General features: G+C 41.4%; 12 protein-coding genes across 28 annotated transcripts in view; 8 read left to right on the top strand and 4 right to left on the bottom strand.

The window, feature by feature from the left end:
• Positions 1-7872: 7872 nt before the first annotated feature.
• Positions 7873-20427, top strand: LOC129185476 (endoribonuclease ZC3H12A). Its single transcript, XM_054782600.1, has 6 exons — positions 7873-8001; positions 9538-9842; positions 10012-10151; positions 14181-14415; positions 14538-14644; positions 15469-20427. Exons 1-6 carry the CDS (start codon positions 7879-7881, stop codon positions 16311-16313), a joined length of 1755 nt encoding a protein of 584 aa, XP_054638575.1. The 5' UTR covers positions 7873-7878; the 3' UTR covers positions 16314-20427.
• Positions 16971-25210, bottom strand: LOC129185482 (CAP-Gly domain-containing linker protein 2). Of its 3 annotated transcripts, XM_054782612.1 has the most exons (8): positions 24797-24965; positions 24602-24708; positions 24449-24533; positions 22526-22710; positions 22378-22459; positions 22182-22299; positions 18831-19067; positions 16977-18683 (listed from the first exon to the last, which is right to left on the bottom strand). In XM_054782612.1, the coding sequence occupies exons 2-8, from the start codon at positions 24671-24673 to the stop codon at positions 18626-18628; spliced, it is 837 nt and encodes a 278-aa protein (XP_054638587.1). In that variant the 5' UTR covers positions 24674-24708; positions 24797-24965; the 3' UTR covers positions 16977-18625. The 3 variants fall into 3 exon arrangements, with proteins under 3 accessions (XP_054638589.1, XP_054638588.1, XP_054638587.1); XM_054782613.1 differs by lacking the exon at positions 24449-24533 and having other exon boundaries at positions 16974-18683; positions 24797-25210; XM_054782614.1 differs by lacking the exons at positions 24449-24533; positions 24602-24708 and having other exon boundaries at positions 16971-18683; positions 24797-24956.
• A 2212-nt stretch (positions 25211-27422) lies between these two features.
• Positions 27423-37794, top strand: LOC129185477 (uncharacterized). Of its 6 annotated transcripts, XM_054782603.1 has the most exons (10): positions 27423-27618; positions 27735-27900; positions 29490-29567; positions 30581-31405; positions 32639-32676; positions 32766-32861; positions 34612-34768; positions 34872-34939; positions 35307-35405; positions 37051-37794. In XM_054782603.1, the coding sequence occupies exons 3-10, from the start codon at positions 29528-29530 to the stop codon at positions 37303-37305; spliced, it is 1578 nt and encodes a 525-aa protein (XP_054638578.1). In that variant the 5' UTR covers positions 27423-27618; positions 27735-27900; positions 29490-29527; the 3' UTR covers positions 37306-37794. The 6 variants fall into 6 exon arrangements, with proteins under 6 accessions (XP_054638578.1, XP_054638579.1, XP_054638580.1 ...); XM_054782604.1 differs by lacking the exons at positions 27423-27618; positions 27735-27900 and having other exon boundaries at positions 28898-29567; positions 30581-31111; positions 31292-31405; XM_054782605.1 differs by lacking the exons at positions 27423-27618; positions 27735-27900 and having other exon boundaries at positions 28898-29567; positions 30581-30742; positions 30947-31405.
• A 1351-nt stretch (positions 37795-39145) lies between these two features.
• On the top strand, positions 39146-60948 carry inpp5b (inositol polyphosphate-5-phosphatase B). Of its 6 annotated transcripts, XM_054782591.1 has the most exons (23): positions 39150-39447; positions 40286-40365; positions 40520-40617; positions 40728-40757; positions 41143-41253; positions 43589-43732; positions 49828-49921; positions 51906-52076; positions 52644-52745; positions 52934-53048; positions 54290-54406; positions 54517-54704; positions 54960-55071; positions 55156-55265; positions 55337-55472; positions 56643-56753; positions 56835-57000; positions 57151-57386; positions 57470-57574; positions 58296-58380; positions 58524-58651; positions 58736-58847; positions 60549-60948. In XM_054782591.1, exons 1-23 carry the CDS (start codon positions 39391-39393, stop codon positions 60680-60682), a joined length of 2742 nt encoding a protein of 913 aa, XP_054638566.1. In that variant the 5' UTR covers positions 39150-39390; the 3' UTR covers positions 60683-60948. The 6 variants fall into 6 exon arrangements, with proteins under 6 accessions (XP_054638568.1, XP_054638566.1, XP_054638567.1 ...); XM_054782592.1 differs by lacking the exon at positions 43589-43732; XM_054782593.1 differs by lacking the exons at positions 58296-58380; positions 58524-58651; positions 58736-58847; positions 60549-60948 and adding an exon at positions 57896-58288 and having other exon boundaries at positions 39146-39447.
• A 127-nt stretch (positions 60949-61075) lies between these two features.
• Positions 61076-72128, top strand: mtf1 (metal-regulatory transcription factor 1). Of its 2 annotated transcripts, none has more exons than XM_054782597.1 (11): positions 61076-61170; positions 61958-62447; positions 66339-66577; positions 68163-68294; positions 68404-68477; positions 69024-69157; positions 69349-69429; positions 70052-70154; positions 70225-70826; positions 70913-70982; positions 71299-72128. In XM_054782597.1, the coding sequence occupies exons 2-11, from the start codon at positions 61998-62000 to the stop codon at positions 71766-71768; spliced, it is 2355 nt and encodes a 784-aa protein (XP_054638572.1). In that variant the 5' UTR covers positions 61076-61170; positions 61958-61997; the 3' UTR covers positions 71769-72128. The 2 variants fall into 2 exon arrangements, with proteins under 2 accessions (XP_054638572.1, XP_054638574.1); XM_054782599.1 differs by lacking the exon at positions 61076-61170 and adding an exon at positions 61182-61246.
• Positions 72129-74586: 2458 nt separating this feature from the next.
• Positions 74587-91885, top strand: yrdc (yrdC N(6)-threonylcarbamoyltransferase domain containing). Its single transcript, XM_054782617.1, has 6 exons — positions 74587-74839; positions 75835-76030; positions 76097-76211; positions 76280-76399; positions 77901-78031; positions 91754-91885. Coding segments are annotated over exons 1-6 (744 nt in total). The 5' UTR covers positions 74587-74658; the 3' UTR covers positions 91755-91885.
• maneal (mannosidase endo-alpha like) lies at positions 79384-93465 on the bottom strand. Its single transcript, XM_054782609.1, has 4 exons — positions 92718-93465; positions 90811-90920; positions 85211-85287; positions 79384-84204 (listed from the first exon to the last, which is right to left on the bottom strand). The coding sequence occupies exons 1-4, from the start codon at positions 93202-93204 to the stop codon at positions 83568-83570; spliced, it is 1311 nt and encodes a 436-aa protein (XP_054638584.1). The 5' UTR covers positions 93205-93465; the 3' UTR covers positions 79384-83567.
• A 3173-nt stretch (positions 93466-96638) lies between these two features.
• lin28aa (lin-28 homolog Aa) lies at positions 96639-109949 on the top strand. Its single transcript, XM_054782618.1, has 4 exons — positions 96639-96780; positions 96877-97058; positions 103786-103970; positions 107046-109949. The coding sequence occupies exons 1-4, from the start codon at positions 96672-96674 to the stop codon at positions 107278-107280; spliced, it is 711 nt and encodes a 236-aa protein (XP_054638593.1). The 5' UTR covers positions 96639-96671; the 3' UTR covers positions 107281-109949.
• Positions 109950-110400: 451 nt separating this feature from the next.
• On the top strand, positions 110401-115267 carry mecr (mitochondrial trans-2-enoyl-CoA reductase). The gene is made up of 10 exons (XM_054782610.1): positions 110401-110714; positions 111738-111835; positions 111906-112037; positions 112117-112260; positions 112574-112676; positions 112832-112934; positions 113370-113443; positions 113515-113575; positions 113649-113721; positions 115063-115267. Exons 1-10 carry the CDS (start codon positions 110476-110478, stop codon positions 115224-115226), a joined length of 1191 nt encoding a protein of 396 aa, XP_054638585.1. The 5' UTR covers positions 110401-110475; the 3' UTR covers positions 115227-115267.
• Positions 115067-132043, top strand: rpa2 (replication protein A2). Of its 2 annotated transcripts, none has more exons than XM_054782616.1 (9): positions 115067-115211; positions 126315-126409; positions 126597-126698; positions 126806-126919; positions 127021-127095; positions 128669-128785; positions 128857-128982; positions 129058-129152; positions 131826-132043. In XM_054782616.1, exons 2-9 carry the CDS (start codon positions 126335-126337, stop codon positions 131911-131913), a joined length of 792 nt encoding a protein of 263 aa, XP_054638591.1. In that variant the 5' UTR covers positions 115067-115211; positions 126315-126334; the 3' UTR covers positions 131914-132043. The 2 variants fall into 2 exon arrangements, with proteins under 2 accessions (XP_054638591.1, XP_054638590.1); XM_054782615.1 differs by lacking the exon at positions 115067-115211 and adding an exon at positions 126010-126173.
• smpdl3b (sphingomyelin phosphodiesterase acid like 3B) lies at positions 115284-126009 on the bottom strand. Of its 2 annotated transcripts, XM_054782608.1 has the most exons (9): positions 125991-126009; positions 124897-125018; positions 124609-124822; positions 119696-119793; positions 119473-119616; positions 119213-119382; positions 117046-117226; positions 116304-116437; positions 115284-116238 (listed from the first exon to the last, which is right to left on the bottom strand). In XM_054782608.1, exons 2-9 carry the CDS (start codon positions 124955-124957, stop codon positions 115867-115869), a joined length of 1374 nt encoding a protein of 457 aa, XP_054638583.1. In that variant the 5' UTR covers positions 124958-125018; positions 125991-126009; the 3' UTR covers positions 115284-115866. The 2 variants fall into 2 exon arrangements, with proteins under 2 accessions (XP_054638583.1, XP_054638582.1); XM_054782607.1 differs by lacking the exon at positions 125991-126009 and having other exon boundaries at positions 124897-125282.
• Positions 132044-132664: 621 nt separating the features above from the next.
• themis2 (thymocyte selection associated family member 2) overlaps positions 132665-138668 on the bottom strand; it is a 7005-nt gene continuing 1001 nt past the window's right edge. Inside the window, exons 4-6 of one of the 2 annotated variants that reach the window (XM_054781758.1) lie at positions 135744-136867; positions 135496-135619; positions 132665-135424 (exon numbers count right to left, since the gene is read on the bottom strand). In XM_054781758.1, coding sequence (XP_054637733.1) covers positions 135318-135424; positions 135496-135619; positions 135744-136867 — 1355 coding nt within the window. In that variant the 3' untranslated portion in view covers positions 132665-135317. Of the gene's footprint in view, positions 135620-135743; positions 136868-138668 lie in introns of both variants that reach the window. The other variant, XM_054781756.1, reaches the window with a different exon arrangement.

The raw sequence follows: 138668 nt of genomic DNA on the forward strand, positions 1-138668 counted from the left end.
AGGCTGATACTCCAGCCAAGTTTTCATTTATGGTGTTGATTCATTTACACGGTGTCATTGTATTAATTGACATTTGCTGTAGTTACAACCTGGGCGGCACAGTGGTTTAGTGCTTTGCTCGCTGTAATGAAAATGTGTCAGTGTTCACAATTTCTTGTGAAAAATGAAGCCTTTGGAGTTTGTTATGGCCAGATTTTACAGTTTTGTTGTTTTTTTTTTTCCATGGTCGCATTGCTGGAACATAGTGGAATCGCCAACGTTTAAAATTCGGGCTGCAGCTAACAAATGTTTTCTTAGTCGATCTTGAATCGAATCTTCCTGTTTGGATTAACTGAGTAATCAGTTAGTCCCTACGCGGACCAGATCGATATGAACCAAACACAAACAGTTAGTGGTTGTTATTTTCATCTCATTTCCATTTTCATTCATTCCCATGGAAAATATCCACCGCTACTGTAGTTTGGTATACCGTTTGTCATCAGTGACACCAATTTCACCCCCTTACGCACAAAGGGTGAGGGTGGGGTGGAGAACGTGTCTTCTCAAACTTAACGGATGTCTCCATGTCAAAACGTTGTGATCCACCGTGAAGTGACAGCGCTAACCTCCGTTTGCCACATCTCGACACCACTGAAGAGTGACGGCGGGGTGCTCAGGTGGGAAAGTGAAACGGGGCCATTGTAACTCACACTCAAGTCTATTTTCTACCCTTTTTTGACACCACAGGCGAATAATTTATGTCAGAAGCATCGGTATAATGATGATAGTAAAAAATAAATAAATTATTGTAAGCATGACTGTTAAGCACTGCAAGAGTCTCTCGCAAAAAGAGCCAGCTGATGAACATGGCAGCCTCTGACTGCAGTTCATTATTTTATATTGTTTTCTGCTACTATCAAAAGTTAATGATACACATTTCTGCTGTGATAAGAAAGCATATAAACAAGAATGGTGCATCGTATGATGTAGAAAGTTTTTCCCATTGCAATTAGTCCGAATGAAAATGATCTGTTCCAGAGTCAAGCCACCGCCATCCTAAAACCCGTATTTACTCTACCAGAAATGTTTTAGCTCACATTTTAACTTGCAATAAGTTAAAATGGCAGTGCTTCTCACATTATCTCTAAGGGAGAGCCCAGTCACCCTATGGAGAAAATTCATTTCGGCTGCTTGTACCCGCAATCTTGTCCTTTTGGTCACTACCCAAAGTTCATGACCATAGGTGAGGGTAGGAACGTAGATCGACCGGTAAATTGAGCTCCCTCACCACAAAGGACTGATGCGGAGTCCGCATCACTGCAGACGCCGCACCAATTCACCTGTCGATCTCGCATTCCATCCTTCCCTCACTCGTGAACAAGACCCCAAGGTCCTTAAACCCCTCCACTTGGGGCAGGATGTTATCCCCTACCCCACCCTTTTCTGGGCGAGAACCATGGACTCCAACTTGGTGGTGCTAATTCTCATCCCGGCCACTTCACACTCAGCTGCAAAGATATTTTTTCCAAAATGTTGTATGACCTGAAGAACAGTTAAAGCTAGATGTTCTCTGCAGTAGTTAATGTGCTTTTTGTGCTGTTTATAAGTCAAACGAGTGCCCATTTCCCTTACTCGAAACATAATCTAATAAATCTGCGTTGTACCCGAGTCAACTCTATAAACATAAACTGAAATATATTACATAAAACGGATAGAGCCTGTTGTAAAAGCAATATTTTGCATGTCTTAGCGGCATCCAAACATCAAAGCATGCAATGCATGTACACACGTAAATAATTGCAAAAATGAATGATGGTGGTGGCAAGAAAGGGAGGGAATACAAATGATTTTATGTGTATGTGTCGCTGTAGTCATTTCACGCCTGAGAGACTCTCACCTTTAACCGGGAGGTGCATGTGTTCCTCCGCAGTCTCCAGCAGGAGTATTCTAATAAAAGAATAATGAAAGCCTTCTCCGCTCTTTAATTGGACATTGTTGCCATGACATATCAATCCCAGCACAGAGATGCCCTTTTCATGTACGCTGTAATTGAAACGCTGCTTGTTTTTCCCCAATGCGATGTTGTTGGCTTGCTGAGTGTGACATCATTGTTTTCATTTAGGGCTTTTGTTTTCTCATGCGATCATCAATTTTTGGGTTCCAGTTGATCAGCATCATGGTTGAGAATGTAATAGGGTGCCCCTTTTTGATCACCGTGCATACAGGTGAACCTCGGTTTTCAGTTCACTGAAGGGGGGACCCGACCCACTATTAGAGAAGCATTGCTGTAGGCAAACTCGGCAACTGCCTAGGGCCCCCAAGCCGACAGAGGGCCCCAAAACTGAATGTTCAGCCTCATCTGAAGATAATGAAATGAAAATATTGTTGTGTCCTGCTGTGATCTGCGTTGTCCTCTCGCCCTGCTTTGTGTCCATACTAACCCGTCCTGAGTGCGTGGTGGAGCCACACAGTGCACTGCAGCATCAGACTCGGGCGGTGTGTTCAGGTGCGCTAGGAACACAGAGTAACAACTTCACATGTGCTTGTGGGATCAGACAAGGACTTTATTCATAGATTGGGTAATCAGTTAGGCCCTAGGCAAGGGGTGTCCAAACTATTTCCACCAAGGGCCAAATAGTCAAAGGATGCAGGGGCCATTTTGTTATTGATACAGTATACTGTATATATATTTTTTAAAAGGCATCCTTCGTTTATCAGGGTTGATTGGCTCCAAAACTACCAGATCGTGACAAGTGAATATTTTCGTAGTTAGAGCATAGGAAGCCTGTTTACGATCTATTAAATACAGTTTGTTTACATTATTAGAGCCCTCTCGACATGAAATAACACCTTTATAGTTACCTTTACAGTCATAGTACCCAATATAGTAAACATAATCAGAGAAAATAAGCAATTTAAGACATAAATATGACTCACGCTCGTGTGTCTTGTATTAAATATTCCAGACATTTGGAGGACAGGAAATTGACGTCGGGGGTTCAGAGTTCAGTGGATTACGGCCACAGCAGTAGCCCATGTTATTATTATTAATAATAATATTATTAATATTATTCTGATTATTATGTGTCAATAGCAAAAGACTGTTGTTTTGCAGATCAAGTCTGCTGATTGTGTGTCTCACCAAACATTACAGTAACATTACTGATACCTAGTGACCAGTGTAGAATACTACATGGCTTCAAGTAATGTACAAATCGATACCGCTATTTGTATTTGAGTTCATTTAGCCATTTGTATTGTTAGTTATTCATTTACTTGTTATTATTATTTTAGGCAAAACATGCTTAAATATGCATATGTTTTGATAATAATAGATCATATTCAACCACAAAAACGCATGATTTATTAATTAATACAGTATATTTTTCTGTCTTGCCCCAGGTGGAGGAGTTCGAGTATCTCAGGGTCTTGTTCACGAGTGAGGGAAGGTTGGAGCCTGAGATCGACAGACGGATCGGCGCAGCATCTGCAGTAATGCGGTCGCTGTACCGGACTGTCAACGTGAAGAGAGAGCTTAGCCGGAAGGCAAAGCTCTCAATTTATTGGTCGATCTATGTTCCCACCTTCACCTGTGGTCATGAGTTAATTTATTATTAGTTATTAGCTATTAGCATTAACATTTCCGCTTTTTTTGATTACATTGCACTTTTTTTTTGCAATTTTTCCATTCTGTTGTTTGTTGTTTTGTTTAATTTGAATGTTTATTTACTTGAATGTACCTCTCGGGCCAATAAAAAAATCTAAGCTGTGTGTGAATATATTGTTGTGCCTAAAACAAAAAGACAATAGGTCTGCTTTCATGGGTGACTAAGGAAATACTAAAGGAAATATAACAATATTCACATTTGAGAGGCTGAAATCAGTGGATATTGACAATTTTAAATCAAAAACGATTAATCGAATACAAAAATATTGTCGATTAATTGGATAATCGATTAATCATCAATTCCTTGATTAATTGTTGCCGCTCTAAAGATACACATCTATTTACTGAGACTGGCAAAAGAACGGAATTTTGAAATGTCAAAGCCGTAGGAACCCTGCTCCCTTCAAATGCTGTTATTTAATGTGCTATAAACAACACTAAGCCAATATCAGTCAATTCAAGTGGAATCCTATGCTTAGTTCCTGCAGGCTAGAATCTGTTGACTGATAAAAAAGATTTTAAAGAGGCTGCAGCACCTTGCAGTCACATCAGCTTATTCCATGTGCAGTGGCACACACACACTATCACACAATGCGAGGCCATTATGATTTTCAATTTTGATGCTGTTATTTTCCAGCGCCGGTTCGGTTGCGGTATATTGCGAGAGCGAATCACTGCGATATGAGCGGAGCACTTCTGCAGAAACTCCAGGTTTCTTTCCCCGGGATCCCAGCAGAGAGTGCATTAATCATTACAGCCGCCTCTCCTAGAAGACATAGTAACAGCTGGAGGAGAGAAGCTTGCCTTTAAACAGTACTGACTGCGGGAGGCTCAGCTATCACTTCTTGTTGTGGATTCTGTCATCAATAGTAATGAATACCTTGGAGCGTCGCCCGACTGCCTGCGAACCTGCCGTCGTGCACAAAGCCGAGCGTTGGACTGGCTTTTGTTTGCACGTCTTTGTGTGTGAGTGTGTGTGTGCAGCCACGTACTGTACACACCCCTGTGTATTTGTTCAACCTCCAGCACAGCTGAGAGGGGAGCGCCTTTGTTGGGTATGAGTAATATGCAGAGGACCATGTACGCCCGCATGACCCGCGCTGACAGGAGCAATTAATCACAACATGGTTGGAGCCGCAGATCCATGCTGAGGTTGCACCTGCGAGGGCCCAAAGCGCCATCCAGAGAGTGTTTCGCTGATCTTTAAACAAGCTACGACCAGCTGCATCACATTGACTTCAAGTCAAGGAGCAGCAACAACAAGCTAAAAACATTTGTAAGCAGGAAACGAAAGGGTAAAAACCTTTTAGCTCATGGTCAACAAGTCAAACAAGAGGTAAAAGGAAATGAAACTAATTAAAAACAGAGAGAGGAGACAGATGGGTGGACACAGCTGAACACAGAAGAACACAGAAAGTATGACCAGGAACTCAGACGCAAGAAATTGAAGGAACAGGAACGGTATTAAGTCTGTACATTCAGAACTATCACAAAGTCGAGAGGCAGGTGACTAAAGCTAAAAGGCAAATATCAAAAAGCAGATGGTCAACAAGTCAGAACAATGAGACAAGAAGATGTAACAGAAAAAGACATTGGAAACAGAGTCATGGAACAGATGACAGACAGTTGGTCGACAGAAGGGTAGAAGGGTATCTCATTTAAAGGCTAATCACAAAGGCGAGAGACAGGTGGGTAGAACAAAATGGCAGGACCAAAGGCAGTCAGTATGTCAGAGCAACGAAAGTCATTAAAAACAGAGTCATGGTACAGATGACAGACAGTAGGGTAGAACGCAAAAGTCGGCAAGAAACTTAGGAAACAGGAACAGGGATTAGGAACCAAGTACACAAGTAAACCTAAGAGTATGACTAGAATCTACAGATCTAAAAAGAAAGATGACACACAAGGAGCATAAGGCCTTAAGGCCAAAAACCTTTCGCTAAGAACCATGGTTAAGAACAAAGACTAAATGATCTGGCATGGAACTTAAGGACTACACGACCAACGACGAAGACATGACACAGTTGGGTAACACACAAAGGCAGGCGGGAAAATATATTTCATTAACAATACACACAACAACCCTTTTCCCACTAATCAAAGCAAATTGAAAAAACTGACTCAAACCCCTTCAATCAATGCCCTCCAAACCTCGGCTCTTTTAATTCCTACCGTCCTCTCCGCTCACTCGGAACGTCGGCAGGTCTTTGCTTGCTCATCTATGTAGGACAAGTAGTCTGAAGCAATAACGGAACAAGATGAATGTGCGGGGATATGTGCCCATGTGAGAGCTCTTGTCGCTGACAGTTTGGCTGCACAAAGGGGGAGGACTGGCGCTGCTTGATTTCCTTTTCGGATCCCGACCGCAGCTAAATTGGAATCACTCTGACAACCTCTGGCGTTAAGATGGATTGCTGCAGTTAAAAAAAGGCTGCCGTTTCTTTACTTTGCTTCTTTTAAAGCAGAATCATACACGAATTAATACAAGTGACGGACAGCTGACCCGCAGTGCATGAAAGAAAGAAAAGGGGAAGCCGCCAAGCACATCCAAAAGCTCTCAGTGAGCCGGGATGAATGTTTGATCACCTGTCTGGGCTTTAACCAGCCTTGCCAAAGTACACCTGCCTGCAGGACAATAGATGTGCCTTTCAGGAGGGCGACACCCAACCAAGGGTATCAAAGAAATCTGCGTACCACGCTCACAATTCCCGAAAAAGCTCAAATCTCATCCAGATTCTCTGCATTTGCATTTTTGGGACAATAGCCGTCTGCATGCCATAAATTACCAAACAATACTCTCGCTAAAAGCTGAAAACAGCTTTTACAGATTGAGCTGCTTCCATGCCAAGTGTGATGCAATTGATTTGGTTCATAATGCACTTTGGAAAGTCACTACAACACCAAGGTGTGCGTAAGTGTGTAGGCCACAAGTCATCCTGGCTGGCTGCAGCTCATTGCCCTGCAGTAATGGCAGGCATGCACACACCTGAGACCAGGGGGTGCAGCGCCAAGTGGAGCTGATTACTTTCTCCAAAGTGTTCCATGTGCTATTAAACAGCTTCAGAAAGTGTGACCCCGGCTCAGCTGATGTATACGACGGCTGCTTTACATACATGCAATATACTTGTTTATTTATAACCCCATGTTCTTCATACTGCAGCCCAGTGCTTGCAGCCGTCGTCCACATGAGATGCATTGGTGCTAGTATGACATCTAGTGGCAATGATGCAGCATAACACTTTTTTCTGTGTGTGCTTTATCTGTACTTTGATAAATAATGCTCAATTTTGTTATATTTTTTCTTCTTTTTTTAAATGTATGTTATTTAGTTGTTGTTTTTTTATTTAGTTTAAATTTTAAAATGTAATTTAAAGTATACAATAGTTTAGATTTTGGTTTTAAATTTAGCTAAAATGCTTTAGCAATGTTTTATTTAAATCTTTGTATTGTCTATCAGTTATTATATATTTTTTATTTTATTATTATTATATTTTCCTTTTTAAAATGGGCTATTTTATGTTTACCAAATGTAGCAAAACAATGTTATTTATTTTTTTATTTATTTTTTCATACAGTATGTTTTATATATTCCCTAACTTGGCTTTAAAAAAATGCTGTTTTATTTTTATTAAATTAATATAATATCAAACTATTTTAGCTGTAAATGCTCAGTTTCATTTCATTTTTAAATGTCTTTTTGTTTAAATTGTAATATTGAATTAAAAATATATAACGTAGAATGTTATTTAGTGTACATATTGAAATTTTGCTTGCCTGAGCTTGAAAAAAAAAATGTTTTTAAAACTTTGTATTTAGATTTTTGCTTACCTTATTTAGCGACACGAGAGGGTAAAAAAAAGGGTTTAAAAAAAAACCTTCAAATGACGCAGTGCAATTTTACACCACAGCAAATTAAAACCACAGTAATAAACATAATGTTATACTAATACCTCTCAATTAAACCTGAGCCTCATTATGTTTGTATTGAATGACATTAGTGTGTGCAGATGTACCTAATGAAGTGTCTGGTGGGTGTAAATATGAAATAAATGAAGATGTCCAAATTATACAGGGTTGGCTCTGATGCGCAGCAGGCAAACAGCAGACTGATGACAGTAAATTGACACCAAAATTGCTTGAAAATGTTCCTGTGAGGCTTTGAGTGCCAGCCAAGAGGAACACCTTGTCTGTTTTTCTCACACCCACATTATGCAAATTTTCCACAGCCCAACATGTCCACATCTGCAGGGAGAGGAGTGGGAGGAGGAGGAAGAAGATTCACTGTACTTTCACGCAGCCCAGGACTCTTCATTCACACCAGGAACAAGAAGAGAAAAGAAGCAAAACTAAGACGGGTAGGTTTGCATTTCTTGTACTTTTTTATTTCCACCACAAGCCATGAAAACGTCCCCGTGGCCACTTTTTTGCCAACTTGAGTGAGACTCTGGATGGTCCTTTTGAAGCGCTTCTCACATGTTTGCACGCGCTTGACAGGCTTCACGTGCACAACGTGGTTCTTCCCGTTATTATTTACCTGGCAACTTTAATGTTCGGGTAAAGTGAATGTTAGCTGCAAAGAGCACCCCGAGGAATCAGTTTACAAGCTGCTGGAGCAACACTTGAGTGCACATTGCTCAAGTTCTCACACGTGTGTGTTGCCACGTGGTTGTCACACATACTGTACCATAGACACACAATAACGTTGGCACTTTCACTTATTATAATTGCGGTTGTTGTTTGCATGTGCATTGATTTCTCCTGCCACCACCCATTCTTCTGTATTGTGTGCTTCCGGTTTGACCCAACTGGTCGAGGCAGATGGCCGCCACAAACAGAGTCTTGGCTCCGATGGAGGTTTTCTTCCTTGTTAGAGAGGTGTTTTCTCTCCTTCTTTCCTTGAGCGTTCACCTTTCCCGTTAATAAAACCCTGCACACAAGGAAACAAATTGTGTGTTTGGCAGTTAAATGGAAAAGACTGAACATAAGATGACCCCGAGTATAAGACGACCACCGCTTTTTCAAGATCCATTTTTGGAAAAATAACTTTTTTTTTCATCAATGTCGGTGGTAACTGGCAAATCAAAAAAGGATAACATATTTGATGACTTTGCTTAACTGGCCAGCATTATCTCCATATTAGCTTCACTCTTCCTGTGTGTGAGTGACAGGAAGAAAAGCTCTGACTCACTTGGGGAAAAGTTATTTGGCGGTCACCTGTTGGCAAAGACTCGTTTTTTTCCAGATTTTTTATTTATGAGGTGTCTTAATTTTTTTCACAAGACTAGGTATTTGTTTGTATAAGATAGCTCTTCTACTCCTGAACCGCTGCACACAAAAGGGTGAAAATGTGTTCAAAACGTGCCCCCCTACTGTGTTGCCTGTGCTATTATTTTTCTTACAAATACACCACATGAAACTCGGAGTAGAACCGCTGCTCCTCCGCATTGAGAGGAGCCAGATGAGGTGGGTTGGGCATCTGATTAGGGTGCCTCCCGGACGCCTCCCTGGGGAGGTGTTCATAGCACGTCCGACGAGTAGAAGGCCTCGGGGAAGACCCAGGACACGTTGGAAAGACTGTGTCTTGAGCAGGATTTGAGCAATCAGCAGGGGCAGGACGTAGCAGCTAATTGTCCATAAATCATTGCCTATTTGTCTAATCATTATGAAACTTTGAGGATATTTGTATTACGTACATGGTAACATGTCTTCCAAAGCATTTGGACCACAATCCATAGGGGCCACCAAAAATGTCATTTTCCCAACATGGTTTCACATGACTATACTCAATAGAGTACTATGACTGCCTATTAACGTATTGTTTTTTTTTCAGTCTGTTGATAAATGTCGATATAATCAGCCCAGATGCTCTTTAATGGATCTGACTTCCACAGACAGCCACAGATAGCGAAGATCTCCAGCTCAGGGTGGACTTCTTCCACAAGTTGGGTTACTCCTCAAGGGATATCAAGCTGGACGTCTACACGGACACCAACTCTGTGCTGGAGGAGCCGGTCCAGATCCGCAGTGTCGCACCCGGTTCAACTAGCAGTGGCGGAGAAGAGAGGAGCTCAGACAAGGAAGAGAACTTTTTGGGTCCCGGTCAGAGGTTTGGACCTCTCAGAATGACGCCTGGCAAGGCAGGTGGAGACCCCGAGTTGAGGCCTGTTGTTATTGATGGTAGCAATGTAGCCATGAGGTAAGAACTGATGCTGTCAGCTTGCACATGGCATCCCATACCTTTGCTGCAAGCTCACTTTTCTGACTTCAATAGCACAGCCTTCCGTGAAGACTGATTTCCAAAACTTCCCCTGCGGGTCACGCTGTTTTTGCTCCCTCACGTACAAATTGCCTCTTCCTTTTTTCAGCCATGGCAACAGGGAAGTGTTCTCATGCCGAGGCATCCAGCTGGCGGTCAACTTCTTCCTGAAGAGAGGACACACAGCCATCAAGGTGTTTGTTCCATCTTGGCGCAAAGAACAGAGCCGGCCGGATGCTCCCATCACCGGTGAGGTCGCGGCTTTGATCATGAAAATGTTTTTACTTGTTTCAGACATGCTTCACAAGTTACAATTAGGAACATCACATGTTTACACTTGCACAATTCAACACGTCCGAAAAGGAGGAGGAAGAAGCAGAGCATATTTCCGTATTATTAAATAAATAGAAATAGATACAAAAAATACATAAATTATATATGTGAGAAAATAAAACAAAGTAAATATACTGTATGATAGCGAAATAGATAAATACAAAATAATACATACATACTGTAATATAGAAGTAAAAAAGAATATCAAACAAAATAAATAGAAATAAATACATAAAGGAGTTAAATAAACAAACAGAAATTGTACAATGTACAAATAAATGCAGGATTACTTATTAAATAATGATATATGAATGAAATTCAGGATAAATGATATCAATACGGTTTTCCATATACCTTAAACACACCATATGCTTGTACTAGTTCCTAAGCGTGATCATATTGGTACATTGTTTAAGTTCCTGACTCAATCCATTCTATAATTTAACACCACATGACACACTTCATACAAATGAAGCGTGTCATTAAGACATCAACTGGTTAAAAAGCTAATAATGTTCTGCTTCAGCCAGAAATACTGATAAAAATGCCAGTTTAAATGGATCTTTGTGCAACTCGGTTTAAGCTCCAGATGTACGGGATGGAGATTTGCAAGAGTGCTAGGTTAAACGTCTACGGTTTGTGTTTTTTTTGCATGTTTGTCACACTTAAATGTTTCAAACAAAATTAAATATCAGTCAATGATAACACAACTGAACACAGAATGCACTTTTTAAATAAAACTTTTTATTATTAAGGGAGGAAAAAAATCCAAACCTACCATACATGGCCTTGTGTGGAAAAGTGAAGCCCCCTAAACTTAATAACTGGTTGGCCCCCCCTTATCAGCAACAACTGCAATCAAGCGTTTGTGATAACTTGCAATGAGTCTCTTACAGCGCTGTGGAGGAATTATGGCCCACTCATCTTTGCAGAATTGTTGTAATTCAGCCACATTGGAGGGTTTTCTAGCATGAACCGCCTTTTTCAGGTCATGCCACTAGGCCACTCCAAAGTCTTCATTTTGTTTTTCTTCAGCCATTCAAAGGTGGACTTGCTAGTATGTTTGGGAATATTGTCCTACTGCAGGACCCGAGTCCGTTTCAGTTTGAGGTCACCAACAGATGGCCGGACATTCTCCTTCAGGATTTTTTGGTAGACAGCAGAATTCATGGTTCCATTTATCACAGGAAGTCTTCTAGGTCCTGAAGCAGCAAAACAACCCCAGCTCATCACACTACCACCACCACATTTTACTGTTGGTATGAAATGTGACGTTACTTTTACACCAGATGTAGTGGGACACACACCTGCCAAAAAGTTCAACTTTTATCTCGTCAGACCACAGAGTATTTTAACAAAGGTCTTGGGGATCATCAAGATGTTTTCTGGCAAAATTGCGCTTTAATGTTCTTTTTGTTCAGCAGTGGTTTTCGTCTTGGAACTCTGCCATGCAGGCTGTTTTTGCCCAGTGTCTTTCTTATGGTGGAGTCATGAACACTGACCTTAACTGAGGCAAGTGAGGCCTGCAGTTCTTTGGACGTTGTTGTGGGGTCTTTTGTGACCTCTTGGATGAGTTGTCGCTGCACTCTTGGGGTCATGTTCACCATTGTTTCATGTTTTCGCCATTTGTGGACAAAGGCTCTCACTGTGCTTCACTGGAGTCCCAAAGCTTTAGAAATGGCGTTATTACCTTTTCCAGACTGATAGATCTCAATTAATCTCAGTTAAGTTATATTTTAACTGGGGGGGTATCACTTTTTCTCACAGGGCTATGTAGACTTGGATTTTTTTTCTCATTAATAATAAAAAAGTTTCATTTCAAAGTGTGTTTTGTGTTCGGTTGTGTTTTCCTTGAATAACATGTAATTTTGTTTGATGATCTGTAACATTTAAGTGTGACAAACATGCAAAAAAATAAGAAATTAGGAAACACTTCTTAAATTGATAAACTACAAATTTTATGCATTTTTAATTCAGCTAAACAAATAAGATATTTAATTTTCAATGCAAAATTTTGCTTCATAATGTTTTAACTAATCAAACATCTCTTTAATCAGCCAATAACAAGTCCGACAAGCCACAGTTGCAAAATCTAAAAACAATGCCGCTTTTGTCTGACCCCTCCTGCATTTGATAAGTTCGAAAGCATGACCGACATAAGCTCTCAATTTCTTCTCATTGACTCACTCTTATTTTCATGTGAACTTTTGTTTTTACAAGCACTTCATGCCTACTTAACTCCATCAGCAAGTGTATTTATCATACAGGATGGAAATGTGCCCTCAAGTCAAGTCAAACAAAGTCAGGGTGCAGTCTTGCTTTGGCATTTTAACTGTGTGTGAACCAGGAAATAATACAACATTTACGTAATCACATGAGAGCTGCAGCAGGAAGTAGACTTCTTCCTTCTAGATAACCAAACCAATCTACCTGGCAGTCGTAACTAGCAGGGTTTGACATGAGAACGCCGTGAGATGCCGTTGGTTTACATTTTCATGCACAAAAAGGTTGACATTTTAGAAATATTGAGCGTTAAAACTGAGAAAAGTCATACCACACTAATCCTGACCGAGCTGCCTGTTTTGATCTTTTATTTGGCTTTGATTCCTTGAATGGTGGCGCTGCTATTCACCGTGATGAAAACAAATGGTGGTTTCATAATAAGCAAACAATCAGGCCTGTCACCATAACAAATCTTGCTCGACGATAATCGTCCTACAAATTATTGCCGGTAAATGATATTATTGTCAATGTTATTTGGAGACAATTGTTTCATGAGTGCAATGATAATATTAAGGCATAAAGCGAGTACACCGTATCGCAGTAATAAACTTTTTTTTTTAAAAAAGAGTACATAAAATTGTAACTGGAATGTCAACAGATTTTAAATAAAATCAATTAAACAACCAAACGACATAATACATTTAAACAATATATGAAAATAAAATGGACTGCCTTGACTGCCTGCTGTTGTGCGGCGTCACATGGGACACCAAATAATGTCAGGACTGCTTCACAGATGCAGGAAGTGGCGGTGATCATGCATACCCATGCGGGAACAATGCACGCTGCGCATACTTTTGTCGTGCACGAGACATAAACACTACTTGAGAAGGTATAAATAAGTTGTGAGGGAGCGTGGTCGGTTCGGGCCAATCATTTTCAGTCACAAATTGCGTGCCATGTGCGTAATTTATGCGTAAACTAGAACGCAAACAGCGCACAAACTAGTCTTCGTGCGTTTCAGGCGTGCCATAAATACCCAAATGAATGGCATGCCTTGCAAATTGCGGGACAATGCGGAGGCAAAATGCGTGTAAAAGTAAACGCTGCTTTACTCCTCACTTGCACCGCTCTGTGTGTGCACTCGTCAGCGGCCCTGCCTCTACCCACTGGCACAAAGAGTCTGAATGGCTGACAGGAGGGTTCACTCGCTCCATTCATTCCGCTATAGAACCAAGGCGCCCAGGTGTTGAGACAGATGCACAGAGTAAACCCTCTTGTCATCCAGCCTGTTTGGTAGAGGAAGAGGAGGAAAACAAACGCATATGCGCATGTCAATATATCGAGGCGGGCAAAATTATCGAGTTTGTTTTTATTTATCGTGCGGTTAATTGATTTATTGATTATCGTGACAGGCCTACAAACCCTGTAAATGGTAGGTAGCAAGGTCATACCTGTCAACCCTTCCCTCACACGTAAACTCACACGTATTGCTCTTCTTTCCCGTCACCCTCCCATGATCTATGACATCTGTTTCGTTGGACAAGTGCAGAGTTACAGTCGATATGTAAAAAGTGGATAAAGTACACAATAGGGCTTCTTGGAGACATAGTCGTGAACAAAACACAGCTCATTAACATTATAACTACAGACGCAGACGACGGGAACCCTTGCTCTCAATCTCAGTCCTGAGTCCTGAGTCCTGATTCTTTGCCCTTCCAGATAAACACATCCTGACAGAGCTGGAAAAGCAGCAAGTAGTCGTCTTCACTCCATCCCGCCGTGTCCGTGGGAAGCGGGTGGTCTGCTCCGACAACCGCTTCATCGTCAGGTTGGCGTGTGAGTCGGGCGGAGTGATCGTATCCAATGACACCTACTGCGACCTGCAAAGAGAGACGCCCGAGTGGAAGAAATGCATCGAGGAGAGGCTTCTCATGTACTCCTTTGTGAATGACAAGTAAGCAATTAGCTGCTTTCTCCAGTTATCTCCTGGCTCCGCAGGGAATGCAGGGGTTTTTAGCAGAGAAACATGATTGTGCAACATCATTGGCATTATTTTTTTATTTTTTTTAAATACAGGTTCATGCCACCAGATGACCCTCTGGGCCGTTACGGTCCCAGTCTTGACAACTTCCTCAGGACAAAGCCTTTACCAACAGAGCAAAAGAAACAAGTCTGTCCATACGGTAAGAGGTGACCCTCCAAGGAACATTTTTAGACATCTGACACGGTGTTTCTACTATCTGTGAATACATCGAGTGAAGACAAACACAATCCTAGAATTTAACTGGATTTTCAAGGGTGCGTTCACAGTTGTCATGTTTGGTTCCTTTTTAAACTATTTCCTGCAAGGGCCTCATACTGAAAAATGCAAGGATGCCACTTTGACATTTGTGAAGATACACTAAGAAGTTACAGTATCTACAGATATACTATAGGTGCAAAAACGCGTTATTAGCTTGAACGTCGCTCTGTGCTTTTTGCTGCTCTTTTTTTATTTTCCAAATATTTCCACTTTCTTCTGAAATAATCTTTGTAAATTCTTTTCTGGTAATATTATGACTTTATTCTCGTGATATTATAACTTTTTCCTCGAGCTAATTTTCCAAAAATTACAACTTTATTTTGCTTTGTTTGTTAGAATGTTTGTTAGAATCATTAGAATACGACTTTTTTCCCTAAATATTTTTTGCTTTATTTAAAACTACAGCTGTTTTTTCCGTGTCTGTTGTTCGTTTTTTTAACTGTCCAACTACTTCAACTTTTTCCTTGTAAATATTCTTTTTGTAATGTTATGGCTTTATTCCCTTCCCCTGACAGTTTTACTTTATTCTCTTAGCATTGTAACTTTTTCCGCAACCTAATTTGTCATAAATTACAACTTTATTTTGTTTTGATTGTTTGTCGTAATATTACAACTAATTTTTGTAAAATTACAGCTGATTTTTTCATTTTTGTTGCTGCCACCATCATACTTATTTATATGGTTTGTTTTTTTCTCCCCCCTCAGATAAAAAGTGCACTTATGGCATGAAATGTAAGTTCTACCACCCAGAGCGGGCCAACCAGTCCAACCAGTCGTTGGCTGATAAACGGAGAAAAAAAGCCCAGATTTCCCCAGTGAATGACGAGATAGCATCACACACGGCGTCTCAGTCAAACGCCGACCATCATCCTCAGGAATTATACATGGAGCCCAAATTCGACCAGCAGAGGTCTTCACATCTCGCTGGGGTTACTGAAAACAAAATCTTGTACCGGGGAGGTCCAGGAAACGGCCCAAACCACATACCCTCCAATAAGGGGTCTTCCGGGCTGCCCTTCATCCCCAATCACTACCCTGCCAGCTACTCTTTTGAGTTCTTGGACTCCGGCCTCGGCTCCTATGAAAGCCAGTACTCAGATGTGAGCAACTCCCACAGGCCCACACAGTCCTGCAGGTGCTACTCACACCCGAGAACCATGGACTCTGCAGGTCAATTCTTGTTCCCAGCTCAGAACCACAGCCTACCGAGCCAACATCCATACAGCGAAGCTCCTCATTGTCAACAAAATTACTCCTCAGAACCCTTTCATGGACAGCCCCCAGTCAGAAGATGCTGCCCTCTTCCGGGATCGGTCCCAGACAGCTTTTGTTGCTCCTGCACAGGCCAGCAGTACTTCCCCTGGGGCCAGCAGCATCACCTTCCTGCTGCGTTTGACCTGCGCATGGTGGCATACGGTGATAGACATGTTCCCACATGTGATGGATGCCTAGAAGCTGGCTGCAGAGCTCCTCAACCAGAAGGCCCAGAGTGGGATGGTATTGTAGATTCCACCAGTCACCCACACAGGTACTGTTACAAGCTTCTATAGCAGGGTCCAAACATTTTCCAGCAAGGGTCACAGAAAAAGGAACAGATGTGAGGGCCACTTTCATAGCCTTCACATTTGAGTTCTGAAAATATATTAAAACCAGTTAGGTCAAGCTACAGTATGACAGTGCCTTTCAAAGAGTGGGTGTCAGGAGGGCGGGGGGACTTTCAGTATTAGCGCACATCTGCCAATATCTACGCCTTTTAATGCTCTGCATGTGTTTTGACCCTTGAATACGCTTGTGTGCCTTGCTGCTCTCCAGGTGTGCCTTATGTTGCATCATTTTGCTGGGTTCAGTTCCGAGTTCACTCCGGCTCGCTCCTCCTTTCCACGCTAAATTTGCCCACGTCCCACCCCTTGGGTTATATGTAACGTTTTCTAAGCTTTTTCCACTCATACACTGGTTTGTACGGAAAAATAAATACATATCAGGTTCTCACAATTTTTCAAATTTAAAAAAAAATTCTGTCCCCGGGGGGGGGGGCTTGACAGAAAATTATTGAGAACCACGCAAAGCAGTTTTTCTCATTAATTAATTATTTTTTTCATGATCCAAATACGATATAAATATTATATATTATAGGCCAATACATTTTTTTTTTATTTTTGTACGAGTTTAATTTAAATTTAAATCAATTTTCTGATTATCCAAATACTTTTTAAAAAATTATACAGGCCATTACATGTTTCTCAATTATTTTTTAATTTTTTCAATTTTAATGAATTAATTGCTGATTCCTGAACACTTTAATAAATATTATGCAGACATAATACAGTCACATTTTTACAGAACATTTCTCATAACTTGTTAATAGTTTTTTTTTTCTCAGCATGTCCCTTAATCATACTTCGTAATTTTCTGATGCAGGCTGTGTTTGATATTATTTTTAAATGAATGTGCCGCAGGCCAGAAAAAACGAACTGCCACAGTTGTGCAATATGTGTGAATTCATTCAGCAGATCGTCCTAATAGTGTTTACAGTGAGTATAAAAGGAGACTGGGCCCTATGTGAAATGCAATCGGAAATTTTAAAAATGGTCTCTATGTACAAAACAACGTACGAAACAAGTTACATGTCTGTAATTTATTTGCATACAAATACTTGTGTTGCAATGTCTTAGCCTGCTGCTCTGATGCAAGCCTCATCAAATCACTGATGACTTCACAGTAATTACCGTAAATGTTGTAATTATAGCCAGGGTGTGTATTTTCCCTAAACCGCAAAGAGGGTGGGGCGTTATTTAAAAGCAAACCTGCAGAGAGCCTGTTGAATGTGAAAACTCATTCTCGATAGCAAGTCATTTTTAAAAACTTTGATAATGATTTGGAGTGCATGAGAAAGATGAAAGGGAAACCCTTGCGTTCTTTGACCACATGGTCATTTATTAACAAGTATATTGCACAACACAGCAGCAACAGAGCCAATGTTGTTGCCAATCGCGGTAAGGAGCAAACTGCTTAGCCGGCGTTAATACAGCTGATGAGTTCGTTGTAAACAACAGTGCGGCGAGTGTAACACGCATGAGTTTTCACACCAACATGTTTAAAGCGCATGCAGAGGTAGACAAAGGTACTGGATGCTAAAAATGCAGCTACTTCCATCTTGTGGGGTCAATTCATTTGCTTTTGTAGACCACGCACCCGACAAATATAGGAGACTCAGTGGTTATTTGGATACAGGCGTTAACTGACGCATTTACAGTAGGGAAATATATATGAGAATATTATATTTAATGAATGAATGTGGGTCCTAAGTACCCAGTCTGATGCTTCCGTTGCTCATAGGACTTTTTGGTTAGTAAAACATAGGTCCAGTCTGGCTGTTAATTACACTTAAATATACATACAGCAGAGGGAAATTTTGGGATAATATATACATAAATAAATATAAAATATAAATAATTCAAACACATTCCCACCTTTACTCAGCATTTGCAGCCATTTTATTGTTGACATGATCATAGTATAGTTTCAGTTTGTTACCTTGCCTGAGATTGTTGGCTTTCAAAAGACTCGGAAACACATCATATCTTCTTCAGACTAAAATCTTTAATATGTCATTCAAGGCAAAACAAAAATGCCTTCCATGCCCAACCGGTTTTGAAGATATAAAGATATTATTGTGGGAGCACAAACGTTTCACTTCCAAAGCCTCACACAATCCCTTTTGCAACTTCTTACTCTATATTGGTTTGTAGTTTTTAATTGCAAAAATGGTGAGGTTGATGATTGATTTCAATTCAAGCTGTATTGCTTTTCAAATAAATCAGTACTGCTCTGTCCGGGGGTGTCTCCACACGCTGTTTCAGTGTCATTCCCAGGCCATCAGTAGCTTGTGGAAAGGTACGAAGGCACCATGGCCGGGTTTGCTGCACAGAATACAGAGAGAAACCTGAACTGCATGTCACAGGTTTATTTAAAATGCCTCCTTGACACATTTTGTAGTCCAAATTGCACTTTTGGTTGGAAAATCTCTTGTAAGAACAGTAACCTTCCGCCAACCATGCACCACCTACCAGTCAAAGTAGCAGTGTCCCTTATGGTGGCCGTCCCGCACGCCGTGATCAGGCGCCTGCAGCTCCACCCCGATGTGGAGCTCTGACTCCCCCTGCAGGTGACCCAGGAAGCGAACGCTACCTGTGCTGATTCGCCCGGAAGGCAGCATGATTCTGACCCGGTGACCCAGCTGCAGATCCATGGGTGAGTGGGGGACGAAAACCCGGTGCGGCCCTGAAGATCTTCCTGATCTCACACTTGGAGGGGAGAGAGGAGCACCGTCATCATGTCATACAACAAACAAATGTTTCATACGCGTACTTCAAAGTACTTCATGTTTTTCTGGCAACCGATCCTACAGTTATATTTTGTTAACAATGCTGACATTTGCATTAACATTAACAACAACATGGGACGTGGTGTGTGTATACAGTGTTCCCTCGTTTACCGCGGGGGATAGGTTCCCAAAATAGCCCGCAATAAGTGAAATCAGCGAAGTAGCCAACTTTATTTGCTTACAAGTATTATATACGTTTTAAAGCTGTAAACCCGTCACCATACACTTTATACACTTTTCTCAGACAGACATTAAGATTTTCTCACATTTTAAACACGCTCAAAGTTCAAATTTTGTTTGAATTTGAATGATCAACCTAGTAGGTTGGACACAAGAAATTATTAAGTGACTCACGTGTATTCATACCTCTGTCCTGGCGCCGTTCGGCTGTCGCGTTTTTGTATCCTTGTTAAAACATATTGCTCCTGCCGTCGTCCTCCTCGTCCTTGTCCTTAGCTTCTTCTTCTTCTATTGGTTATTGGCGGTTAGCAAGCAGCTCACACAGTTAGCTTAGTTTGCTAGCAACTATTGACCACAACAGGAAACTGCACAAAGGAGATTGATGGGCAATGGTCTACAGCCAATCAGGACGCAGGCCGCAGGTTCTCCCTTAGCCAATACGGACTGTTGTGGCTCTATACAGTATTTAGCCAGCTATTGTCTACTGTGGGTTCCTAATATGCGTGTACAAGCACATAAACACATACTGAGACCAGGTGGAGCTGCGCACGTCTTCAACTCTCACATGAGTATACAACACCCTCTACTGGTAGCAGTAGTAAATACAATAACAGACCCATACAACAGAGCACGGATAGATCACTCGAATACACCACAAGGATGCAGAAATCTGCAAAACAGCGAATCCGTGAAAGGTGAATCGCGATGTAGCGAGGGAACACTGTACATATGCAAATAAAAGGTAAGACCACAAATGTTTTTCAGTTCATTTAAAAAGGAGTTACTGCCTCACCAGCCATGAAGCTCACCGCACGTAATTGATAGACACTTTATTGCTCTCCTAAAGAAATTCACATTTTATCAGTGATGTGCGGTCAGCGAAGTCATGAAAGTGATTAAAAATAAAAATAATTTAAAAAAATAAAAAATGAATAATAACATAAAATATTTTGTCCATTGAAGTGTACTACAAATGTATTTCCTGCTAAATCACTGAATTAGCAGATTTCCTGATCAAGTACAGGGAAGAAACCGAAGGTGAGGCCACCGTGAGCATGGCTTCTCAGCTGAGTGCGCACTTAGTCACCTCAGGTGTTGCAGGAACATTTATTAGACACCATGACTTTAATGTAAGTGTGATGTCATTATTCTTGCTAATCAGACGATAAAATACATAGAAATGTCATCCTGATGGGTTGAGGGCGTGCGTGAGCTGGAAGGTGCTTGTTACCCACACTTCCACAGAGGAAAAAGCCAGTGTTTTTGTTTTTTTCTTTTTCTGCTAGCTATAACTAGCAATATGTTTGTATGTTCTGCTGAAAGAATGAATACATTTGACTGCCAAGATGGAGGATTAAATACCCAAACTCACCAGGAGCTGATCAGACCTTTTCCCGGATAGGGTGCATGTACGTCATGTACAAATGGTAAGATACAAAAGGTAAGAACACAAACGTCTTTCAGTTTGTTAAAGAATAACTGGATCCAAGAAGTATCTGAAAACATGTTGAAAACATTTTTTTTTAGAATTATTCTCCTCTTTTTTTGGTTATCTTCTTAATGAGCAACCTGTATTAACATGAAAAAAAAATTCCACAGGAGTCAGGGCCTCACCAACCATGAACCTCACTGCATTTGACATATGTTGCAGTATGTTTAAAATGTTTGTAGAGCATGTTGGTGTTGCAAAACACTCATTTCACTGAAATACCAATTCAACTACGATAACGAAAGGTGACATGCGATGTGGTTTGTGCTGGTGAGGCACAAACTCCTTTGGAGTTTTATTTTAATATTAATATAGGTTGTTCATTCAGACGATTAAAAAGAAAAAGATAATTTTGTTAAAAAAATAGTTTTCAAATACTTCTTAGTCCCCCTTTTACTTGTTTTAGTCATTGAAAAACATTCGTGGCCTTACCTTTTGTATATGCACCCTATGCTTCTCCAGGAAAAAGCTCTGATACTTTGTTGTAAAAGTCCGATCACCTCCTGGTGAGCTTGGATAAATTGTATAATCCTCCATCTTGGCAGAAAAATGTATTCTTTCACTCAGCGGTGCATTAAAAAATATCTGACTTGCTGCTGTTCAGCTGCCAAAAAAAAGCCTTTTCCTCTCTATGGAAGGACGGCAGTAACAAGCACATTCCAACTCATGCAAGCCAATGAGTACTGCAAGCGCCTCCCTTATAATATTTCACTGTATTTTATTGACTGATAGAACAAGAATAATGACATCACACTTACATTAAGGACATTCCACAGGTTGTAGAAAGACATGAGGCGACATTATATTGAGTGCACTCAGACGTTAGGCAGGGCTTGCGCACTAAGCTGAGACGAGATGTTCGCGTCAGCCTCATCTTACTTTTCTGCCCTGTATTTCATCAGAAAATGTGCACATTCACTGATTTTTACTTCAGAAAATGTTAAAAACGATTGTAATCATACAGAAAATGCATTTGTAATACAGTTCAATGGAAAACTATTAATTTTTATTTAATGTTATTATTATTTGTTTTTTATTTTCATCCTATATCCTCTAAAGCAGGTGGTTCGCAAACCCAAAAGCTAGTCAAAAATTACATTCAATATTTAATATTCAGTTGATGTTTCACTTTTTGCCGTTATTTTCGGGGGAAAAAAAATAATAGGCATGTTCCTCCTTCGTATATACTCAGTACACCTATATACGTGAAATACCTCATTTACCTGATTATTTCTATGCACGTTGTACTAGCAGAGTAAAACACACCAGAGTTCCTTTGAACTGGACCAAACGTGAACGCACCCTTGTACTAAACACATCATCAAAGCATACTTTTATGCTACACTCATTGAATGTGTCACTAACCTTGATTCTGAAGAGCAGGATGAGGTGGGGCTTGATGCTGATGACAAAGATAAGTGGCTTCCCCGTGATGCAACATCAGACCCTCTGTCAGGGAGCATCAGCCGAGAGACACTGAAGGCTAATTTGAGAAGACACAACAATGATCAGTGACAAACGGAGCTCTACGACAGTGAAGGATTGCCATGTTTGCACTTGCATTTGCTGGAAGAGTCCTCCAATATGTCTCCATTGTCCACTATTGGCTGCGCTCTCATCAGTGCTCCGGTGTCAAAGATGACCTGAGGGACACAACAAAACACATGGTCGATGGTGATGTCATCAACAAGTCGAAAAACAGCACACACCTGATTGCAAAGCTCTTCCTGTTTCCTTTGCAGCTCCGCAAACCTCCTTTCCCACGATGCTCTCTCGTAAGCGATCCTGGTTTTGAGCGATAGGATGTCTTGCTCGGTCTTGGTCAGTCGCTTCTGAAGGGCTGAAGTGCGGTCAGGGCAGCCCGGTATGGCGGCGACCATCTTGCTTTCAGAACCTAACATGGACATTTATATCCAATCACAAAAATGTATCTCAAGTGTCTTAATAGTGTGGTCACCAAATGTCTCTGTAGTCTGCCTCAAAAGTCCACCAAAACTTGGAGATGAAAGCATCGTCACACGAGATGTGACTTCAGTGACAGACGGGCCATTGAAAATTGAAAAATCAAAGGGTGAGTGCTTTTGCTTTATTTCAGTTTTATTTGTGTTATAACGTGGTTAGCTTTAATTCTTTGCAGTTGTATCACAGTTCAGAATGTTAAAATGTATCTCAAGTGGGTGAGTACCTTTGTTTTATTTTTGTTTTATTTAGTTCCAGATTTGAGCCATCCTTTTGTTTTAGGTGACAAGCCATGCATGTCAGGCTACTGAAACAAATCAAAGCCAGATTGCTTTATTTTAGTTTTATTTTGTTGTGTTATACTATGGTTGACTTTAATTATTTGCATTTGCATCACTGTTAAAATGTGTAGTCTTTGTGTCATTGCAGTTTTACCTAACTTTTAATGAAAAATATATCTCACAAGTCAAACAAAGCTTCAGGCCATCATCATGCAAAACCTCAGCAAATCCTGTGAGACCTCAGCTCTGTGAGCCTTTAAAGCAGAGGTGTTCAAGTCCACCATTTTTTTTTGTATCAACTTCAGAGTACTTTTCCTTTATTTTAGTTTCATTTAGTTGTGTTATGCAGTGATTAACTTTAATTCCTTACACTTGTATGACAATTAAGAATGTTAAAATGTGTAGCCTTTTCTTTGCATCACTGCAGTGGAACCTCCAGCATTAAAATTTGGAGCTCAATGCAGATTTTTGAGAAAAATATATCTCAAAAGTCAAACAAAACTTTAAACCATCATCATGCAAAACCTCAGCTCAGTCAGCCTCTAGAGTAGAGGTGGACTTTTTTTTACATATCGTATTTTCCAGACTATAAGTCGCTCTGGAGTATAAATTGCACCAGCCAAAACATGCACAAGGAAGAAGAAAAAAACATACAAGTCGCAATGCACTATAAGTCACATTTTTTGGGGGAAATGTATTTGATAAAATCAAAGACCAAGAACAGACATTTCATCTTGAAAGGCAAGTTATAGTAATAACAATAAAATGGAGAACAACAGGGTAAATAGGCGTCTGTTAACGTAACGTGAATAAGTGGTATGTTAACGTAACATATTAACAGTTATTCAGATAACTTTAGCCTAAACAACACAACATAACTAATTTACTTGGAACTTGTAATCTGCAGAATATTATTTTCTTTTTGGAGCATTTGTGTTCTGTCTTTCTCAGTTGTCTTTGATGTTTACGATGTACATTTTCAGTGGTACAGGAGTGATAGAAGTAGCAGATGCTGGCACACAAGCCTAGCACGCCCTCTTGTGGCTGTCAGGAAGTTGCTCCGGAGTATAAGTCACAGGACCACCCAAACCATGAAAAAAAAGTGTGACTTATAGTCTGGAAAATACGTTACTTTTTTACTCTGACTTTATTTTGGTTTTATTTTGTTGTTTTATACAGGTAGAGCGGTCACAACCTAGAACAAATGAAGTCAGTATACATTATTTCCTCTGGGGGAAAATGCTTTCAAATTAAAACAATGTGGACATTTTGAAGTTTTATCGGACTTGTTGTCCTGAATTAGTAAAAATACACCACCAACTGAAATCCCCAAATATTTCATGTACTGTAATTTCAAAGATTTTGTGGCTAAACTGTCCTCATTAATCTTACCTATAGATTGTTTATGATGACAGCCTTTTCCCACATTTGTGTGATTTTCCCTTGGTAGAAACCGGACTGCATTGTATGGGCAAATCTAAGATGCGAAAAAGCATTACTTTTGTGTTATTGTGTGAGACTATCATGACTTCAGAGCACTCTCACCCAAAGGAACCTGCAGGTGCACAGTATCCCTTTGAAAGTCCATGTGAACACACTCCACATCATACATGCCATGGTGGTGTAGCATGTTCTCCTCACATGGTGGCCATCTGACTCACATGCAAAGACAGTGATCATAAAATATGGACTTTTAAGACACGATGAGGTGGTTGTACTGAGACAAAGCTGGGCACTGACCTTAGGCTGAGGCTCAGTTGAACGACATGAGGAAACCAGCCGAAAAACATGAGGTCGGAAGGGGATGTCGCAATCCCATTTCTGTCAAATGGGTCGCTTTTTTTCCCAGTCGCCGCTGAACGCTAGTGTGACAGCCAGTGTGGCCGACCTGTTGCTATGCGCCTGCTGCCGCAGACAACTGCTGGCTGCGTAAATCGCATCCCCTTAATCCTCTTAAGCCATGGACTTGCTTAATTTGGTCCACTGAGCCTTATACCTATAAACAATGTCAGTAAGCATGCCCTTGATTTGCACTCCTTCTAGCAGGAAGTGTCTAGCGAGACCAGGGCTGTCTAAACTTTTCCCACCGAGGGTCACATACAGAAAAATTTAAGGACGTGGGGGCGGGAGGGCACTTTTGCAACTTTTGCACCTTTAGCATCTGTAATGTACGACAGAGTATTAGGGTTACATTGGAAAAAAAATCATCTGAGATTTCGAGAATAAAGTCGTAATTTTACGAGAATAAAGTCGTGCATTTCCGAAAAAAGTCAAAAATTTGCGAGCATAAAGTCATACATTTACAAGAAAAAAAGTCTCAAATTTACATGAAAGAAAGTTGTAAATTTACGAGAAAAAAAGTTACCTTACCCTTGCCCGAGGCCAAAGGTCACATAAATCCCCCCGTCTCAGGCATGTTATTATTAAAATAATCTGAGATTTTGAGAAAAAAAACGCGTACTATTACGAGAATAAAGTCATAAATTTACGAGAAAATACTCGTAACTTAAACGCTAATCGGTTTGTGCTCAACTGCTCTGTTTTGCTGCCACGTTATAAATAAATGTTGCCTGAAGCAAAAGGGAAGTTTCCTTCCTCCCTGAAGAGCTACGCTCTATTTTCCCTCTGACATGTACGCCACGTTGACACGTAATACGTTATTCTTGTAAATTTACGACTTTATTGTCGTAATATTACGACTTTTTTTCTCTGAAATTTACGGCTCTATTCTCGTAAATGTAGAACCTTTGTTCTTGTAACGAGGAAAAGGCTTCTTGAGACGTCATCTGTACTTCTGTGTAGAAGGTGTCGGACGTTTCGCTCCTCATCCGAAGAGCTTCGTCCGTTGTTCTTGTAAATTTACAACGTTATTCTCGGAAATTTACGATTTTATTCCTCAAAATTTACGACTTTATTTTTTTTCAATGTGGCCCTAATACTCCGTCTAGTAACGCACATTTTTGTAATGTGCACTACAGGTGCTAAACCAATTGTAGGTCAATGTAGCTAAGATAACATGCTGAACAAAAACATCCACAGCTCATTAGTGTAATATCACAACATATCCCTTTAGTACTGAATGCATTTTATTTTTGCATTAAGCCAAAAATTGCCAAAAAACAAGATATCAGATCTTTCTTGGACATTCCTGAAAATCTCCTAAAAGTGCGAAGATTTTGTTAAAAACCCGTTCCTGAGGAGTTCGTAGTGTCCTGGTACTAGTAGATTCACTTTTGACCCCAACTGCTTCATCAATTTTGTGTCCGATGTCAATACCAGTTGGGTTATTTCTTTAGCGTGGAAAAATACTCCCTGAAAGCACCTGCAAATATCCGGAAACCGCGACTATTGGTTGCAAACTGTTCCTGAGGACTTGGCAGTATCAGTTGGCTTGTACTAGATTCACCTTTGACTACCTCAGCCATTTTGTGTCAAATGTCATTCAAAACCAGTCGGGTTTGTTCTTTGAAATCCATGAAAGTATCCTAAGTGCAAAGATTGCTTCAAATATGTTCCTGAGGACTTTGGAGTGTCAGGTGATGTGTACTAGATTCACCTTTGACTCAAGCTACCTGAGCCATTTTGTGTCCGATGTCATTCAAAACCAGTAGCGTTCTGTCTTTGACACCCCTGAAAATATCCTTAAAATATCCCGAAAGTGCAAAGATTGGCTGAAATCTGTGACTAAGGAGTTTTCAGTGATAGGTGGTATTTCACTAATTTTAGCTTTGACTCCAACTACCTCCGCTATTGTGTGTCAGATGTCATTTAAAACCAGTAGGGTTTGACATGTCTTAAATTATCCTAAACATGTGGTTGGTTCAAATCTGTTCCTGAGGAATTCGGAGTGTCAAGTGATGTGCGATAGCGTCTTTCACCCCAGCTATCAATATCAAATGGGTGCTTTGAAAATCCTCCAACGTTTTAAAAATTGGTAAAGAGTCTTATTTGATGGATGAGATCAGGAAAAGTCAGCTTGGATACAAACTATTTTACCATTTTTCATAAGAACAATGTAAAATCTGGGCTCCTTTAACAGCAACCCATATGGACCCATGCCGTAGTTTCCAATCATCTTGCCGAGGTGATCGGGTAACAGGTATTTGGAGGTGTAGTGCATCGTTGTTCCATGCAGGAGAGAACTAAAACATCCCCAAAGAAGCCAAAGGTTACCAACCAAAACCTGCATTGTCAATAACAACAGTTCCAACCACAAGGAGAATTAGCCGTGAGGGGCCGTCACATCTGATTTGTGATTTGAGCGTCTTTTGTGTCAAAGAATTCAATGTTCTGTCAGCCACAAAGGCGTAATTGTAGTGTGCTGGGAGGTAGGGGGGGTCATGGAGTAGAGTGGGGGGGTCTGATTTCACATTGTCTTCAACCGAAACCAAGGGCCTCCATATGCAGCCTCAACCCCCGCCTCATTCAAATATCAGCTAACAGGAAGAAGGTTTAATATTTTTTGTTTGTGTGACGGAATTAGAGACGTGGTGACAACACGGTGATTTGTAACGGAATATGCTCCATTGTGTTGACATTACCGATGGAGGACGCAGTTCAAAGTACATCCCTGCTACCTTCAGCTTTAGCCTTCTGTGACATTTTGAGTCATAATTCAAACTCTTCCTTGTGGAAACTAAGCTAAATCTCCTTTCTTTTTTTTTCACCCCCCGTCAAGACATCCTCTCCTCCCAGTGCACAGGTGAGGGCGTCCGCCTATTACAGCGTCACGGAGAAGGGGGAAGGACGGGTGTGCTTGACAGACAGCAGCACAGGGGGAAAGCAAGCTCCACATCGCCTCATTCACTTCATCCACAGCTGACGCAACGGTGACCACACGACAGGTGAGTGGACCCAAATGGATACTATTTTTGCTTTATTAATGCATTTTGTAGTTTTAATGCAGCCACATTTTAATGCAGTGACAGGGTGATGGAGGATGCAACACTGAGGTCAGCTAACAGTATAGCGATGGAATTATTGCAAATGTACTTCCTCGAGGAAACCTTGTTGCTTTCATGGAAATTTTGAGGAATAATCCGGCAGTGCCATCAACCATGAGCATATTATTATTACAGTTTTAAATAGTCAATTAACTCAAATTGTTTTCACACGCAATCAGGAAAATATATTAAAATCTATGTTTCTTCATTGAGTAAAAAGCAGTTGATGCGGCTTCTTTTCACAGTGTTACGTCATCGTGAAGACAAGTCCATCATTATTTTTTGACGTTTCAATTTAAAGTTACTGGACCTACTTTATATCTGAGTCAATTAATACAGTAATTTATCACACAAAAAGTAATAGCTTTATAGTCAATAACAAGAAATGTATGTTGGTTCTTCTTTTGCTGTCTTATATCTCGCATTATTTATTTATTTATTTATTTATTTATTTTCACCTGTAAAGTGAGCCTGTGGGGGTAACAGTATCACGTCATTGTGAAAGACATGATATGTGATTTTTTTTTTTAATAATGCATTGTAATTTTTGAAGTTCATTGTTATTATTTGTAGTCGTACTTTAAATATCATTAAATATATTTATTTAAATATACATTTTTTTTTATCAAAAGTAGTAATCACAAATAATTGATTATTTTTAAAAATATATTTTACTTATCTGATATGAATTAATTAAATGAATGATATATTATAATATTTATCAGATGAGACTTAAATTATCATCCAATATAACGTACATATTGTATTTTCATTTGTATCATAAAATACATTTTAAAATGCATTTTTTTCATTTGAATGCAAATATTTTTTGTGCTAATCTACTCCACTGATGCTTGTTCTTTTTGCTATTTTTTATTTACCTCAATATTGTTGGACATTTGCCACTATAGTAACGTCGTCCACGTTCAGCAACAATGATATTTGTGGAATGACATCACATTAAAATAGTGGTCGTATCAAATTAAGAACTGTATGTATATATATATATATATTTGTTCCAAATGAGTGCGCAGTGAGTGAGATGTCAGCTGTTGTCATTGAGTTTCCAGGGTGTCGAGCCCAGAGGAGGCCGTGCGGGGGAAAAACAAGCGGTGCTGCTTAGCAGTTCTCCCACGAGGACACATCCAGGAAGAAAAACATTTTAATTGCGTCCGCGGATAAACTCCTATAATCGCGACATGGCTAAGATATTCTCAGCAGGAATGACAAAGCATGTCGAAGGCGAGAACACAAATTACACGAATGTGGTCCTTGCTTCCCTTAAGCAAACTATGATGATATCAGTTTCATGTCAACAATTAGGAGCAAATGACTCCGAAAATATTTGCTCGGATGGATTTCATTGTGGTTGACAAAGCCATTCGGGTGGTAAAGCTACTGCATTGTGTCCGAAGAACATCTTTGAAAGCACTGTGATGTCATCATGCCATACACTGTCTATGTGCGATACTGTGATGTTATCATTACAGGCCTGGCCAACAACTCTCCTTTCCTGTCCTCTCCTGCCATGACAATAATGATCGCAACTACTTCTACAATACACACAGGTAGACAGAAGAGTGTGTTTACTTCATGTATAGTTTGTATAGGAGAGGCAAGCCTATTGTTGTTTGGATTAGCTTTTCTTCTGATTACATAATCAGCATCAGTTTTCTATAGAAAGAAAAAAACGCTCATTTTGTTTTTTAATCTCTATATCAGGGGTGGGAAACCTTTTTGCTTGCAGTCCTCTTAGGGCCATGCAAAATGTATAAACAATTTATTATTTACATTAGTTCTGCAAAAATACTCATTTATTCTTCTAAATTGTTAATCATACAACTTGAATATCATAATATTCGGACTTTATGACGGCAAACTTGCAACTTTATTCTCATAATATTATGGTTTTTGAATTGAATTGAATTGGATTTGACTAATATGATGATTTTATTCCTGTAAAATTACAACTTAATTCTTGGAAAATTATGGATTTATTCCAGTAAAATTACAATTTGATTGTCAAAATATAATGACTTTATTCCTGTAAAATTACAGCTTAATGTTCATAATATTAGGATTTTATTCCTGCAGAATTACAACTTTATCATCATATTATAGCTTTATTTCTGTAAAATTACAACTTGAGTCTCATAATGTTCCGACTTCATTCCTGTAAAATTAAAAACAAAGTTTATTTTCAGAAAATCATGACTTTAATGCTGTCACCTTATTTTCATAATTTAATGGCTTCACTTTTTTATAATTACAACTTTATTCCTGTAAAAATACAAGTCAATTCTTGTAATATTATGACTTGTCACAATAAAATGACTTTATATTTGTCAAGTTAGGACTTTATTCCTGTACATTTACTACTTTATTCTTGTCAAATATTTCTCTTATTGTCATAATACCATGGCTTTATTTTTGGTGAAATCATTTATTTTCATAAAATTGCAGCTTTACTCTCATAAAATTAGCACTTTATTTCTGCAAAAATTACAGCTTTATTCTTGTAATGCGTTTTTGCCTTGACTGATGTTTTTTTTCATGAATTTGTTTTCTGTAATGTTCCCAGGCTGCAGCGCCATCATGCCATCACACCTCCTCTTATTAGGTCTTCTTATTATGCCAGGATTCACCTCAGGCGCCACCTCCACAGCCCCCACCTCCTCTGTCAGCATGGTTGCCACATCGACACCGGCCACCACCCAGTCCATCTCTTCCACCACATCTAGAGGTACAACAATGTCCTCCACCAGCATGCCTTCCTCCACAGTCACCTCCACTACCGGAGCCCCCATGTCCACCACCCCTCCAAGCACACCCTTAATACCCACAGGCTCTTCTGCTAACACCATGCAGTCTTCCTCAAGCAGTTCTGGAAGTACATTACCCACAGCTACCACCACCCAAACCCCTACAAGCACACCCTTATCCACAGGTTCAGCAACTACCACCATGCAGTGGTCCACCATGAGTACTAACCCTGCAAGTGGGGGAGCCACCACCACTGCGGCCGCCACCCAGACACCCACAAGCACACCCTTATCCACAGGGCCAGCAACCAGCACCATGCAGTGGTCCACCAGTAGCACCAACCCTGCAAGTGAGGGAGCGACCACCACCGCCACCCAGACCCCCACAAGCTCACCCTTATCCACAGGCTCAGCAACCAGCACCATGCAGCCAATGTCCGGAGGAACAACTGCTGCTGGTTCTACACTTACAGCGTCTGTTAGCTCAGTCAGTGCTCCTAACACAGGAACCAACTCTGCCTCCTCCACAGCCATGCCCATGTCCACCACAACTATGATGACCGCCGCTTCACCGTCCTCCGTGAGTTCAAACACTGACTCCTGGACCTCCATGATGTCCACCACTCAGACGACAACCTCCACTGGTATGTTTACTTTCACCGGTGACAGCAGCACAATCCAACTGGTGATGCTGGTTGACTTCCAAGTTGTTCTAACTCCAAACCCAGATTTTTTTTCCCCATTGGGAATTATGTAAAAGTTACATCATTTGTTCCAGACTCGTAAAGCCTTTATTAACCATGTATCTTTTAGCTTTCTTAATTATCATAACAGTGTAAAAAGAAGTTAACCACTGTATGATAAAACTAAATAAAACTAAAATCTAGTAAAGTTATCAATAAATTAACAAACAGCATGTAAATTAAAGAAATACAGATTTCTAAACAAGAATGGAAAATAATTTCAAATCAATAAATGAATGTGCTGGATGCATTTGCATGTAAATGTTTCATTTATAGGTCTGTCAAAGTTAAATTTCCTTTAACTGCACAACTTTTTTTTTTACGCGATTAACGTGCGCACATCATGTTTGACCCTCGGCCCACACCGAAGTTTGAGGAGGGATGTGGAGCCACAAGCGGGAACAACTATTGAGCAGAAAAGGACAAAGAAAGGGGTATTTTGAATGGTAAATTTAGTTTCAAAGCCCTGGCAGGTGGCTGCTGTGACAAGACCAAAGTTATTTGTATCTACTGTCGTACTCCGAGTTGAGTTGTCACGGAGTACGTTGACTGCCAGTACTGGAGCACTGCCGGTATTTTTCATTGTCATTTATACAGGGGTACCTTGGCATCCCAACTAACGAGTGTTTTTTAGATGCGAGCCATCGCTCGGCTGATTTTTTTCTTTTTAAAATTTGGGTTACGAGCTGCTAGTTACTGGCAGGCGGAGCCGAGGACAGCTATTCGGATCTTGTGTCAATGTGACCGTGACCATGAATAGCATTAGCAGCGAGCTAGCATTAGCAGCGAGCTAGCTAACCACCGGGAATGATTTTCAACACATCAGTAAAACATACGTACATTATAGTGATCTAATTTTATCTTATTTATGATGTACTGCGGAAGCTCAGACAGGAACACTAGAAAGCACTAAATGAATACAGACCCAACGTCCACCAGTATGAGCCTGGAGTTTGTCTTTCAGAGAGGCTGTGCACTGCACAAATATGCACATTAGCGCTCAATAAGGTCATCAGATCTAACCTTTGTGCATTCCCACATAGTATCAGCATTTGGGACCAAATATGAGGTGACAGAAAATAGACATTGTTCTTCCAATCAATCAAATGATCCTTGTCCATCTTTACACCGCAGGCAGCATGACCAGTATGATGACAACCGCAATGAACATGGCAAGTTACTTCTGAAATACACTGTACTGTATGTACATTACAGTGCTCCTGCCATCATCAACCATATTATTTATTCTTTCCCAATGCAGATATACTGTCCCGAATTCTCGTGTAACTACTCAGACTGCAACACAATGTACGCCAGTCAAAATACAACGCCATGTGCAGCTGGTCAATGGTGTAAGGTAGGGAGGCCAACTACATCTGTGCTGCATGCTAAATGATGTACTGATAAATGTTTGTAAAATAACTATTTGATTCTTGTAATATGAGGACTTTATTCCTGTAAAATTACAACTTTATTCTCATAATATTATTGGTTTATTCCTGTAAAATTACAACTTTATTCTCATAATATTATAGTCAAATTTTATTCCTGTAAAATTATAAATTTATCATCACATTATGGCTTTATTTATGTAAAATTACAACTTGATTCTCATAATATGATGACTTTATTGCTGTAAAATATCAATTTTATTCTCTTAATACTATGACTTCATTTCTGTAAAATTACAGCTTGATTTTCATAATATTATGGCTTTGTTGCTGTAAAATTACAAGCATTACAACTTTATTCTCGTTATGTTATGACTTCATTCCTGTCCATGGCGTCACTTTTATAAAATGACAACTTTATTCCTGCAAAACTACAACTTAATTCCCGTAATATTATGACTTAATTACTGTAAAATTCTCATAATGATACGACTTTACATTTGTCAAGTAAGGACATTATTCCCGTACATTTACTACTTTATTATTGTATTATTGTTTCTAATGGCTTTATTTTATTTTTTTTGTAAAAGCATGATTTTAGTTTAATAAAATTGCAGCTCTGCTCTCATAAATTAAAATTAAACCTGTATGTGTTCAATCCTCCGTCCTCCCGTGATCATGTTGAAGTATCCTTGGGCAAGATACTGAACCCCCAGTCCCTCCTGATGCTGCGTCATCAGTAGGTAAATGTGCTAACAGTGTCAAAGTGCTAAAACAAGTGAAAGACTATTTATTTCTGCAAAAATTCCAATTTTATTCTGGTAATATTATGGCAATATATGGAAATTCTGACTTTATTTTCATAAAAATTACAACTTCATTCTCGTATTGCTATGACTTAATTACGGTACAATTCTTGTAATAATATGAATATAATATTAATAATAATAATAATAAATTTAGGACAAACTTTACTCCTGTACATTTGCTACTTTATTTTTGTCAAATGTTTTTGTTAATGCCATAATATAATGGCTTTATTATTTGTGAAATTATGATTACATCTGTATGCTAAATGATGCACTGATATTTAAAGACATAGTTGCCAAGCCTTTATTGGGCAAGGATGCATATTTGGTAATCTGGCATTTTACAGGGCACTCGTTTAATTATACATGAGAAAGTAGAAAGTGCTTGTGAATACAATGCATGCTTTGAAACAGGAGTTCAGAACATTCTCATTTCTCCCATTCCCTTAAAATTTGTATTTAATAGTATTACATTCATTTTCCCATTTAGTCAAATGCCCAGCCTCGTTTAGAATACCTTCTGAAGTACTGTATTTATTTGTATTCCTTTTTTGTAATATTTTTATTAGATGTCCAACAGACAAAAATAGACACCTGAATAGAACAGGAATGTGAGATCCCCCCCCATCAAAAAAAAAAAATCTGGAAATGTTTTATCAATATCATTATTAATAAATAGAAATATGTTTTAAATATGTCTGTGTATAATTTGGAATAATAATAGTTTTTGTTGTTTCATTTATTTTCATATATTTGTCATCTCACATGCAGATGAAAAACGCTGACAATCCTAGTAATGTAACAAAAGAAAAGGGTTAAAAGACAAGCTTATACCTGCGTAGACACTGAGCTGACAGTACGTGCCTACTAAGACACATTCATGTGTAATTGTGCAATGTTGCATCAGCTGTGCAAGATGGACATGTACTACATGGCTAGCTGCAGTGCCTCCTGCAACGACAGCTGCATGAACGACTCCCAGACCAACTGCAGCGTGGCTTGCTGCAACTACACGGGCTGCCTCAACGCCACTTTTGCATCCATGGTGATAATGCCATCTACAGGTACACAGCTTCACCTTTTGTTTGGGACTCTCGAGCGTCCTCCGCGTGTTGCTCGGGGCAGCAAGTCGAGTCATTGTTGTTTTTTGTTTTCATTTTCGCCCAGCAGCTGCTCCAACCGCCGCACCCGTCACCACGGCCATGGCCAACCCACAGCCAACGACATCAGATGACGTAAGGACTAAAGAGCGTCATTACGCCACTTTTCCACTGCACAAACCAGCCCTTACGCTACTCAATCTGGGGCAATCAGTTCCCCACGTTTTCTTATGTCTCCGGCGAAAGTCACAAGTAAATGTGCAAGCTATGGCTATTTTCGGTGTATCCGTTTATGTTGACCTGTCCTCAAATGTTTACGTTGCCTCTATGGTATCCCCGCTGGCACTAATAATAGCACCTGGTTTTGCCAGTGGAAAAGCACCAATAGCAAGTGGAGCTGAGGTGAACTGCGTTGGTACCGTGCAGTGGAAAAGGGGGCAACATATGGTGCAACAAAAGCGTGCTGTTGTGCATCTACTTTTCTGCTCTCCTGTTCTCTCAGGGAAACAAATGCAATCAAGGGATGTGCACCGGTGCTACTTGCTACACAAGCTTCAGCAGCACACTGCAGACGTGCTCCTCCTCTGATCTGCACTGTCAGGTGAGGCTCGCCATTAGGTGAAGACACGCTAATGATGCTCTCTTGATACCAACTTTGGTTCAGTGCTGTGCGGTCCACGCCGTTAGGAACATTTAAATTGTGTCAAAACCACTGACTAACTTTATGGAATTGCGAGTTCGGAGCCCCATGCCAAGAAGAAAGAACACCAACTGCTGGATGTGCTCCATCCATTGTTGTCCTTTGTTTACTATGTGGCCTTCCTCTTTCTTTTGTTAAATTCATTGGCTACTGTTGCATTGTGTCACGCTGCTATGATGTCATGCTAGATAGCTGGTGCAGCTATCGCCATCCTGCCCATGCACCCTATGGTGGCACACTGGCAACATAATGGGAACCATATTTCAACTCGAGCTCTCAAGCGATTAAAATATTTAATCGCAGTGAATTACAGTTTGTCCATAGTTAACTCATAATTAATCACACTTAATCACAAATAGAAAAAAGTTTTTTATCTCTAATAAGTAGGGATGTAAATCTATGTAAAGGGATATCAATTTTGGAAATATGGGCCATTATTTTATTTAAAAAATAATATATATTTAGAAATCGGTGGCTGAGTGGTTAGCATGTTGGCCACACAGTCAGGAGATCAGGAAGATGTGGGTTCGAATCGCCGTTGGGCATTTCTGTGTGGAGTTTGCATGTTCTCCCGTGTGTGTGTGGATTTTCTCCGGATACTCCGGTTTCCTCCCACATTCCAAAAACATGCATGTTAGGTTAATTGGCGACTGTAAATTACCCAAAGGTATGAATGTGAGTGTGAAAGGTTGTCTATATGTGCCCTGCAATTGACTGGCGACCAGTTCAAGGTGTACCCCGCCTCTAGCCCGAAGTCAGCTGGGATAGGCTCCAGCCAACCCGCGAAACTAGTGAGGATAAGCGGCATAGAAAATGCCTGGATGGATGGAAATCCCCCAGTTTTTGCATGTTTAATATGAGCGGCTTTGTTTGACGGCCCTTGAACCCACCTTCTAACTTTGTCCCACTGTACAGACAGACTACTATACTGTATTTTTACCCTTTTTCTTTCGCCTATTTGCTGACCTTATTGAGTGCTAATGTGCATATTTGTTCGGTGCACCTCTCTCCAAAAACAAGTCCAGTTTACAAGTATTTGTAAGTTATTAACTTGAAAGTACACGCAAGTACAGGCACTAAATCGGACTTTCTGCAATGTAAGTCCAGACAATTGTAGAACGAATGAATCGATGCATAATACAGTATATGTCTGCTAATACCTTATTACAGAATTTAAAAAATGAATCCAGAATAAAGGATATCAGTCATAAATGATATCAGACACTGTGGTTCTCCGCATTCTTCTTCCATGTACCTTGTGACCGCTATATGCTTGTACTGGTTCTTAAACTGGTGCATATTAGCACAATGAGTTGCATAGTTTTAGTCCACAAATTGATATACACGTTTTCAGTGCTGTGCGGGAATACAGTTTTTTTGGGGGGTGGAAAAAAGGAAGACGGTTGTCGACTAGCTATTATCCTTCTAAGTTATTACTGTAAACTTGAAAATACATGTGAGTGCAGGCACTGAATGGGAATGTCTGCACTATATCTGATTGACTGGTGTACAGTAGACTCCAACTCAATTTTTCTGCTTTTTGCAGCTGAAAAAAGAGACGGTGGGCTCCGACCTGAAATGGACGGCAGGCTGCACAGCTAACTGCTCGAGCGAAACAACGTGCACAGCCACCACACAGCCTCCATGCCACCTGGAGTGCTGCAACGTCACCATGACTTCCTGCCTGTGGTTGAACGGCACGATGAACTTCCCATCTTCTGCCATCAGGGGTCCTCGTATTCACGCGGAACTGACGGCGTCTTTACTCTGCCTGCTGGTCGCTTTAGGTTTCCTGCAGTGAGAAAGCACATTGTTGAGAGCTTACAGACGACTGCATCACTTACACCTCCCTCTTTTTCTGTTGCTGATATGTGATTGTGTGTACAGAATGTTAGGAAATTCGGTTTAAAAACAGTCCCCTCTTGTGTTATTTTTCTTTTGTCTAAAGGCCAGTGACAATTTCATTTTAAAAGTATTTATAGAAAATGCAGGGATCGGAGACATCATCACATTACATTACTCAGTAGATACTGCAGGTGTGCCTAATGATATTGTACGCTTCCTTTAATTGTCCTCCTTCAAAGCCATTGTGAAAATAATGCAGCTGTTATGATACTGTATATGATGCACTTTACGCAAACACAAACATCGGGCTGGTATTCATTTGTTTTTCAAAAGACATTTTAAAGATAATTTACAGTCTAATTCAATGAGTCGGTTTTGTGTTTTGTTGTTTTTTTTCCTGTGAATTGCGAATATTTTTGTTTTTAAGGCAAAAATGTCAACTGGAATCGACATCATATAGTTTTGTGTATTGTACAAAATATAATTATTTCTATAATGAAATAAATCTTATCAATTGATGCATGTTTATTTGATTAATGTGTGCAATTGGGGATAATATTCACTAGTAATGTAAAAAAAAAAAAAAGTACAAAAAAAAACACAACGGGAAGCAACTCGCCACCAGAAGGCGCTGTCCAACGTAAACATACAACATGGTGGACGATAGATAGATAGATAGATAGATAGATAGATAGATAGATAGATAGATAGATAGATAGATAGATAGATAGATAGATAGATATAGCAAATTCTGCCTAGCAACAAATAGCCAATCACATTGACGTCAAAGGGAAGATTGTAGATCAGGGATGGGCAAACTATGGCCCGGGGGCCACATCCGGCCCGCCAAGCGTTTGAATCCGGCCTGCCAGTTGTTTCCAAAGTATTTAATTTAAAGTGTTAACATACAAGAGTCAAATTAGCTTTTCACATGCAGCCATCAACAACAACTACCTCACCCATGGTGCCAAACAAACACAAGTCAACAAATACTGTATGTGACACACAAATTAACCTACCCACTGCACTGTCTGGGACGTAAAAGAAGAAGGACATTCACATACTATTTAAGAGTCCTTGTTTTATCCTTCATAGTTCATATTGTACATCAAACAGCCTTTATTCATGTACATTCTGGGTGTCTTACTCACAAAACACTGTAAAATTCAATTAGTTATTTGATGTGGTCTGGTTTTTAAAGTGCTCCTGAAAAAAGGGACACAAGCACATATAGGAGATTGTATGACACTTCTACAAAAAAAAAACAAGGGAAAAAATTTATTCTAGGTGGACGGTTGGAATTATAAGCTTAAACTAGTGTATTCAATATATAGTCTGGCCCCCCGGCCAATTTTGTTAACTCAATGTTAACAAAATGTTAACAATGCTAACTCAAAGTTTGCCCACCCCTGCTGTAGATGGACGACATCATTAGTAAGCTAATAAGCTAACACTTTATTATTTATGAATCACTTTTTTATATTTTTATAATCAGCCATGAATGATTTGTGACTTAAATGGTGTCTTACACTACATTTTGACTCGTTTTTTGAAGCAGAAACGTGGATGAAATCACCAAATTGGAGTCAAAGCTACTGTAATGTGATGTAGTTTTCTAGCTAGTTTGTAGCAGCAATTTTTAATATCATTCTCGTTCTAAGTAAAACATGTCGACGCTTCACACTTGTAAGCTGTTGTGCTGAGAAGAAGCTTTCACACAATCAGCACACGGCACAATAATCCTCTTTAGATCACTTAACTAGACAGAGGACTAACCTGTTTGTACTGCGTTGACATCCCGCCCGGTTGTGACGTCACAGGGGGCGCTGGTTGCAGAATCAGTGCGTGGCAGTCACTCACTTTTTTGTGGACATCCTGCAAACAACATCTGGACTTTGGGTACAAGAAATGTCAAACAACGACAAGCAGAAGCGGCAACAACCGCCAGGCTGCTGTCTTGTCTGCTGTGCTGCAGCCCACTCAGGAGATCCATGACCAACCCGTGGACTTTGTGCAAGTTTTCCTACTACTTACAGCCGCCATGGATCAGTCTGTAGCCATCCAAGACACCCTGGAAGGATCAGAAAACTGCATAATAGTATCCTTTCTTGCTTTGGTGTGTGTGTGTGTGTGTGTGTGTGTGTGTGTGTGTGTGTGTGTGTGTGTTGCGTGTGCGCGCGTGTGTGTTTTTGTCACTTAAAATTCAGGGATTCAGTTGCTTAATCAACAGTGTGAGGCCTTTTGAAGTCACCGCATGGCTGATTGTATCTCTATGATATTAAATATGATTTGACGTGAGCAAAAAGTAATGTTCATATGGTGAAAATGCGTTTTAACGACACGTTTGCGTGTTTTTTTTTAGACCTTTACCAGGACGTGAGCCAAGTTTGGTAATAGCAACTTTCCACCACGAGATGGCAACCTTGCTTCAACAAAAGTTTATTTATAGAACTCACGTTCTGGTTCAGCTGCATTGACGGACACAATCACATCTTTTATGTATAAAGGTTATAATATTTTCAGACAGAGAACCAGAAAATAAAAAATACAATAATTTCATCTCAAGGTGAAAGCTGCAAGTATTTGGGATGATCTGCTGCAACATAAATGGAATTGACCTTAAATAATTGCATTGCTGACAGCTATTTTTGCTACTATTTACTGTCATTTATGTTTCAAAAATTGTCCTATTTAATGAACAAAGCTGAAAGCACATTGTGCTGCTTTTCAGGGCATAATATGGTATCACTCTCAAGTGTACCGCTGTTGCACTCATTACAATTTAGGAGTATACATTGACCAGTACTCTTAACACTGGACAAGGTGCACACCAGTGATCCTATGGGCTATACCAGTGTAAAATGGACCTTGAGGGACCTTGTATGGGCTTCTATTTCCAGAGTATAGTTATTTTTTCTTAACTCATATGAAAACATGCTGTACAATGTGATGTCCTCTTAGATGATATCACTGAAAGCAGACTGCTGGGATTGGTACAGTCTGCAAAAGAACATGCGTGAGTTGTCATGTCTTTATTTTTCCTACTTGAATTGTACTGGGTGTCATTAGAATGTGCAGGTGTGCAAAATGTAGTGTCCAGTGAGAGTTTGTAACCCAAGAGTCCTTTCTTTAAAGCAACTGACTGCTTTTATTTATTTCTTCTTTTGTAGAATCTTTATTTATACCCATCGACGGATGGCCATCACTGCTGATGATGTTTGCCTGGAGGATGTCGTACCGATCTCCCTGGACTTTGCTGTAGTTGAGAGTGAGTATTTATTCACACAATACCCATAAGGGAGGGAGAGGGCAACATCCTGTCAGTCGCACTATTCTGAAGATGTGACATCACTTTTAACGCATGTTTCCATTTCATAGTTTCTTCCTCAGAGAAGCTTGCACTCGTTGGTGAGTTTTTCTTTATGTTGTCATTTTTTTCAGTGCAGTTTAAGTACAGTGTACAGGCTGTAAAACCCTTCACCATACACTTTATACACATCAGACAGGCAAGAACATTTTCTCACATTTCTCTCTTGTTTTAACACTCTCAAAAAAGTTCAAGCCTTCGTTTAAATTTGAACGATCAACCTTAATGATCAACACAAGAAATTATTAAGTCACTCACGCATGTTTCACTCCTGTGACGGTGCCTTTTCGTCCTGGTGCCGTTCCGCTGTACTGTAGCGTTTTTGTATCCTTGTTAAAACATAGTGCTGCGAAAGGTGAACCGCGATAGAGCGAGGGAACGCTGTAAACAGAATATTTGTGTGTGTTTGTGTGTGCGCTCTTGCAGGCGCTGATACCCGAGTGAGAGTGAGTTACCACGAAGACAGTTTGGAGCTCGTACTTCCTTTCGGGTCCCACTCGCGACTCTTCCTCGCCGAGGTCATCAGAGCGTGGAGCGGTCAGTTGAGTTTTCATTTAAAGTGACCGCATGGCACAATAACACAGGAAGCCACTAGAAACAATGGTAGAAAGTAGAAATGTGTCTGTTCCAGGGTCAAAGTGTCTACCTTGTAAAAAAAATATATATAAATAAAGTAATAAGGTAGAGAAAAAAAAGCATTTTTTTAAATGATAAAATAAATCATAAAGACTAAAGTAAAAACTGAACTGAACTTAACCACTTTATAGCTAAACCAGGGGTGACCAAAGTACGGCATGGGGGCCATTTTTGGACAAGGGCTTGTTTTTAATGGCCCCTGTATTTCGTATTTTCCGGAATATAAGTCACTCCAGCCAAAAATGCACAGTGAAGAAGAAGTCGTACTGGACTATAAGTCGCAGTTTTGGGGGGAAATGTATTTTATGACATCAGAGACCAAGTACAGACACTTCATCTTGACAGGCATCTTGAATAGGTGGTATGTTAACGTAACATATTAACAGTTATTCAGATAACTATAGCCTAAACAACCCGCAAAGTCATCTCTATTCATGGCCTTGGCACCTACCTGACAAGCCTCTCCTGGCAGCACGTTGTTCAAGCACCCATGTGTGAACTTGTTCCTCTAACTGTGGCCGTCTGGCTTTTAGCCCGCAATTAGCTTTTTTGGTTTTCTTCATTGCACTTAGAGTCTCCTTCGCTTTTCACCAAACCCTCACAAGTCTGTTGTTCACTCCAAACTTTCTGCTGCTCCATTACCATTTTCAGCTGCATATTTCACTACTTGCAGCTTGTAATGTGCAGAATATGATGTCCTTTTTGGGGGCGTTTGTGTTCCGTCTTTCTCTGGTGTCTTTATAAGTTGATGTTTACGTTGTACATTTTCAGTGGTGCAGGAGTGATAGGAGTAGCAGATACTGGCACACAAGTCGAGAGCGCCCTCTCGCGGCTGTCAGTGTGTGGAAAAAAAAAACATATATAAGTCGCTCCGGAGAACAAGTCGCAGGACGAGCCAAACCATGAAAAAAAGTGTGATTTATAGTTCAGAAAATATGGTAATCTAAAATTAAACTATTAAAAAAAATAATTAATAATTAGATAACTTAATATGACACTGTAACTAATTGTTTTAGCCGCAACACCCAGCTAACAGGTCAGTGTTTCCTCCAAATAACTTGGCATATATATATATATATATATAGACCTACATTGGATTGTTTTTAAGCGTAGTGAAGAATATCAAAATTCTCCCTGCAACCTTTGAATTTAATGTATGCAGCCCTTGGTGTAAAGAAATTTGGACACCTCTGAGTTCAACGTACCAAAAAGAAATGAAATGATGTACTCACGCTGACAACGTGCTGGCAATTATTCAGAGTGGAATTACTGCATGTGTCTGCGGGGCGAAGGTCCTCACAGCCCCGCTCGAACGCTGCTGCATTCTTTTGTTATTTTTGGCCATCCGGCCCGAATGGAGACGCAAGTCCATTCCAGTTACGGTTCTATGAGTTTCCCTCCTTGTCATCTCTACAGTAGTGTTCTTCAATGGGAGCATCACAAAGAAAACACACAAAAAAACTAAAGAAAAAGCAAAATGCACTTGTGGAGTTAACCCTCTAAATGCTCACTGAGTATACGTGAGCATCCAGCTTTTGTGCAACATCTTTGTGTCGTGTTGTGGAAGTTCCACTGTATGTCTTTAATGTGACCGCTACCCAGAAAGTGTTCCATGCCATACACTTTTGTTTTTGTTTTTTGACGGGAAAAAAACCTGTTCGTCCAGTCAACCTTCCTCGTTTTGCTTGTGTGGCTAATTCAAAGCAAAATACCTGCATTGCTTCAAGTGGACGTGACTTTACCTGACTCATTTTGCTGTAAACACGCATTCAGGAATGAAAGCTGACGAAGGCGGAGTTTAAGGGGTGTCATTTTTTTTCCTATCGCGAAGAGGATTTGCTGAAAGGACGGCAGGACATGGCAGGACACTTCTCCCTCCAGACCTCCTTTTACTTTTACTATTTGCTCACCGTGATGGGAGCAGTCAGGCAGTTTTGTTAGGGATATGTCACTTTCATCGCCGGGGTGCTATCTTCCACTAGAATCCTCTCAGGAACACGAATGAAGACGTGTCGGGAGTGTCGTTTTTTTGGGATACGCGCAAAGGTGATTCGTTTTTGTAACTAGCAGCAGTGATGGATGGATTAGATGAGCTTGCGGGGGTTGTTGCTCCAAGTAAAGCTATTGGAAACAATGATGGTGAGCAGGCTGAACGAATCTCAACATAAGAGGACACTCTCTCGCTTATATTCTAGATAGATTTTTATGTCGACGTGTTTCAATTGTTTGCCTGCAGATGTTTGCAAGTTTCCCTCCCAAGAAGCCAAGTTTGAGTGGATCAGCAAATACCGAACAGCTACCAGAGGCCAGGGACTCGTCAAACAAGCCCTTGCACCCCTCGGCACAACACTGAATAAACTCAACCAGCACAGGAAAACAGGTTTGTCTCAAGCAATATCGCTGATAAACCTTTTAACTCTTTGTCTGGGGCTGTTCAGTCACTGCACCGGTGATAGTTGATCTCTTAAAGCTGCTCTATGTCACTGGCTCACGATTACATTTTTAATATAAGCACACCGCCATCAACTAGCATATGTTACCAACAGTGGTTTAAGAGAACAGATTTAACAAATACATGTCTGTATTTCTCACGATTAGAAGTTAAACTTTGTCAAATTTGCCGACCGGGCCAAATAAGAAGATTGACGTTCAGACTGTCAATGTAGGTGTCAATGTCTGGGGCGTAGCATACGTGGTAGGACCTGGAAGAGGGCGGGATATAACGCATGCAGCTTGTTTGAATGCGAGTGCCCTGTAAACGGCTGCATACGGCAGCTTTGAGCAGATGTGTGTTCATTATTTGGATGCATCATGAAACACATTATAAAGGTTGAAATGGCTTCTGTTAGGAAAAAATCTAAAACTACATCTAACACACCTGCACAACCTAATAAGGTCCAATCCAAGAGAAGACAACAATGATAAGTATTTGCAATAATTTAATGGGAAAAGGAAATATGGTGTTCCCTCGTTGATCGCAGGGGATAGTTTCCCAAAATAGCCCGCAATAAGTGAAATCTGCAAAGTAGCCAATTTAATTTTTTTTACAATTGTTTTATATGTTTTAAGGCTGTAAAACCCATCACCATACACGTAATACACTTTTCTCAGACAGGCATTAACATTTTTCCACATTCCTCTCTTTTTTAAACACTCATAAAGTTCAAATTTAGTTGGAATTTTAATGATCAACCTACTAGGGTAGACACCACAAATTATTTAGTGACTCACGCATATTTCACTCCTCCTTCCGTGCCTCTTTGTCCTGGCGCCGTTTCGCTGTAGCATTTGTATCCTTGTTAAAACATATTGCTCCTGTTGGCATATTTTCCTCCTCCTCATCCTCCTTGAACCGAAGATTAATTTATTCCGTAATGACACCCTACAGCCGGTTAGCTTCTCCTTCTTCTTCTATTGTTTATTGGAGGTTAGCAAGCAGCTCACACGGTTAGTTTGCTAGCGACGGCAACCACAACAGGAAACGGCACAAAGGAGATTGACTGACAATGATCAGGACACACAAGACAATGGGGCGTGCAGACAGAAGAGAGGGACGAGAGAGAGACAGCAACCTGCGCTAAAGCACAAAACTACAACACACAACTTCCCACAATGCAATTCTTTTTAAAGAACTAAAATTGCACTAAAAAATCTGCGAAACAGAGGGGTGATCCACAATGGAGCGAGGGAACCCTGTAAAACAGTCTTTAATAGCATGAAATTGACATAATGATACTTTACCTGCTTATCCAAAGACAAAACTGCTGTTTAATAGAAAGAAGATTCACTTAACTCTTTACAGGGCACTCATTAAAATACTTTAGAATGAAATGTAACCCGAGAACATTGGAAGTCTTAAGATTTTTTGGAATGTTTTTCATTCTAATCCGGGAATTTTTGTACAATAACATTTCGGGGAGAACGAAAATTGAGGATTAATAAATTGAGTTATTAATCCATTTAAAAGGGTCCTTCTAAAACTGAACAAAAACAGTTTTTTCCATAGGAAACAATGTTAACACAAAACACATTTTATAGAGAATAATTATAGTTGTCCATGTAGAAAACAATGCAAAATATATATGACAAATGAAATGGATAAATGAACATTTAACATCACTTTTAACTTTACTGAAGGCGCTTGTTGGCAAAGACGGCGATGACGAGCAGCAAGGAGGGGAAACGAGAGACACGCGGACAATACCTTGGGTTTTGCTACTAGTTATTTCTGGAATTCAGTCGAGTTTTTTTATCAAAGTGCTGGCACTTTCAACCTTGTTTGGCCCCATGGTGGGTTATTTTTGCAGGTACTCAATAGAAAAAGCTGAGACTTGTGGCACAACTGTGCAGTTAGCAAAGAACGACAGAGTCAACTGGTCATAAAAGGGCGACGGAGCTGGGAGAGAATGACTAGTGGGAGCTAAGAGCACATTTAAAAAAAAAAAAAAAAAAGAGTACAAACACAGTTGGACTGACGCAGTGTAATGATCAAACGACAATACTGAGTTACCAACGCATGGGATTGTTTGAGCACTTGAGTCCATGGAATGATAACGCGGGCAAACAGACTAGTTTGTGTAACATTCTCATATGAGTTTGCCAAAAGATTGTGTCTTACAGGATACTGTAGTATTGTGTAAACTAAGTATCACAAGAATTGGTGTTGGGTGTGTGATCCAAGATGGCTGAATAAAAAGTCCGTCCACATCTTTATTAATACCATAGGAGTCAATGTGCCAAAGGGTACATTTTTTGTTATGCGCAGTATTATACGATAACCAAGACAGTTTATGAGAGCCAAGGCAAAGTTTAGGCAAACACATTTGTCAAACTGAGTCATACCAAAACTGGGGCAAAAACTGAGGTTCTACTGTATAATATTAAATCAAGTTTTTTCAAAAATGATATATGAATTTGCGTTATTAATCTTTTTTAGCAAATATAATCATTATATCTGCAGTATATATTGTTTTTTAATTAAATATTTGTTTTACTGTTTTTTATATGCATTTAATATTAGTTTCGTAGGTGAAAAATATATACAGTATTAGAGATATTATAGGCGTGTAGGGGCACTGTTCTAATGCTACATCATTAGAATTTAATGAGAAATGTGTTTCTCATTGTTGATTGAAAACCTCATATAGTGAAGTATGACAGTCATTTTTGAACACTCCCTATGTTACCAAATATTGTTCCAAGACATCTTCATCGTATTGAACAAAAGCGAGTGAAGCACGCTCTCTTTAAATGACCAAAGGCTGAAAAAACTTTTTTTTTTCCATATGTATTTAAAATACGCGAATCTGCGAGGAGGAAATGATTGCTATTATTATTGTGACGAGTGATGTAGTGTTTTGTTTTGGATGCTAGCTGGCAGCTAATTGTGTTGTAACAACATTTAAATGTCGTTTTGCGACTTGTGTCTCCTAATGGACACACACACGCACACAAACACCAGCGTTTTAGGTTTGGATGTCTTTCTCAATCAGTGGAGTGAAGACATAACTCCTCCCACCACTGTAACGTTAGCATGAGCTGGTCTCAGTCTGTAGCTCCCTGGTGTGGACTCACGGACAACACCTTTTCCTCCCCAGAATGCGCGGGAACAGAGAAGAGACATGTCAAGGGTAATGAGAGACTCTGGTATGAGAAAATAATCTTTTCATATCCTTGTTTTTTGGGAGGCGTTAGCGCCATCGACAGCTAACTTGGCTAATGAGCTAGCCTTCGAGCTAAAGGAAGTAAGTTCAAGCTTGCCGTCAATTCTAGGCAGGAAGTCTGATATTAAAAATCACAGGCACTCATTTCCTAAAATGTCTAAAAATGCATTAATTAGCTGTCAGCTATTACATTAATACAAAATTGCCACTCCACCACATGTATTTTGTTTTTGCTGATGTTGTGATGCTAGTGGACAAGAACGCTGCAGCTGCCGGGTGTTGTGGTTATAGAGTGTTGTAATAACGTGTCGTTCGTTGAGAAACAATTTGCGTCTTAAGGGTGTATTCTGTATGACTTAACTCCGTCCTTGGTTTGACGTGTTTAATCGCTGCTGCTGTTACGCATTAGGGAATGTTAATGTTTATGACTCGTTGTTGCATTGATAGAGCAGAGTCAGTTGTGTAATATTGAACTTTGTGCATGTGTGCTTGACTGATGTAAAAGATGAGGAGATGCATATCATCTGTGAAATTGCATCTGACTCCCCGCCGCCACCAGCAAACCGCTGAGCTCATTAGTTAAGATGAGCTAAGTATGCACAGGAATGTAAAACTTGCCCTAAATACATGCATGCATGCATGCACAACAACTTTATATGCTCCATTAAATGTCGAGTGATGTCATTATAATAAAGATTAAAAGGTGGTGTTAATGTGAGATGGCTAAAAAGTAGTTTGATGCCTGGCAATATGAGACTGACAGGTGAACAAACAAGTCAACAATCACCACTACAGTGTTAAAGAACAACACAGAAAACTGTCTACAAGAACCCTGCTTGTATCAGCTGAACGTTTTTGCAAATAAGATGCTTTACTTTCTGCTACTATTTATTGTTTACTACTTTTCTGTATTTATTGTTATGTGGGACATATCACATTTTAAAAAGCATTGCGTTTAAAATGTTCATTTTAGTCTTTGTTGACTCGTGGAATTGAACATTACCGTTTCATCCAATGAAAGTGTTCACACAAAGGTGCCTTTAGTATAATGTTTTGATATTAAAGGCAATTAGTTACATTTACAGAGGATTGCATGTCCAGTATTTTTTTTTTAATCACGTTTAACATTCTTAGCCATTCCCTACCAGATGTCGTCACCTTAAATTATTAACGCCGCTCCTGAAATAGATGCCTCCTTTCCTCTTTCCTAAAATTAACAATAATGCAGAGCACCACGTGTCACGGTAGACATGTTTACCACAACCAGCACACACATACATACAGTCGCCTGTAGAGCAGAAATGATACAGTATCTGTAAAGCTGACGTCTGCAGTGGACTATGAAGAGACAGTGCGGCAGTGCCAAAGATGCTAAAAATGTCAACACTGAACTGAAAGGAATTTTTAAAAAGCAATCTCATGTTGATTAGTAAAACATACTTGTATTTATATCGTGTGGGACAAACCGGGTAGTGTCAAGAAAAAAAGGCTGAGTCTATCCTTTCTTTTGTGAAAAAATAGATGTACAGTACAGTGGTGCCTTGGTTAACATCATTAATTCGTTCCAGAAGGTCCGACTCAAACCAAAACGGACTCTAACCAAAGCAAATTTTTCCCATGGAAAATAATGTAAATCCAATGAATCTGTTCCAGACACTCAAAAATGTTAACGCAAAGCACATTTTATAGACAATAATTATAGTTTTACATGCAGAAAATGATGTGAAAATATTGACAAATGAATGGACAACTGAACATTTAACATCACTTTTACTTAGTTTTGTTGGGGGGGAAAAAACAATTAACAAAATAACACAAAGTAAACACATTATTCCGCTGCAACCACAATTTGACAAAATGTGAAAAAAATATTAAACTAAATATCAAAGTTCTAGAACCAATAAACATGTACTGTGCCGTTTAATATAGAAAATGCTTGTGAACCAAAAAACACGCTAAGCCGGGCGGACGTTAACCGTTAAAGTAACGGTTAACGGTTAAGTTAAAGTAACGTTAAAGTACCACGATATATAAAATCATTGTAAATGATGCATTTGCTCAAGTAAATGAGGCCCTAATAAACGCCCGGTACACGCTACAGTTGAGGAAATAAACACCCCTATCAACTATGTGAGGACATACAGTTATGTTATTGCATAGTGGCACAATGTTTGACTCTTACTGACAGTAAACATCCATTGCATTGTTCAGCTTACAGTGATATGCATTTCATCCTTGACCACCCATGTTGATTTCCTCTTCAAGCACACTCCTTTGAAAGCATTTCACAGTTTGCAGACAGTTATCTGGGCTAACAGAGGGCACTCCTCTTTTGCCCTTCCTGTTCAACTTCCAACAACTCCAATGCTTCTTACTGTCGCCATTTACAGCGCAGGCTCTGGGCAGAAAATGTATTGAGTAGGTCTGTTTTTGATTTTAGCAAGGTGCACCTTAAGGCCTGGTATAGAGTTCATTTCCTTGCTTTGCAATAGGAGCCCAGCCAGCTGTGTTGTCCTGCCAAGCTGCAGGAGACAGAGGCCATGCTGTCTACCCCTCTCAACCATTAGATGCAACCTATTTAGGATGCAGAGACTCTACCTAACTTGAAGCACTCTACAGACACTTCATTAGGTACACCTGCACAGACAGATCAATGCAGGAGCTGCAACAGTATTTTTGGTATCGTGTTTAATTAAATGACGTAACTGTCAAACATGGGACCCCATTAGATTATGCAGTTCTACCTAATGTGAATGCATTTTTGTTCATTTTTGATCCTGGTTTTTTCCCCTTTTCTACCCTTTGCAAACAGAGAAATCGTCAGACAAGAAAAAGGGAAGCTTGGAAGGACAAAAAAGTTCCAACAGTGCGACGCACATCACCAGAGCACATTACGCCCCTGAAAGGTAAAGTGTTCCTAAGTAACTTCATTAATCCCTTTACATAACCAGCTCTGTACCAAGTGATGGAAAGGCTTTCTAATGAAAGAATATTGGAGCGTTTTGTTGCTGAAAGCTGCAAAAACTCTAAGTAGCTGCACATTTACTATTCAAATTTACCAGTTGAGCATTAATTACAGGAGGACTTTGTGTGGATATGCAAACGCTATGTCAAAACATTGACATGGTCAACTGATTATACACCCCCACCCCCAAAAAACACCCTTCAGGAATAAAACGCAGCACGGGACTTCTAAAGCCAGCAGCTACAGCAATTAAAAATTCAAGCAAAGACCGCTTTAAGACGTCAACGCAACTCCAAATGCAGCAATTGGCAAGATCAACTTTTTTTTAAAAGGTTTAATCCTCTTGAGACCTACAGTAAGCTCAAGTTTGAGATGTATTTTTACTTACAAGCTGTTCAATATAATAAAATAACATTCTCAAGATCTGTCGGGTTGCATTTTCTATTTAAATTTTAGTAGCCATTTTGGCCAATAGAGTGGATGTCAAAGCTGGAACAGTAGATGAGGCATTTTTTCACCTATGCATGGTGAGTCCAAAGTTATATTTAAAAAAAAAAAAAAAAAAATGAAGAATATATAAACTGTCCTCCACAACCTTCTTTTTTTCCTGTATGGGGCTTGGCAAAATGGTAAATGGTCTTTCACTTGTATAGCACTTGAACCCTGTGGCTTGTACAGTGATGCAACTATCTTACGCCTAAAAACTAGATTTCCCATGATGCCTAGAGTGCAGCTTCAGGATGTAGACGTGGAAAAGTGAAGTGGAAGCTAATATCATGTTTTGAAGTCTTATGCAGCGATCTCTGACACATCTTAAGTAAGTTTGATCAAGTGTAGAATTACTACAGCTTCTGTTTGGACCACTCAAACTGCTAACCATCCACTCTCACCAACGGTTTTCGAAAGGCTGGACTGAATGAAGAGGATAGCTCAGGCTAAATGGCTAATTTGCCTCGAGACAACGAGGAGCATCAATGAAAGAGAGAGAGAGGGACTGACAAAGTGTGTGACGAAGGAATTATGAGGCTGTTCAATTGTGATGCTGAAGAAGACGACTTGAATGGTTTTGGTTCCCAGGAGGAGGAGGAGGATGGCGATGAATGACTTTTCTGGTAGGCTACTGTTTAACTAGTCATCTTACACTCACTGTTAGGCACTGTTTAACTAGCCATGTTACAACGCACTGTTTGGGGAAAAAAGCATTTAATCAAAAGTTTAAAAAATCTTTTTGTGTAACATCTTTCTGTGCACTAAATATCCCATGTTACAATGTGGACACCTGCAGCTTATAGACAGGTCTGTTCTATATACGTACAAATCTTTTTTTCTCTTTAAATTTAGTGGGTGCGGCTTACATACCGGTGCGCTCTGTAGTCCGAAAAATACAGTAAATCATGGCATGTGAGAGTTTTATAATGTAAAATATGTACCTTAGCTCAATAAACGTTGGTAAACATTGGTATATAATACTTAGACACAGTGGTGGAAAATGGATGGAGTGGGGTTCTCAGTGCTTGCTAAGTTAGCATCCTAACATCAGGGAAAGAAGGCCCATGGCTATTTTATAGTACACTTCTATTTGTTCAGGTGAATTGCCAAGCCCTGCATTCCACTGCACTTGAGCTGATCTTCAAAGATGGAATTAAGTTACAGCATATTCCTGGAAGGATAGTGGCCATATTGGATTCCCTCCCTTCCTCTTTGCTCCACACTGACAACACAGAAATAGAGCTTGACTGCATACCAGCTCTGGTTGTCATCTGCATTTGGACATTTAGTCAGTCTCTTATGACGTACTGTATCATTCCTAGATGTAAGGAGACCAGTGTTGTGTTATGTCAGAGTGTATCCGGATGCAAGCCAGCATGACAAAATGATCTAACAAGAGTCTTGCATTTCGCTCTGTCTCTCTTCACTCTCCATAGCCAGGGCATATCCAGCCGAGACGACCGTGATGACCTGGTTCGCTCCTCCAGTCACATGCCATCCAACAAAGCGCACATTTTAGCGATGCCGCAGTTTGGCCTGCGAGACAACCTCATCAGGTGTGAGCTGCTGAAGAATGAGGATCTGTACATTTACCGAGAGCATTTCAGGTAGGTTTGACAGTATGTTTATTAATGTGTATGTTTGCGGTGGTTTTGTTCTAGTATTTTAGTTACCTTTCTACATGAGAGGTGCAAAATATAAAAACCAGCCCTCACTATAGCGCAGTGCAACTATAGCGCAGTGCAATTCTACACCCACAATAATGTTAAATCAGTACCTCTCCGACAGTGTCAGTCAAACCTATCGATAGATTTTGCAGGTGTACCTAATGTCACGGTTGGTGAGTGTAAAATATTACGTAACGTTTACATATATATTCTACAAGCTTAACGGTCAGAATGCTGCAAGTGTTACGTAAAAAAAAAAAAAAAGAGTGAGTCAACGTTTGTGGGTTTGCACTTGTGTGTGTGTGTGTGTGTGTGTGTGTATAGCTCTTTGCTAAATTAAGCAGCAATAGCAGCAGCCTGTAGGTGTTAGTACTGACTCCACTCTGTTTGTAGTTCTTTATGATGTATTATTGAATGATACAAATAGTGTTTGCAAAAGTCAACGCCACGCACTGCCGCCTGTTGGCAGATCTGTGTATGCAATCTAACGCTTGTTCTTTCTTCCAGTTTTTTCCTGGGCACGTACAATGTGAATGGGCAGCCACCGAAGGAAAGCCTCCATCCATGGCTGAGCTGCACCCCCAACCCTCCTGACATGTATTGTGTGGGGTAAGGTACCACCTTCAGCTACACCCACTACATATCCCACAGCCAGGCTCCAACCGCTCAAAGGTGAACACGGAGCGACTTTTAAGATAAAGCACCCACTGATGCTGCCTACGTTTCAGTTGGTTGTGGAGGATTATAAAGGTAAAGAACTCTGAGTAAATGGCAACTTTTTTTTTTGTTTTGGCTAGCTTCCAGGAGCTCGACCTCAGTAAAGAGGCTTTTTTCTTCAACGACACTCCCAAAGAGCTGGAGTGGACGAAGGCCGTGTCTGAAGCCTTGCATCCAGATGCCAAGTATGCCTTAGTAAGAAAGTCTCTTTTTTTTCTTTCTGTCTAATCAAGACTTTATGGAAATGTGACTATGTTACTATTACATTATGTCTGAATAATTTGATTGTTTTGCTCCTTTTCTTGCCCTCAATTTTCTTTCATCTGCTTCCCTTTTTGGTGACTGCTGACTACACAATAGTTTGCCAACTTCCGCTTCCTCTGTCAGCTGCCCGTGTTAACATATTTTCATCAACTTTAAGTGACTTCAAGTGACTCTGTGTCATCAACAACTTCAATACATCAACAATTGGGGGTGTCGCAATCCGATATTGATATTGAGCCGATATCAGCAAACGAGTATCTAAACAACTATCTAAAATCTCCGATATTGGCACTCCGATACAAGCAGTCGATTCCAGACTCTTCCCCAGCGCGTCTATCCGGCAGTGGCCGGATTGAGCCCACGTGATCACAGCAACTGTGTTTGCTAAAGCGTTAAGCATGGAGGAGGAGTGATGTCGGCCGTGTGTATTTTTCGCCATAGTCCGAAAAAGAGTGCACTTGTCATGCACAAGTTTCCCGTGGTGGTACAGAATCAGGGAATTTTAAGACGACCAAACTCATTGTGCATTTGAAGCAGCGTTACACGGGAAACTCCACGGGATGACAGAAAGTCATTAGCTATGACAGAAAAGATGACCAGTCTCTGTCGGTGGTGAGTAAAGTCGTTTTTAAATGCTTAATTGAGCACCATGAACCTAGCTATATTATTTCGCTGCCACTACATTGTGTGTTCTCTGTTTGAGTAATGTCACTTGATCAAGCCTTCTCTAACATTGCACACTACATACAAACAGCTGTGCTGATATCAGATTGATATCGGTATCCGACGATTTTCAAGACTGCAATATCGGTATCGGATCCGAAGTGGAAAAAGACACCCCTACCCATCAGTACACTATCTACACGTAAACCGAATGTGCTTTTCTTAAGCAGCAGGCGGCTGCAGTGCATTTCTTGTGTATTTTGCCAACTTCTGACAAGGCAGAACAATGCAAGTGATCTTCCCAGGTGCTTTCTAGATAGACCTACTGCCAATCCGTGAAATATTATAGAATATGAAGAGAAAGAAAAATCTGGAGCTGCACTAATATCAATCGTTGAATTTTTAGGTTTGATTGTTCAGATTTCACTTGAGGATATAGCTTTCCTACTAATGGTGTCGGGTTTGAATATGGATTGAAAAGAAATGTTTCTGCGTGTGCTTTGCTACAGGTGAAGTTGGTTCGCCTGGTGGGCATCATGCTGCTCTTCTACGTGAAGAAGGAGCATGCCGAGTTCATCTCGGACGTGGAGGCCGAGTCGGTGGGAACCGGGATAATGGGGCGAATGGTAAGGATGGATTCAAATGATTTCTCCATAATGGTACTCTCCATTCCGCTCTCCCTATCTGTCCCTGTCTTCTGTCAAACATGGACAATCACTGTCATGTGGGTTGACAGGGAAACAAAGGCGCGGTGGCAATCCGGTTCCGCTTCCACAACTCAGACATCTGCGTGGTCAACTCTCACCTGGCGGCACACGTCGAAGAGTATGAGAGGCGCAATCAGGACTACAAGGACATTTGTAGCCGGCTTCAATTTCGACCGATTGATCCTTCTCAGCCCTCACTGAATATCATGAAGCATGAGTATGGAATGAGCATTGAATTTACATAATAACTACAACATAAAGCTTAAAATAGTGTGCTTTTTCTCCATATAGTGACCACTGCCATAGAGACATGTTATTACTTGCCGGGAAATGGTGCACACACAGCAAATATACAATATGCAATACAAGCCCCAGGCCACTATATGAGGAAATGGAGGATAATCCTTTCTAAAAGCATTAACATTGTTTTATGTTGTCACTGAATATGCATCATTGAACCGTCCTTTCTCAGTGTGGTTTTATGGATCGGGGACCTCAACTACAGGATCAGCGACCTCGACGTCAACAATGTAAAGGATCTAATCAGCAAGAAGGACTTTGAGATGTTGCACACTTACGATCAGGTAATCTAATTACTGCAATTTTTACCTTTTTTTTTTTATGGTGGTGTAAACCCTAGAAACTCACCGGTTGCGTTCGTCGTTTAGCTCAAGAGGCAGATCGACGAGGAGGCGGTCTTTGTTGGCTTTGTGGAGGGGGAGATCGACTTCCAGCCCACCTACAAATATGACACAGGCTCCGACATGTGGGATACCAGGTAATGTCAAACACAGAGAAAATATTTTCCCCAAATCTTGAGAATGAAGATGTTTTTTCTTGTACATTTAGTGAAAAATGCCGCGTGCCTGCGTGGTGTGATCGCATTCTGTGGCGAGGAAAGGAGATCAAGCAGCAGCATTATCAGAGTCACATGACTCTCAAGACCAGTGACCACAAACCTGTCAGTTCCTTGCTTGTCATCGGGGTAAGGAGTTTCTTTCATACAGAAGAAATCGGGCAAAATAGCTGTGTCATAGCCGTGATTTTTTTTTTTAACCCAGAACCAAGCCAGCAAAATGGGATTTTGCTGCAACTGTGTGCACTTTCATACAGTGACACAACATCCCAGCCCTAACAGGGCTTACATTCCACATTGCACATTAGCACTGAATAACGTCATCAAACCTTACCTGTATGCATTCCCACGTATCAGTATGTGGGACCAACTATGAGGTGAAAGAACAACGGGAAAAATAAAGTATAGTGGCCCAAGTGTGCAGCATGGGGGAACATTGGCACACGCAGCCAACCATGGGGCGTACAAGGAAAGTCAAACAAAGTGGAACGTGTTGCCTCTCACCGAACACCATGAGACAAAACAACATAAACATGCAAAAATTGGGGGATTTCTAAATGTGAATATATATAATTTTGTATTTTAATTTCTTTATGGCACACATTTATGTTTTTAAAGGTTTTTTTTTTTTTTTTTTTTTTTTTTTTTTTAAATCATTGCGACTTAAGTTTCCCGCTGACCGGTGGTTGGGGACCCCTGCTCTAAACCCTATAATATGCCTCTCACTGTTATTAAACACATTTTAAATTGAGTTTTACACATTAAGAACCAATTGGCATAGAATATATAGTACTATACTGACAAATCGTGCACTTACACAACACAATGTCTTGTCAAAGAATCTTTCTGCTGGAAAATGTTGAGTGATTAGCAGTAGATTGATTGCCAGAGCACCCTTTTTTTCAACTGCACATAGTGCCATAAAACATGAATATGTGGGGCGCAAATAGGCGGGAATGTACTATAGATGCATGACAAAAGCAGTGCCAGCATTTGGGGTGACGTGTGCAATACTTGTCGAGCAGCAACAATTGTTTTCAACACAACAGCGCAGAAGAAGTGAGTGTCGGGGGTTTAACTCCACTCCTATGTCCTGTCTTTCTGGCATTCCCTTTCACACCAGCGTCATCCCAACTCTTGTTACAGCTATCGGTGCCAGTTATAGACAATAAGTGGGAAAAAAATGCCAGTGTATATAATCAGTGTGAAAGGTGCAAGTGCTAAATGTATTAATATTTTCTAGATTCATTGCATTAATAATGTAGTAAATGTTAACCGTCCTTTCCTTTGTGTTCACAGATCAAGAGAGTTAATGCAGAATCCTACAAGAAAACCTTCGAAGAAATTGTTCGCAATTTAGACAAGATGGAGAACGAGTGCATTCCGTCCGTAACCTTGTCCAAGCGAGAGGTAAAGTAGTTGAAATTAAATGAATAAATGAAACAAAGCGCCCTGTCATTATTCACAAGATGGCTGCCATCCTCTCCTCAGTTCCACTTTGAGAACGTGAAGTACATGGAGCACCAAGCCAAGACGCTGAGCCTCTTCAACGACGGCCAGGTCCCGTGTCAATTTGAGTTCATCCAGAAGCCTAACGAGGACACGTACTGCAAGCCCTGGCTCACAGCCAACCCTCCCAAAGGCTTCATTGCTCAGGGTGAGCCATGTTTGATATGACAGAACTCATGTCTTTACGACTTGCATAATGGAGCATTTGTTGCACCTATGTGAATAAAAATAACTAATGACTGGTCTGGTGGGTGTGTGAACGACTTTTAGCAGTTACTGGCCTTTCTTTAAATTCTAGGCTCTTCTGTCGACATCGACCTCGAGGTTTTTGTGAACCGCTCGACAGCGCCCGAGCTAAACTCGTGCACGCAAGAGATGGAAGACATCCTAGTCCTGCACCTGGAACGTGGCAAGGACTACTTCATTTCTGTGACGGGACACTACCTGCCCAGCTGCTTTGGCACACCCATCCACATGTTGTGTCGGCTGAGGGAGCCCATCCAAGACATGCCCCATGAGGCCCTCCGTGAACTGGTGGGTGATTTTCTTTTTTTCCATCCACACTTGCAGATAAGCACACTTGAGTTCCTTTTGATTGAACGGCTTCTCAAAAATAGGTGGTAACATCCAGGAATGAGATTGAGAGCGTTGAAAAGCCTCTTGACATTCCAAAAGAACTGTGGATGATGGTGGATCACTTGTTCCGCAATGCAATCAAACAGGTACAAAACTATGATCATTAAGCCTGTGTGTGCTACATACAGTATAGTTAAGTCCAACATCGCTCTGTTATTTTGTTACGTTATTTTGTTATGTGAGGGAAGGTTGGAGCGTGAGGTCGATAGGCGGATCGGCACAGCGTCTGCAGTAATGCGGTCGCTGTACCGGACCGTCGTGGTGAAGAGAGAGCTGAGCCGGAAGGCAAAGCTCTCAATTTACCGATCGATCTATGTTCCCACCCTCACCTATGGTCATGAGCTTTGGGTCATGACCGAAAGAACGAGATCGCGGATACAAGCGGCTGAAATGAGTTTTCTTCGTAGGGTAGCGGGACTCACCCTAAGAGACAGGGTGAGGAGCTCGGTTATCCGAGAGGAGCTCAGAGTAGAGCCGCTGCTCCTTCACATCGAGAGGAGCCAGCTGAGGTGGCTCGGGCATCTAGTCCGGATGCCTCCCGGACGCCTCCCTGGTGAGGTGTTTCGGGCATGCCCAGCCGGGAGAAGGCCCCGGGGAAGACCTAGGACACGCTGGAGGGATTATGTCTCACAGCTGGCCTGGGAACGCCTCGGTGTCCTCCCGGTGGAGCTGGAGGAGGTGGTCGGGGACCGGGAAGTCTGGGCTTCCCTACTGAGACTGCTGCCCCCGCGACCCGGACCCGGATAAGCGGAGGAAAATGGAATGGAATGGAATGGAATTTTGTTATGTTATGTTCTGTATTCACAGGAAGACATATTTCAGCAACCTGGACTCCGAAGTGAATTTGCCGAAATAAGGGACTGCCTCGACACCGGCATGGCAGATTCTCTCTGTATCCTTTAGAAACTATCACTGTTGTCTACTTCGTCATTTTTCAAAGTGGGGCACAGTGAGATAATAACGCAATAGTTAATGCATGAAGCATGTCCTTCTAAAGAAATGTAAGTTCGGCCTTAACTTTGTAATGACCTACAGCTGGCAGTAACCACTCAGTAGCAGAGGCCTTGCTTCTCTTCCTGGATGCCCTCCCAGAGCCAGTGGTCCCCTATGCTTTTTACCAGCAGTGCCTTGAGTCTTGTTCCAATGCCAGCCAGTGTGAGAAGGTACACACTACCTTTTTACTGTTTGATTTTCTTCCATTCAAGTCACATTCGATCTACAATCTTTTTTCCCCTCTTTTTTTGAAGGTTATTTCCGCGCTACCTCAGTGCCACAGAAATGTTTTTAACTACTTAGCCGCCTTCCTGCGGGAGCTGTTGAAGAATTCTGCAAGTAATCGGTTAGATGTTACCATCGTAGGTAAGACGGTATTGAAAAAAACATTGCTCTTTATCACATACCTCCAAATTGTTTGGATTTTAAAATTGTTTTATAGCCATGAAAAACAATGGAAATACAAATAAACTGTTGCAATCATAAAAAGTTCATTAACCTTACATGCAACTTTTAAGTCATATTTTAACATGCCAAGTTTAAAAAAATCTTTGCTCTTTGTCAAACACACACAATTTAAAAACGAAAAGGGCCAGATGCACCTCACACATCTGACTTAAAATGAAAATCAGTAATATCGGTCACCCACCTGAAACATTAATTGTGCAGGCAGTTGTCGTATACATTATCAGTTGGTAATATTTCGGCATAGAACAAGAAAAACCTCTAACTTTGATGGTCAATTGTAATGGAAATGGCTTTTAAAGGAAAACTGCACTTTTTGGGGAATTTTGCCCATCATCCACAATCCTTATGTGAGACATGAACACGTCTTTCTCTTTTTTGTGCGTTCTAAAGTTAAAAACAGCTAAAAAAGACGCAGCTAAGAATGCACATAATGGGAAACACCTATTCGGCCTATTAAGCCTTCTGAAAAAACGCCATCAATGCCCCATTTACATATAATGTGACGTGCATATTAACCAAGCTACAGCGACATTGTTATTGCTATTATTTTTATTAATATTGTTACGCCGATCAGACTATGTTAGTGGCGTATTGACACCTTGCCACACCACAACGGCTAATTATTAGCGGCCTAGTGACTAGCTTCACCACACACTTGCCCGCAGCGTGTCAGTGCCACTCTCTCAATGCCTCAGGCCACTACCAAAAGGTAACGCCACATATTGGAACTGCCACTGCCACTACTGCTGCTGCTGCTGTTTTTGTTTTTGAGTTTGGAAAAGTGAATACTAGGAGTAGGTGTTTGTTTCTGTGTTGTTATGTAAAATCAATGTGCCCAGGAAGGAAGTTCCGATAATGCTTGAAAGGGCCAAAATACTATATTATGTATGTATTATGTGATCAGGAATATACCTGTTACTACATGGTTACAGCATGTATATAAAACGATAAAACCTTGTTGGACATTTTTGGAGGTGTTTTAATAGCGGTCTTTGTAGGCGACATAGGTGTGTCCCATTACATGTAGTAATTAGCTGTCTTTTTTTATCTGTTTTTACATCTTTAGAACACACAGAAATGAGAAAGACGTGTTCATGTCTCACATAAGGATTGTGGATGATGGGCAAAATAAAAAAAAAGTGCAGTTTTCCTTTTTAACGTCCTAACATTTTAAGTGTAAAAATAAGTTCACCATTCACTGTCATATCTGTATATTCTTTTTCTCACATTCCTTAGATCCTTTTTTGGAATAAATGTCTCCAAAAAGCCAAAGCAAACTAAACTGAGGTCTAATCTGAGGTGTATGCTTACACATCTAGCGTAACTTCACGCACGGTGGTGGTCTGACTTTTGAAATATTTGTTGCAAAAAAAAAGCCAACGAAAAAGCACAGCAGTTAATCCTTTGATGCGAAGTCAGATTTTTTATTTTTTTATTTTTACATTTTTGGTTCAAATTCCAAATTGTACGACATCAGGGACTTTCAACTTTAGCAGCTGATTAGCCATTAAAGAGACTGAAAGATGAAAATGTTCTTAATAGTGCTCGAAACCTGCCAACAATTTATGAACTCCTGCCATCTGTTTTCCTTTTGCGTAGGCACCATCTTTGCCTCACTGCTCCTCAGGTCGCCCACCAAGCAGGACCTAGCAGAGAAGAGGAAGGCGCGAGAGTTCTTTCAGCACTTCTTAGTCCAGGGATCATTGTCATCATCATCATCATCATCATCCTAGATTGGAGGACCACCAACTTTAAATTAACACTATAATCTATTGTGCAATGTTTGAAATAAACTGTTAATAATTTTGCATATTCCTTGGTAAGTCTTCATAAACATCAAGATAGTATGGTTCATATAAATGACTTACCCGTGGATGCATGGAGAGACCACTTCAAATGTATGTTTATTGTATTTAATTACAATTTGTATTTTAATGTTTCTGATCCCGACAGCATCAGTGTTTTCTATATAAAGTTGTTGGAAAGTGACTGTTTTGTGTTGTTTTTTGTTGTCATTCACAAACACATTAATAGTAATTAAAAAAAAAAAAAGTTTAGAAGAGAAAGTGAAAGACTGGCACTCCTGATTTGAGTATAAAAATGTCCCATAATCCATTGCGCGTGACGTCATTTGGCAACCTAGGGAGGGGATATGATAGGAAGAAAGTGTTTATCCAAAGCACGGGAATAAACCCCCCCCCCCAAAAAAAAATCATCGCAGGTAAATGTTTTTTTTTTCTTAATGTTGCAACTATTGTCTTCCGAGTAAACATGTCGCTTTGTCATCTTGTCAGATGGTAATGTTACGTCTGGAAAAAGACATTTGAGCTCTGAGGTCAGCTGTCGATATGAAAACGTTAGGGGACTAGCTGAGGAGCTAAGCTAACTTCTAGCCTAGCGACGTAGTACCGGAGTAACGCTAGCTAAAGCTAACTGCTAATGTTGACGTTGGAGGACTAATGTATTTATAAATTATAAGTAACAGACAAAAGACGGGTTTTGCAGAAGTCAGCGTTGGTTGCGTAATCACCGGTGCACACATTAAAGGTTTTTTTCTCAGTCAAATCGAATTATTATTTGTAGCCGCTCGTTAGCACGGCAGGATAAGACGCTAAGAAACAAAAATGGGACAATTAAAATATCCTGCGTCTGTGAGTCCGTTATTTAGTCACAATGTGCAACTAAAGTGCGTATTTAGAAGGCCAACCTGCGCGTGTTTTATGAGTGTGTGTAGCGGCGCAGCAGTGTTGTCAACGTTAGCTTGTGTTTCATTAACAATGTTACAACAAAGTCATTGTGACGTTACAAGGTGGACGTAACGCTCCTTTTGTGATGTGTGAAGCTTCAAGTAACTACTGATAATGGGATGTTCTAGATGTCATCTCTCCTGTTTACAATGGAACTTTAGCGTGCATCCATTCTTGTTTCAAAACCCTTGTCCTGTGAGGAGTGTCATCATGCAAACTCTTCCCTAGAAAACTCAATTAAATTTATTGTTGTTTTGTCAGAGTGAAGCATCCAAGTCCTCCTTGGCAAAAGGGAAGGACCATGACTGAAAATGGCCCTCGCACAGAGGCGCCACTGTACTTTGAGGTGGAGGTGGATGACGATGAAGATAAGATCCACTTCGACAAGGCCGAGCACCTGATGGCCGAACCCTCATCCTCGTCATCCTCGTCGGGCCGAGTCTACGACCGCACCACCGTCCTCATCGAGCGGGACCCCATCCGGCTGGACGAGGAGGGCGAGGAGGAGGGTCACTGTGGAGGCGATGAAGACGGGGTCACTTTCCTCACTGAAGGCGAGGGAGATGAGGAGGAGGGGTCGCTGGCCTTCATGACAGACCCGGACGCCATGTCGCAGGGTTACGTGCACCACACCATCTCTCCGGACCAGATCCAGTTCACTATTAATCCCGGGTCCACCCCCATGCCAAGGAACATAGAGGGCGCCACCCTCACCCTGCACTCTGAGTGTCCAGAGACGAAGCAGAGAGAGGTATGACTGCACAAACCCCTTATGACAACCCAAAATGCTCAAATGATGGCCAGTGCGCGTATTTACCTGAACTGCAAAGCGGACAGGTAATTGAAAGTAGGGCTGTTATTGCCAAAATTTAAAATCTCACTATATAAATCAAGTTAACTTTTTTTCACTTAATAATAATAATTACATGGAGTGCATGAGAAAGTTAATAGGGACATGTAGCTATCTGTAACGACATGGACATTTATTAACAAGTATTTTGCACAACACAGCAGCAACAGAACCAATCAGGGGTCCACTGATTCATAGTTTTTCACTTCCGATCCAATCACCATTACTGAATCTTCTGATGCCGATAAAATTCAGACGTTTGCTTTAATATGCATCAATGTCAACAGAATATCAGCAATATGTAGCTCGAAGAATATCAGTGAACGTAGCTATCTCCACACACATAGCACCACGCACACACACACACACACACACACACACACACATGCACAAGGCCTCAGCCTGAGCCGTTCACGGCTTCACAGACCTTAGGACAACGCAAAAGGTTTAACATTACGTACATTATTATTGTTGGTTTTATATGAGGTTTTTCTCTACAGGAGTGTATGATATGATGGCAAGCCGGCGATTTTGCGTTGTGTTGTCCGACTGTTTTGTGTGGCCGTGAACCCGTCATGCAGAGGACTTCTGTGTGTGTTTGTGTGTGTGTGTATGTGTGCACGGCGCAAGTGAGGAGGATGGTTACAGTCTATGTTTGCGGACAGCTGCATTCGCTGATACTCTTTTGGCTATGTTTGCTGATGTTCTTTTTGTGATGTTTGCTGACATGAAAGTAGCTACTGCCATCTTATGCCTACTGCCTCTTACATCATGAGGTTGCCTAGAGCCACAGCTGTTGCTGCCAGTGCTTTTTTGCAGTTAGAGACAGCAGTAATTAGAGACCCCGGCAGGTATTTGTGTTTGTAGACCACGCACCCGACTGCAAAAGAAAATTGGATGCGTTTAACTGATAATGACAATGAGTCACAGTGGATGTTACAATGCATGCTGCCCATACGGCATACATGGCATCTGTAGAGCTGACGTTTGCTGTATGGAGTATTCGGAAGAAAAAGTTGCTAAACACAGACCTGCCAACATGTACAGTTTTCCTTCGTTCATCACGGTTATTTGGTTTCAGACCCAACCATAAGTGAATAGGGTTCCTTCTTATAAATGGAATATTTTAAATGCCATAATATTATGGCATAGAAAACCCGTTTATGACCTCCTAAATACACCATTTAAAAGGTTAAATGTTGACCCGACGATGTTGTTAACCACACATTCGTCTATTTGATGTGCGTGTTGCAGCGTAATGTTGTCCTGATAGAGTGACACAGAGACTGACGCCCTTTTTAAGTTTTATTAACAGCAATAGTAGTGCTCAGTTCCCCCACAGTTCCCGACGACCCGGTCTGGTGGGGATCACACTGCCTTGCTCATCCTCTGTGGGCCGTGATCTGCTCACTAGTAATATAAATAAAGACATCAACACAAAATTTTATATATATATTATTTATTAGTTTATTATTAAATGCCTGGCCGTGGTGGGACAAGGGGGTGGTACTCTTAAAATTTCTCCAACGTTGGCAGGCCTGCTAAACATTTCAAAATCCAAATCCAAAAGAAATTAGGGACTGGGGAAAAATAGGATGACCTTACCTCTAATATAAGTCCCGGTGCTTTCTGCAGTTGAGTAGATAAAAACACCAAGCCACTGTTTGATGAAGTAGGCTATTTTTCAAAGGAATACTGACGCATAAAATTTGAATTTCCTTTGGTTACTACTTGCAATCGAAAAGAAATAACATGTCGAAACTGTGCCTTGAGTCATAAAGAAAGGAAATGTTCACTTCCTGTTTTTGGTCACACACTGACTAGCCTCAACATTATGACCACTTGCATAATCAAGAGTCCATCCATCCTTTTTCTATGCCGCTTATCCACACTAGGGTCGCGGTATTCTGGAGCCTATCCCAGCTGACTTCGGGCGAGAGGCGGGGTACACCCAGGACGGGTCGCCATACAATCGCAGGGCACATATAGACAAACAACCATTCACACTCACATTCATACCTATGGACAATTTACAGTCTCCTATTAACCTAACCTGCATGTTTTTGGAATGTGGGAGGAAACCAGAGTACCCGGAGAAAACCCACACACGGATAGGATGAACATGCAAACTCCACACAGAATAATCAATTAAATATAATAAACACAGTTTGGATTGGCACAGTGAACAATAAATTTTTTATATACTTCTAATGAGAATGTCGTGGCTGTCGGTTTATTTGTGTTTTCCCCAAACAAACGCAGCATAAATGAGCGCGTCACCTGCCTGCATGCACGGCCATGTTTGGTATCGCTGCAAGAGTGCTACCCTTGTTCAGCATGTATTTATTGTTGCATTGTCTTTGTCTTTGCTGAGCTCTTTGTCACATAAGACCGTGTCTCTGTGATGTATTTTTCAGACAACTAGCTAGCCTAGAAACAGAATGGTCCTCCAGTAGGACAACAAAGACAAAAATGCTAACATGAAAGGTGCATATTGTCTCCATAGAGATGAAGGTTTGTGTCCTGGCATGGCAATGGCAAGCAACACCATCAATCAGCTGTAAAAATAATGTCTTTTATACCAATTTTGTTGTTGTCATCCAGGTTTTAAAGATGTAGAATCAGATTTGTAGTTTTCCAAAACAATCTGAGGTGCAAGGACAATAATGACGACACAGACTAGCATAGCCATGTGCGATACGGCGCTGACATTACAGTCACACTTTTAACAGCAACACCATGCTAGCTCAGCATGAAGTAAAATGTAATGACCAAATTTACAGCTCTCACGTGTGTAGCTGACAGGTCGTTGGAAGAGCTTTATTTTAAGATGTGTAGCGAAGACGTCTTTTTTTTCCCCCATTTTGTCTTGTTTTTTTTCACAAAACAATGAAACGCTCACTTTTAATAATACAGAATGCAAAGGTGATCGTCATTACAGATGTGTCTCACATACTTTTGAACATATTTAATGGCTACTCAAGTCTAAAAAGAAGTTGAGCTCCCTAAAACTTGGAAAACGGTCTATTTTGACATTGGTAACACGTGATGACACCTTACCGAGTCTGTTGTTATCTAATATTCCTCCAATGGAATGTGCGTTACAAAAAAAGTCTGAGAAAAAGCCAAACACAGTTAATCCTTTGTTGTCCTGAATTTGAGGTCTCACAAGATTTCCTGACAGATTCCCATGTGACTGCTTTTTATTTTGCGCCTGTAGAGGCATTTTTTTTTCAAGAAAAATCCCCAAATATTACAGCATGCAAAGTCAGAGAGGCCACCGTAATGACTTGGGTGTTTTATTGCTAGAGAACGGTGAAGCGACAGATGACGTCTTCACTGTCTCGCTGTCCTGGTTTTGTCTAACAACTGTTTCATTTGTAGCTGCAGAAAAGGTCTTCAAAATGTTAGCTATGTGAGCAACCTCCGCATTCCTCTTTATTTTTTGTTGCATGCTTCTAAACCGAAGAGACATTTTTTGCTGAAAAGAAAATGGACTACTTCAATGTCCATTGCCTTGAGGCTGTGTATGTGCGTGTATGAATGAGTGAAGTAGGAGGCTGCTACACTGCCGTAGGCATTGGTGTTATAAAACAGCTAACATGACGTATTGTGCTGCCCTCTCCGTTTGTCCACCTTATGCGCTGATGGTGGCTGATTCAATGTGTCCCAAGTTCCGTGGGAAAGGTCACATGCAATCATTGAGCCACTTCATCAAATGAGTCAAATTCCTTGTACAAATCACAATTCTCTTGGCACTCATTCCCCGATTTGTTTCTGTGTCTGTGTCAGGTGAAACGCTACCAGTGTATGTTCGAAGGCTGCACGAGGACATACAGCACGGCAGGCAACCTGCGCACGCACCAGAAGACTCACCGGGGAGAGTATACATTTGTGTGCAACCAGCAAGGCTGCGGCAAGGCCTTCCTCACCTCGTACAGCCTCAAGATCCACGTCCGCGTGCACACCAAGGAGAAGCCGTTTGAGTGCGACGTGCAGGGCTGCGAGAAGGCCTTCAACACACTCTACAGGTGGGCCGTGTCATTGATGTAGCGTTCACAAGCACATTGCTTGTTTGCAAGTGTGCTGAACAAAAGCCTGCCTTGGTGCTGGAATTTAGCCACTTTTAAAAGTGCTTTTAGTTACCCCGACTGGCAATGCAGTAATCCCTCGTTTATCGCGGTTAATTGCTTCCATTCCTTCTTTATTAATGGAATTTATAATGGAATGGAATTTTTGTAGTTATGGCATAGAAAACCTGTTTACGCTTTTCTAAATATGTTTTTTAACATTATTAGAGCCATCGAGACATGAAATAACACCCATATAGTCACCATTACATTTGTATTACCCAATATAGTAGATACAATCAGAGAAAAAGCCATTTAAGACAGTTTACCTTGTAGGGGGGTAAAATCGATGGCAGACAGAGAGAGACATCGGGGGTTCAGAGTTGAGTTTTACCTTGTTGTGGGCTATGGCCTCAACAGTAACCGTGCTGTTATTATGATCATGATTATTATTATGATTATGTTACTCTTACTGTGCCGATTGTGAGATAATTTAAACCTGCAATAAAAGCTGGTTGTTCAAGTCTGGTGCTTCGGTGGTGGTCTCACCGAGCAATTACTGACACCAAGTGATCAATGTAGATTACTACATTCACAGGTTGCGGTCTTAATGGCTTATACTGCATTTGTATTATCATTTTTTATGTATTATCATTTTTATGCTTGAAAATGCTTAATTTGGGCATAAATATGTACAATTTGCTTAAATATGCATATTTTTTTGACAAAAAAGAGGCCAGAGTCAACCACAAAACAGAAAATTAATTGAAAAAAAAACATTCAAATTGAAAAACCGTGGTAGAGTGAGGGAGATATGTTCAAACCATAGTGTAGCAAGGAACGACCGTACACTTCTTTGTGGGCCTGTAGCTTTTGTCTGCGTTTGTCTCCAAGAAGCACCATTGTGCACTTTTTCCCACACACACTGTAACTCTGCATTTGTCCATCATAATAGATGCCATATCACTTAGAACAACGTAGCATTAAGAAGTGGGACAGGAGGACACAGACATTAGCAACTCTAGCATAGTTATGTGACCTACGGTGCTAACATTACAGTCACACTTTGACCGCAATATCATGCTAGGTTAGCCTATTAACTGAAGAAAACATGATGAAACCTGCAGCTTCTATATCTGTACATGACCGACAAGATAGTTTTGGCTTTATTTTAAGATGTGTAGTGAAGCCTGCCTTGTTTGTGTTGTTTTTTTTTTTTTTTTTTTTACAAAGCTGTCCTCCGAGAAGTGGTAGGCATATATGCAGGGCAGGCTCATCTAGCTAGGGGCGAGTCAGAGGCGGGATCATGTCCATAAAGAAGGTTTTTTCCTTCATGATGTCTTGAAAACTCACAACTTCAAAAGCAACCATTGGAGCGCCTGTTCTCTCATATGTGGTGCAAACAATTGAGGGAGATTAGAGTTTTCTCATGTTTGGTTCTCATAAACAGGCTGCAGGGACACATTTTACTCTTAAAACATCATTAATAAGTCAACATTTAGTAATGGGGGCATGCAGTTGAAACTCACTCAATTTGTCTGTGCAGGCTAAAAGCACACCAGAGACTCCACACTGGCAAAACATTCAACTGTGAATCCGAGGGATGCACAAAGTACTTTACAACTCTCAGCGACCTGAGGAAGCACATTCGCACGCACACTGGGGAGAAGCCATTCCGGTGAGCGGTCCCATGAGAAACCAGTTGAAAGATAATAATTGAGGATAATCATCCTCATGAATATTACCTACAAAGTGCTATATGTATGTCTGACATGATTTGCCTTCAGGTGCGACCATGATGGCTGCGGCAAAGCTTTTGCTGCAAGTCATCACCTAAAAACCCATGTACGGACTCACACAGGTACATTGTTTGCTCATTTGAATGTCCTACCTAAACATTTCCTAGCCAAATACTGTGCATTTGTCTTATGATGTACAGTACAGGCCAGAAGTTTGGACACACCGTCTCATTCAATGCGTTTTCATATTTTCATGACCAATTACATTGTAGATTCTCAAAACTATGAATGAACAGATGTGGAATTATATACTTAACAAAAGAGTGTGAAATAACTCTCAATATATCTTATATTTTAGATTCCTCAAAGTAGCTCAAGTAGCTTTTCTGATAGCGCTGCAAACCCTTGTTCTGAGTAACTGTTGTCAGGGTTACTTAGTGGAATTTCTTGCTTTATTAATGGGGTTGGGAACATTCTAGGACCATTGTGTTGTGTGTGTCCAAACTTTTACTGACTGTACTGTATGTTTATGTGTTTGATATGGCTTCCTTTTTAAATATAATGGTAATAAAACAGTTTGCTGTTCTAAATTAAAACAGTAATCTGATATTAAAATTCTGTCTTCAAGTGTTGCTTGCAGTCTGATTCAGTTTGACATCCTTTTATAGGCGAGAAGCCTTTCAACTGTCCGAGTGATGGCTGCGAGAAGACGTTCAGCAGCCAGTACAGTCTGAAGAGCCACATCCGGGGTCACGACAAGGGACAGGCCTTCAGCGTCACCCTCACTCACCCGCTGTCCGAAGTGAGTCACGACACTGCGGCTTCGCACTTCTGCCAGGACACATTTGCATTGCTGCGCGTCGACTTTCTCACATCCACAATGCACTGCATCAGTATTTAACAGTTACACCCTGTTTGGCTATGACTTGGCTTTGCACATTGGAGGATTTTACTGCAGGACTGTCAGTCCTATTCATCTTTATTTGTTTGCAGGATGCAAATCATTCACTGTGCCTCAGTGATTTAAGTCTGATCTCTACTGACTCTGCCGAGCTACGAGAGCAAATTCACAATGTAAGTTGAGCTCGGCTTTATGGATTCCGAATCACAAGGTTTTCTCATTTCTGGAGTGCAGATTTAAGGTGTACGCCATAGGTCAGTCGTCCAGTACATCGTATCGTACTTCACACCTACGGTCCAGCACATTTGGCTGTTGTGAGTGCTCTTACCTGTGCTCCATTTTGGAACACTTTCCCTCCTTTTGAACAATTGAAAGAGAAAGCCCGGGAGTTACAGCAGCAGAGTTATAGGATGGTTTTAATGCAATCGCTCCTTGCAAATTTAATGATAAGACATTTCATATTAGAAATAAAATATAAAGACTTGAAATAATAAAAAAAGTAATTAATATGCATAGTAAAGATGTGAAATTTAATGTGTTATATAATTAATGACAGCCGTCCCCATGCACAAAAGAAACAATCCAAACAGCTCAAAATAAGACCGGAAATAATCCACAAATTCAGAGAAATTGCAGTAATAGAGCAGTATAGACGTGGCAAGGAGGTGGCCGAAGCACAAAAAAGCTCAGAGCAAGCAGGGGCCAGGAGAGGAAGGCAGGGTCCAGCACGGTACGAAAGCCCAAGTGTGAGCACACCCTTAAAAGTTTGTATTGATTTTTTTCATTCACTCCCAGGCACAGAATTTAGACCTGAACAACGTGACCCCTGTGAAAATCTTTGAGCTCATGTTCCAAAGTCCTGAAAACAGTGTCAGCCAAGATGAGGTTCAGCCTAACGGTAAGAAAACTCCCAAACCTCGAAGCCCATGTTGTGAACGTCCGCTGACACATACATTTTTTCCCCTCAGAGCATCTCGCTGAGTCCTTCACCCTGGACACCCCCACCCCGCCGAGGGTGACTGAAGCTTCATCGCTGATATCGTTCTCTCTCAATCCTGCCTCCTCATCCTCCTGCTCTCACACAGTCACCGCCACAGAGGTTCTTCCTTCCTCTCAGGCCCTCGCACCTGCCTGCGCCGCCTCCACCGCCACTTCCACGCAGCCACCTACTTTTGTGCACATCTCCGAGGGGCCTGCCCAAGCTCCCAACCATGCCACCTCTCAGCACTACGTCACACTGCCATCAACATTCCTTCAGCAGGACACCGTCGCCCAACCTACTGCTCTGCCTCCCCCCATCTCCACTCCCGCTGTAGCAGCCCCGGTCCTGAGCAGCACGGCGCCCAGCACTACTCCGGCCGTGTCTGTCGTCGCAGGCGCCACCTCAGACGCTGTGGGAGCTGTAGCTCAACCCGTGCCTTTGGCCAGCGGCGTCGTTTCCAACTCTGGCCCAGCCACCATCACCATAGCTCCAACTCCCAGCCTGCTGCAGCCCGGCCTGGTCATGTCTGACCAGAACCTCCAGTGGATCCTGAGCAGTGCCGCTAACAGCAAGCAGAACCCTGAACAAGTGAGTTTCCAGTCCGATGGCACGGAAAAGTGATTATTTGGATTTTTGGTGTTGTTTTGGTGTTCATACATTTTGGCTTCCTTCAGTCACATCAAGGCGGTCCAAAGGTAGAGAAGGTGTTCTTCACTACAGCCATACCAGTGGGAGGAAATGCAGGTAAGATTAAATGCACAAGAACATGCCAACGTTTGAATATACTACATGTGTATGATATAATATAATGCAATGATTCTTAACTGGTGGGTCATGACCCTTTTTAAATATAAGATTTGAGAAGAGGAGTTGAAAAAATTCCACAATTTGGATTGCTGTTTATCATTGAGGAGTGATGGTGAGTCCCACAGCCAAACCAGTTGAGAATCACTGATATGATGTATATGTATGACACCTGTTAAACTTTGTCCTTTTTGCCTCATGTGGCACCACTTTCATGGAAATATCCTTTGTCATGAAACCGAAACATTGTTTTCAGGCAGCTCAGTCCAGCAGATCGGCTTGAGCCTGCCAGTCATCATCATCAAGCAGGAGGAGTCGTGCCAGTGTCACTGTGCCTGCAGGGACACGGCAAAAGACAAGAGTGCCTCCTCCGTGGTCACCACCGCAGCACAGCCACACCCACCAGAGGGTGCTCCTCCTCCTCCTCCATCACAGCCCCAAGAGCCCCCGCAACATCCTGCGGCAACCTCTTCCTCGTGCTGCCTCCCAGAGTCTTCCTCCAAGTTGGGTGACGTCAGGAAGGAGGCCCTCTCTTCCTCCTCGCCTCAGACTTTCTCCACGATGGTGAGCGGCTCCGCCTCAGTCAACCCCACCTCGTCTCACGGGCTGGCCAACATGGACGTGTCAGACTTCCTCTCCCTGCAGAGTCCAGAGACGGCTGCCAACATCGAGGCTCTGCTGCTCGTCACGGACGACTTCAACATGGCCACTGACGGCAATGCTTAAAAGAGTGTGTGTTTTGTGAGATGCCTCGCCTTTCTGCTTAAAATAGCATATGCTTGGAACCTCTGTACCTTCAGTGCATTCTCCTCTCTGTGGCATTGTGCGACTTACCTTCACAAATGTTGAATTCGTTTGCCGTTTCAGTCTCTTTGCAGTAGTTTGCTCGCTGAAAGTTAACAAAGCTAACGCAGGGAAAAGGCAGTCGAGAAGCTTTTTGTTGCTAATGAATATATTCAAATGTGTATATAAGTCACAGATGACACCCAGTCTCATCGTGCTGTCCTGACACTGAAATGGTGAAAGATCCCGTTCCCGCCTGAGCAGGTGTGTGTGTGTGTGTGTGTGTGTGTGTGTGTGTGTACTGTACTCCAAAGCCTGACAAATGCTTGGAAAAAGGTGGCTGGAATGCACTGAGGGCTATCGATCTTCACGGGTAGGCCGCTCATGGTCCAAAGGATTTGATTAGAGCCGCCTTATCAAGAAATGAATAAGCCACACAATTTCCCTAGAATCTTAATTTAAAATTGTACATTTTAATTTATTTAAGACATTTAATTTTCCTAATGCTAATAATGTTGATAGATGACAAATATTTTATTAATTTATTCAAATTACTTGTGTTTTTGAGTTGATTTTGGTTACCGAGTTATTTTGCTTTTACGGACCTTTTGTTCTGCAAAAAATGATGCCACCGCTAACAAACTACTGTCGTGTTTTTTTTTGTTGTTTTTTTTGGGGTCGTGACCCTCTCAGGGACGCATCGGGTCATAACTGATCCTGGCTCCCTTCATTTTTCTTTTTCCTTCCTTCTCCTTCACGGATGGCCCTCACTCGCATTCGCCCTGCGTTTTGCTGCACTCTTCCCTCGTGCTGCACACTGACCTTGTAAAGAGAAGTAACCTTAACGTGCAGCACCGCCAGTTTTGTACACAACTGCTGTAAATGTATCATTTAAAGAGGTGTGTGTGTGTGCATACAGTATATGTAAGATTATTCAAGAATTTGTATTTTTGCATAGACTGATGAAATAATCTACTGAGTTAACAATGATGTATCTGGTCAGTCAGTGAGATTATACAATTTTGTTAAATTAATATCCCACCGCCAGAAGATACTGATACTGCCTCCTGCTCAGATTTTTAATTTATCTGAATTTCTTTGGCCTTATATGTTCATGTTCTGTCTGCTTTCGACTTGAGCACCCACTTCCTGCAGGTGCATTATCTAAGAGAATGTGCAGCACTCGCTGTGGGATGTGAACATGTGAACATTGCAGGAGTATTTATCACATATTTGACACTCTGATGACATTGCTGTATTTGTGTCCCCTCTGGTTGGAGCATTACCTACATGAAGCAATCATAAGGCCAGTTTAGGTGTGTGATGGAAAGCTGCAGGCATGCAATGTGCAAACTCTCAAAAGCAGGGACTCCCCAAACAACATATTGTACATAAATAATGAGAGAAGACATATTTATTACAACAGCATTTTACTCTTGACATTTGGCAACTAAGTTTGGGAAAGTGATCTAAACCATTCCAGATATGCAGTATTACAAGGGTCCAATTATCAAAGACATTAAGGCACTATGAAAAGTAGAAAACCATCACTATGTCACTATTCATGCATACTATAAAGAAACTATGCAATTTTTAAGTAAGGCATTCAGAGGTGTATGCACACAGACTCCTCCCGTCATTAAATATAGTGATGTGCTAGGATATTTTTATATGCACAACATGTTTCTTTTACCATTTGCATATACAGTAGATATGACATAACCACTCATGTCCACTAAACATAATTATATCAAGAATTTAGTTACCATTTGGAAAAGTGAGAGTTTAATGGCGCTCTGTTTTTGAAGGAACAAGAGTTATGAATAATTCTGTTTTAAGAATTACTTTGGTAATGAATAGTACATAAAAATATAAATGTTTCATTTGACTCATTAACTCTGGTATCCATGTTATAATGTTTTGACATGTGGATCAATTGTTTGCTCGCCTACAGTGAAAAGTCTCAACTTGAACTCACGTGACATCTGTTTGGAAGCATATTGCAAATCAATTGGCCATTTATGGATACAACATCTGACATGATTCTAAATAATAAAACGTGTGCTTCCAAAGAGATGTCTCATCACCCAAGAGAGTGGGGAATTATTAAAAGGAGTAGTATTTTTTAAAGAGAATGTATAATGTTAAATGTTTGCATATGCTCGTTTTGTATAAAGTGATATGACTTTCTCAAATAAGGAGCAATATACTAATAATTAAAACCTTACTGTCTCAGCAAAATGTGTGCATTTTTATTGGCATTCCAACATGAAATCACTTTTGTTCATTTTGTGGCGGCAGGGTGACATCCTGGAGAGAGTTCCTCTGGGGGGGAAAGAAGGTGAATTATGATGTGTCCGATATTGAATGAAGGCGCTCACCTTTATAACACCATCCAGGTCTTTCAAATCATCCAGGATCTTGTTGCACAGGGTTATTTTGTCAGAAGCAATCCACATTTTCACATGGACATCCTCCAAATCCTGTGAAACACATTAAAACCTGGTGATCATGTGTTAATTAAGGGTTTTTAAATGATCTACACTGACCATTTTGACAGTAGGAGTGTGCTCATCACTAGACTGGGACATTGTAGATGCTTTGCTAGCTCAAAAAATGTAAAAAGGTAAAACCTATCGAGAAAATGACGTGAAGTGTTTTTAAACAGTTTTACGCAGCTGATTTAAATGTCCATTTAACGAAAGGCCATGTGGTAATACCGCTTTAAGGAATATGTCGTCATCACATAGGGGGCGTAACCCGGAAGAGCGCACTTAATGACACCAGGAGGCAACATGTTTCTGACAACTCTCCTCTTCTAACGCTGTTTTTAATGAAGTATTTTTGTAGCCTTGCTGTTAAATTTACTAAATATCGAGCAGCACACTCTTCTTCAACAGCAGTTTGTCGAGCCGGACCTGAAACAATGTGCAAACAGCTGAAGACCAAAGTGCTGCATTTGTCACCGGCAACCGGCGACGAGCCTTCGTTTGTTACACAGAAAGCGCGGACAGGTGAGAAGGCGCTTAGGGTTAAAAAGAACCGACAAAACTTAACATTTACATTTTCAACCTTGTAAGTGCATCATGTTGAGCAGACAACGTAAAAATGGCGGCATATTGCGTCAGATCTTTGTATGCACCTGTTGGACTGGTATAACGGTATAACCGGTATAGTAATCACTGATTACTACTTGTAAAATAACATGTCAGAATTTTGTGTGGTTTCTGTTAGACTACAGTAGTGAACTTTTTAAGTTTAGCATGTCAAGCTAGTTTTTAAGGGGGACGCAAGTTTTTTTTTTTTGGTTCAATAGTAACAACGGTGAAAATTGAGGTTGGATAACATAAGTTTCGTCCATTTATCACAATGTTTTTTTTATACTCTGTGCCCTCTTGTTAACTGTTTATTTGAGTCCCTCTGGAATCAGAATGAATGCCATTTGAAATTGCAGTTGTGCTTTAATAATGTAATGCGACTGCACAATTGTTAATTCAATTGTACACGTCCGTGTATTACCGTAATTCTGCGTGTAAACGCTGAACGCAAAGTTGAAGTGAAGGCTGGAGCTCCACTTTGTACACCTTGAGCAATATTCTGTTATTATAATCACAGTACAATGTTTATATATGTCTTATTAGTCTTCTTAATGTTTTACTACAGCATAACCTTTTAGTTTGGTAACGTTTTCCACGTTTTTATTTATCCATCTATCCATTTTCTATGCTGCTTGTCCTCCCATTACGGTCACGTGGGAGCTGGAGTCTATCCCAGCTGACTTTGGTCACCAATCAAATCCCATGGTACATAATTACAAACAACCTTTCACAGTCACATTCACACCTATGGAGAATTCAGAGTCACCAATTAACCTAACCTGTTTTTGTACAGCATAAACATTTGCCAAGGAAAGCGGAGTAACCGGAGAAAACCCATGCATGCCCGGGGAGAACATGCTAACTCCACACTGAGATGTTCATTGTATTTCTTTCCTGGTTGCCTGCCACAGATCTTGCCAGCATCCTGAGCTGCACGACGAAAGCGCTGCAGGACGGCCATGTTGTTGCCGTGCCCACCGACACCATCTACGGCCTGGCGTGTCTGGCCCAGAACTCCAGCGCTGTGCAGAGGATCTATGACATCAAAGGCCGGAATGAGCAGAAGCCTCTTGCCATATGTGTGGGAGATATCCAGGATATATACAAGTACAGTATGTGCATGTTTGTGGGTTGTTGATGTTGAGCATCCCACCATTGATTGTATTGTTGAAGGTACTGTAAGGTGAAAGTGAAGGAGGAGCTGCTTGGTGACCTCCTGCCAGGTCCTGTCACCCTAGTGTTTGAAAGATCTGAAATACTGAACAAAGAGCTCAACCCTTTCACCCAAGTAAGTCCATCAGAACAACCCAGAAGTGACCTAAAATTGTTTTATTCATGTAATCTTGTACCACTCAGCTTGTTGGGGTCCGTATTCCAGACTGTACCTTCATACAACGCCTTTGCCAGATGTGCGGGGAGCCTCTGGCTCTCACCAGTGCCAACATCAGCGCACAAACAAGCACTGTGGCCGTCAATGTAAGTAGAAAAATCATGATAATACACAGCAATTTGTATTGCAACTACCGTTTGTTTTATTCATAGGCTGTTAGCCTCTTTGCAAGATGCAGTGTGGTGGTGGGCTGCATGGCAGGGTGGACTGCCGTCCGTGTCATGCCTCTGCTGCATCTGCAATTTTTTTTTATTATGACAAATAATTTTTGTAACTTATTTTTTTTTTTATTAACTTACTTAACTTTTTTCAACAACCAGCATAATTTGAACCAAGAACATTGCAAAACTGTTAATTTAATGGCAAAATTGCTGAGAGCACTTAAACTGAGTGTCTAAAATGTCGAGCCTCCTTTTGTATGCACTTATTTAGTCGAATAGTACTATGGGACTAGTACAAAATGTTGTACTATTTGACACAAACCTAAATTTTAATTTGATGCCTGTTTCAGAGTAATACAAATACATGGGAATTAATTGTTCAATAATGTGTTTTAGTTCAAAACAACAGAATTAAAAAAATAACAGTTCTTGAAATTTGTCCTGTCTAAACAGTATAAATTCAGAGTCCACTATTAAAGCTACTTTGACAAAAAGAAAGCAGACGAGAGCTATTTGTGGTTTTTTTGTGACTACAAACATTTCGACTGTACTTTATTTACAAAGCACATCCCCACTCAGTGTGCTCATTTGTCACTAAATACATGTACAATACAATAGAACACTTATAAAAATACTAATAGGTGAAGCAAATATTCTTCGGTGAAGTACTCATCAGCTGGTGAGCTACTGCTAGCATACGAGCTACCTGTTGGAGACCCCTGTAACGTCACTATCTCAAAGCTGGACACACTACATGTTTATGTTGAACAAGTTAGACACACAACTCGTGTTTTGAAGACGAGCCATAAACATACTGATAACAGGAGCGCAAGATTGGTAAGTGACACTTTAAAACAGTAAGTTAGCATGTACCCAATCAACATGATAGACACAAAAACAAGCTAGCTAGCTAGCTGCTGCCAGAGAGGCAGTGAGAGCCAGGCAAAATGTGTAAACAAAGATGCCAGAAAGTCGAATGAGATTGAAACGTGAGCGATCCCACACACTGGCATAGATAGGCTATAGATGGACTATTTTTCATTCTCACGATAATACGGAACAAAGTGAACATCAACACAAGATGTGTTGCATACTTTTATCTGGTCACACATGTGCAAGAGCCAACAAGGCAGACAGGTGATTCAGGTGCATGTTTATAAAAATAAAGCGCAGTAAAATGTTTTTATATTTTCATAAAAAAATTTCAAGATATAATTCAATAGATGCATAAATAATAAGCTATATATGTATCTATATAGCATATACGGTATATCCATTCATACAATATATTGACATTGTTTTCAGGTTTTAAACCCAAATTTTTAAGGTGTGGCATCTTTTATTTTGTCGCGGCAGATCAATAACATGTATCGGAAACCCTGAGATAAATGTCTCTTCCCCCCCTCTCTCTGTCTCTGATGTGAAGGAGTTCCAGGATCTTTGGCCCAAACTAGCAGTAGTAGTGGATGGAGGACCAATAGGAGACCCGAGTCGCCTCGGGTCGACTGTGGTGGACCTATCAGTACACGACAAATACCGCATCATCAGACCCGGCTGGTAAGTTCTTGCTCTTTACTTAAATAATTATTTTTAGTATTCACTTATTTTACTATTTAAAGTACTAATATTGGTATCTAAACACTTTATTGTGAATCTTAAAGCAACAAAATAGATTTTAGAAGACGCAAAATACTGCATACTCTGACTTCTACGGGTATTTGCTTAGTTTGGTCACCAAATACATGCGACCGAAACTAAAAATGTATTTGTGACAAGAGTTTGAGGAAAAAATATGAGTGTCACTGACAAATGTAAGGTCTAGAGCAAGAGTCCCCAACCACCGGGCCCCGCCCACAGACTGGTACTGGGCCGCGGGAAGTTTTCAGGTGCAATTTTATAAAAAATTAAAGAAAAAAAATAACTCTAAATAACTACATGGAATTTTATGTAAATGCTTATCCATTTTGGAAATACGGGCCATTGTTTTATTTTAAAAAATGATGTACAGTTACAAATCCCATAGTTTTTGCTTGTATATGTTGTTTGTTGCGAGCGGCAACCCGTCCCACTATGTTTGACTGTGCTTGAACGCACCATTAAATACATAAATATCTAATAGGTTCACCTCAAATAAATACATAACATTGCTGAGTATGTTCAGGAAAGTAAATTATGAATGAATGGGCTCCAACTAAGTAAACATACTGTACTTGTGATCGTGTTATTTCATTGGACTCAACCTCCTTTATGGTGTACATTAAAAGAGAAACCAATTGGGTTTTTAGTGCCTTTTCTGCCACGGTCGATGTGCTGGAAGGTAAATATGGACTCTCCTCTGCGGATTTGGGATAGTACCACTTCACTAACGTCAACACACTGGCTGGAACACACAACAAGCTTTTTTTTTTTTCTATGGGGATTATGAATATTTTTTCTCCCTGGGAACACCTGAGGACTTTGGAATGACTCTACAGTTATAAAGCTGACTGCTTAAAAGGATTTGTGTGTTTTATTTATGTGGCTTCATTATTTTGTCCTTATCATGGGATTGTGTGGAAGTTCTCCATCTTGTGCTTGAAAAAGTCTGTCTCCTATCTATACCTTTTAACCATGTGTAAGTTTGCGAGGGATTTTTTAAATTATTTTTTTTATTACAATTGTATTATATATTGTTATTAGAAGCTGGGAATACAATGTTAACCTTGCCTTTTGTGAAGGTGAATGCCTTCATGCATTTAAAAAACTGTTGCTCATGTTAAAGTTAAATCTTTTACAATAAAAGCCTCAAAGTTCTGTATAACAACAGTGTCTGTTTCCCTCGTGTATGTTTATTTTTAATGTGGAATGTTCTAAGCCAAAGCGGGAACACACACACACACACACACACACACACACACACGAGAGAGATTCAATACTTTTATTGTGAAAAATATCCTCCAGGAAGAAGCTTGTAACAATCAGCAGGGAACAAAATGTACAGTATAAATATTTGCCAACCATAACATTTATATTCATAAAACAAGTTTTCTGTGTGATAAACGAGGCCGCGAAGCAGTGCTAGCACTCAATTTAATTTAAATCTCCCAGCAGCGTGCTGTAGCTCTGCTTTGCTTGAACTTTGAGAATGTAGTGGGATTCCGTACAAAAAGATGATAGAAATTTGCTGATTTTATTTCAACCCTTGCAGTGTTGAAACACAGGACTGCAATCTATTCATGGCGTGGTGGTGGCGATGACGAAATTGTTGAATTTGCATAATTGGTTATGACACATTTACAAAAAGTGGGTCAAAAAAGAAAAATGCTTGGAACTGCAAATGAAAATTTCACGAAACAAATAAGACAGTTGCCTGTGGGTGCTTTTTAGATGGCAGCACTCACTGCTGCTTGAAAAGCGCAATATCTGCTTTCATATCGGACTCTCCAAAAGCCTCTTCACTAGATTTGTCACTAGACTAGTTGCTTTTTTGAAAGGGAATATCTACAGGAGTCTGATTACTCGCTAAACACAGCGACAAAGTCACTTCCTTCCTCCTACGTCTTATTTTCTGGCAGACCAGAGGCATTATAGTGCGTTTACGAGCGTGGGTGGGCACGTAGCGCCGAATCTGTTTGTGGCTGGTCAGTTAGTAGGATTACAAAAAAAAAAACATAAATTTTTGCACAGCTTTGTGGAGGGACACAGCAGTTCATTACGTTTGGCTGTGCGATAAATAAAAGCAGTGTTCTCGCTTGTTGAAATATTGTGGCACGGCACAGTAATGCCGCCAACAGAAAATTATGTCGCATGTTGTGTGAACATCTGGGGTAGAAATGTGTAGAATATTTTGTCGATCGTTGCCACAGCCTGAGCAGGGGCATTAATCAACGTTGTCTATGAATTAGCTAATGGGACTACGTAAAACGTACATGTCTGATTTCCGTAGTGTAAGTCGCTGTGGGTGAACAAAATCAGTGCTAGCAGTTGTGGAAATTCCCTAGCACGACGCTGATACGCTGCTTACAAACATTTTGTAGAAATTAGTTTCAACTCCCGTCACGCCCAAGCAGGATGTTATGTGTCGATGAACGTTATTTGTTGGTCGGTTAACTAGTATCCAAGTACTAGTATGCCAAAAACTTTGTATCAGATGTCCTGGAAACTTTGCAGAGCGACAACAGTTACTAGTGATGGGAAACATAATTCCGCTTGCGGACACTCACTAAAGTGAATCGAGTGCTTGATTCACGCGAGTCGGGTGTCACAACACGCATGCGCAAAAAACCCACACAGAGACTCCCACAGATATACGTACAGTATATACGCACTAAGCACCTCATTGAGATGGGTGGCCAGTTGCAGCGGCGCAAGTATCAAATGCAAGAAAATGGACTAAACTTTAAGGGATAGTTCGGATTTTTTTGACATGAAGTTGTATGACATCACCATCAGCAGTGATTAATGATTAACCCCCCTCATTTGGTCCCGCGAGTCCAGTTCTGGTCGGATTTCCACGGCGAGGAACGTGGTTCTGCTTAGTTGCTGGGGCCATAAAAACAATATGCGTTCAAAAAGAGTAACACATTTGCATCATAAAAATGCCTCCTCAACAAAATCAAGACATCACAAATCTCTCGGCGTTATGTTTGTCGCCTCTTCGTTCGCGTGTATGTGATGAAGACACTCGCATTTTCTTCCGCTGTGGGACACACGTAAGCAAGATGGCCGCGGATGAAGCTTAACACGACTAAGCAACTAAGCAGAACTACATTCCTCGTCAAGGAAATCCAACCAAATACAATCAAAGGTATTTTTTCAACCTTACCTGTGAAAGGTAAACGCATGAGATCTTGTTTGGACTGTAAACCGGTTGGTACAATTCCACGCAGAACATGAATTGGGCATCTTCCCATGGTTGCCACATCCAAAATGGCGGCGATGTCGACGTATGAATCAGTGCGGACTCGCACATGTGCAACACTTGTCGACACGCTCACGCCAGCGTTGGCGAGTGACTCTAGGTTAGCGAGCGAGCAGCTCAGACAGGAACAGGAAGTGGAAAGGAGAGTTGATTTGAGGCAAGGAGAAGATCTGTTCCTTTTTCCCGGGGGTTAATACATTTACACAAATGCAGTTAGAGTAACCGTTGCACAATTAATGCCATGTTGCCTGGTTTCCTTTTTTAATTTAGCTAGTGGCAGCAGGGTAAGCCAACAAGTTAACAGACGAATACCCGCTACTCCCGATTCTGTAAAAAAAAAACAAACAAAAAAAACTTGCGAGTTTTGAAGGACTCGGTCAATCCTCGACCATCTAGCCGTTATCTAAGTACCGGTACCTAAGTTTGCCTGCGGAATGAACAAAAGCAGCGCTAGCGGTTGCTGTTGAATGTCACCAACAAAAAAGGACTAGGATGTCGTACGGAAAATGTATACACTACCGGTCAAACGTTTTCAAACAGCCCAATTTTTCCAGTGATTTATTGACATTCAAGTCGTTCAAGTCCGATGAATAGCTTGAAATGGTACAAAGTGGTGAAGTGCCAGAGGTTTAAAAAAAAGGTAAGGTTACCCAAAACTGCCTATGCCGAAAATGTCTATTTCAGAGTTATAGAAAAAGGCCTGTTTCAGGGACCACAAAATGGGTCAACAATTTAAAGCTGTTGAAGCAGAAATGGAGGTTGTTCAAGCCTTGGCAGTTGGTGCAACTAATTCCTAACTAGTTCCGGAGTACTTACTACCTCCTCCGTCTGCATAAAAACAGTGTTCGGAACACACTGTGGTACTATACCGTCAGAACAGCATTCTACTGGAGAAAGTCATTTGTTGCTCCAAAAATGGCAAGAAAAAAGGGCATTAACAATGCAAGCGAGACGGACCATCTTAACGCTTAAAAATTGGAGTGTTCTGAAACTTTGGACCGGCAGTGTATTTAGTAGAAATGTATAGAATCTGTTTTTAATCTCGCCATGAGGTTACGTATCATCCAACATTGCTCACTGGTCTGTTAGCTAGTGGGTCCATGCAAAAAAACTTCATATCTGATTTCTCCGGGAACACAGAGGAACAAAACCAGTGGTAGCAGTTGTTGAAATGACCGAGCACGATCTTGTAATACTGCTCAGGAAAATTTCGTAGGATGTCATAATGTATGTTTGTTTGATCATTGGTTAGTTAGCTGAATTACGTTAATTCTGCCTGCGTCTAGTGTGACATCAGGTACTTGTCGGACAGCGACAGGATGGGCGTTAAACGTCGCGCCCCAGCTCCGGCATCGGGGGATATAACCTTACACATTGTTGCCATCCCATCCCTGTTACGGCTGCGATGCTACCTCAGAGGGTGCAGTTACGCTCTTCAGAAAGCGAACATGTAGCCACCCAGCATCGTGACATGTGGGTGCAAATGTGACACAACCAGGGAATCCACCGAAGACGAGAGCGTTCCATTCAACAAGAGCTGACGACTGTTTTCTGAGTTGCTCACAAAGTCGTAGACTGCGTAGCCTCAGCCCAGTGCTTCGTTGTAGGTCCAACTCACGGGGGAGCTGTGATGGGAGCAGTGACGGCGGTGTTGCTGTAAATGATGAATATTGTGCTTGCATTTTCCCAAGATTTCCTACTAAAGTTTCCCGACGACACAACAACTAAGTACGGACATCCGTGCCCATCACTTTTGCCTATACCAGCCTCTTTTTCACACAGATATACCGCAAAACGCCTGCACCAAAGCCCTCTCAGGTGCTGATCCCTTCGAGAACTTAGTGAAGGCGGGACATTACCGTGACTCTGTGCGCTTTCACACAGTCGGTTAATTAGATGGCCTGCGTCTAGTGTGACATATAAGATACTTGTCGGACAGCGACAGTCGCTTTCAGCACAACAGGATGGGCGTTAAACGTGGCACCGCAGTCCCGGCATTGGGGGATATACCCTTACACATTGTTGCCATCCCGCCTCTGTTCCGGCTGCGATACTACCTCAGGGGGTGCAGTTGTCCCCACTCCCGTTTTAAACAGTAACACGAGGGAAAAGCCAGCGTTGGCAGGCAGTTTGAAAGGGGCTACAAACGTCTATTTAAGTGCATTGTTTGATGGCGGTGGGTCGGTAGAAAGCTCACATGAGCCACTGCTCCTTCTCCTTGTTGAAGTGCTCGGCCCAGCGCCGTGTCAGCTCCAGGTAGTGTTCAGGTCCGTGTGGCTGATAGTCCAAGTAGACCCTGGTGGCGGTTTTCTTGGGCACCGCCCTCTCTATCTGTGTCCCCTCGTGCCACTCGTTAAAGGACGTGATGGTGACCATCTCGGGCCGCACGTTGAGCGCCGCCTGCAGGGCCGTCTCGTAGTAGCGCCCGTTGACCCGGTTGCGGGTGCTGTGGCTGTTCCACGGGCGAATGCTGGTGTCTACGTAACCCGGTCCCACGCTGGGGATGAAGAGGAGATTGTTGTCATCGCAGAAGCTTTTGATGGCCTTCCAGTTTTGGTGGGAAGAGCCGAAGGAGAAGCCATTGGAGGCGAAGTATGTGTACATGCCGTCGAAGCCGCCAGCCAGGATGTCCTGCTTGTGGCGCTCTTCCACGATCAGGGCGATGAAGAGCGAGTCGTAGGCGGAGCCTCGCACGCTGTGGGAGCCCGTGGGCGACAAAAGTTCAGACCAAGACTCCGCAGGGGTCAGGTACGAGTCGTAGATGTAGAATAGAGGAAGACTCTTCCCTGTGCTGGAGGTAAACTTGTAGAAGGCTGCATGGTCGCCATACCTTCAACAGAAGTTAGAGAAGCACATTGAAATCACTTCTTGGATGTCATGTCCATTTTTTATCCTCATTCCAAGTCTCATGCCGATGGTCTTCTGCTAGCTTTAGCGCTGCTTTCCATGGCTCATAGTCATCTCTTTTATAGCTTAGCATTCCTCTTTTCATGCTACTGGTATGCTGCTGCTAGCTGTGAGCTCTTCTTTCCACAGCTAATGGTATCCTGCTAGCTCTCATTTCCATAGCTCATACTGTTAGGATTGCCGTTACTTGCTCAAGTTTTATGTTTCCTCAGCTCATGATGCTCTGCTAGCTCCTTTCGCTGGTTTGCATAGCTAATGTTGGTTTGCTTTTAGTTCCTAGCTCTGCTTTCCATGGCTCATACTGCTAGCTCATACCATTAATCTGCTGTTAGTCGCTTATTTTGTGTTTAACATATTCTACTGATCCTCTTGCTAACTGTTAGCGCTACCTTTGATAGCTAATACCACTAATCTGCTTTTAGTCGGTACCTTTGTGTCATTTAACGCATGCTAATGATCCTTTCGCTGTTAGCGGTGCCTTCCACGCCGCTAATCTGCGGCTAGTTGCTAACTTTGTTTTTCCACAGCCAATACAAATGGTCTATCGCTACCAAATGATCTCATGGAGCAACATTTACAAGTAAGTCAACTCACGCAGGAAGAAAAACACTTCTAGAAATGTAGTTAATTTGTAGCTGTATCGGGTTTCATTATATATTTTTTTTTGTCTGTTTATATAGTTAGCTAGTCTAGCCTAGCATGAGAGTCCATCACCCTTTTGTTATTGGACTGCGTTCCTAATAAAGTTGAGTTGAAAAGTGTCAGAAATCCCAAAAGTTTTTCGTGTGTGGTCTGAAAGCCCTCTCTGCTGTGTAATATTTAAAGAGTCTTTTCACTTTAATACGCCAAAGCCGGGGTTTATATAACCAGAAGCTCCTTCTAAAGTAACATTCATGTTTAGTTAGTAATGGGGGTGTAAAAGTGTCTACCTGTCGATGATGTACTTGATGTGGTCGTGCACGCTCTGGTCGTTTCGTCCTCGGTATGGTTGGATGTGAAAGGCAACCTGGAGAAACGACACGTTTAGATCGACTCACCTCCATATTGTACATATTTCAATTTTGATACAGTGTTGTGTTTCCCCCCCCAAACATGCCCCATAATTGACTGGCAGAAGCAGCCATGCGACAAACAATCCAACATGACGCGCACTCAAAAAGTTCATAATATGAATACTTAAAAGGCGAATGGACGCTGGATTCACATTAAATGATTTATGACTGGCATGGAACACTTTCCCAGCCTGGGAAAACATGATGGAAAATGTCTGAAGAGGAGTAAGAACATCTGCAGTAAAATGTAAGCCAAACAGTTTTGTGCTGCTTTCCTGTTTAATTTTTTTTTTTTTTTTAAACAAATCATTGGATCTAAATATTTGGGTTGTAAAATTGTGAATCATCTCACTGGACATATTTTCTGTGTTTCGAAATGCGTCGTAACTGCACAGTTGACCCCAAAAAATGATGATAAATTCATCCAAATTGAAGCCCGCGTGGCCCATGTTAAAGTCTTGCATACCGTTATAAACACACAATCTAAACATGAATGTCCACATAAAACAGTCTCTGTAGAAGAAATCTCTTGTTTTGGAGGGGATTTGGAGAAACTGAATTGAACATTTTGGGCTGTGGAGAAAACGTAAATCAATTTATTCACTTTTAGATTGAAAAAAATATATATTTTATACAGTAATACAAATATTTTGTGTTTTTTTGGCGGGGGTAACTTTATGTTAAGAATAATCTTTTCATAATTAAGCAAAAAAAGAACTTTTTAACAAAATAATTGTTTTTGGACAGCAAACTAGTTGATGTTCACTGAATCAGCAGTGCCTCTGCTGGTTGCAGCTAAGTACTACACTCTCTTTTAACTCAAGTACTTAACAGTTTACCCACATACAGTATTATACTAATGCCACTCCTAATTCACTGTAACTGTCCATTTAACGGGACCTCCTGTGTGTTTTTTAATACTTTTAAACACATGAAGACCTATGGAATCAATGGAGGCCATATGTATTTAACGAAGAGTTTAATAATGTGTCTCCCTGTGTGCATGCAGCTCTCACGGTCTATTTAGCATGTGAAACTTTTACATTCCATCAGGGACGTGATTGCCCAGGGAGACGAACGTGACTCCAGGGAGCCTCCGTGCTCACACAAGACCTCACTTAGTGTGGACTATTTCAGGTCCTCTTCAATGGGAGGTCATGCAATGCAATGTAGTGCTGCACAAGGGATGAGCATGTGGGTGCTGCTCAGATACTGTTCAGCTTATATAATAATAATAATATAAAAATAAAAAAAGATGTATGGCTTGCTTTGTAGCATCAACCCCAGGAGGGCTCACTGTGTGTTTAACTGCGTGGTGCTAGTAGAATTACAAAAGTGCTTGCAAATACTTCAAACTGGTTTGTTTATAACATCTGTCAATAAAAACAGGATATGTATACAGTAGTGTGTGTGTGTGTGTGTGTGTGGGTGTAGCAGAATCTACTGTATAAAATCTTAGTCTTATAATTCAGCGATTTTCTGGAAAAGCACTACTCTAAAGTAGCACAACATTTCAGGAATTGCGTTTTCTTTGGCTTTTTTGTGATGCCACCACAGACGGGTACCAGTGATGGCAAAGGGGGGGGGAAATAACGTCGTGACGCGATACACACGTCTCTGCCCTGGCTGTCACAGTCAAAAAATAATAATAATAATAATAATAAAAATGAAAAATACACCAGGAAAAAGATGGCAAAACAGCAAGGTTGTTATGAACGGTAAGTACAATCATCCCTCATTTATTGCGGTCAACTGGTTCCAGACCTCATCCAATAAGTGAATTTCCCAATAGGTTCTTTATAAAGGGAATATATTCATTGTTCATTTCTATTCATTGCGTAGAAAACCTGTTTCTGATCTTCTAATTATGGTTTATAACATTACTGTAGCCCTCTAGACATGAAATAGCACCCCTATGGTCACCTTTACACTCCTATAACCCAATATAGTATCAAATAAATAAGCCATTTGAGACATAAATAAGACATAATTTACTCACGTGTGTTTAGCATTGGCAGTCGCATTATCACAGAGTAGTACCACTGTGACATTACTGATAACTAGTGACCAGCGAAGAATGCTACACAGCAACATGTTGTCATGTTCCGCAGGACAGGAGTGAGCACTTCCTGCTGCGGGGAAGCTGCAGCCGCGTCACCCCAGTGGTTTGTGGCGCAGCTGGCAGCAATTGCAATTAGTGGGGTTTAAAAGCCCAGCGCCGCCTCAAGTACGGTGCTGGTTCATTGTCTCTTTGCCTGTTAGCTTGTTGCGCTTCACCTGAGCATTCCACGTACCTGGTAGTGTTTCAGTTGCCTGTCGTCACAGAGCTTTTTCTCTGTCACCTTTGTTCCGTTTTCCTGTACTACAGTGAGTAGTGGTTTTTGTTTCATTAAATATGTTGTTATGTGCACACTTCTGCCTCCTGTCTCTGCATACCGGGGGTCAAGCATTCAACAGCTCCTCAATCGTGACACGTACTGAATTTGAATGTGTCCGTATTTTTGTTCGTTTGGCCATTTTTATGCTTACAAATGCTTAATTTAGGCCTGAAATGTGCTTAAATATGCACATTTTTTTGAGTAACAATAGTCTTAGTCAACCACGAAACAGCAGAGATTTACTATACAGCGGTTAACTTATTGTTACACTTGCCAATTAAAAGTGCAAAGCACGACTACACGAGTGAGTACACGATGTGTCGTAAGGTTGATTATACGACAGCTTCTTTTTCTTTTTTTTTTAAACATTACTTAAAACTGAACAGGTCATAAATGTTTTACGATGACGACAGTTTGACTCTGGAACGGATGAATCCACTTTCCATTATTTCCTTTTGGAAAATTGATCAACTACGCGTGTTGTACATACAGTAGTTGCCAGGTGCAGAAAAGCTTGAAAAGTCGTCTTAAAAAGTGCTCGACATGCAAAAATTCCTCACTTTCGTGAGCCTCTTTGAAATTAGGCATGAAAGCGACTGTTTAAAATTGAACGTCTTCCATTGGAGGGTTGAGAGGTTCATCATTCCACGCTGAAAAGGGCACACAAAGACATGAATAATTCACACAGAAAACGTGTTTTCTGGCGCTGTTTTTGTATGATCGGGATGTTAAGAGCTCCCCGCACGCGTCGCGTAAAGTGCATGTCACGGGCCGTACATGTCATGCTAGCATTTCAAACGTCACGCCCGCCAATAAGGCATTACATTTCATGCATTTGCGTTTCTCTCATGACAGCGTCGGGTATAAAAACCCCTTCAGCTTGACATTGCATGTGTAATTTGTGTAGTTATTTCTTAGCCTGTGGCTGTTCAACAGTAATGACGGCTGATCGTGAAAACTGCGAGATAATTCAACATGCAAATGTATCTTGTATGTATCTGGATCTTTATTCCTATCTCTTGACATTAATCTGCACTTGGCCTAAATGCATCAAAAACTATGGAAAAAGGCCACAGTTCCATGTCAAAACATACATAATATACAGTAGTGTTCAACTCTTTGTTGCATATTCTTCAAATTTCATGTAAGACGACTTCGGCCGATTGTGCTTATCGCCTTTTACGCTGCATCATTAATGGCTCCTGTTGTGACATAAGAAAACCCTTACAGGCTCTACTTGTCTTCAGTCACCGGGAAGAAGGGAAAAAAAAGGCACAAAGACACTTTTTCAACCACACCTTCTGCATTAATTTTACAGAAAGTCCCATGAAAAGATCACTTAAAAGCATATAGCATGCAAATGTGACACGGGTTGTTAATTCACATTATCAAGCGCTCCCTTTTCAAACTTTAATAAGCCTTCAATATGGCGACAGCACGCCCACGCATGTTTCCTGCGCTTATTTTCCCCCATTTTCCGACCTAATTGGCAGTCGGCTACATGGTCCACCATCGCTCCGCTATACTGTATTGCTGTCCTACACAGCTTGCTCTGTCCCTGCAGATTGAGCAGCGGATGCGGTTCTTTGACCCATGTCCCTCACGTCTCCCGTGCTGGAAATGTCAACAGCACTGCAAGCATCCCGACTAGAACCCCAGAGAGATGAGTGAGTTCTCCTTCAACTGCGCTCAGTTTTACATCAGCTCTTATTTCAACCATTCTTTTGTTTTTTTTGGTCAATAGTCCTAAAAGCTTCTAAAATAATCAATCCATAGCCTACTTGAACTACCTAACACATCCATCCATTTTCTATGCCGCTTATCCTCACTAGGGTCGCGAGTATGTTGGAGCCTATCCCAGCTGACCTCTGGACTTGGTCACCAGCCAATCGCAGGGCACATATTCACACTCACATTCATACCTATGGAGAACTTAGAGTCGCCAATTAACCTAACATGCATGTTTTTGGAATGTGGGAGAAAACCCACACACGCACGGGGAGAACATGCAAACTCCACACAGAGATGCCAAACGGAGATTCAAACCCAGATCTTCCCGATCTCCTGACTGTGTCTAACCACTAGGCCACCGTGCGGCCCCTACCTAACACAATGGTGCCTAAATACTGGAGATGAATACGACGACTGGGGATGTGTACCCAAATGTTTGGTTGTACCTCAAAAGATGCAGACTCAGCCACCTGCAACACATACTTGAAGGTGACATTGTGCATGTACCGTCTTTTAAGTAATGAGGCAGAGGCACACAGAGTCTAACGCTGTTTTCAAACCTTGTTGCTGACCTTAACAGGCCAACAGCGGTGCTCAGTTCCAGCACCAGTCTTAAACTTGCACACGCGTTTCTCCGGAGCTCTCCACACCAGCAATCACAATCAATGTGAGGTGTATTCACAAACACCGAGATTACACATTTGCAATGATTTAGCTTGACATTTAACACGTTACACATGTGTGACTCACAATGTAAATGTAAAACAAGGACTCTACGAGTATCGAAATTGACGCTAACACAAAAATATACATGCAAAACAATAGTATTTTATACTTATTCATAACCCGAAAGACATGCTGGGTAGCCTGTTGGAAGTGTGTGTGTGTGTGTGTAGGCTTCCCAGCATGTCTTGCGCATTATTCTTTTGCATGTATATTGGTGTGCACACATCTATTTTGATACCCGCATAGTGTGTGTGATATAGTTACATTGTGTGTTCCACATGTGTTCCTTGTGTTATTTTTGGTTGCACCGTGAGTGAGGTAGGCATTTGCGTTGATGAGGTCCTGTTGGTTTGTGATGTGTGAGTAATCTGACTACTTTTAGTGCAACTCAGTCTTTACCAATGTAGAGCAAATGAGATACCGATAAATTCTATTCTACTAATAAAAACTGCCTGATTATGAAAATTCTGAGCACAAAATTGTACATTTTTCCCACAAATAAAAAAAAAAATTGGATCTACCGTGTCTAAAATAGGTATGTAAGGGCTTTTTGTGGAAACATTTGTAGTTTGAACTCATCGCACCGAAAATGGGCCTACAGAACTGATCCTATTCACCCCCTACTCATACTCTTGTTTTTACCTTGAGGTTGTGCCTATAAGCGGCGTCCAGTATGGCCGGTACAAAATCCTCAGTGGGTTCCCCATTGTCATCAGCCAGGCCTGGAGGGTACCAGGATAGGACCAGAACCCCTGCAGACACATAAACACACTGACGAGTGACAAGATCTTCAATGGATAGTTGGGATTTTTTAGACATGAAGTGGTATGACATTCCCATCATCAGTGTAGTGCATCATCAGTGACTTAGCCCACACTTTGTCCCGTGAGCCGAGTTCTGGTCAGATTTCAGTGATGAGGTACATGGTTCCGGTTAGTTGGTGGGGCCACTTAAGCCAAGAGCTTCTCAAAACAACATGCGTTCAAAAGAGTAATACATTTGCATCACAAAAAAGCCTCCTCGGAAACATCAGACCTCACAATTGATCAGCGTTACATTCTCTCCCGTCGTATCACTGTGCGCTGTCATCTGTCCGTTGTTGTGTATGCGTTCCACGGCGGATGAATGGTATCACAGTGGTCTTTATCTGCGCATGTAAACATTGTGGAACACATACACAACTTGGGCTGGGGGACATGGACCAAAACCAGATATATTTAGATTGAATATCGATATATGTATCGATATGATATATGTATCCCGATATTTTTTAAGCAAAGTGAGTTTAGACAAAATCAAAGCCAAATATGTGTGTAAAGTTGTTTTATTAAAATAAACCCCAGGTCTTGTGTACACTGCAGACAGTGGATCAGTCAACAGCGAAGAGTCTCTTTTCAAAAAGCCACAATTTGCCATAAAATGACACCAGAGCAGACCAAACAGCTTCAGTTTATAGAGAGTATTTTTACTGTTGATGTGTGGCTATTTGTCATCTTCAGTCCCTCTTTTGCTGGGACCACTTATTGTAATGTAATGTCGACCTTTTTACGGCTCTTGTGTCTAATTAAGTGAAATGTTTTACCAGACTGGCGCATCCACTCATCATCCATCTGGCACTAACGCCAGGGTGTACACGAACCAACCACCACCCCCACTCCTCCTGGCTGGAACACTATCCAAGGATTCCGGTGTCACTGAGGGTAGCGACTGGTAACACACATTAATATTTCAACACAGCTCAATCATGCAATGTGTTTTGAGTAAAATATCGTACATTCTGCAGTCCACTCACCAGCCACACAATTAGGCACACCTGCTCTTTTCGAGATAATGTTCACTCGTGATGTGTATTATTGCAGTTGTTGCATCACTAGATTGGGCGCTCTAGTTGAGATTCATGCATTATTTGTATTGGCTTCCATTACAATAGATAAGTATTAGATTAATTTAAAAATGTAAATGTACATTGATGGTGAAATTTACAATTTTAGAATGCTTATATTTAGGTTTAATAAATTTATATTGTAGGTGTGCAAGTAAGACTCCAATACGCTGTGCGTGGAGCTGTCCATGGTCCTGAATAGTTTTGATCCACTTTTTGGTTCTGTTTATAGACTAAATGTTGTTTTTTAATCCTTCAATTATAATTAAAAGTCGGCTAATTGCATGGATTAATCGAATTTGTTGGGTTTTTTTAATCTCTGAATAATGTACATTTAAGTCTAATTGTAAACATGAATACATACAGTATGTAGTTATCTGATCCTAAAAGTTTATTTTATAAAAACAGATTGTTTTTAATCCAGAAATTATGATTAAAAAACAGCTAACTGTATAGATTCATTGTTTTTATCTTTAAATTGGAATTAAAAGTAAAGATAATTGTTTAGGCTATTCAATATGTTGTTTTTTTTGTCCTTAAATGAGAATTAAAAGTCATCTAACTGTCTAGATTAATCGTTTTTCAAATGTATCCTTTAATTAGAATGAAAAGGTCAGCTAATTGCATATAGTCTATGAATGGATAATGTCGTTTCCGGGAGCTTTACCTGCAGCAGAAGCAGCGATCTGCTCCATGTGGGACTCCAGCACATTCGGGTCCCTAGAACTGTACGGTCCAAGTTCTGGGTAGAAACTGGAGCCGATGTCCTCAGGAGGCATGTGTCTCCCCCTCGGGTAACTGGATGCGATCTTCGGGTCCCAGTGCGGAACCAGGACGTGGTCCCAGTGCACAAACTTGCCGTCTACTTGCGGGGTTCCGTACCACACATAGTAAAACATGTGCACGTCGTCGAATATGGATCCCTCCGGACCGGAGTTCGGCAAAGCCGATTTAGTGTTGTGATGACCCGGTGAGGAGGAGGATGACGAGGAGGACACTGAGCGCCGGTCCAGCTTGCCGGCGAACTCCAGATTCGGAACCAGATCTGATAAACCGTCTCCCGTCTTGAGGGTCCTGAGTCCCATCATGGTTCCGAAGATAAAGAGAGCGAAGAGAAAGAGCGCCACGCATGCTCTCCTCCGCAGTCTTCCCATGCTAGACCGGTACCGGCGGCTCTTCCTCTCTGGGTTTTTGTGTGTGTCTCTATGGTGTCAGCCTATACGAGCAGATACCACACCATCTTCTATACGACTCTACATGCTAGAGATCGGGATTGTGGAGTCTGTGGTTCTTCCTCCCAACACTGGGAGTCCTTTCAGCCTGACAGCAACACACAAGTGATGCTCACCGAAAAAGGATCTGTTGTGGTGCGGTCATTTGTGAAGAGGCACGACACACAAATATAGGGTTGTGTTTCCGGTTCGGGTGTCAGGAGGGGATTTATACTGACATCCAGCGGCCAAAGTGGGTAATGCAGTGGTGACGTCAGTGTGTTGTGTTCAGGTGCACTTGGAAATAATGTACTTTAGCCTTTTCCTGCGTCAACACAGGCAACACAGTATAAAATGTTTTAGGTACAATCGGTATGTTTGAATAGGTACACAATAAAAACAGCAAAAACAATAAAAAGCTGAAATGGTGATGTTGATAACTAATAACGTCACAAATATTGTCTTTAAATTTATATAAGTGTCCCTTCCTTTGCATCCTTTTTTCAATTATGCGGCCCTCGGAGGAAAAATATTGGACACCCCAGCTTTACTAAGATAATGATGCTCGCTTTTGCAGAATGGATGTCAAATCTGTGCAGTGTTTCTAGTATTTCACCTCTCCACGTGTGCGTTTTATGAGGTCATGGGTCAACCTCCATTCATCAAATTACATTTTTGTCAACAGGGGGGATAAGTGTCCCTGAATGCAGCACGGTGCACAGTGTGAAACAACCATCACTGTCACAACAACTAATCCAACTTCTCAGTTTTTGGCTCCCGGCCAAGATGATGGAAGAGCCCCCTCACCCCCACCCCCCGTTTCCCCGGGAAGACATTACATTGTTTGGCTTTTTAATTAAGCACTTTATTAATGGCCACTGAGCATTAATGGCGTTTCCTAAAGCTATCAAGGGCTTTCAAAGGTAAATATTTGCACAAAAGAGGTCACCTACAATCATAATGATATACTTTCGGGCATTTTTAAAGCATAAATGTTGTGTATTGTGTTAACTAAATTTAACAGGGTATTAAACAATACAATCGAGCTAAAAGTTCATTTATCCTAAAAAAAAACAACACTACAATAGCTGCCATGCCATGCCAAATCAAATAGCTCCATATGTAGTTTTGTATATGTGTGTTAGCTTCCATCGGTTTAAATACTATTTCAAGGAGAAAAAATACAAATAATCCCAAAATAAACGACAGGATAATTAAAAATGTTCCAGTAACTTAAGTCATTAGTATTATTTCTTTCTAAAAATGAGAAAACTGTTTACCAAAAAATGTCATTCGGTGAAGACATTTTCTTCAGCTACCAAAGAGGAGATTGTTACTTTCAAAGCGTTTACTTCCATAAACTGGTGATTAAAACCGCATGCATGGTGCATGCTTGTCCACTAGGGGTCGTTGTGCTCGTTGAACTGTAACTTCGAACCTCCGATCATTAGCTCACTTCCAAACAAAAAAAGATCATATTTATTAGTTTGTTCGTTTCTTTCGTCTCCGAATTGCGTGCTATATTTTTCAAATACTATTTATGCAACCTAATTTCATCACTCACGACCAATGATCCTCACGTGGACAGGTGAAAATAAATGTAATTGTGCTTGAAAGTAATTATGTTGTCATATGTGAAAGTGTTTTTGTGCTTTGTGTATGATGATGTGCATTTGTGTGTTTGCATGGTTAAAAAGATCTCATGTGTGTCTTTTAGATGCATTCATCTTGTCAGTGGAGGGGGTCAGCATATTAACATGATGTGATCAATCACTGTATTGATCCAAGCATCGGTTTGAGCTGCTTGCCTTATTTTCTTGGTTGACCCAAGCAGCTGGTTTGAAATGTCCCTCTCTTATTTGTTCTGTTTTCCTTTAGGCTCAATTTCAGTGTAAAGGCCCCTGTAGGCCTACTCCCCCCCCCCCCCCCATTGTTTAACACATTATTTTGCTGTAGACTAACATTTTGACCCCATATTTTGCATCCAAACAGCTAAAAACAACAAAGGAACATCAGGGAACATGTGTAGGCAAATACCGTATGACATGAATTTGACTTATGCAGATTTATAGCATAAACGCGTACTTCCAAATTTAATCCAGTCTTGTTTAATTTGGTATTTTAAAGTAATAACCTTTAAGATTCTTGCATATGGAATAATTGTTGTGAAAAGGCGTAATATTAAACACACTTATAAGAATAAAAAATGCATTACAATACAAAAATGTTAAAGTCAAGATCATTTACACAATAAAAGCGAGCGCATAAAATGGCAACAAAAAAATAACAAAAAATCGCTTCATTTTCCATAAATGGTCTAACACGGCTAATTATTTAAGATAATGGAATCATTTTTGTAAGGTTTGACAGAGCCGAAATATTAGACAAAAAATCAAAAGTAGTGCAATTTTACACCTCATATATGTAGGCTATTTTTAAATCATGATCATTTCACAACTATACATCAAAAATAGCAAGTAAAATTGCAAAATAATAAAAATCACACCAATTTTACAAATATACAATGAAATGTTGCTAAAACAATAAAATAGCAAAAAAAATGCACAAATTGTAACTATAAGACAAATTCGCATTTTGGGAGGGTTTAAAGAGTTCAGAATATTTCACTTTTGTCAGTAATAATATTAAAATGTAATCAATTCTATTTTAAAAATAAATGAACTGTTTTTAAAATAATGTTGCAAACAAAGAAAAGAGCAAATTAAATGGCGAAATCATTTTTAAAAATGCACAAAATAGTATTCAATGATAAGCATTGCGCAGCTTTTTTTGAGGGTTGAACGAGGACAAAATATTAAAAACACTCATCCATTTCACCACATTAAGGTTGTCCTCATTTGGGTCACGGGTAAGCTGGAGCCTATCCCAGCTGACTTCGGGCGGGATGCGGGGTACACCCCCAGACCGGTTGCCAGCCAATCACGGGGCACATATATTTAAAAAAAAAAAAAAAACACCCCTCAAAATTCGCAAAAACAATAGCAAATAAGTCACCACAAAATGGAAACAAAACAAAAGATGTTTCTTGACATCATAATTGAAATGGAGAGCCACTTTAAACACACCACAATTTGATGTGTTTAGATGATTTAATCTTAGAATGATAAGGATTTATATACAAACACAAATAATGTGGTTCCGACCGTGCCTTGTAATAGTGATAGGTGTGTGTGTGTGTGCGTGCGTGTGTGTTATTAGTAAAGAAATAACTATTTTGTTTGTGGTGCAAAAGACGCAAACATGGCAGAAGGTACGTCTGATGAGTGAAATCAGTCCAACCTGATTGGGCGGGGCTTGCTTTGCATTGTCTTTTGCAATCTCTCCAATTGTGAGGGGGGTTCCACCGCCAGCCCCCTTTTTGTTTCTCACCCCCTCCAGCTTGACTTTGCATGAGAGTGGAAACCTGCGTGGATTTGAGGAGACGCCAGCCGAGGGGAGCGTGGTTGCTTAATATTCGAGACGAGGACATGGGCTCCGTTTCCAACCAGGACTTCCCAGGTGGGTCGAGAAGATGAAGAGAAAGTCCTCCCCCGGGCATGAATGAGTGAAGCTGGGGAGCTATCATAAGTTCGCGCTATATGTGTGTGTTTGCAGGGGTGTGCAAGGCCGACGAGGACTCTGGCCCCAGCATCACGGAGGAGGAGGACTCCTCGCAGTCCTTCCGCGGCCTCGGCGTGTGTAAATGGTTCAACGTGCGGATGGGTTTCGGCTTCCTGTCCATGACCAGCCGGGAGGGCGTGCAGCTCGATGAACCGGTGGACGTCTTCGTGCACCAGGTAGGAACCACCAGCAACCTTTACAAACTGTCTTTTGACCCCTTTCCTTTAAAAAAGTGAATCTTATTACTCTTTACAAGCAACGCAAGATGCACGTATAGCTCAGATTGTTCTCAAAAGCTTCCTTTTTTGTGAGGGCGGGAGGGGGTCAGCATTGTGGGTGTTTCCTCCCCCATGGTGCAGCAGCAGGCAATGTGATGCTATGCGAGCAACCGTATGTGGTGTTAATACTGTGAAATGTATGGAGAGGTCACAGATGATTGCACAACGTTTGATAGAGGTTTCATTTTGAACACACTTAATCATCACTAATCATCTGATATCGGCTACATTCATTGGCGGAGCATGGCCACCCCACTGGCCGTCTACACATTTCAAGTATCAACTTATTGCCACCCCTATGTGAGTAATGGTCTCACCTTGGCCAGCCCAATGAAAAATTCCTGGCTCTGATGGCTACATGTTGTGTGTTTTCAATTTGAAACAAATCTACTTGCAATAACTTTATTTTTCATGATTTTTGCTCAACAAAATATCTTTTTTTTTTTAAAAACCATTAATAATCACCTCAGATTAGGTGATTTGGATTTTATTTCAGACATTTCTTGTGTAATATGAATCTATTTTTGGTGTCCACATAGGGGAAAATACTGTAACAAACTACAGTAGTAGGTGCTATAATTAATTAGATTTGAATAAATAATGCTCTACTTACAATTACACACACACATATATATATATATATATATATATATATTATTTTATTTTTTTTACAGTTTCTTCTGATCCTTAAGTGAAAAAAAATCAATAAACACCACAAATTATGTAATCATTTTTTCGGACAGAAGCTTGGGTGATGTTGTAGTATTTTTTTTTTTTTAATCCCCCGACATCAGCAGCTAAATGTATATTTTAATTTAAAAGTTGTGCTATTAATAATTTTCTTTTCATTTGATTATACAATATTTATCCACAATGGGGGAGGGGGTCTGTACATTGCCATAAATATATCAGACATCTAGCAGCAGGAGATAAAATTGGTGTATTTAAATAAAAACAAAAATCGACTTTCGACTTTATTTTTTACATTTTTATTATTTTAGTTTTCTACCATCCTTAAGGGGAAAACTACATCAATTGTCATAAAGTCATCAGACATCTAGCGTCAGGAGCTAAATTACATTTACAAAATTAAATTAAGTGTTAATGAATTAAGAATTAATTAATCTATTTTTTTTATTGAATTATACTGTTTATATTTGTCCATGAAAGGGGTCATTTATATAAATTCAACAAACAAAAAGAATGTATTTTATTATTGTATATATTTCATTAAATTGTTTCTCTATGGAAGTTATGAGGGACTGAGAAAATGTCCTGCTTTTAAAAACATTTCAATATAAAAAAGGTTGTCTATAATCATCTGCCTCAAAAAAGTGTACAGAAAACCTTATTTTTCCATGTAATTCATATTGTGTTAGTGAAAAACACACACAAAATAAGTTACTGTTGATAAAGATCACATTTTTGTGTCTTAATCACCAAAAAATGGAGGCCAAATATTCAAATCAAATGTGAATAACTTCAATTTAATGTTGCGGTAGGCATCTAAAACAGAAGGGCAATTGTTTCAATCATTAAGCGTCATTCTCCTCTTTGGTCACTGCTGAATGAATGATTTTTGAAAATCACATTATTAGGAAAGGTATACCACCGTTGGTGTTAAATTGGGAGGTGCAGAGGTGTCCTCGCTGCACCCCACCCTACCTGCAGTTCTCAACGAGTGCCGCCGACATTGCTGTGTGATAAGAAGAAAAAAAAGCCTTAGCATGTGAATGAGAGGAAGAGCCACTAGCTCCATTCACCTCAAGGTGCCTGTCGTAAAGTCATTAATGGGTCTTTTCTGTCTGCCTGAACCCCTGCCAACCCCCCACCCCCCACCACATTTAGATGTTTTATTGTCATTGCGCAAAATATACAACAAAGCTGCATGTTTAAAAGTTGATGTAAATACCACCTTCATCTTTTCTTTGGGGCTTTTTTTAAATTCATTTTCTCTTTTTTTTTCTTTCTTTTTTTTAGTGGTTTCTACATTGTGCCGCTAGCCAGTAACAAAAAATGCACAAGTCCCCCCGGGCTGCACTTTGGACACCCCTGATGTATTGCATGTTAGAACATTATCTTTAAATCTACACGTGAACTCATCTTATCCAATCAGGTTCATGCTTGCCGCGCATCCAAGTGTGCATCAAGTTTGAAATTTGATGTTCATTCCGAAAGTGTCTCATTCAACGAAACTTAAGGAAGGTGTCAGTGATGGCTGACAACCAACCCCCCCCCACCGGCAAACCCCTGCAGCCCAACCTCACTTCCCTTCACTGGGGGGGGGAAGCTAGACGCACGTGTCAATGACGGATTATAAGAGGTTATGGCAACATAAAAAAAGCCCTAAAATTAGTAGCCTTGTTTCACAGAAAATAAACTCCCAGTATCTACTGGGCCTTTGTGAAGGTGGACAATAGGGCCATGCATGTGAATGGGGCACCCCCTCAGCCGTGACCGAGCCCCTCTTTGTCTCCACGGCAGTCCTTCTAGTGCCCCACCACCACTACCCAACCACGGCTGTGATGTCTCACTTCCACACACATTCTCCATTTTATAGCAGAAAGACACAAAAGATGCCTCAGGTCCACATCTTAAAAAAAAAATGTATATAAAAAAAATTTACCTCCACCTCGATCTTCTATCTACCTGCTGGAGGCTTGTTGAGGAGGGTCTAGCATTGAGGTTGTGGGGGAAGGTCACACTTTGGGAGAGGAAGTGGGTTAACGGTCACCATCAGGGCCCAGAGGCTTGATGTGATTGGGGTATAAGCGCTAGTTGTTGGGTGGTGGTGGTCGTCCACAGGCCGAGCGGTTATGTCTGTATGGGACATTGCAGCAGATGGTCAGAAGATCGTTTTTCGCTACAAGGATGCACAATTTTAAATGAGCTTGTTTAGTGGTGGCCCTTTCTGCGGGCATCCTTAGACTGACAGTTGGTTTGTGAGCTAGCAGAGTTGGCTGGATGGGTCACTAGCCCAAGTTAGATTTGTTTCTTCTGAACTGCTGGATCACGAAAAATTGATATGACCAATTTCTGTAAAACTCAGTGGAACGGTGGTGCACGGGCATCTTCATAGGGCACGCTTATCATCCTTGTCTCTTCTGTATAAACGTGGACTGGGACAATGAAGTCAGTCCAGTCATTTTTTCGCTTTCGACGTATGACTCCGCAAGAATCACGGAATGGGCACCCCATGTGAGCTGGTTCATGCATTGGACGCTAATTTACATACTGTAATTTGAAAGGAATTTGAGTGTCCAGAGTGTGGTTAAGACATTTCTACATTCTTGTCAGTAAGGCGAATCACCAAATTGATTGTGAACCTACATTACAATCAAGGTAGAGGCCCTGAACCATCGTTTGGAATTTGGAAGATATCTACGCAGCTGGACAAGAATTATGCCAGTTTAATGTGCAACAGCGAAAGCCAATCTTTGCCTGTCAGGCTCCGCCCACATGCGGTGACAAAACCTCAGAAACTTCGCAATACAGCACTGCTCGTCCGTCAACTACATGTGATTCAAATTTGGCATCAATCGGATCAATTCCCTCAAAGGAGTCGATTAACTCGTGACAACTGGGAATGCCCAAAAAATCACCTGAACATTCTTGCTCAAGCACAACTGACTTAATGACATTATCCAAGTCTGTTTACAGTATAAGATTATGACATTATCTTGCTGATTGGTTGTCGTTATACTACCTTTTATAGTGAGGTAAGTTTTGGACACCCACTAGTGTAAGTAAATATGGTCCCTTGCCCCATTTAAAGGGCAAATTTGACCGTGAGCAATGCAAGGATCTTTATCAAAGTAGGGTTGTTTATTCTTGGTGTTTTTTTCTGTGTAAATATCGTTGGTCAATACTTATTGTTTGCTGACCGCATATTTAAGCCCCCCTCCCACGGCACCCTCTTGATTAATTCAACCAGTCGGCCCCCGACACGCGTAGTCAAACAAACTCAACATGAAAATCGCACATCAAGATGTCGGGTGTCGCAAGGAGGGTTCGGGGTGGGGTGGTGAGGGGGTTATCAAAGGAAGACATCAGTCAGACCAACACGTCTACCCTTAAACTTTTAATCTTGTTCGCCTTTTTGTGCCGAACAACCATCCGAGGAATGTCATCCTGATCACCCTTCACCCTCCTCCAAAAACCTCCCAGAGAAGCCACCCTGCCTTCCCACCCCACCCCCACCCGTCGTGCTAACCCTTGCATCCTGCAGTTTGGGGCTTTAGTGGTGGTGGTCAGTATGTTAGTAGAGTGGGGGGCAGCAGTTTGGAATGCTGTTCCTCCATCCAGAGAAGCGGTGAGGGGTGGTGGGGGGGGAGGGGGGGTTGAAGGTTAGCCTCATCAGGTTGACCACTTGGACCATGGGGTGGGGGTGGGGGGTGAAGAGGCATTAAGCAACAACACTGCAGGGCAGTGTGTGCGTTTGCATACAGGAGGTGTGTATTTTTTATCCTGTGACACAATGAAGAATGCCTCTTGTTGACACAAGCCCCTTTCACACTGTACTTAACCACCCAAATGGCACAGATATGGAACGGAAATTGACAGCAATTTCCCCAGATTCTGAGGTAGTAACAGAGGCGGGACCCCACCTGTGTGAAAGTCTATACAACAATGCCGGGACCAGAGTATGAAGTTGAAATTACCGAAATGACCGATTCACTGGGTTCTGTGTGAAATGTGCAGAAGAATAACAGCGGGATATACACTCAAGATTCAAGACTCCTAATCAAAATTTGAAGACCAGTTGAACAACTGCAAGAATTTACATTTTACACTGTTTGCTCTTAAGGATGTTCGAAGAAGAGCTTCAAAGAGCTTAAGGAAGGAATAGTAACAAAAATTTGAGTAAGAAATGTATTGCAAACAAGTATTAACGTGAAATTGGCTGTTCATCAGCGGATCAAAAGTTTAAGACCACAGCGTTTAAAAGCCAAAAACTTGGCAAAAATGTAGATTCAATGTGATTTTCTGTCAAGTCTTCACACTGTCATGAGCTCTTGATGGCAAAGGCAAAAAGGCTTTCTCTCTTTGAACACAGTCGGATTGTGGAGCTGCATAAGCAAGGCCTGTCGCAGCGCCATTGCTGCTGAGGTTGGACGCAGTAAGTAGGTCATTTTACACATTCTAAAAGATCCTGTGAGTTATGGAACAAAAAAGTCAAGTCAAAAAAATGTCACAGGCCCTGAGCCAGAGGATATGATTGGCTGTCCGTCAAGACACGGGATGAACCTGAGCTGAAATGAATGTTGTTACTGGTGGTGAATGCAGTCAAGTAAGCATCAGTCATCTTCAAAGGCATCGTCTCCTTCAACCCCACAAAATAGCCCGTTTGGGATTTGCACGAGAGCACCAAACATGGGACATTGAAAGGTGGAAGAAAGTTTTATTCTCTAATGAGAAAAATGTAGCCTTGACAGTCCAGATGGCTTCTTACGTTACTGGCATGACAAGGAGATCCCACCTGAGATGTTTTCCACACGGCAAGTGGAGGAGGTGCCATCATGATCTGGGGTGCTTTTTCCTTCAGTGGAACAATAGAGCTTTGGGTTGTGCAGGGGTGTCAAGCGGCAGGTGGCGTGGTAATGACTGACTTTTTCAACAGGACAACACTGCAGTTTAGGACTTCTTCCAGACAAATATGCTCACTCTTTTGGACCGTCCTGATCTAAATCCAATTGAGAACATTTGGGGATGGATGGCAAGGGAAGTTTACGAAAATGGACATCAGTTCCAGACAGTGGATGCCCTCCGTGAAGCCATCTTGACCACCTGGAGCAACATTCTCACTAGCCTTCTGGAAACACTGGCATCAAGCATGCCCAAACCAAAGAACTGCACAACTACTCCATTACTGGGTTCTTGTTGGAAAATTACCCCCCTATTATAGGGGGGTTTGGGTTTGTTTGGGTTTTTTTAGATATGGTCTACTGTCAAGGTTTAATTTTTTTTTTCTCATCAGAGAATAAAACTTTCCTCCACTTTCCCATGTTTGGTGCTCCTGTGCAAATTCCGATCAGGAAATTTTGTGGCGTTGGAGACGAGCCCTTTCGAAGATGTTTTTTGTTCTTAAAACCCTTCTCTCACAGATGCCTTCTGATGGTTGTTGGACTCGGCACCAGTAACAACCTTCATTTGGGCCGAGGATCGTCCCGTGTCTTGATGGACACTCAATTGGGTCCTCCGGCTCAGGGCCGATAACTTTTTTTTTTTGGGTCTACCACTTGACTTTTTTGTTCCATAACCCTCAGGATCGTTGAAGTTCAAAATGACCGTCTTACTGCGTCCAATCTCGGCAGCAATGGCAACACGACATCCTCCAGTCAGATAATTAGACAGACAGTGACAATTGCTTCCAACACAACAGGGTGATAAAAGCGAGATGACACATTGCATTCCGGAATACCCTTTCGTACAGATAGTGTTTGGTCTCTTTTGCAGCATTAACACTATCTCAGAAGGCTGGAAGTTGCTGGGTCGACCTTGCTCCGCAATTCCGGTGCCGTTTACACAGAACAACATTTCACAGGCAGTCTAAGGCAAAAAAAAAGATTCACTGTTTTGTGACGAACGTCTTCAATCTTCTCCCATGTATCTTTTTCCCCCACAGAGCAAGTTGCACATGGATGGCTTCCGCAGCCTGAAAGAAGGGGAAGCCGTGGAGTTTACCTTCAAGAAATCCTCAAAGGGTCTGGAATCGCAGCGGGTCACGGGACCCGGCGGCATCCACTGTGTGGGCAGCGAACGCCGACCCAAAGGCAAGAAAGTCCAGAAGCGACGCTCAAAAGGAGATCGGTAAGAGACATAGCAGCCGGAAGGGTGTTTTTATTACCGACTGTTTGGTTGCATTTTGGATACCCTCTGCATTCCCTGGTGAAAATGTATGTATTTGGGAGCACTGGAGTACTGAACAGGAGCCCCGAAAACGGTTAAAACAATTCTTAGCTCAAAAATTGGCCCATGCCACCAGTTTCACCATTCGATGTGAAATTCAGTTATGTTTTTTCATGACATGAAAAGACAATAAAATGTCATGTCATTAAAAAGTGTCAAGAACCCATGCCTACAAAGAAACAAGAAGCCGCGTTTGGTTTGTATCGGCCATTTTTGGGTGACACCATGGGTTGTACTTTAATCAACTTCTCCGAGGGAGTTTGTCCAAGTAACCCCAAATTGGAGTCAGGAATACTAGACAGCTAGATGATGATCAATTGTGAAGGATTTTATCCTATGCCATCAAATATGGAAGGAGTCTTTCTCTCATCCGTGCTACTCAGAGCATGCTTGCTGTAACCTAAAACATCAAATTAGCCCTTTCCTCCCCAGGTTAGTGTTATGCTAATCCTACACATTAATGTGCTTAGGTACCGTTTGATCTATTGTCATGACCATAAATGTCACACAGTAGAGTACAGGCTACTTCCTGGTTCATGGAAGATGGTGAACTGAGCCTCATCAAAATGTGGCTTATGCACCACCTCTTTACAAAGTTTCATGAAAATCCGTCTTGTATTTTTGGTGTCATCCTGCCAACTATGTGTCCTATTAATTGTTTTACTATGTCAAACTGGTCCAGTCCAATTTGGCTTGAATCTGTTTTAGCTTCTGGTCCTTGTTCGCCTACCTCCTGTCCTGCAACCCCCCACGTTTTGGCAAGCTAGCAAGGGTCACATCAGCAAGCTTGACGTGTGACCTGGATCAATAACTGTTTAAAATCTGCAAGCTTATCCCCCCCACCCAACTCCAGTGGATTAACACCCACTGCTGGCTCTCACGTTCCACCAAAACCTGATAAGTTTGACCGGGAAATGACGTTGCAAAGCACCAACCTCACTTGGACATTTTGCACATCGTTCCTTACGTCTCCCAGGTTCAGTCCTCCACAACTGAATGTTTCAGTACAATTACATGTATGGTGGCCATGTTTTGTGTTTTTTACACCTCCGTTCTTTGAATATCATTACAGCGTAGAGGGGGGTTCGAGGTGTATCACCTTCACCCCACTGTCACTGGTGATTAGAACCAGGGAGTCGCTGGTATGAGAAAGGGGATCATTATGACTTCAAAGAGTCCTGCGAGGCCTGCTTGTGGTTCAATAACTCTCCCTGGACGGTGCTACGCCATTGATAAGATATCGTTCCCCCTCCAGCCATCAAGTTTCATTGCAACATTGGACGCTTTCATTTGGTGGACCAGGGTGGATGAAAGTGCTGCTTTCTTGCCAAGGCCACATTTCTCAGGCATATTTGGTAGCAGGAAGAAACCGCTGTCCATTTAATTGATAACAGATGCAAGAGGCAAGGCAAGCTGGGTGAAAGGTCAGGGTTGCCATGGCAACAGTGTATGAGTAGTGCAAGCGCACGGTGGTGGGGTACTGGGGATGGGTTAAAGAACTGAGGAGGGGTCAGGGTTCAGAGGTCATTACTGCCGCCCTCTTGGACAAAGGACCACTTCCCCTCCACTCGCCACCGCTCGTCCCCTGATCGATGCTGATTCAGGGAGGTTCCGCGACGTGATGGGTTGGACACCCGCGCCATCCCAACGGGCGCCACCACAAAGCAGCACTGACCCCTGGGCAGCCGCACCCTCCTCCCCCTGTACAATGCTCATCTGTTTCTTTAGTGGGTAGCAAGGGTTGTCCCTCAATGGTACAAAGTGACCACCGCACGCCCACCACCCATCTGTCTTGTAGGCATGCACACGTGGCCTTTCTATGGAGTTTATGTCCTAACAGAGGTGGACCATTTGCCCCCATTTTTTTTTGTTGTTGTTGCTGCGCTGGTGTTTGGACCTCTAGTTCAAAGCCAATAAACTCAGCTGGGATTGGATCTCTCACTTTACGCCACCTCAAATTAAAGACCTACCATTTATCACCTCAAAATCGAACAATAACATTATTGGCAACTTTCTGTGTGGCAACATTTTAGTGATGTAAGACATAAGCCAAGTAGACGTTTCTTCCATCTGTTCAGTTCTTCCATTGGGCAGGATGCACGTGATGACCTGAAATGCCCCCTGCAAGGTATACAGTCGAGATGAAGCGTCGCCCTCTAGCGGCACACAGCTGCAAGTTCCATTACATACATGATGAACTATGCCAGCTTTATTGATGGCGATGCATAATCAGAATATACAATTGCGAGAATGGAATATGGTATATGGAATATGGTAATTTTTTTAAAATCACGGTGCTTTACGGTACATTAAAATTGTGAAGATATTTCAGGAAAAAGTCTGCTCTGCCTGCTCTTTTACAAATAACACAATAAATATAATGATGCATAAAGTAAAAATCCTAATTTTTTGTTTTTTTAGCTTGAAATCATATCCATTTTCCACACCGCTTATCCCCAATAGTGTCGTGGGTATGCTGGAGCCTATCCCAGCTAACTTCGGGCGAGAGGCGGGGTTCATCCTGGACTGGTCGCCAGCCAATCGCAGGGACATATAGACAATCATTCATACCTATGGACAATTTAGAGTCGCCAATTAACCTAACATGCATGTTTTTGGAATGTGGGAGGAAACTGGAGCACCCGGAGGAAACCTAGGCACGCACGGGGAGAACATGCAAACCCCACACAGAGATGCCCAACGGAGATTTGAACCAAGATCTTCCTGTGTGGCCAACATGCTAACCACCTGGCCACCATGCGGCCCTGAAATCATATTTTCAGTAAAAATCAATTCAGCACATTTAATTATGTTATTAATCATATTACCACAAAAAACTCGAAAGTATACTTTAATCATTTTACCAGGAAAAAAACACAATATTAACTGGAAAGACTATATAATAACAATCTAAACAATAATAATGAAGCCAAAATCTTGTGATATCATTTCCATGAATACTTTGTGCCCTTGCAGGTGCTACAACTGCGGCGGGCTGGACCACCACGCTAAGGAGTGCAAGTTGCCGCCTCAGCCCAAAAAGTGCCACTTCTGCCAGAGTATCGATCACATGGTGGCCAACTGTCCAATCAAAGCACAGCAATCCTCGCCGGGTTCTCAGGGAAAGCCTTCGTCCTTGAAGGGGGACGAGGAGGAGCACGGACGCTCTTCTGCACCTCCACTGCCGCCTCCTCAGGAGCCCTCTGATTAGGCGGGCGTGGTGATGGGGAGGTCATGGGTAGCACAGAGGCCAATCAAACTGCTTTACTGGAGCAAGGGGCGGGGGGGCACCACCTCCTGCCTGAAGCTTGTTTTGGAACTACCTCAGGTTGAAAAATATTCTCACGAATGCTGCAGATTTTGTTGTTATTGATTACACTCAGGAATACTGCTGTTTTATTGCACTCCTTCCAATAGTGAGAATCAGTGCTGTTCTTGGACGAAGAGGACCACCATCATCATCTTAAATCACTCTGCTTTTTTTTTGTTGCCTCTTCTCAGGCCGCTCTACCTTTTTTGTTTTTTTTAACTCAGGTCGTCACATCGCACACTTTAGCTGCCTTACTTTCCCGATGAGCGATGTGATAGTTAAAGGGAGGTGACTGGGTGGGGTTCGGGGGTGGGAGGGGTTGGGGCGCTAGGTTTGCCAGAGCGCCACTATTGCAGTCGGCCGCGTTGAATGTCGAGATCGGAAGCAGTTCCGCTTTTGATCACCATTTTGCTTTTAAATCATGGCAGCATATGCTACACTATCAGTACTAATCACCTTAACCACACATTATTCACAGAGATTTAATCACATGCTAATCCCAGCATTAGTCCATAGCTGTCCTCGAAACGGCCAAACGATGTCCCCGTTTTTTTTTTCCTCTCCCCTCTCAGCTCCCTATGAGGAATAGTTGTTGAACCCTCAGGCACAAGCCCGAGCAGAGCAGCCTGTGGACCTACCTAGCTAAACGGCGTCATACTCCCGTTTTACAGGAGACGGCGACGCCTAATTAATATATACTGTATGTAAAGTTATTCTTTTTTCTTCTTTTTGGAAAGAGAGAAATCACGCTACGTATTTATTTTCATCCAAGATGTGATGCAGCTTCTCAGGAATCAAGAAAATCCTTACAGTTCAACGCAGTAGACATTGGGGATGGGCGTGGTCATTGATTTGTGTCGAGCAGGTGTGTCCAAAGTGCGACCCGTGGGCCATTTGTGGCCTGCCCCTGGAGTATTAAAATCAAATGAATTCCTTATTAATGCTATATCAGATATTACACTCATTTGCTTGGTCACCTATGACACAAATTGGTGCAGTTTTAGCATCTTTAATGCACAATGTGTATCGAAGTGCGCCCTGTATGAGGCCCTCAGTGGAAAACGTTTGGACGCCTCCGTTGTCGCTTGGGGCAAAATGGAGTGCACTACTTGACCTCAACCAGCAGAGGCACTCTTGTTTCAGTCTCCACTTTTGGTTGCTGTCTATGACTGCAAACTGGCACAAAAACAGGAGTTCAGAACAACAAAACAATGGATTTATTCATTTTTTTGTTTGTTTTTGCCTTTTCCCTCATAGTCCTGGGCTGTCCAAACTTTTTCCACCGTGGGCCGCATACAGAAAAATCAAAAGACGCGGGCGACCACTTTGATATCCTTTGCAACGCTAAAACCAGTCCACTGTACGGTAGTTTTGATATATGTTAAGCTATTTTGAGAAAACATTAACATATTAGCCTGCGATTGGCTGGCGACCAGTCCAGGGTGTGCCCCGCCTCTTGCCTAAAGTCAGCTGGGATAGGCTCCAGCATACCCCGCGACCCTAGTGAAGATAAGCGGCATTGAAAATGAATGGATGGATGGATTAACATCGCTAACTGTGATATCAAATATTATTTTGCATGAATGATGAATTCATTTTAATTTTACATTGTGCCAAGGGCCATTGAAAAAAAATGACCCGAAAGCCAAAAATTGCCTCTGGGCCGCACTTTGGACGCCCTTGTATTAATATACAGTATGTCATAGGATTTTTGTAATTTTTTGATTAATTTTGTATTTTTAATGCTTCAATCTATGCCAAAAAATGCAGTGTTACTCTGCACTAATCATGTGTAAGATGCATTAACTTCTGTGAAACCTCCTTTTTTATATGGTGTATATTTTTACTTTTAACATTCAGTATCGTTCCTCCTCCTCTCAGGAAAATGGTGTAAACTCAGGGATTTCAGCCATTCACCCCCCCCCCCCCCCCTTTACGGATTTGATGTGTCACGCCATGAAAGAAAATGTTCCGCTGCTGTTCTGTTCCTCTATGATGGTGGTAGACGGGGATGTAGTAGAATATGAAGGGATGCAGGGTGGGGTTGATAGTGAAATCATCTCTCTCAAAACATGGCCGACGCTTGGTGTTCCAGACTATCAATGCTTATGACAAATAGAATGTTGTCTCTCTCTCTCTCACACACACACACACACACACACACACACACACACACTATGCGGCGTGAAGGCAAGGTGGAAGTGCTTCCAGTTGATTTAGAAATTGTATTGTGATGTTTGCTCTATGATGTCATTGAGCCCCCCTCAGTGATGTGTTTTGGTGATTCTATGTTTCTAAGCTTCTCAGGGTAACTCTTCTTCTTTTTTTTATTATTTTATCTTTGTGACACATCAGCCATTTCATGATTAGTTTTTGTGTGGTATATTATCAAGTGAATGGCTCTAGAGCTCCAAAAATAAAAAGGTGAAAAAATGAAAGATGTGCATTTATGATGAATGTATGGATGTTGACCATAAAAAGGTGATCTTGACCCTCTCAGGCGATGAGTTTTGTCGAAAATGAGCAGCATGTACTGTAGCCTTGTCACAAGTCTCACTGCCATGATGTTTCTATATGTAAAGATCTGCTCCATTTCCTAATAAATATGTCAGTACTCACACATGATGGTCTGGTTTCATACTCCTTGCAAAAATGTAAAAAAAAAAAATTCATTATTGTAGATTCACCATTCAATTATTTTAAAAAAAAAGGCTCTTTGACAAGTGTCAAACAGAACACTCCTGTCATTTAGAGAATCTTTGACTAGTGTTTTTGCAGCATATTCCAAAGACAAAATGTGCTTGTCTTACAGAGGCTCTTTGACCAGAGTAAACATATTGCTTGTGTATTAATTTCTGAGTAAATGGTCCAATTGGTGAAGTAAAACGGTGAAGCTATGACAGAGCCTTGCATTGACATATACCTGTGCTGTACCTACAAAATAACCATACTGTACTGTAGTGAGTAGTCGTGCTCTATCCGCTAGGGGCGCTGCGGTCTGTTTACATTGAGAATCATGTACATTACAATATGGCCGCCCACAGTGAGCGGTCAGCTAGCAAGCCAAGCATGTAAACACTATTAAATAGCACTACCATGGGATTATCCTCAGTGCTACCTTGCGTCACAATGTGGACACAAGTCCGCGCAGTTTGTACTCGAAGACACTCCGCGTGTCGAAGAAGCGGCTTCGCCGTAGCTCATTTAAATCCGTCAAGTTACCGACGTCATGCTAACCACTTGAGCCAACAAGGGGCCTCACTTTACGGACATCATGCTGCCAACTGCAAAGCTCTGGTGTACAGAAATCACGGAGACCCTTCCAGTGTCATCCAGTAAGACATTTAACTGATAAAAAATCAACGTGTCATCACCGCTGGTACAAATAAGCAGTTGTATGTATGGTTTCGCTTTCTGTGACACGGTACGTGGGTCAAATTGAAGCAACTGTGTCTAAAAAACTATTTAGTGTTTTATTGTCACTGTTCTGTTACAAATGTACTCGATTCATGTGTTTAATTTGGTTATAAAGCCGTTAAGGAACTACAAAACTAACTGATAGTTCGTCATATTGGTATATTTACCAGGGGTGTTTACTCAACTACAGAGAGTGTCAGGAGTTGACCTGTAATTGTACAAATGCAGCGGTTTTCAAGGTGTGAGGCGGGCCAGATGTCTCCACAGGAGGTACAACAGCTCGAAAAGAAAACGAAAAATGATTTCCAAACCTGCTAGCGCTATCTTCAGTTATGTTTTAAAGGTAACGTGGACTTTTACTTCCAACGGTGAGAGAGTAAACGGTGTCTGGGGGTGAGAAGAGAACGCTACAAAAATCAATTGGTAATCTTATGTATAGTTAAGCCTGATCTTTGACATAGAGTCCCACCCCCTAACATTTATAACTCACGGTGTATGTATTTTTCTAAGCAAAAACAGTCACATCATTGAATCAAAAGGGCATTTAGAGGGTTAAAATAATAATAAAAAATATTTACATGTTAGGTGTTTTTGATTAGAACTAAAGTTGATTGAGACATCTAAGCAAAAAAAGTAGAAAAAAATTCCATCAGTTATGTTTTTCCAGCAGTTTTTGGGAGTAGACTTTTGTGGACCTCAAAGGGTAGTAAATGTGTAGAGATTTGAAGAAAAAAATGATTTTTTAAAATTTTTGAATAATGCTGTAACAAAACAAAATATGGCAAAAATGAGCCATTTTAGCCATAAATATGTCACGTCATTGTATAAGGTCCAGTGTTCAAAGCATGTCAAAAAAGTAGCGGCTTCTTGGGAATTTGCAGCAATTTCCGGGTGCACTGTAAATAACGTGAGCGAGAAAGTGAGGATTTTGTAATTGCCAGGTTGGAGGATGTGGATCTTCCCCAGCTGGGTGCAAAAGATGTTCTGCTTAAAATCCTGGCAGCTCCCATTAACCCGTCTGACATCAACATGATCCAAGGTAACCCCTTCACTGACAGCATCACTTCTACACGCATGAAAAGCATTGAAAGTATGCTGTGGTTTTTCAGGCACGTACGCCATCCTCCCCGACCTTCCTGCTGTGGGCGGCAATGAAGGAGTGGCCCAGGTGGTGGAGGTAGGCAGCCAGGTGACGTCTCTCCAAATAGGAGACTGGGTCATCCCGAAAGACACTGGCTTGGGTAAATGAGCGAACCTGCAGTGAGACTATTTGCAGGAATGGCATCTTTCTAGTGTGTGTATGTTTGTGTGTGTGTGAAGGGATGTGGAGGACAGCAGTCGTGTTGAAGGAGGACGATGTCATCTCAGTGCCCAATGACATTCCTGTGTTGTGTGCTGCCACGCTGGGGGTGAACCCCTGCACTGCATTTAGGATGCTATCGGATTTTGAGCGCCTCAAGCCAGGTCAGTAGGCGTGCCATACCATATGCCGTATGTGAATGTATACTCTGTACACTCAACGTGGGCAGGCCTGTATCACCCTCTTGTGTAGCCAAAAACAGTAATGAAAATATAATAAAAAGAAACGCCTTTCATATGTAGCATGATGCAACCATATAAATACACTTACTGTTGGATGGACACTTCTGGACATACGGTGTCAGTCAAAAATGAGAATTATTGTCTTTGTAAAGGCAAAATAGTTGCAGTGTTAGAGTTTGTTAGATGGTGCAGGTGTACCTAATGTTGTGGGCTGGGTATGTCAACGACCTTGCAGGTGATTCAGTTATCCAGAATGCAGCCAACAGTGGTGTTGGACAGGCGGTCATTCAACTTGCTGCAGCCAGGGGAATAAACACCATCAACGTGGTCCGAGACAGGTTTCTCCATGTTCTATTCCTCAACTGTTACATAACTGTACATTTTCCTGGCAAAGGCATCATTGTGCCGGTATATGAGTAAGAATAATTTCATAAAATAAGCTACAGAGTGGAGTGTTCTATTAGTGTTATTTATGAATTCCCTTCTAAAAAAGGCCAGAGTTCACACAGCTCAGTGATAGGCTGAAGGCCCTTGGAGCCAGTCATGTGATCAAGGAGGAAGCCCTCAGGCGACCCGAAATGAAGGAACTATTTCAGGTGTGTCATTAAAAAAAATGTATAAAATGTATTTCCCTTAACAGAGTCATACTTTGCTTTTTTTTTGTCTTTTTGTGTTTTGTCCTGAAAATGTAATGATAAGCACAGAACTGAAAATGGAGCTTGAATCGGTCCTGGCTGCTCAATACATTACGGCCAACAATAGAAGTCCACAGTAATAATAATCATAATAAAAGAGGAAGCACAAAAGGTAGCTTGCCGTCATGCGATACAAATTTTGTCCTCCCACCCTCATTACCGTGTTCACGCACATCATCAAAATTGAACTTTGTATACAATTTTTTTTAGCTTTTACGTCTCATTGATAAAGGTTAACTTCTTCTTACACTTTTGCACGGATCATCACCCAGAACAGATCATTTATATTCCTATTCTTTTCCATGGGTAAAATTTCCACGTTTTACTTCCTTTCAGACATGCCCAAAGCCTAAACTGGCCTTGAATGCAGTCGGGGGAAAGAGTGCGACTGAACTGCTTCGTCATCTCCAGTGAGACTGCTGCACAGTCTTGAGTAGAATGTAAATATTAGATAAAGAAATATGGTTAATGTTTATTGCAGGCTTGGAGGGTCCATGGTGACTTATGGGGGGATGTCCAAACAACCTGTGACTGTCCCGGTGGTGAGCCGCATCATCATGCCATAACCCCTCCCCAAAAAAGAGTCTCTAATCTTCTCACTCTTGTGTTTTCTAGAGTGCTCTAATTTTCAAGGATGTGAAAATTTGCGGCTTTTGGGTGACACAATGGAAGAAAGAGCACTCACACGGTGAGTTCACTGCTGCAGGTCCATGTTTTGACATGTTACATATCATTATTAGCAGTTTTTAATTTGGAAAGTTATAATTCACCAAGTTGTTGCCCTGTTTGCAACAATTTTAGTAGTCAGCGGTACCGCCACCTGCAGGACCGCAACTTTCCATTTTTTAAAATTTCCATTTTTACTTTTATTAACAGCAACACTTTTTAAAAATTGCATTTGTTATGGTTTGTGCAACCAATTGGCAATTTTCTTATAGTGTTAAATTGTACAGCAAAAATATGTTACATATGATTTGAAATAATTGATTATGATTATTGTGATTATATTATCCATCCATCCGTCTATTTTCTATGCCGGTTATCCTCATTAGGGTCAAAGGGTTATGCTGGAGCCTATCCCAGCTGACTTTGGGCGAGAGGCGGGGTACATCCTGGACTGGCTGCCAGGCAATCGCAGGGCACATATAGACAAACAACCATTCACACTCACATTCATACCTATGGACAATTTAGAGTCTCCAATTAACCTAACATGCATATTTTTTGGGAATGTGAGAGGAAACCAGAGTACCCGATGAAAACACAGTAGAGATTCAAACCCAGGTCTTCCCGATCTCCTGAATGTGTGGCCAACATGCTAAGCACTCGGCCACCGTTCGGCCCAATGACTATATTAGTAATATATAATAATTATGATGGAATATAAATATATTAATATGCATTTTAGTATGTTCCGCACAGTATGCACACACGTCTTGTTCTTTTCTGTGGGTTCTAAAGATATAAGAACAGATAAAAGGAGACCGCTCATGACTGCACGTAATGGGACACACCTTAAAACGCCTCCAAAAACATTCAACAAGATGTTATGGTTTTATATACATGCTGTAACCATGTAGTACTTATTGTATTTAGCCGTATTTTGTTCCTTTTAAGCATTACCGGAACTTCCTTCCCGGGCGCATTGATGTCACGTAGCAACCCAGGTAGCTTGTGTGGTGTAGTTCAATCGGCGCAACAATTGAATAATACGTAATAACAATGTCGCTGTAGCTTGGTTAATATAGATGTCACATTATATGTAAATGTAGCGTTGGTGACGCTTTTTGGAGTTTTTTTCAGAAGGCTTTATAGGCGGAGTAAGTGTTCTTCATTTTGTGCATTCTTAGCTATGTCTCTTTATCCGTTTTATATCTTTAGAACGCACAGAAAAAGATGTGTATGAAGTCTTACATTAGGATTGTGGATGATGGGCAAAATTAAAAAAAAAAGTGCAGTTGTCCTTTAAAGGTAAATCTTACACATCGCATTATGTGATGAATGAAAACATCGTCTCCGTACTCAACAGATTCATCAGCATTCCGCTCCATGCTGGATGAGCTGTGCTCCCTCATCCGCCAGGAGAAGCTGAGCGCTCCCGCCTGCACCGAGGTCGGTCTCCATGACTACAGCAAAGCTCTGGACGCCGCCATGCAGCCTTTCACCTCCACCAAGCAGGTCCTGATCACGTGACTCTTTGTTGGTTTGTCACGCAATAAACACCCAACGCATCAGTTTCAAGGTTGAATATTTACTATCGTTATCATCAGTCGTATTTCTTAGCAAGATAATCCACATTTATGGTTTTATTAGGGACTGTAGCGAACATGACACTGTTTATTTACTGGAGAGGCGCAGCATGTGGACAATATCATGTATCTACCTGGTAGTGGCTGTCACTCAAAATCAATAGTTATATTGGAATGGATTGACAATTAGTTGCTGCAAAAAACTCTCATGTCAGATATTATTTCAAACCAGTAGAGGTCTTGTTCTGATAGGTCCTAAAAGCAACATTGGTTGTAAGCTGTGATTGGTAGTGAACAACAATGTTTTGATTAGGTCTGAGCACGTTTTCCTCTAGCCTAATGCTGGGTCAGAGATCCTTTAAAACCAAATAGGATGGATATCATTTTTCTTACACTGTTAAATTTTACAACAAAAAAATGTATATATGATTTCAAATAATGTAATATTGATTATATTAGTAACATATAATAATAAGGATGGATATCTTTCAAAATCAGCAGGTTTCTTGCTACATTGAGGAGAAACTATCTCTAAAAAACAAGATGGGTTGATAATTGTGACTTTTAGCAAACAAAATTAGGAATTAAAAATGTTGATTAAAAGCAAAGAGGATGCTTGCGGCCACAGAGAGGACGGGAAGCAAGCCACCGCCAACGAAACCCGCCGCCTCTGTCACCAGGCAGTGCTCGTACCTCTCGTAGTCGACCTCTCGCACCGCGCACACATGGTCCACGCGGCAGGCGGCGTCGCACTCGCTGAGGTCGTAGCTCACCGAGTTGAACTCGTAGTACTTCTGCAGGTGGCAGCGGTCTGCAGAGATTCCCTCCAGGAGTCGGTCCATGGAGGCCGGGGAGGCGTCGGGGACGCGGAAGCTCTCTGTGAGGCGGTATTCCTTCTCCCAGCGATCCCGGGCGGTGTTTGCGTGAGTCAAGTTCAGGTAGTAGGTCACCACGTCCTGAGTATGGAAGACAAATCAGGTCTGTCATCTTAGCAGCATTTATGTCCAAAGACTTACAGTACTTTGACCAGGAGGGTTTGGGTGTCATATTCAAAGATCCGGATGCCAGGGTTGTTGGCGCCGTTCTTGACTCCGGGGAGTGTCGTCTCCCACGGTGTCACCCCAGGGCTAAGGAACATTGTGCTGATAGGAGAACCTGCAGGAACAGAGACATTTACAGGTGGTCCTCAGCTTACGTACAAGTTCCGTTCATAGACTGTGATGTACATAAGTCCAGTTTTGGTGTAAGTCTTAAGCTGGCATTTCACAACTTTTTAGCGTGTTGCTGTTCTGTATAAATGGCACCGACACAAAATGAGTACCTAGTCGACCCCATAATTTTTCTGCCGACAGAGGTAGTATAAGAGCAGTAACAGAGGCGGGACCCTGCCTGTATGCAAGGATATTCCGCAGTGCCAGAAAAAGTGTTGTGTTGAAAGCAATTGTCGCAGTCTGTCAAGTATTTGGTACTGTGTGAAAGGCAACACAATTGCGTCAATATCTCACTCTGCTAGGTTCTGTGCTGTAACGGCACGGTTGCTGCAATTTTTCAGGATCTCTGTATGAAAGAAGCTGCTGATACTACTTCCACAGGCAGAAAATTGCCTGGTCAACACTGTCGCCCCAGGCTGTGTAAAAGGGGCTATTGCTAAATGAATAGCTCCAAGAAGAAGTCAACATCATCTTCATACTATTTCTTATATTGGATATGTTGTGTGCATTTCTTGTACCACCATCTTGTGGCAAACGCTGCGTGGACGTTACCCTCTGAGTTGTAGAACATGCGGAACGTGTCGGTGTGATGATGTCCAAAGAATTGTCCCACGATGACAGAATGGTGCTTCTGGATCAATTCCACGTATCGCTTGTTGAAGTGTTTCCTGTACCAGGACTTGCTTCTCTTCTTCTCAAACATGCCTGGAGGCACGTGACCGATGATGTACACCTGCGGGTCAACGCCAAGCATAAGTTAGCATACGTGGGCGTGGCCTTTGCCGCCATTGTCAGGTATCCAGGGGCTGTGATGCACTAGTACACTTTATTCCTGTTTGAAAGGGGAAATGTGACGCCCTACAGGTTGTGGTAATTTGAAGGAAGTATTACAGGAACACAGCTTTTTCTTTGTTAGGTACATGCTAAATGATCAGGGATTTATCATCTGTAAGCTCAGTCATAGTAGATGACCACAAGGTATCCCACGGGACATCTTCCTGATTGATCCAATATTGTGGCACAATTAAGAGTGTAGTGGGTAAAGTAAAAAAATATCTATATATCTATAAAATGAATCATAAAAAATACACGAAAATTGTAATTAAAATTGTAAATAAAAATTCTAAATTTAAAATTTCTGGGATGAGTACATTTTTTTGGTGTGGACATAACTGTTCCGTGACACTGGTTGTCTTTTAACTATTTTAATTTCAAAACAGTGTTTACCAAAGGAAATTATGTAAAGTGAATGAATCCGTTCCAGGGTCAAATTCGCCACCATAAAACATACATGGGAGTCAGTAACAAGTAACATATTAACTGTCATACACGAATAAAAACAGAATAAAGTAAATCGTCTTCAAAGCTACATGCTAATTAGGTGAACATCTGCTTGATGTCATTGATATGTAATTAAGTGTATTACTCATATTCTACTGATCAGCTTTCCTATACAGTACAGCAAAGATTCCCATTTTCCTGTTCTATGGTTATTATAACACTTTCCCACTTTGCAGTACCTTCTGTCGAACCCTTCTGTGGTGGCATCACACAAAAAAACCTACAAAAATGTAACGAATTTCTCGTATTGTACCAGATGTGGTCTCATCATCAACTTCTCTTTGCTGTCACTGGCATCACAAAAACGCACAACATTGAATTTCTCATATTGTACTGAGCAGCCAGAGGCTTTGCTATAATGCAATCAGTTCAATTTCCTGTTCTATGGTTGTCATCACACTTACAGTGTCTTATTTGCAACGCTTATGAGGTGGCATCACAAAAAGTGTTGTATCGTTCGTATTGTAATGAGCAGCTTTTCTGTGTTGCAAAAAGTTGCATTACTGTGGTTATAATCACACTTTTGCATGGTACCCTTCTGTGGTGCCATCAGAAAAAGTCCAAAAATAGTTAATTGTATTTCTCAAATAGTACATAGCACCAACACACAGTCTTATGTTCCCATCCATGCATTCATTTTCCTCCACTTATGCGGGTTCGGGCCACAGGGGCAGCAGTCTCAGTAAGGAAGACAAGATTTCCTGGTCCCTGGCCACCTCTTCCGGTTCCACTGGATGGACACCGAGGCATTCTGTGAGACATAAACCCTCCAGCGTGTCCTCGGTCTCCTCCTGACTGGGCATGCCTGGAGCACCTCGCCAGGGAGGCATCCAGAGTAGATGCCCGAGCCACCTCAACTGGCGCCTCTCGATGTGTAGGAGCAGCGGCTCTACTCTGAGCTCCTCCCAGATGACTGAGCTCTGTCTCACTCTGTCCAGCCGCCCCACGGAGAAAACTCATTTCAGCCACTTGTATCTGCGATCTTGTTCTTCAATTTCCTATTCCGTCGCACATCACACATTTCCATGGTACCCTTCAGTGATGCCATCACAAAAAAGTCCCAACATAATTGTTTTTCTCATCTTGTACCGAGCAGCAACACACTTTCTTATGTTAAAATGTTACATTTCCTGTTCAATGATTATCATCACACTTTTTTGTACCCTCCTGTGGTGCCATCACAAAGAAACTAAAAACGCCAAAGAAAAAGCAAAACACACTCAGTTTGTTGGACTTTTGAGGCATATTTTTTCCCACAAAAAGTTTGGTTGAATTTTAAATTGTCCTAATTTTGGGGGTTCCCCTTTGCTGCTTCCACTGTTAGGCGGGGCGTCCCAAGACTTTTATTTTGACACACTCGTATAAATGCTTTCCTTGCCTTTTCTTTGTTCCTGGCCGCCTCTGTTAGGACCTGATCCGCCCAGCTAAACTGTCCTGCGGGGTCTTCATCATTGTGGGTCAGCATGTTGCGGTCATAGTAGAGATTGGTGTTGAGCACCAACATCCTGAAACCTGTCCTATTTAGCAGCTTTTCCGTATAGTATCCACCTGCGTGCAACACACAGTCAGATCTCCTTATTTCTCCAATAAGAAGACACCACCGATCGTCAGGCTTAATAAGAAAGAGAAAAAAAAGACCTTTCATGAATGTTATACCGGACTCGGGCTCCAACCAGTGCTGCCACATTTGGGCTGTTTCGTTGTACATGAAGCTCGGGCCTCCAGGAAGCTGGCTCTTGGGGTGGTAGTCATGGTTACCCAGGGCAGAGTACACTTTAGTTCCTGCACAGAGACAAATAAGATATATGAGGCCATACTGAAACCTCACTTTACTGACTTCCCTTTTTCGAGAGTGACGTACTTGGAAAAACCTCATTTATGATGTGTGTCAGGTTTCTGATAATGCTCAGCACCGCCTCTGTGCCCAGATTCTGGTCGGGAACGTGCGGTGTGTCGTCTCTGTGTGAAACGATACAAGCATGGAAAAATTGTCTTCCAATTTTGACCCAAGGGTGATTTTTAGGAGCTCAGGTGCACCGATTGAAGCACACCGTCATTTTAATCTCATTTTATATCTCATAACAAACATTATGAAGGAGAATTACAGTGGAACCTCTGAGGTTGAGCACAATCTGTTCTGGTTTACTTAATATAAATAGTCCGTTCCAGGGTCAAACTGTCGCCATCATATGGCTTATTAACTGTATAGGCAAACGCAGCATTAACTAAATTGTCATTAAAGTGTAACAAGAAGTTAACCACTGTAATAAAATATATAAATAATATATTTTGTTATTACCCTTAACTCCCTTAATGCACTTCATGATTCATGACAGGCTTGTGGCCAATGTACCCTCTAATCTGGAAAAATTGTGTGCAAACGCACACTGCTCTCGCTCAGAGCACAGCACATTCTGTAAATGAAATAAACACATAACAGTTTATTCTGTCCCATTTTGCATTGCAACGCAGCGAGCGATGGGTGGCAACAAGCAGTAACAACATACAGTAATCCCTCGCAATATCACAGTTCGATTATCACTTCCTCACTATACCACCTTTTTTTTCCAGGAATTAAGTTAATGGATGATTGCAGTTTCGTGGTTGACTGTGGCCTATTATATGTCACAAATATGCAGATTTAAACAAATTTTATGTATTTCTGGCCTAAATAAAGCATTCCAAGCATAAAAATTTCTACATGAAGGAAAATACAAGGCCTGGATATGCAAAATTCTGAATTCAATTCAATTCAATGGACGACTTCACCCCACAGGATGTTGAATTGAATTCAATGTAATTCAGAGAAATTCCTCAAATGTTTTGTCATTCAGGTAACGTCGTTCTAGTCTGAATGTCTTGCCTGCAACACTAAAGATCCTCTCAACAGGTGCAGAGGAAGCTGGTATGGCCAGATTATTTGCATGCAAGTACAGCTAGGAAGTAGAATTGAAATTCAAAGAATTTCATGATGCATAATTAAGGTGTATGTAACAATGAAGCTTTACAGTATATATTTAAAACGTGAATTTTATACAAATATTATTGTGTGGACTTTATGTGCACAATACTTTATTATAGTAGATAGTGAAGTATAGTAATTGCTTTTACTCAGATAAAACAGATCATTAAAATTGTAAAAACTTTCAAATGGTTGGCTAGGAGGATAGAACAGTACTTCATCTCCCAGAATACTTGCTTTATCCGAGTCCTTAAAACGGCTGTCCAAAAGTCAATGCCACCTGTGACATTAGTAGTCAACCAAGGAAAAGCCCCAGACTCTTTTCCTACATGGAGTCTGGAACATCCACGGCCCCAACTGACACAGCCTCACATCAGCTCCAAGTTTACTTGAGCACACCACGTTTGCATGAGGATGCCAATCCTTTGGAAAGAAAACCAAAACAGTTTCCCAAACCTAGCTGTACTTGCATGCAAACATCTTACCATACCAGCTTCCTCTGCACCTGCTGAGATGATCTTTAGTGTTGCAGGCAAGATGCTACCTCAGTGACAAAACATACGAGGAACTGTTGACCATTAGATGCAACTTTACCCTGTAAAGTACTTAAATAAGTGATTACTGCATTTACCAAAACATTGTTTCATTTGATCACTTTGAAATGAAGATAAATTGCTAAACTTTCCAGCATTAAAGAATGAATTTCGATGCTTAACATTAGTGTCTCTACTTGCATTTGGAAGAAAAATGTATGTGAAAAGTATCTAATTCTCAATGATATGTGATGAGAATGAATTTCTCTGAATTGCGTTGAATTCAATTCCACGTCCTGTAATTGAAATCTAATTCAAGCAATGGTGCAGCGGAGTTAAGAGTTGCTAACCCTGTGTTATGGCGAAACAAACAGGCAGTGCAACATCCACTAACCAAGCCAAAGTAAAAAAAAAAAAAAAAAAAAAAAAAAAAAGAATTTAAAAAAGCAGTTCTTTTAAGGTGTACTTGTTTTCGCGGAGTATGTGTCAACAGAAGAACAAAAAGTGAAACTGGGTGAGATTTTTTCTTTTTTGAATGAGAAGGGGCTTCGCTGGAAAAAGCATGCTGCAAAGCCAAAGCAGCAAGACAGTTTTCGGAGTAAAAAGTGTGGAGTGAACGTGTGGCGTAATTGTGCAAGTGTGCCGGATGTACCGGATACAGGAAGTGTTACGCCAAGTTTGTGTTGCTGAAGGGACCGGAAGGTCGGTTAAGAGTTAATGTTATTTTTTTATTTATTTAGACAAAATAAACTGTGCGGTCCCCCAGGGATCAATTCTTGGGCCCGTCCTGTTTGTTTTGTACACTCACAAAACGTGACCATGACATCAAGGTGTGGTTGGCTCAAAATTTCTCAAAGCTCAATGACGGGAAGACTGAGGTTATCTTGCTCAATCACAGCGGCCCCCTTTTGGGCTTGGGCCCCCTCAAGAACCACGAACATCCTACAGCCACCAGCCTTGGCGTCATGATAGACAGTGATCTTAAACTTTAATAAAGAAATCAATGCCATTGTAAAACCTTGCTTTTATCATCTTCGGCTTTTATCTAGAATAAAATCATTTTTATCTTTGCGCCATTTTGAACAAGTCATGCACCATTTTATTTCGTCACGTCTGGACTACTATAATGCACTTTACTCTGGAATAAGCCACAAGGCACTCTCTTGCTTACAGTTAGTCTGCAGCACGGCTTTTAACAGGAACCAAAAAAGGGAGCACATCACCCCAATTCTCGCCTCCCTGCACTGGCTGCCTGTTTGTTGTTTGTGTTTAAGGTGTTGATTGGACTGGCCTCTCAGTACATCTCAGACCTCATCCAAATTTACACTCCAGCATGCTGTTTGGGGTCCGAAGGCCAGCTCCAACTAGTGGTGCCTAAGACGAGACTTAAGACCAGAGGAGACCGGGCCTTTTCTGTAGTCGGTCCCAAGCTGTGGAACACTCTCCCCACTCGTGTAAAAACAGTCCCCACAGTTGAATGCTTTAAGTCTCGTCTCAAAACCCACTTTTATCTTCTGGCTTTTAAGTCAGCGTGCGTTGTGTGGTGCTCTGTGTCTTTTATTACTTTCTTTTTTGTTTTTGTTTGGTTTCACTCATCTAGGTTTTTATGTATTTATTTTTAAGTTGTATCTATTTTATTTGATTTTTATTTGATTTACAAGCTTTTATTGTATTAATTTGTACTTTTACTTTTAATTATCGTTTTACTAGTTTTAGTTTGTGCAGCAATTTGTTTGAAACTGTGCTTATAAATTGTGCTGTACAAATAAAGCAGATTGGATTGGATTGAGGCCGCACGGTGGATGAGTGGTTAGCAGTCACACAGGCCGCACAGTCAGGAGATCGGGAAGATCTGGCTTCGAATCTCCGCTGGGCATCTGTGTGGAGTTTGCATGCATGCGTGGGTTTTCTCCGGGTACTCCGGTTTCCTCCCACATCCTCCAAAAACATGCATGTTAAGTAAATTGGCGACTCTAAATTGTCCATAGGTATGAATGTGAGTGTGAATGATTGTCTATGGCTGGCCACCAGTCCAGGGTGTACCCCGCCTCTCAGCCGGGATAGGCTCCAGCATACCCCCGAGACCCTAATTAGGATAAGCGGCATAGAAAATGTAAGGATGGATGGATTGGATTGAAATGTAAGCATTTACAACAAATATGGCATCGATTTCAAGTAAATTTCCAGGATGAAATAGTGCCACAACAGGCTGCTTTAAAACTGAAAGTGAAAGTCAAATTAGAAAATGCAAGCATACCGAATTAACAATACAAATGGTAAACAAGAAAAGAAATGGAAAATGAAATGATAAACTAGCGGTTTTCTACAAGATTCAGATGGTTCATTGTATGAGACCACGGCTTGTTTTGTCAAAGGTTGAGAATAAAGAAAGCTACATTGCGGAACCCTCCTTGCCATCTGTTTGAAACCAGTCATACACAAAATATGACAGAATGGAAGTTCCGAGGTTTTGGACGGGTGCGATGCTACAGTGCACGTCTGATGCTGCTCACAGAGGTCTAAGGAATGCTCAGGTTGTTTTTGTGCTCAGATACTCAAAAAATTAGAGGGAACATTGCTTGTGGCATTTAGGGACTTGGGAGGAGACGGGTTCCTGAAACCTTTCAACATTCCTAACCATCATACAAGTGTAAAAAGAACGTAACCGCCCTATATTACAACTATGAAAGCTATTTGTTTATTATTGGCGACGTATACTTTTTGACTCTTTGCATTCATGAGGTAAAAAAAAAAAAACACAATAAGGAAGCAAAACTGACTTGTCGTGCTAATCCTTTAGAGAAGGGTTTAGGAGCATTTTTGTGGACTCAAAATTGCAAAAACATTTCCGCATTTATATATTCCTAATGTGACAAATGCATTTATTGACACACACAAAAAAATCTAACAATGAATTACGGTCAAGCTAGCTTACAGCATTTTACTTAAATTTAAATTAATGTAAATCTAAATAAACAGACAAAAATGACTCAAACCATGGAACAATGATGGCTTTTATTTATTTTTAGACATGCATGCGGACAGGATCAAATGCTCTGGCAGGCCGTGTATAGCCCTTGGGCCGCAGGTTGCCTATCGCTCTTTTAGTTGAAGATTTGAGCACTCTAGGACTATTTTTCCAGAAAATGTTGGTTGAATTCTGAGTTGTACAACTTTGAGCTTCCACTTCACATTATTAATGCCCATCCGTGTCGTTATTAATTATAGTAATAGTGATAACAGTCAAGAATGCTGTATGGATGAGACTAATGTACATACCCAGTCCACACAATGAAATCCGGGTCTGGTAGGATCTTCTTCATGGCATAAACGGAGGAGTTGATGAGGTTCCATGGGGAGTCGCAGGCATGGTCACCAAATATACCCGCCATGGCTGCAGGTTTGTAACCACTTGATGCACACACCTTAAAGGGGTCATCTCCCAGCTTGTAGGACGGGTCCCAGTGCAGGTCAGTGATGTGCCAAAAGTTGCCTGTTTTAATTTAAACAACGCATTGTTTAATGACACACGTGTCTTTGCGCTACATTTTTTAATATGTCACTTACCTGACAGTGCAAGAGTCCCTTTAAAAAGAAGACAACACAGCAGCAACCTCTGCGCAGACATGTTGAAGAAAGCACACACAATGGTGTGTGTTCAAGTCCACTGGGAATGGGAGAGGCCAGCCCTGATTGCAGACGGCACTCTGCATGTGTCACACATTTATTGCCTGTCGTATTGTAAATATTTCACCCACCCAGGAAACCATGAGCTGTTGATTAAATGCAACATGCAGCTTCCTCAAATTACTCAATTGGCAATTCCAAAGTGTCCCTAACATAGAAATCAGAAATAATGAAATGACATGTCCTATGACTAGACTCATACACATTTTCACAAATATAAGAAAGGGGTGGGACGTCTCCATTCACTTTAAGTTTTATTTTATTATTATTATTTTGTCCTTTTACTTCACCTAATGGCAAATATAGTCATAAATATGTTTATTCAAGTCAAAGATCCTTTACGTGGCAAGAGTCCTGCTGTTTCTAAGAACCCGCTACAAAAAATGCTAGTCAGAGATCCAAGATCCTCTATACTAGACAGTGCTCTGTTGTTTTTAAGCGCCCACTACCAAAACACTGGTGTCAAACATACTTTACATGACGCATTAAGGTATTTTGAGCAACAATACAACTTGCCCAAGTGGCTGGACAGGACAAGTTTAAGAATCAAATAAATAATAATAAAACAGAGTGAAACGACATGCTGCATTCACTGAAGCGATATTTCCATGAAAAGCATATCATTTCATCATAAAAAACGTTTTGTAACACAGGGTCCACGCTTGAATGCATCGACAGAAGTGCATTATCACGTAACGAATCTATAAACTACGACTCGTTTCACTTTCATTGAAGGCAGCACGGCCTGACTCCTCAAACTCTGAACTCCGTCAGACCGTAGACCATTTTTTTGACCCGATGAATGTCTTTCAGGTGCGTTTTTCTGTCTCCCGAGACTCATCCTCCTCAATATATTAATTCCTAACAATGGCCGCACTTCAACCACTATAATCGTCTCAGTCGGGGTTATGTAGCGTTTCTATCACGCCACTGACTAATACATTCTCAGACAACAATCGGGTCATTCCACTTACCGTATGAGCGGCATTTCACTTCCTGTATGTGGAGCTTCGCGGGAATTCTAGTTGACGCATGCTCACTGACTTGAATTGCGCGCGAGAGAAGCTGTCCAGACATGCTCGTATGTCCTGCTCATTATTAACTTTTGAAGCTCAACTATTACTACCGACTCTGTTCGAATAAAATGTGGAACCAGGGTGAGTTTAACGCCGGTTCGTTTTATTTACGAGCGCACTGGACGAGTAACTTTGCTTTTGTTGCGTCGTAAGAGTTAGCACAGTTTGTGCTAAACAACAAAGACAGCCATTGTTTTTGACTGTTGTTTATTTCTTTCTTAGGTGGATACAGTGACTCCAGTATGGGTGGGGGCTACACTCAGTCGCCTGGGGGCTTTGCATCACCTGCTTTGTCCCAGGGAGGAGAGAAGAAAGGGGTAAATGCTTTAATGTGCACCTTACTGTAATCCTGAAGTTGATCTTAAGCATTGTGTTGCTTATTGTGTTTTGCAGTTGTCCATTTCAATTATCTTTCTTCAAAGTGGAATTTAGGTACCTAATGTCTAATGCCTAAGCAGTAAAGATAATGGATGCTGATGCCATTGTATGCGCGTATTTTTGCAGAGAACCAGAACCACACAGATCATCCCCTGCACTGTGTCCCAGCTGATGAGCGCTTCCCAGTCGGATGAGGCCTTCAGAGTCGGGGATGTGGAAGTGGCTCAAGTGAGGAGGCCTGTTTTATGTCTCTTTTTTTTTTAAACTAAAAGGCAATCTCCGTTTTAATAAGTTAAAGGTTTACTGAAAAAAACAATGCACTTGTGGTTCCATAGGTCACCATTGTGGGAATCATCAGGAGTACAGACAAGTCCATGACCAACATCCAGTACAAGGTGGACGACATGACGTCAGCCCCAATGGATGTGAAACAGTGGGTGGACACAGAGGTAAGTATTGGCCGCCACTGGACTGTAGAATGAACATGTTATATTGTAAAATACCGGATGTGCAACAATACTTTTAACTTTTTTGACTTTTTTTGTCCAAGGACCCCAGTGTGGACGGAAATGTGTTGCCTCCAGGCACGTATGTCAAAATTTCTGGCAACCTGCGTTCCTTTCAGGTGAGTTCACGCTCCTGCTTTGTTGTAAAATACCTCTGCAGTAGCGCCCCACCAATATGTATACTGTACATGAACAAAATATTCTTATAATACTCAAAATATCATTCAACACAAAGAAGCAGAAGACTCATAAATTAAAATAAGGAACTTTAATTAGTAACACTGTCAACATAAGGACATGCGTCTTTGTGATGTAGTTTTAGGTGTTGCCACGAATTTGTAGTGTTCTTTACTTTGCTGGTGCAGTAGCCCTGGCTAACTTGCACACTGCAGATGTTGCATCTAACGTAACGCCTGTTGAGTCTTTTAAGTGGCTCCACACCTTACTCTTCCCCGCTGCCTGTGAAATGAAAAATATACATTTAGTGCAATTTGGTAATTAGCATAGAATGTGATATTATAGTTGACCATTTTAAAATAAAAATAAGTGGCTGCATTTGACTGAAAGTGACAATACCAAGGCTAATGTGTTACCAATACCAGTCATATTCACTAGTTATTGAAAAGTTCCATCTGCAAACACTATTTGCCATCAGCTCAAAAGCAAATGCTGAAGCAAACATGAACAAGTGGAGAAGAAAAAAAAGTTGACTACAAACAAAATAAGACATAATCAAAACATGCATCACGTTGCTAGACTTGATACAAGGGACTAAACTACATTTTATGTAACAATGCAGCTGCTTTCAAAACAAATGACAACTAAATAAATTACTTGGAACATTTTCAAAATGATTTTAATAAAGACGTGTTCTTGTGAATGTATGAGCCCCTGTAAATCCTGCATGGAAGTATGAAATGAAGTGGGACGTTGTGTAGTAGGCTTATATTCATGACAGACATGGATGTGGATTAAGACTTGCATCGCTCTTTGTTCATCTCACAAAGATGCAAATTACACGACGTTAAAAACGCAGTGCTACGTTCTCTAAAGCTTGCATGGAAAAACACCTAAAACGTTCTCATTCACGACACTGAAGTGTAGCCTTATATTGTTTTACAAAGTCACAGCTTACTATGGTGTAAAAAAATGTAGTTGGCTCCGCCGCTCGTCTCCTCTGCAGCAGTGCAGTGACAGCAGAGCTGCGTGTGCTTGTGTGAGGGGGAGGAGCCCGGGGAGAGCGCAGCACAGAGAGACACACAGGACCGGACCGACAGAACCTCCGCGCAGCAAAATGAAAAATGTATATATCGGTTACATATTTGCCGATATTGATTAATCTGTGATATGTCATAATCGGCCCGCCGAGATACGGGTCTTCTCCGCAGGTTGTACATCTGCATCAGCTGTAGAAGCAGCAGCAGGAGTAAGAGGATGGAAACAGTCCGATATCTTCTATCTAATAATAAATCCTACATAAAGAACAAATTACATCCTGATTTGACATGATATTTAATTATTGCTATTAAGATACAGTATAAGCGTCTAAGACCCACACTAATGAGACTAAACAGTCATTTCCATGGTAGCGGTAAAAAAAATGCTGATAAAGTGTAAGTATCTGTTTCGTTAAAAAAAAGGGTTGTGGTAATGGGGACCGTAAATGCCAAATGTTTCCCCACGTGTGTACAGAATAACCGGTCTGTGGTGGCGTTCAGTGTCAGGCCCCTGGAGGACATGAATGAAATCACGTCGCACATGCTGGAGGTGGTCCAGGCGCACATGGTGCTCGGCAAGCCTCGGTCTTCGGTGAGGGATCAAAACAAAGAAAGATGATCTGGAATCCCGAGGAAGCTGATGTTAGTGCACGCTTTTTTCAGGATCAGCCGGGACAGAGCGCCTCGGTCTTGATGCAGCCTGCAGGAAGCATGGCCGGCATCGTCGGCGGGGGCTACGCGGGCGCATGTGACATGGTTAACAACGGGCTGAGTGCAAACCAGAACCAGGTAGGACTACATTCAATGTCCTCACAGAGACATGGCGTCATGTTCTGATGCATTGCCGTATTCATGTACACGAAGGTGCTTAGTTTGATACGAGGATGTCCAGATCCACGAGGCATCAGCATTCATGACCTAAAGATGAGACTGGGCAACCTCAGCATGGCAGTCATCAAGTAAGTGACAACCTGACACAGCTAGCTTTTTTTTTAATTTCCCACGCAAAGTCATTTTTATAACATTTCAACATTTTCCTTATACAGTAGACGCCCCTACAACGTAAATATTTCCGTTCCGAGAACGTTTATGTTATAGGGTTTTTATGTTATACGAAGCGTAAAATACATGTAAATAGCCTAATCCGTTCCAAGATCTTCCCAAACTCACCACCTTTGGCCCTTCAAAATATTCAAAGTCCACCAAATATGGTGGGAAAATATTACAAAACGTTAGCATAAACGTACTAGAGTAACATTCCAATATAAAATAAGGTAATAAATAAGATTACTGGCAATGAATAAAACTGAAAAACAAAAACAGTCCTACCTTTCACGAGATGTCCTGATCAGGAGCACGCAAGTGGAGGCAGGAGTATAATTTCCTGCTTGGTTTCTATCCACAACTTTTCCCTTTTTTTTAAATCAATTACACTTGGTTTAGGGCCCATGATTACGGTCATTTTAAAACAAAGAAAAGTAAAAAAAAATTAAGAGATTTCAATGCGTGCGAACTAGTTTAAGGGCGACTACGATGAGGAAGGGAGTTGAAGGAAGCAGCATGTCTCTCACAAACACACGGAAGGGCTGGATAAATCAGCCAATGAGATGAGAGCGTAGGCGGTGCCCCGATAATCAGCCAATGAGATGAGAGCGTAGGCGGTGCCCCGATAATCAGCCAATGAGAGCGTGAAGCGTCAGAAGGTGTCACTAAGTGTACTCTGTTAGTCTCTCTGTTGCTTGCACCGACTTGATGCTTTACATAAATTCTTTACGTTCAGTGGAATTTACGTAAAAGGAGGTTTACGTTATGCGAGGTACTAGTGTGTACCCCAGCCAAGCATGTGGTTTATCTACTGATTTGTAATTTTTCTGTGTTTTATTTGTGTTTATGTGTGAATAGTACAGTGAGATTCATTTTTTGGGGGGGAGGGGGGGATTTTAAAGTTGTTCCCCTCGGACATAATGGAAGTGGACATGATCTGTTCCAGGGTCAAACTGACAAACTAACAAATGTTAGTCTTTTACTGTACAAGCAATGTTTTAGTTTGAGCGTTCTTAAAGGAAAATTGCACTTTTTGGGGAGGGAATTCAACCCATCCATAATCCTTATGCAAGACATGAACACTTTGTCTTTGGCTTTTCTTTTCTAATCAATTGAATGCTCAATTGATTGTTTTCATTTTAAAGCTGACATTATTGTGTATATATTTTATTGTGCTTTAGATCAGTGGTTCTCAACTGGTGTGTCGGTACCCAAAAGTTGGTTGTAGAGCGGTTTTCAGTGGGTGGCAGGTCTTTGAGGGGGGGGGAAAGATATTTCTTTTAAGCACGATATCAAAAACGAACAGTGTTCATATTGATATCAACCGGATTTGCGCTGTTCTCTTGTATCTTGATGTGGATGTCTGACTCATCACTGCTCTGTATGTGTCAGCGCTCCTGAGCGGGGTTCCTGTCCCGCCCCACTCTGTGCATGTAGGAGGAAAGCTCTGCACGTCCCCATTGTGTGTTTTAAAGGAAAAAAAACTCCTGTTTGGGATAACCTTTAAAGGGGTAGTTTGGATTTTTTGACATGAAGTTGCATGACATCCCCATCAGCAGTGAAGGCCATCAACAGTGACTTACGCCGCACTTGGTCCCGTGAGAGGAGGTCTGGTCAGAAAACCAGACCTCACAAATCGCTCTGCTTTGCTTTCTCTGATGTTGTGTTAATGCGGGCTGCCGGCTGTCCAGTGATGAAGATGAAGTGATGAAGATGCATCTGCAGCCGTCTTGTTTATGTATGCGTTCCACAGCGGATGAAGATGCGAGGGTCGCAGCCATTTTCCTCACCTTCACAACAACAGACAGCCGAAGGCGCGCATAAATACAACATCAGAAAGAAAAGCCGAGCCATTTGTGAGGTCCGATTTTTTTCGAGGAGGCACTTTTATCACCGAAATCTGACCAAAGCTGGGCTTACGGGACCAAGCGGGGGGAAAGTCACAGTTGATGGCCTACATTGCTGATGGAGAAGTCATACAACCTCATGTCAAAAAAGCCAAACTGTCCCTTGAACACCCCTTTATCTGAGCTCATTGGATGTGACATTACATTTGGGTGGTATAGCACCCCTTGCTGGAATGATGCATTAGATTTTTTTTCCCCCATTGGTGTGTATTGTATGGAAGCCCATCTCCACCACTGAAAGAAAAAAATATATCCCAATGGTAAGTCATAATTATAAGTCCAAATTAAGAGATACAACCTTTGCAACGGTGCTGCCTTCTTCACTGGAGCCTTTGTCACATGGCACTTAGCACACGTGCAGTTTGTATCTCATTTAGACTTTTTATCTCATCATTTAGCCTTTTTATCTCATAATTACGACTAACCATTGGGATTTTACTTTTTTTTTTTTCTGTCAAATGCGCAGATCACTTGTGGGGCGTGAACAAGCGTCTTGATGTCACTGCACATTTCTCAGAAAGGTGTCTCATCAGGCAAATGGCATATTCGTAGAATGAGCATGAATTGTTCTTCCCCTGCAGTTTCAAGGAACTGATGTTGTGTACTAAAGTGATGTGAAGCTCCAAAATGTCCTTAGATGTTTGACGATGATAACTGTATTGTGTTTTGGGATTTAAACAGGCAAGTGGTGGAGTTCCTCAGCAACGAAGGTCACATCTTTTCCACAATCGATGAAGACCACTTCAAGTCGACAGACTGCGACGAGTAGATGGAGAAAGTAGAACGTTTTTGTTTGTTTTTGTTCAGATGTTGATATATTGTATTTTTTTTTTTTTTAAGAAACAAAATACACAATTTATTTGTGTCCTTGTACTTGAAAATAAACAAAATACTATTGACTCTTGTCTTATTTATCACACAATACTTTAATACTCGGCCTACCGTGGTGCCTGGGGGGTGTCATACTATACAGTATGTTGTGACAATTGTTGCCAACAATTATAGAATTATTGTTTTTATGTCATTTCTGAAGAAACGGACGATGGCTTTGCTAACATTTTTGATGGATTGCAATGATAGCGTATGTTGTCATATTTAACCAGCATCAGTCTTCAGTGCTAATTTGTTTTAAAATGTGTTTTTTGGGGGGGTGTTTTGGTTTATTATTAGGATGCATATTTAAACTGTTGCCCTGATATGTTTCAATATATTAACCCCCATTATAGTCTTTATTGATATTTATTTGGAATTTCCATGCTATTACTATGGTATGATGTGATTTGCAGTATTATTATTGCTGGCCATTGCTCGGCCATAGTGGTTTAATGGTACTCAATGCGGCGGTGCCAAGCCCAAAAAAATGGGAGGGTTGCGTCGGGAAGGGACTCTGCTGTAAATCAAACATGCGATCGACTCACTGTGGCGACCACTGACGAAAAAGACCAAAAAAAAAACTTCATGGGCATTGAGGCCTGCATGTCAAAGATAATTGCAATATTTTATTTAAAACATGTTTTCTCATAAAGCACAATACATTAGGTGGCATCTTTCCATGCTACCTGGATGTTTCTATGTGCTGTGATGGCGTCATCCCTTTCTGGATTAATTGTGCACATTTTTTATGTTTAATAATAGTCTTTTATGCACTGCAGGCCATATTTACATGGCATTCGGGGCTTGCTATGATATGCTGTCATATGTTGTTCACTAGTGCAGTGTTTTACTGATTTCCTTCTCAGATATCTCAGTTTGTAGCTACAGTGGTGTGAAGTGTTTGTCCCCTTTCTGATTTCTGCATGTTTGTCACACTTAAATGTTTCAGATCATCAAACTAAATCATAACTATATAAATATTAGTAAATGACAACACAACTGAACACTAAATGCAGTTTTTAAATTTAACTTTTTATTACGAAGAGAAAAATAAGTTATTCCCCAACAGATTAATTGGGTATCAGTGTGGAAAAGGTTATAAAGCCATTTCTAGATACAGCGTTGGGACTCCAGCAAACCACAGTGAGAGCAATAATTCACAAATGGCGAAAACATGGAACAGTGGTGAACCTTCCCAAGAGCGCAGCGACAACTCATCCAAGAGGTCACAAAAGAGCCCACACCGACGTCCAAAGAACTGCAGGCCTCACTCGCCTCAGTTAAGGTCAGTTTTCATGACTCCACCATAAGAAAGACACTGGGCAAAAACGGCCTGCGTGGCAAAGTTCCAAGGCGAAAACCACAGCATAACAAAAAGAACATTAAAGAGATAGTAGGGAAGTCTTCGTCACACACAAGAACGCACAGGTGACTGCGCAGAAATTACGGCAGGAGACAAATATAACGGCAAGCGTTTTGTGAGGTCTGATTTTTTTGAGTAGGCTTTTTTGTGATGCAAATGTATTAATCTTCTGAATGCATATTGTTTTTAGAAGCCAAACACTTTACTTAATTGTCCCCAGAATGTAAGCGGAAGTATGTTCTTCATCACAGAAATCTGACCAAAACTGGACTTACGAGACCAAGTGGGGGGGTAAGTCGCTGTTAATGGACTGCAACGCTGTCATACAACTTCATGTCAAAAAATCCAAACTATCCCTCTAAGACAGGGGTGTCAAACTCGTGCCATGGAGGGCCGAGACACTGCAGGTTTTCTTTCCAGCCAGTCACTAAAGCAGGTGATTTTAATGATCAACACCTTCAGTTTGAGGGAAGGAGCTCATCAATTAAATCACCTGCTGAAGAAACTGGTTGGAGAGAAAACCTGCAGTTTGACACACGTGCTCTAAGGCTTGTCTCAATTTTGCCAGAAAACATGCTGATGATCTCCAAGACCTTTGGGAAAATAAAATGTGGTCTGATGAGACAAAAGTTGAACATTTTGGAAGGTGTGTGTCCCATTACCTCTGGCATAAAAGTAACGCGGCATTCCAGAAAAAGAACATCTTGTCAACAGTAAAATATGGTGGTGGTAGTGTGATGGTCTGAGGCTGTTTTGCTGCTTCAGGACCAGCCATCTCTTTGTGACCTCAAACTGAAATGAACTTGGGTTCTGCAGCAGGACAATGATCCAAAACACACCAGCAAGTCCACCTCTGAATGGTTAAAGAAAACCAAAATGAAGACTTTGGAGTGGCCTAGTCAAAGTCCTGTGTCATGTTCGGTGTGCTGCCCTGCTGCCGTCTTTCTGCCTTATATTGCAGCACACCTCCAAGCCTACCAGGAGGAGCCAATTATCACACCTGTGGGCAATTACCTACCAGCCTTCTTGAGCTGCCTTTTGCATCCAACTACTTTCTGGTCCTTTTTTGCCTCTGTTGTACGTGTAGTTCATTTTTCGCCTGCCAGGCCTTTTTTCCTGCAGTGGTGAGTGTCACTAGTACCTGCTTGGTTCTCAGCAGCGATTTCTGTTCGCCTTTTTTCCTGTCTGCTACCTTTTTTGCAGCTCCCTTTAGTTCTATTTTTTTCTCCCTGCTTGTTTCCCGTGCTAGCAGCGTTCTTAGTTTTCAGTTCTTACCCCGTGACTAGGTCCGGGTGGTTTTTGTGTTGTATTTTGTATTTGGTGTGCTTTCCCACGTCGTGGACACCTTTTGTGACAATAAATGTTGTTACACGGACTCTCTCGTCACTGCGTTTGGGATCCAGCACTCGTGGCGGTGGCCACTCATAACATCCTGACCTGAACCTATTGAGATGCTGTGGCATGACCTTAAAAATGTGGTTCACGCTTGAAAATCCTACAATGTGGCTGAATTACAACAACTCTGCAAAAATGAGTGGGCCAAAATTCCTCCACAGCGCTGTAAGAGACTCATTGCAAGTTATCGCAAATGCTTGATTGCAGTTGTTGCTGCTAAGGGTGGCCCAACCAGTTATTAGGTTTAGGGGGCTTCACTTTTTCACGTGGGGCCATGTAGGTTTGGATTTTTTTTTTCCTCCTTTAATAACAAGTTTAATTTAAAAGCTGCATTTTCTATTTAGTTGTGTTGTCATTGACTAAAAATTACATTTTTCTGATGATCTGAAACATTTAAGTGTGAAAAAGATGCAGAGAAAAGAAAACAGGAAGGCGGCAAACACTTTTTCACACCACTGTAAGAGCTTCAGGCTGGTGTGTCACAGTGAACGGCTGAACGTAATAGCTAAAAATCTTAGGTGGTGCAGCCCAGCATTGTCTCGCTAGTAGAAAGCCGCACTCTCCTGGGTTTCCTTCACCATCACTGCCAGCATGTCCTCCACTTCTTCGTAGTCGTCTGAGTGCTCTGCTGCAGACGTCCACGGTGACCCTGCGAGGAGAAGAATATTGGTAGACTCCACAGTTTGCAGTAACACAAAAAGACTAAAGGTTGTCCTTCACCTTTAACATGAGTTCCCACTCTCACATAGGTTTTGGGCGCGGCCCTTGCAGGCAAGGTCGGAGGCGCTGAGTGCTTTAGTGGCGTGATTGGCAGCAGTCTGTCGGTGAGAGTTGCCTGGCGAGCCTAAGAGGAAGTCAAACAAGTGTGGCTTTGAGTGCACGCTCGAGTGTTGTACCGCAGCAGCTTGAGGTGGTGTGTGTGTGTGAGAGAGATGGTGGATGTTCTCACGCTACTTTGTCGTACTTACAGGAGGCGGAGGCACTGAGCAGCTCTCGCTTCTGCTTCTTAAAGTCAAACTGGAAAACTCTTGGCTCGGCGTGCTTTGGGACGCCTTTGCAAGCCTCGTGGTCGACTCAAACTGATTCCTTTTGGGGGGTCTGGGTGGAGGCTCGTCCCTTGTCATAGCGTCCTTTAGGAACTGGTGCAAGAACCTGTCCGTCACCTCGGTAACACACTCCACGTGACACTCTGGGGGTTGTTCAACGGGCCACGGCAGGCCATGCTGGCTTTGACACACAGACATGGAGATCCTCTGGGCGGGTATCTCAAAGCAGAGCTCCGGCGAGTGCAGGAAGCTCGCCAGGATGGTGGGCTCCAGCGTGGCCCCCTCTACCCGGAGACACGGAAATCCCACAAGAGGGTCGACCTCCAGTTCGGGATCCCGGCTCACTGCTTTCACATTCAGCGGCAGCTTGAACATCCTGCCCAAGTCTTCCAGTTTGTACTTCTTGTTGTCGCTCAGCACCTCCACAAAGTGGCCTTGCATGTACAGAGGCAGAAAAACATCCTCATCCTCATCTCCTTCATCCACATCTTGGAGGCGCTGGCAAACGAGAGCGTCAACTGACTGCCTCTCAGTGCCTCCACATGGCAGCAGGACTTTTTGACAACCCACCACCTCCAGCTGCTCCCCAACACTCAGCCCAGGAAGACCTTCTTCCTCAACTTCCTCACAGTTCCTTGTGACGGATACCTTCAACCCTGGTGCTTGCATGGAGGCCACATAGAGCTCATAGACTGAATCAAACCCTCTGGGACGCCTCCGGAATTGTCCACCATACTGCTTTGAGACAAGGAAGTACTGCGACTTGCGGCTTTTCAAGCTGGACATCACAGTCATGGCTGAAGTTCTCTTTCCGTGGAAAACCAACAGGGTTCCCTTCTGGAGGTGCGGCAGCCATCTGCAATTAAACAGAGCACCCGTCTCCGGACCCTCCAAGACCTCCACGACAACAGGGAAGAATTCATCGGTCAGGGAATGGACGTCTGCGAGACTGAGAGGGGAGACAAAGTTGACCTCCTTGCACATGTCAGTGATGTCCACCACGTCCACCTCTAAGCTGGAGGGGAACCTCAACACGTTCTTCCTCACTGCGCACAGAATGGGAGAAGTCACGTCATTTCTGAGAAGACTTTGGGATCATTACGTTGTGTAAAAAGTATGGCTGTCAAATGATTGAAAAAAAATGAATAAAATTAATCACTTTTCAAATTAATAGCGATTAATCGCCATTTGCCACTATGGGTGAAATATGTCCATTTTTTGCTCTATTTTATCAACAGAAATGAACTAAAAGTTTAAATCAAGCTAAAACATAGCACACATGTCTGAAAATCTACTTGCCAGACTCTAGTCTCTAGTATCTATAGTATCTCTGAATAGTAACATTTGAATCACACTCAAACTGCTTTACAGTATTATAAGCCATGAAGGGATGCGTTCAAAGACACCACGTAACTTCAGCTGAACTCACACGTTTTGAACGTATTTTCTGTGATTTCTGAGCGTATGCGTTACGTTGGCTAACTGTTTTCTTTGTCTTTCTGTGTACTTAGACCACACATACATGCATAATACAGACATTGCTGTGATTTTGGCCATGTCAGTGAATGCACCTTGCTGTCATCTAGTGACAACGAGGAAGTGTTGTTCCCGGTACGAGCTGACTAGAGACCACTGTTGCCAACGCCTCAGTAAGAAAAGTAGCCATTGGCTGTACTAGAAGTCACTAGTTCATTGGTTCATTTGCATCTGATTTGCATATGATGTAACAGATGCTGTAGGGAAAAAGCATAACCTCGTCAGAGAGTCAGAAAAGTAGAACTAGAAATAAAATTGACTCATGGTTTGTTAATTTAAAATTGTCCACCACATCAAAAAAAGCATCCTCTGTTTATCTTGCAGTGAGGCCAGCTCGTTTAATTTGTCTCTTTCTTCCATCAGGTAAGTGACCGAGTCCGAAGATTGATAAACATTTATTTTTTAGATCTTGCTCTGCAAAACGGCGAGATCCACCCAGGTGGCGCCGCACCTTGTGCATGCGTGTTTCATTTGCGCTTTGGATTCGTAGAGCTCCACTATGTTCTCAGTGTGCCGCGGGAGCTGACCGCTTCCTCTGAGGCGGGGTGGACCTCTCGGCAGCACCCGCTGCTGCTCAGGGAGAACGGAAACTGCAGAACAATGCGTGCTTTCACTTTTAAGTCCCCAAGAACCAGAAGGGGCTCCAACGCCGCCAGAAAAAGTCGCTACATTTGTCTCTCGTCGCTTTTGAGAAAATATGTCGCCAAGAGGGTTCGGAAAGTCGCCAGATTCAGCGACATCAGTTTTTGTGATCGGCTTTGAAAGGCATTTTTCGGCATATGCAGATCACGTGTTTTTTACGGAAATCAGACAATACCGACAATCGATCGGACCATCCCTAATAAACTGTTTTGTGTTAACATTTTGAGCGCCAACCGCTGATGACATCATGGACAGATGACATAGCTGACTTCCGGTTCCGGGTTTCTATTTTGTTAGCATTTTTGTTAGCAAGCTAACCGGATGTTTTGTGATAGAAAAAAATACATTAAGAGCACAATTGGAGTCACGGAGTGTATTTACAACACGACAAGCCATATTGTACGCAAATTGAGGCAAAATTTTAACGAAAATTTTCAACTAAAAAACAGGCTAACCTGCTCCACTGTAATTTAGATCTTTATGCCTTTTCCTATTAGGATCAATACCAACAAGTACGTGTATATGCCCATCACTCTACGGAGCACAGCTTTGGAAGAAAAACAGGCTTTGCTACACATCTTAAAATGTAAGCCGGAGCCGCCAGCTACCCGTCAGTCAGCTACAGACCAGAAAATGTGAGTGTAATGTTAGCACTTTAGCATCACTTAG

This window comes from Dunckerocampus dactyliophorus, chromosome 7 (genome assembly GCF_027744805.1).
Source record: "Dunckerocampus dactyliophorus isolate RoL2022-P2 chromosome 7, RoL_Ddac_1.1, whole genome shotgun sequence".
In the NCBI taxonomy this organism is placed as follows: domain Eukaryota; kingdom Metazoa; phylum Chordata; class Actinopteri; order Syngnathiformes; family Syngnathidae; genus Dunckerocampus; species Dunckerocampus dactyliophorus.

What these genes read in the sequence shown, in the direction of transcription:
- LOC129185476 (XM_054782600.1), top strand. Translation starts at nt 7,879, where the DNA reads ATGTCCACATCTGCAGGGAGAGGAGTGGGAGGAGGAGGAAGAAGATTC. An exon ending in GCCGGATGCTCCCATCACCG is followed by an intron (nt 10,152 to 14,180) that starts GTGAGGTCGCGG and finishes TTGCCCTTCCAG; the next exon opens with ATAAACACATCCTGACAGAG. An exon ending in GAAACAAGTCTGTCCATACG is followed by an intron (nt 14,645 to 15,468) that starts GTAAGAGGTGAC and finishes CTCCCCCCTCAG; the next exon opens with ATAAAAAGTGCACTTATGGC.
- LOC129185482 (XM_054782613.1), bottom strand. Translation starts at nt 24,846, where the DNA reads ATGTTTTTCGGCTGGTTTCCTCATGTCGTTCAACTGAGCCTCAGCCTA. An exon ending in CAACTGAGCCTCAGCCTAAG is followed by an intron (nt 24,709 to 24,796) that starts GTCAGTGCCCAG and finishes CATGTGAGTCAG; the next exon opens with ATGGCCACCATGTGAGGAGA. An exon ending in GGACACTGCTACTTTGACTG is followed by an intron (nt 18,684 to 18,830) that starts GTAGGTGGTGCA and finishes TATTCTGTGCAG; the next exon opens with CAAACCCGGCCATGGTGCCT.
- LOC129185477 (XM_054782601.1), top strand. Translation starts at nt 29,444, where the DNA reads ATGCCATACACTGTCTATGTGCGATACTGTGATGTTATCATTACAGGC. An exon ending in TCAGACGACAACCTCCACTG is followed by an intron (nt 31,406 to 32,638) that starts GTATGTTTACTT and finishes TTTACACCGCAG; the next exon opens with GCAGCATGACCAGTATGATG. An exon ending in TGACAACCGCAATGAACATG is followed by an intron (nt 32,677 to 32,765) that starts GCAAGTTACTTC and finishes TTCCCAATGCAG; the next exon opens with ATATACTGTCCCGAATTCTC.
- inpp5b (XM_054782591.1), top strand. Translation starts at nt 39,391, where the DNA reads ATGGATCAGTCTGTAGCCATCCAAGACACCCTGGAAGGATCAGAAAAC. An exon ending in GGTCATCAGAGCGTGGAGCG is followed by an intron (nt 41,254 to 43,588) that starts GTCAGTTGAGTT and finishes GTTTGCCTGCAG; the next exon opens with ATGTTTGCAAGTTTCCCTCC. An exon ending in ATGAGGCCCTCCGTGAACTG is followed by an intron (nt 57,387 to 57,469) that starts GTGGGTGATTTT and finishes TCTCAAAAATAG; the next exon opens with GTGGTAACATCCAGGAATGA.
- mtf1 (XM_054782597.1), top strand. Translation starts at nt 61,998, where the DNA reads ATGACTGAAAATGGCCCTCGCACAGAGGCGCCACTGTACTTTGAGGTG. An exon ending in CAGAGACGAAGCAGAGAGAG is followed by an intron (nt 62,448 to 66,338) that starts GTATGACTGCAC and finishes TGTCTGTGTCAG; the next exon opens with GTGAAACGCTACCAGTGTAT. An exon ending in TACGAGAGCAAATTCACAAT is followed by an intron (nt 69,430 to 70,051) that starts GTAAGTTGAGCT and finishes ATTCACTCCCAG; the next exon opens with GCACAGAATTTAGACCTGAA.
- yrdc (XM_054782617.1), top strand. Translation starts at nt 74,659, where the DNA reads ATGAAGTATTTTTGTAGCCTTGCTGTTAAATTTACTAAATATCGAGCA. An exon ending in GATATCCAGGATATATACAA is followed by an intron (nt 76,031 to 76,096) that starts GTACAGTATGTG and finishes GTATTGTTGAAG; the next exon opens with GTACTGTAAGGTGAAAGTGA. An exon ending in CAAGCACTGTGGCCGTCAAT is followed by an intron (nt 76,400 to 77,900) that starts GTAAGTAGAAAA and finishes TCTGATGTGAAG; the next exon opens with GAGTTCCAGGATCTTTGGCC.
- maneal (XM_054782609.1), bottom strand. Translation starts at nt 93,204, where the DNA reads ATGGGAAGACTGCGGAGGAGAGCATGCGTGGCGCTCTTTCTCTTCGCT. An exon ending in GATCGCTGCTTCTGCTGCAG is followed by an intron (nt 90,921 to 92,717) that starts GTAAAGCTCCCG and finishes ATGTGTCTGCAG; the next exon opens with GGGTTCTGGTCCTATCCTGG. An exon ending in CTTATAGGCACAACCTCAAG is followed by an intron (nt 85,288 to 90,810) that starts GTAAAAACAAGA and finishes TCGTTTCTCCAG; the next exon opens with GTTGCCTTTCACATCCAACC.
- lin28aa (XM_054782618.1), top strand. Translation starts at nt 96,672, where the DNA reads ATGAGAGTGGAAACCTGCGTGGATTTGAGGAGACGCCAGCCGAGGGGA. An exon ending in TTCCAACCAGGACTTCCCAG is followed by an intron (nt 96,781 to 96,876) that starts GTGGGTCGAGAA and finishes GTGTGTTTGCAG; the next exon opens with GGGTGTGCAAGGCCGACGAG. An exon ending in CGACGCTCAAAAGGAGATCG is followed by an intron (nt 103,971 to 107,045) that starts GTAAGAGACATA and finishes GTGCCCTTGCAG; the next exon opens with GTGCTACAACTGCGGCGGGC.
- mecr (XM_054782610.1), top strand. Translation starts at nt 110,476, where the DNA reads ATGGGATTATCCTCAGTGCTACCTTGCGTCACAATGTGGACACAAGTC. An exon ending in GAACTGCTTCGTCATCTCCA is followed by an intron (nt 113,444 to 113,514) that starts GTGAGACTGCTG and finishes TGTTTATTGCAG; the next exon opens with GCTTGGAGGGTCCATGGTGA. An exon ending in GAAGAAAGAGCACTCACACG is followed by an intron (nt 113,722 to 115,062) that starts GTGAGTTCACTG and finishes CGTACTCAACAG; the next exon opens with ATTCATCAGCATTCCGCTCC.
- smpdl3b (XM_054782608.1), bottom strand. Translation starts at nt 124,957, where the DNA reads ATGTCTGCGCAGAGGTTGCTGCTGTGTTGTCTTCTTTTTAAAGGGACT. An exon ending in CATGTTCTACAACTCAGAGG is followed by an intron (nt 116,438 to 117,045) that starts GTAACGTCCACG and finishes CTGTTCCTGCAG; the next exon opens with GTTCTCCTATCAGCACAATG. An exon ending in CCCAAACCCTCCTGGTCAAA is followed by an intron (nt 116,239 to 116,303) that starts GTACTGTAAGTC and finishes TTCCATACTCAG; the next exon opens with GACGTGGTGACCTACTACCT.
- rpa2 (XM_054782615.1), top strand. An exon ending in AACAGTGGGTGGACACAGAG is followed by an intron (nt 126,920 to 127,020) that starts GTAAGTATTGGC and finishes TTTTTGTCCAAG; the next exon opens with GACCCCAGTGTGGACGGAAA. An exon ending in GCAACCTGCGTTCCTTTCAG is followed by an intron (nt 127,096 to 128,668) that starts GTGAGTTCACGC and finishes ACGTGTGTACAG; the next exon opens with AATAACCGGTCTGTGGTGGC.